This window comes from Aquarana catesbeiana, linkage group LG02 (assembly GCF_042186555.1).
Source record: "Aquarana catesbeiana isolate 2022-GZ linkage group LG02, ASM4218655v1, whole genome shotgun sequence".
Taxonomy (NCBI): Eukaryota; Metazoa; Chordata; class Amphibia; order Anura; family Ranidae; genus Aquarana; species Aquarana catesbeiana.
In genome coordinates this window covers 304,380,949-304,525,127 of record NC_133325.1, presented here as the reverse complement: position 1 = coordinate 304,525,127, position 144,179 = coordinate 304,380,949, and positions in this window count along the sequence as shown.

Here is a 144,179-nt window from a genome sequence, read left to right as displayed (position 1 = left end):
TAGCATGTGGAAAGATTTTAACTCCTGTGAGTATAGTCTCCTCTTCCTTAAAATGAGTACATCCGAGCAAAAAATAAAAGCTTAGCACCTAGGATACTATGCAACCTACTGTATGTGAGTTCTGTTAATAAATAGCCCAAGGTAATAAACTAATATGCTTATTGAGGTGTAAGTTACTAAGGTTTAAATGACCTGTGATTCCAATGCAATCAGGTAAAAAATATTTGCTTGACTTTTTAGTTTGCTATGTTTTATCATTTAATTTCCCTTATTTTTAATTTTTTTTTATTAGACACCAGTTTTCATTTAAACAGGTTTGCAGTTGATCATAAAACAGTATATTGAAGATTGGGAATTATGTGTAACTGATGTAATGTTGAATGTAACACAATGAAGTTAGGGGGTGATACAGTTATCTTTAAAAGTCACAGTTTTGCTTAGAAGGTAAAAAAGAAGCTTTGTGTGCATTGGTACAAAGCTACCTCTGAAGATCTGTGGTTGACAGGGTGAATGACTCTGCATAAGCCCAGAGTGACTAACCGTAATTTTGAAAGCCAATTTTCTAGCAGAGCACAACTGTCAAGTTATAAAATAATGAGAGACTGAATTAAAGGAGCTGATAGAATTGTACGTGACAAATTAGTGTACATCAGAGAACAGTGATTAGTCACCAAAAATAAGTAAAAAGGGAGAAAAAGTGACATTTTCATAAGCATAATTATAAAAAGCATTCCCAGAATTCTGCAGCACTTGAAGAACATTAACTAGATGCTTGAAACAAGGCATACGGGATGCAAATTTCTTTTTTTATTTTCTACCTGGAAAATAGCCAGCAGCTGTAAATCCAAAGGCTTTACATCATTAATGCATTTCACTAGCATGTTTTGGTTGTCAAAAAAAAAAAACAGTTTTTCTTCTCCCAGAACAGTAAACAACACCCTGTCCTTGGAGTGTACTCAGCACCAAATCCTGATTAAATCAAATATTTTATTGTTTCAGTTTGTTTTGCAGGAAATTCCCACAATGATTGCATAGTAATCGGCTCCTGCAAGAGCTGCAGTCACATCATTGTGTTAAATTATTTCATGGCAACACTTAATCGTGTGCCTTAATGAAATGCAACTCCCATGTTTACCAATTACCATGAAAAGGAAGGTAATTATAAGAACTGTATCCATAGCCACAGATTTTGGAATGACAACAGAATACTTTACATTTTTTTTCTTCTGTGGGTAGTCGTTAGATAGATAGATAGATAGATAGATAGATAGATAGATAGATAGATAGATAGATAGATAGATAGATAGATACATTAATTTCTATTTTTTCTGGCATTTTTCAAAAGTACAAGATGTGGAGGAGAAATCTTCCAATTGGGAGCCATGTTGCTGTGACAACTGTATGGCTGTATGGCAGTAAGTCTGGCCAGTGCTGGGACAAGGTCATCCAGGGCCCAGGGTAAAGATGCCAAACTGTGCCCCCTCCCCCTTCCCTTAGGGTTAGGGACAGGGTGCCCCCAATCCCTGCAATAAACCATTGCGCCCAGGCCAACCGCACCTCCTGTCCACCCCCTGTCCCGGCCCTGAGGCTGGCCATAGACACTGGGAGAACACAGTGATTATTACTAGGGGCTATAACTGTCTGAGGCCAGCTGTACAATGACATGAATGAAGTATACTTTTGTATGCTTCAAATAAAGTTTGTAGAAATACAACAAAAAGGAAACCGTTTATTAACCTTTAAGAAATGCACTACTTCTGTGGCTAGAATTCATTTTTGGTTCATATTTATTAGCTTCTAGTCTGTTTTGTTTTTTTTTTTTTCAACTTAATAAGTGGAAACTTTGGAATAACAACTTTCTAAATATAATTTATGATGTCTCCAATTTTTCAGGAAGCATCTCTGTGTGAAATAATTTATGCAGTATGCTAATCTATATATTCCCAACAGTCATTTCCTCTCCATTTCTTTTGCTTCTCTCCTTCATGGAAGTACTCTCAAAGGTGAGGATGTTTAGCAGCAGACAGTGATCTTTGTGTGCCAATGTGAGATTTTAAACATTTGTTGGATAGTTAGATTTCTTCCCAACTAGATCATACTTCTGATATTTACTTTTCTGTGTCTCCTGCATCATGAACATAATCCCTAACAATTACATTGGCAGCTTTAAATTTCACATCATTTCTTGACATAGGATGTATTTTGCAGATGGAACTCTATTACAACTTTAAAACCTACACTTACAGAAGTAAACTGTGATTTTACCAAATCACATAATTTTACGTAAAATAAAAAAAACCTTCTTCAACCCCATGATGTACTGCATAAATTGCCATTTGAGGCCTGAGTAAATAACAAATAGCCCAATCTAAGTTGTGCTGCTTAAAGGAGGCATATGACCAAAGCTTCTTTGGTCATGCTTCTGTTCTGGGTCACAGGAATGCACTTATTTCTTTACTCCTGTGACCCAGATTAAGCCGATAGAGCGGCTAAAGCCTGCTGTCGGTTAATGCCACAGAGCCAGTGTTCTATCGATTTGTACCCTCAATCGAAAAGTGCCCGCACATGCACAGAACAGAAGGGCACTCCAGCTGATTTGCCAAACAGCTGGAATAACATCACATGGTAGGAGGGTTTTTTGATGGAAGATACCATTTCACAGGCACAATTGAAAGCTATGCAAAGAGTGGAGGGACAGCGTAGATGTCAGATTGTGCCTCGTTGTAAACCCACGGCGCAACAGCAAGGCACAATATGACAAATATGGTGTCCCACCATTGTTTGCGTTGAATTGTGCCCAAGAAATAGTATCTCCCATTAAAAAAAGGCTCCTACGATGTGCGCATGCGCTATGGTGACGTCACTCCAGCTGATTGTGAAATCAGCTGGAGTGCCATTCCGTTCTGCGCATGCTCAGGCACTTTTTGATGGTGGGCACATATCGACAGAACATCGGTCCAGGCTCAGCAAGGATCCAACTTTAATGTCAGGATCCACCAAAATGCCTGACCGACAGCTGGCTCAGTCTCTCAGTGCACATCTGAGAGCCTGAGCTAGCCACTCCTTCCAAAGCCTGGCACTCCAGTGAGACACTTACTGCTCTATGCTCAATAAAGATTAAGAACCGAGTGATCAGCGGTCATGTGATCACTCGGTTCTCAGTCTTGCTCACAGGAGAACAGCTGCAGCATTGGACTGATTTTGGCACAGCACCTCCACGCCACGGCGGTCCAGCCTGGCAATGTGTAGTGGGGCTGTGGTGTCCTCTCATGGAGTGTGGGCAGCGACTGTGGTGGCTCCAATGTCTGCTCTTCCAGCTTCCTCCGCCGAGTGTCTTCTGCCAAAGCGCTAGGCATCCAATAGGATTGCCTGACGCTTTGGCCAATCGGGAAACAGGTCTCACAGACCTGCCTCCTGATTGGTGGGGAGGAACTTTAGTATGATAATAGCGAAAATTAATTTGCTATGGTCACACAACTAGGTGCACTCAGAGCACAATGCTCTACACTCCGAGCTCCCCCATTTTTGAAGCCTATTAGAGCCTCTGGCTCTAATCAGGTGCTTAAAAAAACACCCCACCACATTGAAATCCATGGTCCGGAATCACTGATATGTAGATCTGGGACCGGACCCATGGATAGGGGAGGCGGCGCCCGTGCGCCCTTTATGGATGGGCCACCACTGTAGGTGAGTAGAAAAAAAACACAATATGAACCCAGCGCCAATGGTGGGCTACCTGGAGTGCTCTATATAGAACGTGTGATGCATGACTCATATGGAACTATCCTGCCAGGTGTCAAACATTATGTAAATGGACACCATAATCTATGCAGAAAAGTGGAGGGAAGAAAAAAAGAAGAAAAGAAGAAAAGAAGAAACAGGACACCCCATGCAGCTGGACCAACCGTAGCTGGTGGATACAGATCATAACAGGAAGAAAACAAATACAGCCCAGCGCTCAGGATGTGTTAAGAAACTAGCTACTATAACAGACATAAAAAATGTAACGATTTAATAAACCAAAATGTAATTAGATAGTGGTAACTACTGAATGATAAAACCACAATGTGTACAAAAATATATATAGAAAAGCTGTTGCAGAGAGCACCACAGTAACACAGAATTAAAACACAATGATAATTAAAAAACAATAACCAAAAATTAAGATAAAAAGTAGTGCATTAAAATAATAACATGTGAAAGGCACTAGCAATAGCGGACAGACAGCTCTCTAACGACAGGAGACCAGCACAGGAGACTTAGTCCAGAAAAAAACTCAATACAAAGCAATGGGTAGAATGACACAGTTGAAGTGTAGTACTTGGAGCAAGTGGCAATGGGTAGAGTGATGGAAGTAGGAGAACGTGGAGAGAAGACCCTAACAGCCTACCCGTGGTGAAGGGAGTCTAACCTCACTAGGCATGTGCATTTCGTTTCGTTCCGAATCGAAATTCGGACGAATTTTTCATTATTCGGAAATTCGGATGCATCCGAATTTCCGAGTTACAAAAGTAAAGAATTTAAACGAATCCGAAAAAAAAACAAACGAATTCGAAAACATATTCGAATCGAATTCGAAAACATATTCGAATCATATTCGAAAACATATTCGAATCGAATTCGAAAACATATTCGAAAACATATTCGAATTCGAAAAAAATAGAAAACGTTTTTCTAAAAAAAACAATAAGATAGAATATAAAATAATAAAGCAATAGAATATATATATATAAATATATATATATATATATATATATATATATATATATATATATATATATATATATATATATATATAATTTTTTTTTATTATTCTCTTCTATTGTTTTTTTATGCTTTTCTTTTCTATTATTTTATATTTTATAATAGTCTTTTCAATTCAAATTCATTCTATACGAAATTCGAATTTCGGTACATGGCTTCTGAAGTTTGAATTTCGTATAGAATGAATTTGAATTTGAATAGAAAAGATTAGAACAGAAAATAAAAGAAAAGAATAGACTAGAAAAACAATAGAACAGAATAGAAGAAAATATAATATATATATATTATATTTTCTTCTATTCTGTTCTATTGTTTTTCTAGTCTATTCTTTTCTATTATTTTCTATTCAAATTTGATTTCCGGCTATATGAAATTCGAATTTTGGAAGATGTTTTATATATATATATATATATATATATATATATATATATATATATATATAATTTTCTATTCTGTTTCATTGTTTTTCTATGCTATTCTTTTCTATTCTAAACTTTTCTATTCGAATTTAAATTCATTCTATACGAAATTCGAATTTCGGAAGATGGCTTCTGAAAGTGGAATTTCGTATAGAATGAATTCGAATTTGAATAGAAAAGATTAGAATAGAAAATAATAGACTAGACAAACAATAGAACAGAATAGAATAAAATATAATATATATAATTTATTCTATTCTGTTCTATTGTTTTTCTAGTCTTTTCTCTTCTACTCTATTCTAATCTTTTCTATTCAAATTCGAATTCATTTTATAAGAAATTCAAATTTCGGAAGATGGTTTTATATATATATATATATATATATATATATATATATATATATATATATATATATATATATATATATATATATATATATATATATATATATATATGTTATATATATATATATATATATATATTTAGAATAGAAAATAATAGAAAAGAATAGACTAGAAAAACAATAGAACAGAATAGAAGAAAATAAAATATATATATTATATTTTCTTCTATTCTGTTCTATTGTTTTTCTAGTCTATTCTTTTCTATTATTTTCTGTTCTAATCTTTTCTATTCAAATTCGAATTCATTCTATACGAAATTCAAACTTCAGAAGCCATGTACCGAAATTCGAATTTCGTATAGAATGAATTTGAATTGAAAAGACTATTATAGAATATAAAATAATAGAAAAGAAAAGCATAAAAAAACAATAGAAGAGAATAAAACAAAAAAATTTACCGTATTTATCGGCGTATAACACGCACCGGCGTATAACACGCACCCCAAGTTTAGGAGGGAATTTTAAGGCAAAAAAAACTTTTAGGAGGGAAGTTTAAGGGAAAAAAACTTACATTTAAATGCCCATCATTGCAGCCTTCTCAGTGCAGCCTTGCCCCAGTGCAGCCTTGTCAGTGCAGCCTTGTCAGTGCAGCCTTATCCCAGTGCAGCCTTGCCCCAGTGCAGCCTTGCCCCAGTTCAGCCTTGCAGCTCGCAAAATCCTGTGATCCCCTGCGATCTGAGCTTCAAAATCGCCGACCGCGATTTGAAAATGGTGCCGCCGGAGCCAAAATACACAGAGCTGGTCCTCAGCTCTTCTCGGCGGCTTTCGTTCACTTTCGGCTCCACTCATAGTCCCGTCCGGGATGGGCGTGACTGTGAGCGGAGCTATCTGAACCTAGCCGAGTACACTCGGCTAGGTTCGGGCGGCGCTCGAGTGAAGCCGAAAGTGGCCGAGAAGAGCCGAGCTCAGGATCGCAATAACATGCACCCGTGATTTTCCCCTGATTTTAAGGGGAAAAAAGTGCGTGTTATATGCCGATAAATACGGTATATATATATATATATATATATATATATATATATATTTATTTATGTATTTATTTATTTATTTTCTATGCTGGTCTATTTCTTTTCTATTTTATTCTAATCTTTTCTATTTTATTCTAATCTTTTCTATTTTAATGCGAAATCATTCTATACGAAATTTGAATAATATAAAAGAATAGCATAGAAAAACAACAGAACAGAATAGAAAAAAATATAAAATATTCTATTCTAATCTTTTCTATTCAAATTCATTCTGTACCAAATTCCAATTTCGGAAGATGGTTTTATTTATATATATATATATATATAATATTTCTTTCTATTCTGTTCTACTGTTCTATTGTTTTTCTATTCTATTCTTTTCTATTAGAATTTGATTTCATTCTATTTCTATATAACTATTTTCCGAAATTCGAATTTTGTATAGAATGAATTTGAATTCAAATAGAAAAGATCAGAATATAATAGAAAAGATCAGAATATAATAGAAAATAATAGAAAAACAATAGAACAGAATAGAAAAAATAGTATATATAGAAAGATTAAAATAGAGTAGAAAGAATAGACTAGAAAAACAATAGAACAGAATAGAATAAGATATAATATATATATTATATTTTATTCTGTTCTGTTCTATTGTTTTTCTAGTCTATTCTTTTCTATTCAAATTCAAATTCATTCTATACGAAATTCGAATTTCAAAAGCCATCTTCCGAAATTCGAATTTCATATAGAATGAATTCAAATTCGAATAGAAAAGTTTAGAATAGAATAAAAAAGAATAGCATAGAAAAACAATGAAACAGAATAGAAAAAAATATAATATATATATATATTATATTTTATTCTCTTCTGTTCTATTGTTTTTCTAGTCTATTCTATTTCTATTATTTTCTATTCTAATATTTTCTATTCAAATTCGAATTCATTCTATATGAAATTCTAATTTTAGAAGCCATCTTCCGAAATTCGAATTTCGCATAGAATTAATTCAAATTTGAATAGAAAAGTTTAGAATAGAATAGAAAAGAATAGCATAGAAAAACAATGGAACAGAATAGAAAAAAATATAATATATATATTTAACCATCTTCCAAAATTGGAATTTGGTACAGAATGAATTCGAATTCAAATAGAAAAGATTAGAATACAATATATTATATTTTTTTCTATTCTGTTCTATTGTATTTCTATGCTATTCTTTTATACTTTCTATTCTATCCTAATCTTTTCTATTGGAATTCGATTTCATTCTATACGAATTTCAAATTTCGCAAAATGGTTATATATAGTTTACTTTTTCAAATTCAGTTATTGTTTTTTTCGAATGCGGTAGAATTTTTTCGAATTTGACAGTTTTTTTCGAATGTGGTAGAATTTTTTCGAATTTGATATTTTTTTCGAATGTAGTAAATTTTTTTTTGAATTTGATAGTTTTTTTCGAATGTGGTAGATTTTTTTCGAATTTGACAGCTTTTTTCGAATGTGTTAGAATTTTTTCGAATTTGATAGTTTTTTTTCGAATACGGTCGAATTTTTTCGAATGCGGCCGAATTTTTTCGAATTCGAATACGAAACGAAACGAATTCCGAAAACGAATGTAATGAATGCAACAAATTTAACTAAACGAATTTACTTAAATAACGAATCGAAACGAAACTAAACTAAACAAATTTTTTCATCCTGCACATGTCTAAACCTCACATGAGGGAGCTCGCCGGCTCCGGTGAGCTGTCGGGTGGCTGTGGTGTTCAGGGAGATTGGAGGACTGTAGACTCGTGCAGGGGGGCTTGCCGGCTCCAGTGAGCTGTCGGGTGGCTGTGGAACTCGAAGAGCCGGCGCTCTGTCATGGGGAGAACAGCCCGGCTGGAGCTCCGGGGCAACGGCTGATGACGTCAGCACGGGGAGAGCCGCCGGGATGTCAGCAGGTGAAACACTGAACCGCTGCGTCTCCAGATGGTGTCTCCATGACGGTAAACACTCCTCAGTAGAACCTGGTGTCACTGCTCAACAGCCAATGCTGGACCTGAGGAATTTGATGAGGGGAAAATGGAAGAGCAGGCAGGCTGATGGAGCTCACATCAGCCTGGAGGGCCTCAGACTCCTCAAAGAAGTGCAGAGTCAGTAAAAATATATATTTTTTTATATTTTTTTATTATTTTTTTTTAATTTTTTTTTTTTTACTGAAGTGAAGAGTCAGTAAAAATATATATTTTTTTATAAAAAGCCCCCTATAGGGGCTTTAGTCAATCAGCATTCCTACTATAAGAAGCACATAACCATATGGGAGGTTCATTGATCCTCTCCTGACTCTGCTAAACGCCTGCATGTAGCTGTTGCTTCATGTAATGGTAAGTATCTTTAAACACTTGGAAGTGCTTTCTCTTATATGTGGTTTATACCACTGCTGTGGAGCACCTCTTTTCAATACTTTTTGTTTTCATTTAATTATATCTGATGTTGATATCATATTTTTCTGAAATTGTAGCCAACTAACTCAAGCTCCCCTGGTCCTCAGTAATAGGTAATAATCATTACCATCACCCTATGCACTTTTAATTAGTTGATCACCATGCATGCATTTCTTTGAAAAACCTTCTGTGTGCCTGTACTTAGTTTTTGGGTCTCATTACCATTTTCATTCTGTGTCTCTTCACTTTCTTCCTGACTCTTGGCTCCTTTACTTCCTTCACCTTTTACTTCTTTCACCTTTAATCTTTTCTTCCATCCAGGCTGGTGGCTGGTCTTTTTCACCTCACATTTTTTCGGATCAGTGTATGGTTTGCTTTATAACCTATACTTATACTGTTGCATGGTCTTGCAGGGGCAGCTGGGGACTGTATTTTCCCTTGTCCCTTCACATCACTCCCTATCTTGACCACACATTTTCACACTCCCGTTCCTCACTTATTTTCCCATATGTTTTATTATTTCACCTTCCCCGCTTTCACTCCCTTCACATCTTTTGCAACTCCCTTTCCTTGTGTCCCCCCCCTCATTTCCTCCCCTCTCCCCCCCCCCCCTTTTTTTTTTTATTCCTTCATGTTTCTCCATTCGGTTCCCTTGCACTTTTGCCCCTGCATGCCCCCACACTTACATTTTACTATTTTTTGTATCAGGGAATTTATATTCCCCTATGAGTACTAATCAATGTTTCTCTGCTCCAAATCGATTGTAGTACCAGCATTACTTCACCCCGGGTGCGGTGAGTGCCTGTCGCCCGCCTCTGCTCTGCTCCCCTCCCCTTTGTATGTGGGGGGCTACAAATGCACGATTCCTCGTAAGGCATGTTTGGCCCACCGCCCGTCCTTTAGGAGTTGATCCGCAACTGGGATAGACTCTGGCTCAGCAGGGACTACATATATATATATATATACTTTTTCTCATTGGGAACACCCAACACCACTGGGAACTCTGCGATTGGTAATTATATGATACCTGTAGATGTACTGTGAGTTATATATGTAAGTTTGCTACTGTCGAACCATATATTTTGTTTGATACATGATTATATTTCCACAATTATCCTCTGAAGAAGACCCATTAAGGGTCGAAACGCGTCAGAATTTTAAATAATATTTACCATTCTTTTGTTGTCTTATACATTGTATTGCATTGTTCCCGATTACGGGCACTGTCCGTTGTATACTTTTTTACACTTGTATTGTACATTGTATCCCAGTTCATGTCCTGACTCTAAAGGTCAGAATTTTTTAATATTTTTGTACCAATAAAACTATGTTTTGATTACTTATTGTGTATTTATTGGCTGCTTTAAAGCCCCACTAGGGGGTTTTTTTTGTACTTTTTTCATTTTTTTTTTTTTTACTGACTCTGCACTTCTTTGAGGAGTCTGAGGCCTTTCAGGCTGATGTGAGCTCCATCAGCCTGCCTGCTCTTCCATTTTCCCCTCATCAAATTCCTCAGGTCCAACGTTGGCTGTTGAGCAGTGACACCAGGTTCTACTGAGGAGCGTTTACCCTCGTGGAGACACCATCTGGAGACGCAGTGGTTCAGTGTTTCACCTGCTGACATCCCGGTGGCTCTCCCCGTGCTGACGTCATCAGCCGTCGCCCCGGAGCTCCAGCCGGGCTGTTCTCCCCATGACAGAGCGTCGGCTCTTCGAGTTCCACAGCCACCCGACAGCTCACTGGAGCCAGCGAGCCCCCCTGCATGAGGCTACAGTCCTCCAATCTCCCTGAACACCACAGCCACCCGACAGCTCATTGGAGCCGGCGAGCTCCCTCATGTGAGGTTAGACTCCCTTCACCACGGGTAGGCTGTTAGGGTCTTCTCTCCACGTTCTCCTACTTCCATCACTCTACCCATTGCCACTTGCTCCAAGTACTACACTTCAACTGTGTCATTCTACCCATTGCTTTGTATTGAGTTTTTTTCTGGACTAAATCTCCTGTGCTGGTCTCCTGTCATTAGAGAGCTGTCTGTCTGCTATTGCTAGTGCCTTTCACATGTTATTATTTTAATGCACTACTTTTTATCTTAATTTTTGGTTATTGTTTTTTAATTATCATTGTGTTTTAATTCTGTGTTACTGTGGTGCTCTCTGCAACAGCTTTTCTATATATATTTTTGTACACATTGTGGTTTTATCATTCAATAGTTACCACTATCTAATTACATTTTGGTTTATTAAATCATTACATTTTTTATGTCTGTTATAGTAGCTAGTTTCTTAACACATCCTGAGCGCTGGGCTGTATTTGTTTTCTTACTGTAGGTGAGTATGTACTTTCTTTTGTTTTTTTTTTGTATTAATCAAAAAAGTAGCAAATCACAAAAACAGGTAGTATCTAAGTTCCATAACTTACAATTTGCTAAAAACTCTAGTCAACACTGCTTGTATTCTGCAGGATAAAAAAAAAATAGCATGTGCAGCTTATATTATCCAGACATAGTTGATGATGATCTTGAAGGTAAAAATGAAACATGTACTGATAGCAAAACCCATTGTGGAATCAGTAAGAGATAACAAGATCTTAGGGCTCATGCACACAAGACGTTTTTAAAATGCCAGCACTACAGCAGCACTAAAAACGCCCTTTTTTTTGCATTTAGCCGCTTTTTTACATTAGCGTTATTGCGCATTTTCCCACGTTAGCATTTTTGGGTTATTTGTTCATTAAAAACACTCTTTAGAATGTAAAAATTACTTAAAACATCAAACACGGCTAAACACGGCTTGAAGAGTTTAGCTGCGCTTAAATGCGTTTTTTGGCATTTTTCATTTTTACAGCTCATTTTTACTGCTCTTGGAAGCACAGGCTGTCGTTTTTTCTACTGCCCCTAAAAGCCTATGCCTCCAAAGGCCTCTGACAGTTTATGTGTGCATGGACACATAGGCTAGCATGGAGGGGCTTTTAGAGGCAGTTAAAAAAAGTCAAACGCCCCTAACAGCAGCTGTAAAAACGTCCTGTGTGCATGAGCCCTTAACATGGTGCATTTGATCACCTGGAAATTGTTCAGATCACATGGACAGAATTCACATAGTCAAAAACACAACAAGTGAGATGAAAGGGTTGGGACTATTCCTTCTCTGCATACTTACAGCAGCTGCATACCATTTGTGGCAATGTGAGGCAATGCCACTGAGTAAGTTTAGGCTATGCAAAAAAGGAATGACACAGGATTTTCACTAAGGCAGAGTGAAAAGTTCCAAACTTTTGGTTCTGTGCAGAGAAGGTTTCAGTTTTCTAGACTGGAAAAATCAGGACAGCTGTGTAAGTATATAGAGACTGAGAGATCTGAGGCAATTAGCGATTCCAGGGGCTGGGGGGAGTCTGTAAGTCTTTGGAAGAGTGAGAGAGCCTGTGGTGCTTGAGAACCCTATCTAAAGGCCAAGAGTTGGTCCCTTGCAGCAAGGTGCTGTAACAAAAGGCTGAGTGAACCAGGTAGCTGGGTCTCAAGTAACCTAACACAGACTGTTTGCTGTGTGAAGCTGACACCGCTACGTGGGCAATAGGGATGAGCCGAACACCCCCCTGTTCGGTTCGCACCAGAACATGCGAACAGGAAAAAAGTTTGTTCGAACATGCGAACACCGTTAAAGTCTATGGGACACGAACATGAATAATCAAAAGTGCTAATTTTAATGGCTAATATGCAAGTTATTGTCATAAAAAGTGTTTGGGGACCTGGGTCCTGCCCCAGGGGACATGGATCAATGCAAAAAAAAGTTTTAAAAACGGCAGTTTTTTCAGGAGCAGTGATTTTAATAATGCTTAAAGTCAAACAATAAAAGTGTAATATCCCTTTAAATTTCATACCTGGGGGGTGTCTATAGTATGCCTGTAAAGGGGCGCATGTTTCCTGTGTTTAGAACAGTCTGACAGCAAAATGACATTTTGAAGGAAAAAACTCATTTAAAACTACCCGCGGCTATTGCATTGCCGACAATACACATAGAAGTTCATTGATAAAAACGGCATGGGAATTCCCCAAAGGGGAACCCCGAACCAAAATTAAAAAAAAAAAAATGATGTGGGAGTCCCCCTAAATTCCATACCAGGCCCTTCAGGTCTGGTATGGATATTAAGGGGAACCCCGGCTAAAATTAAAAAAAAAAAATGACGTGGGGTTCCCCCTAAATTCCATACCAGACCCTTCAGGTCTGGTATGGATTTTAAGGGGAACCCCGCGCCAAAAAAAAAAAAAAATGGCGTGGGGTCCCCCCAAAAATCCATACCAGACCCTTATCCGAGCACGCAACCTGGCAGGCCGCAGGAAAAGAGGGGGGGACGAGAGTGCGCCCCCCCCTCCTGAACCGTACCAGGCCACATGCCCTCAACATTGGGAGGGTGCTTTGGGGTAGCCCCCCAAAACACCTTGTCCCCATGTTGATGAGGACAAGGGCCTCATCCCCACAACCCTGGCCGGTGGTTGTGGGGGTCTGCGGGCGGGGGGCTTATCGGAATCTGGAAGCCCCCTTTAACAAGGGGACCCCCAGATCCCGGCCCCTCCCTGTGTGAAATGGTAAGGGGGTACAAAAGTACCCCTACCATTTCACTAAAAAACTGTCAAAAATGTTAAAAATGACAAGAGACAGTTTTTGACAATTCCTTTATTTAAATACTTCTTCTTTCTTCTATCTTCCTTCATCTTCTGGTTCTTCTGGCTCTTCTGGTTCTTCCTCCGGCGTTCTCGTCCAGCATCTCCTCCGCGGCGTCTTCTATCTTCTTCTCCTCGGGCCGCTCCGCACCCATGGCATGGGGGGAGGCTCCCGCTCTTCTCTTCTTCTTCATCTTCTTCTCTTCTTCTTTTCTTCTCTTCTTCATTTTCTTCTCCGGGCCGCTCCTCACACATGCTAGCATGGCGGGAGGCTCCCGCTGTGTGACGGCGCTCCTCGTCTGACAGTTCTTAAATAACGGGGGGCGGGGCCACCCGTTGACCCCGCCCCCTCTGACGCACGGTGACTTGACGGGACTTCCCTGTGACGTCACGGGGAATGCCACAGGGAAGTCCCGTCATGTCCAGTGCGTCAGAGGGGGGCGGGGTCACCGGGTGGCCCCGCCCCCCGTTATTTAAGAACTGTCAGACGAGGAGCGCCGTCACACAGCGGGAGCCTCCCGCCATGCTAGCATGTGTGAGGAGCGGCCCGGAGAAGAAAATGAAGAAGAGAAGAAAAGAAGAAGAGAAGAAGATGAAGAAGAAGAGAAGAGCGGGAGCCTCCCCCCATGCCATGGGTGCGGAGCGGCCCGAGGAGAAGAAGATAGAAGACGCCGCGGAGGAGATGCTGGACGAGAACGCCGGAGGAAGAACCAGAAGAGCCAGAAGAACCAGAAGAACCAGAAGATGAAGGAAGATAGAAGAAAGAAGAAGTATTTAAATAAAGGAATTGTCAAAAACTGTCTCTTGTCATTTTTAACATTTTTGACAGTTTTTTAGTGAAATGGTAGGGGTACTTTTGTACCCCCTTACCATTTCACACAGGGGGGGGGCCGGGATCTGGGGGTCCCCTTGTTAAAGGGGGCTTCCAGATTCCGATAAGCCCCCCGCCCGCAGACCCCCACAACCACCGGCCAGGGTTGTGGGGATGAGGCCCTTGTCCTCATCAACATGGGGACAAGGTGTTTTGGGGGGCTACCCCAAAGCACCCTCCCAATGTTGAGGGCATGTGGCCTGGTACGGTTCAGGAGGGGGGGGCGCACTCTCGTCCCCCCCTCTTTTCCTGCGGCCTGCCAGGTTGCATGCTCGGATAAGGGTCTGGTATGGATTTTTGGGGGGACCCCATGCCGTTTTTTTTTTTTTTTTTTTGGCGCGGGGTTCCCCTTAAAATCCATACCAGACCTGAAGGGCCTGGTATGGAATTCAGGGGGACTCCCACGTCATTTTTTTTTTTAATTTTGGTTCGGGGTTCCCCTTTGGGGAATTCCCATGCCGTTTTTATCAATGAACTTCTATGTGTATTGTCGGCAATGCAATAGCCGCGGGTAGTTTTAAATGAGTTTTTTCCTTCAAAATGTCATTTTGCTGTCAGACTGTTCTAAACACAGGAAACATGCGCCCCTTTACAGGCATACTATAGACACCCCCCAGGTACGAAATTTAAAGGGATATTACACTTTTATTGTTTGACTTTAAGCATTATTAAAATCACTGCTTCTGAAAAAATGGCCGTTTTTAAAACTTTTTTTTGCATTGATCCATGTCCCCTGGGGCAGGACCTGGGTCCCCAAACACTTTTTATGACAATAACTTGCATATTAGCCTTTAAAATTAGCACTTTTGATTTCTCCCATAGACTTTTAAAGGGTGTTCCGTGGCATTCGAATTTGCCGCGAACACCCCAAATTGTTCGCTGTTCGGCGAACTTGCGAACAGCCAATGTTCGAGTCGAACATGAGTTCGACTCGAACTCGAAGCTCATCCCTAGTGGGCAACTGTGTGTTGGACTTTCCTTTTCACTTTTTTAATAAAAGTTCACCAGAAGGCCTTTAAATCACAGTTTGGACTGACGTAGGTCACTAAAAAATGCAAAAAAAATGAGCTTAATCACCCAAATCTCACACATTGTACAGAAAAAAAATTTAAATCAGCCTACATTCAATACACATTTATTTAAACAGGAACACCAAAAAAAAACAGATAGAGTGAAAAAAAACATCAGAAAAAGAAGGCAAAAAAAAAGTTTCTAGGGGAAATGATTAGTCAAGGAAAACAATAATTAGACGAAAATAAAACTAGTAGAAAATGGAAGTTATGCCATTATTGTCATTTGGAGGTAGAGGAATTCAACCTAAGGGATGTTGCATTTGACAGAAAAAAAATCCAGAAAATTCCTATTAAGGTCTGTCTCCAAAAGTATGTATCTTCTTCATCCTTTTGGGAGCCAATTTCTTGGATCATGGCTCAAGAGATGATAGCAGGTATAGTCTTGGACCACACTGAGAAATTTGAAACAATATGGGAACCTTGGGCAACCTTCATGAATACTCCTCTACACCCATAACCTCATACCTATTACACACTGCTGCTCACCTGTGAGTGTTCTCTTCTAGTTGGTTCTTCTTAGCTTAATCTTCTTCGGCATTCTTTCTTTTCTTTCTCATGATGGGGGAGTCATCCTGGTCACAGTTTGATCCCATTAGGGGTGGTCGGTTGGTCCTCCTGGGTTTCCTTGTCCAACATTCACCTTAACCACTTCAGCCCTGGAAGAATTTACCCCCTTCCTGACCAGAACACTTTTTGCGATTTGGCACTGCGTCGCTTTAACTGACAATTGCGCAGTCGTGCAACGTGGCTCCCAAACAAAATGGATGTTTATTTTTTATAAACAAATATTGAAAAAAACGCATTATTTTTTACTTTTTGCTATAATAAATGTCCCCCAAAAATATATAAAAAAACTATTTTTTTCCTCAGTTTAGGCCGATACGTATTCTTCTACATATTTTTGGTAAAAAAAAATAAGCGATTATTGATCTGTTTGCACAAAAGTTATAACGTTTACAAAATAGGGGATAGTTTTATGGCATTTTTATTAATATATTTTTTTTTAATGGTGGCGATCAGTGATTTTTATTGTGACTGCAACATTATGGCGGACACATAGGACATTTTTGACACATTTTTGGGACCATTGTCATTTATACAGCAATCAGTGCTATACAAATGCACTGATTCCTGTGTAAATGACACTGGCAGTGAAGGGGTTAACCACTAGGTGGCAGTGTAGGGGTTAAATGTGTCCTAGGGGCGTGTTTCTAACTGTAGGGGGAGATGGGCTGTGTGTGACATGTCATTGATCTCTGCTCCGATGACAGGGAGCAGAGAACAGTGGCACTGTCACTAGGCAGAAGGGGGAGATGCTTGTTTACATTAGCATCTCCCCGTTCTTCCTCCCCGTGAGGCGATTGCGGGTATCCCCATGGTGATACGCGACCTGACTCATGGAGCTGGCCGCCTCTTAAAGGGGAACGTATGGGTACGTGATTCTGCCTGTACGTGCCCTCCACACCCGCTGTCACAGTTCAAAAGCAGCCACATCATTCATTCACAGTTTGCTGCGAATTAATCAACTACAACTATTGTGTCATTCACATCAGCTGACAACTTCTAGTTCTGAATGAACTGATGAGCACTCTTGTAGTTCATTCACAAACCCTGGGGTTTTCAAACTGAAAGCCCATATGCAGGTACAGGCTGAAAGCTTCAGGGCTTGTCTGCGGATCTAATCCACTGATCACAAGTGCAATGCTTTTCAGGTTCCTGCTGGAAAAATAATAAATGCACATTTTTTTCCCTGCAAAAATATGTTTATTTTTTTCTTCTAAAAAAGTAAACATTTAAAGGTGCACAGAGATGATCTCATTAGTCTGTTGCTGCCCCTTCACTATCCAACCACAGGTGGAGAGTGGGGAGGTAACCAAGCTGTGTTGCTTTAGTATTGAAGAACAAAATGGGGGGTCACGATCCTGGCTGTGCTCTGGCAGGGATATCAAAATCTCATGACTGGGACAAAATAAATATAAATTATTTGAAAAATAAGACAGCTTCTGTATATTTACTTTACTGGTGTATTTGGCTTTTTGCCTCAAGCTCAGTTTTAAGTACAATATATTATTCAACTGGGCATTGTGACATGCAACAGTAACATTTGATTTTACTGTTTTAATTATTGAATCATTGTTTTTATAGTTCAAATAAACTTAATTTTTTAAAATAAGAAAACAGTAATGTCCTGTACACACGGTCTGATTTTCCGACAGAAAATGTGCGATCGGAGCTTGTTGTCGGAAATTCTGACCGTGCGTGGGCTCCATCGGACATTTTCCATCGGAATTTCCGACACACAAAGTTTGAGAGCAGGCTATAACATTTTCCGACAACAAAATCTGATCGCGTCAATTCTGACCGTGTGTGGACAATTCCGCCGCACAAAGTGCCACGCATGCTCAGAATAAATTCCGAGACGGAACTGCACGGTCTGGTAAAATTAGCGTTTGGAATGGATATAGCACTTTCGTCACGCTGCAATGTTTTAAATGGTTTAATACAGCACACTCTCTTCTTCTTTATAATGCTAGAAGAATGAAATAGTTTTGCTGCTCATATTCACACAGACTTCTCACAAACTTCTTTCTTTATTATTTTTCGTGATTTCCTCAATATATTTTTATTTGTCACTAATTTGTCATTTGACTAAAAATCTTTAATTCTGTTTTTTTTTTTTTTTTTTTTTTATATTTTTTTTATTGTTTGTATTTTTTTAAAGCCTGATCTTGTGTTTTTGGTTTTTGGTTAATTTTTTTTACTCCAGAATATTTTTGGGTGTGTTTTGTGTGCCAAGTTACCACAACACGATTATTATCTTGTATTATTTAATCTCAAGGAGGTTGCTTGGTGTTGGTGTCTCTTGTTAATTTCACATTGTATTTTTGAAATGTACCTGCCTCCTCACAAACAAACTGTCCTTTTTGAAGGAAAACACACATAGGCAAGTATAATTGAAACAAAAATTCCTTTATTAAAGGGTCATAACCAAACAAAGAGGGAGGCAACGGTGGATAAACAGCAGAGATTGACAAAGCCTTTGGCCCCCAGGGCACACATCAATTATTTACTGGCAAAATTGGTGGCCTGAGGAGTCCTTATCTAAGAGAGCTCAATCTGGTCCAGAAGTCCAAGAGATCATGAACAGCAGCAGATGACATGTATGTCCCCAGGCTGTGGTCATACAAGAGCCTGCATCTTTTGCCAGACCAGACTGAACCCAGGCCATCACTCTTTGGTCTTCCTTACACACTTCCTTCCCGGCTGTGGTGTTGGAGGTGTGGCAGGAGGAGGAGTAGGACCTGGAGGAGGTGGACCTGGAGGAGGAAGATGAGGAGGAGGGGGATGATGAGGAGGACGAGGAGGAGGACCTGGAGGAGGAGGACCATGGGTGAGCTGACAAATGTGGGTTTGGCATGTGAGTTGGCCAATCAACCACTTATTTAGTGCTTCTAAAATGAGAAACTCATATAAGAGGTGTTGGCCCTCCTCAATTTCCATCATTCTGCATGCTGTTAGGTCAGCAAAATCCTCTTCCACACTGTGGGGTGTTCTGAGGGCTTCAGTAGCCTTCCAAAATAGGCCAATTACAGCCTCCTCCAGGTTACTCCTCTTCCTGACACTTTTTCTTTGAAGGAGGGACCTGGGTATCTGGCAGCCTACTTGGCCCGGCCACCTCCTGGCTGACACTTTCCTGTGTATGAAAAAGGGACATTGTTTTAGTTTTTGGTTCATCAATCACAATCATTAATTAGTACTCCAAACTAACATAGATTTAACATCATTAATTTGACCAACAGAAATATTTAGAAGAATGCTATACCTGGATCAAGCTGGGCTCCTCCACTTCTTCCTGCCTGGAAGGCCCAGGTTGGATGTCTGAAGCCTCAGCTGAGGGGGAAGGAAGCGTGGAAGGAAGAGAGGAGAGTGCTGGCCTGGGTTCAGTCTGACCTGCCAGGAAATGCAGCCAGTCATAGTACCACAGCCTGGGGAGATAAATGTCATCTGCTGCTCCTGATCTCAGGGAATCCTGGACCTTCTTGTGCTCCCTTAGATAAGTGCTCCTCATACCACCAATTAGGGCCTTCAAATAGGTGATGTCTGCCGTGGGGATCACTGGCTTCACAAATTCCAGCAATTGATCCAGCGCTGCCTTCCTCTTTGTTTGGTTCTGATAATCGGGGTGGTTTACCTGCCACAGTCAGGGCAGCTCCCTGAACATATCTATGAATATGGGGATAAAGTCCTGATCCTTCAATATATCCATTTTCTCTGCAAGACACAACACAAGACAAACCCTAATGTCAGGCTAAACTCTCCTAATCTTGTCCCAATATAAGCCTCAATTTCTAAGCAGTATAGGCCCAAGTTAAAATGTTACCTTCGTTATCATGATCGGCGCTTCCGTTACTCCTTCCTCCGCTCACAGATCGTACGTACTACGCACGCGTGTTACGCTTTATATACACTGCGCATGCGTGAAACTCCGCCCGCCCCTGACATTCTTTCTACTCTATTTCCCACCCCTTCTCGTTCGGCGCAGTGGGGAAGAGCACATGGCGGAGACACAGCAGGTGCGTAATAATTACACCAACGAGGAGGAGGATAGCCCGGAGCCAGAAACGTCACGATCCCGGAGGAGATGATTTAAGGCCTCAAATATGTCCTTTGGGGAGATGTTGGAGATGGTCGACATACTGAAGAGGGCAGACTATGACGGGAAGTATGGACCTTACCCCAACCCCAATGTCAGACAGGCCAAGATCATGGCGAAAGTAGTCAAGAGTCTGCAGAAGAATTTTGGGGTACGTCGATCCAAGGATCAACTCAGGAAGCGGTGGTCGGACCTCAAATTAAGGGAGCACGAGCAGTACAGAAGGATCAGGAGAGTGCTGCAAAAAAGTAAGTAGTTGTCCTGTGTTCCTATTCTTTATTTTTATAATGTTCATGCTGCTCCATGTGCTTTTCTTTACTGTTGTACAGTTTAAAATGGCAACTCTTATGTTCATGGACACATTATTCATTCGTAGAAAACATTGTTCGTTCGGCCTAGAAAACACCATGTTTTGGCCAGATGCATTTCAATACATTTTTGCTAGCCTACTTCTCTTAAAATAATTTAGTTGTCTAGATGGGTTTGTAACTAGAATGTAATGCAAACTAGATTCTGTGTAAGGAGAGGACACTCTGCAGCTGTTTACACATCTGGATGCTGGAGCACTAGGGTGGGACACCAGAACACCCTTTTTATTAGGGGTCCCACACAGGTGCTCCAGTGAATACTATAGGGGTGTCTCCATCTGTGAAGCTTGTACAAAACAGGTAAGTATTCAAGCTTGACAAAGGAAAACAATATTTCTTCATCTTGGAACTCTGCTAAAACAGACAATTGTACCCCACTTCCAAGCAATGTTTCATATTCCTATTTCTGCCATCAAATACCTGTGTGCTAAGTATACCTATTTTTTTTTACAAAGGGGAGAAAAGACTCGGAGGACACCACTCATCCGAGGAGACAACAGACCCCCCACCTCAGGAAGAAGTAGAAATGCCACAAAGACAAGCAGAGCAGGAGGAGGAGGGAGACGTTATAGAAATTGTCACCACAACAGGTGAGTGTCTGCGACCACAGGCTCAGGTAAGAGTTGGATGCCGGCATATTTATAATACATGGTGTATTTTTTTAAAAATATTTTTAGGTGAATCTGATGTTGTGGATGAAGGTCATTTCACCAGTGAAAGTGTCCAGATCCTGATCGGGGAGATCATGGGGTGTAATAGAACTTGGAAACCATCAAGCAAAACATCAATAATGTTCAAAACAAAATGAAGAACATCACTGATGTTTTAGGGAGAGTTAAAAACCCCTCAAAATCCCTAATTCTTTCTTCTTTTTTTTCCCAAAATTTGTTGCACTTTTTTTGACGTATTCTCGAAAAGCCAAATTTTGAAGATGCACACAGTGTGTCAACGTGTGCTATCTGCCATCACGGGAGATCAATGTATGCGTTTTGTGGGTGCAACCCCTTCCTCAATATAAAAAGTAGCTGAGAGGAAGGGGTTGCAGCCACAAAACACGGCCCTTGATCCCCCATGATGGCAGCTAGCACATGTTGACATTCGGCAATTTGTGTGCATCTTCAAAATTTGGCTTTTCCAGGGGTGACTTCACCCCATCTGCTGAACGCAATATCAAACATAGTTTATAAATACTCATGTCTGATATTGCCTTCACTTTCTACAAAAGTTGAACTTTGTAAGTTCCAGATTTGTGTATTTTTTGTTGGTTTTAAACATGCCTATTTTACCTTAAAAGGACATTTCTACTTTTATTAATGTCACCTATAAATATTTTAGACAACACACATCTTGGTTGGTTTGAAAAAAACTTTTATAAATGCACATGTGATTGTGCTTTGATTAAAAAGACTGATCATCAACAATGTGTGGCTTCTTCTTTCAATGCTCCTAAACTTTTTTTGTGGTAAAATTGGTGTTTTCAGTGACAATGGGGGTTATTTACTAAGGGCAAATCCACTTTGCACTACAAGTGCAGTTTTAGTGCAGTCTTAAGTGCACTTGTAGTGCAAAGTGTTTTTGCCTTTAGTAAATAACACCCAACAGTGTTACAAGCAGGAAATGTAAGCAAATATTTTTTAAATTAAAAAGTTATTTTTATTTTAAAAATGTCTCAGACATTGTCTGGAATATTGATGGCCCCCCTACCCGCAAAGTATTCCATGTATTTTAGATGGACCTCGCGGGCACTCAGGGGGGGCAAGCCAGGACGGCCAGCTTCAAGCGCTGTCAGGGTTGATTCATTTAGATTAATAACTCCGGCTTCAGGCCCAACTGAGCCAGCATAGTTCCAAGAATTTCTCCTTAAAAAGTTGTGGAGAACACAGCAAGCCAGGATGATGTGATTCAGGTTATAACATGTGTATGGGTGTAAGAAATAAGCGGAACCAGCTGGCCATTATTCCAAACATGTTCTCCACCACTCTTCTGGCTCTGGCCAGCCGGTAATTAAAAACCCTCTGGTCAGGGGTGAGGGTCCTCATAGGGAATGGCCACATAAGATGGTCCCCCAGCGCAAACGCTTCATCCGCAACGAAGACGAATGGGAGTCCTTCCGCATTGTCTTCTGGAGGCGGCAAGCCCAAGCTGCCATTCTGGAGATGCCTGTAGAACTCCGTATGGGCGATGACTCCACCATGTGACATCCGGCCATTCTTCCCCAGGTCCACATACAGGAACTCATAAGTAGCCGACACCACTGCCAACATCACATTACTATTGAACCCCTTGTAGTTGTAATAGTATAACCCCGAGTTGGGGGGTGGGACGATGTGGAGGTGTTTCCCATCAATTACCCCTCCGCAGTTAGGAAAGTCCCACCGCTGGGCAAAGTGGGAGGCCACAGTCTGCCATTCCTGTGGGTTGGAAGGAAACTGTGAGTCAAACAAGAATAAAAAATGATTAATTTTGCACATAAACATGGAAAGCAGATTAGACACAAATATTCTTGGCCAACATCAGTATAACATTTATTTTAGGGACTATTTAAAGACAAAGGTATAAGGTCCACCTATCAGATCCCCCCCCCTCCATGGGTCATTTTTGAAATTTTATGGGGGGGATATGTTTTGGACAGATCAATCAAAAATAATTAAAGTGGCGCTCAATCTAAAAACTAAATTAATAGGAATGTACGACAGCTAAGTAAAAATGGAATTTCAAAACCAGAAAATCCAATAAATACTAATGTCAAAAAATCATTAATCTTCTATCACATTGAGTAACTCAAGACCAAGACGAATCAAAGTTACTACAATAAATGGATCCAAGATAGACAAACTACTCTCAAAAGCAAACAATTAATGGGGCCTCACAGAGGGTGAGTAGGGAAAATATTTCAGATAAATATGAATATTCCTAAAAAACTCATCAAATAAGTATAGCGCCTAACTGAAATTAATGACACAGTAATGTAGATGAATAAATATATTATAAACCAAGCTGATATAAGAAAGAACCCATAAAAAGCGAATAAATAAACAATAAAATACTGTAAATTATGCAACATATATAGTTCACTTAAATAATATGCGACACTTCACAAATGTGAAAATAAATAAATAAATAATAAAAAACACTAATGCCCCATACACACAGTCGGATTTTGTTCGGACATTCCGACAACAAAATCCTAGGATTTTTTCCGACGGATGTTGGCTCAAACTTGTCTTGCATACACACGGTCACACAAAGTTGTCGGAAAATCCGATCGTTCTGAATGCGGTGACGTAAAACACGTACGTCGGGACTATAAACGGGGCAGTGGCCAATAGCTTTCATCTCTTTATTTATTCTGAGCATGCGTGGCACTTTGTCCGTCGGATTTGTGTACACACGATCGGAATTTCCGACAACGGATTTTGTTGTCGGAAAATTTTATGTCCTGCTCTCAAACTTTGTGTGTGGGAAAATCTGATGGAAAATGTGTGATGGAGCCCACACACGGTCGGAATTTCCGACAACAAGGTCCTATCACACATTTTCCGTCGGAAAATCCGACCGTGTGTACGGGGCATAAGTGTGTAAAAATTGTGAAAAATCAAGTGTCACACAAATAAGTCCCATAGAAAATACAATCCAGATTGTGACGATTAAATAGAGTGAAAATTAAGTGTCACAAAATATCAGGTCCCATAGACAATACAATCCAGATTTGTGACAATTTAAAATGGGTGAGAAATAGATTCATCCAAGATTCCCAGTGTCAGCACTCAATCATATGTGTAGTGAATCCAGGTGTAGTTCCCCCAGCCTCTCACCTCAGGGCTGAACGATAACAGCCTTACAGAAAAATGATAGTGATCCCCTCTAATCCATGATCTCCTTAATGGTATGTTGTTAAAGGGGTTTCCTGTCTGAATCCTCCGCTCTCAGAATGCCCCAGTTTGACAGTGTAAATCATGTAAGAAAGGGGAGGACGCACTCCATAGTGAAGTAGTTTAAAATCAGCACATTTAATAAATATATCTACTTACATAGTAGTTGATACAGGCAAGCATGCCAGCTGATATTAGCTCAGCTCTGTTTTGGACAGGTAACCCTCTCCACTTAATTGAGAGATGAATGCATAAATAATGTGTATTACTTTGGTCAGCTCCTCCTTACTCACACTATTGGAAGCCCACTGGACAGGTAAGAAGTGTCATAATAAAAAGATATAAATACACGCTGTACACATTTTAGCACATTTTTACATTCTGCTATTACCTATCAAGATAATAATAGGATACAAAAACTTTAAACAGTACCATTTGAAAGTATTCAGGCAGGCCCTTGCACTACATGCTTTGGGGAATTCATCTATAAACCTGACCACAAAAGAGGTGGGTATAGTGTGTATGGGTTTGGCAAAGTCAGCAGATAGAGGATTGGTATCAGTTGAGTTAGCAGTTAGCAGTTGGGGGAGGGAGGGTTCCAAATGATTTTGGGACCCAAAAAAACAAGCCTCTGGCACTCTGCCTGAATTTAAAGTACACATCACATTTTTACACATTTTAGGGTTGTTTAGGCTAAAGCACTACTATGGAGCTGACAAAATACATTGTTAAGTGACTACACGAGGTGGATATAGGCCCAGGAGAGCATGCTGGGGAGGTAAGTGAAGGCAAATATGTATGAAGGACAAAACCTGGATGATGGCAGAACAGGTCTCCGGGATTATGATCTCCAGAGCCTGGGGGGAGATGCCTGTAGAGAACTTGAGGTCCTGCAGGCTTCTCCCCATCGCCAAGTACCGCAGGGTGGCGACTAGCCTCTGCTCCGGAGTGATGGCTTGCCTCATGCAGGTATCCTGCCTGCTGATATAGGAGGTCAGCAAAGCCAACAAACGGTGAAATATGGGGTCCGTCATCCGGAGAAAGTTCCTGAAATCATCAGGATTATTCTCACTGATCTCACGGAGCAAAGGCATGTGACAGAACTGGTCATGCTGGAGCAACCAATTCTTGGTCCATGAACTCCTCCCCACCCTGTTCATGGACTGGGCTTGTGTCAAAGTACGGACCCCAGCACCAAGCCCCCGCACAGCACGAACTCTACGAGGAGTACGTATACGCAACATGGCTAGAAAACGGTTGGCTGGTCAGAACGAAGTAACAGAATGCACTGAAGAACAGCAAGGCCTGTGAAGAGGGACCTGAAAATCAGTAACGAACGAACAAGAACACAATGACAGAGTCAAGGGTAACTCGCTGCACGCACTGAAGACCAGATACAAACCCACAAGCACAAACTGAACAGCAGAAATACGATCTGAAAACCACGAGTCTGAAAAAGCGTGAATCGTCTCTCACCAAACTTTTACTAACACGAGATTAGCGAAAGGAGCCCAAAGGGTGCCGCGCTTGGTTCTGAACTGCCCTTTTATAGTCTCGTCGTACGTGGTGTGGCGTTCAGAAATTCTGACAACTTTGTGCGACCGTGTGTATGCAAAACAAGTTTGAGCCAACATCCGTCGGAAAAAATCCATGGATTTTGTTGTCGGAATGTCCGATCAATGTCCGCGAGTGTGTACGGGGCATAAGGTTTTCAAGCATAACTAAATCAGAAGGTAATATTTTGTTATAGATGGAGCCTGCTGGCTGGCTGGCTATAGATGGACACCTGGATTCTTCTATGGGCAGCTTCACCCACTATGCTTTAGCCGCAGCACGGGTTCAATGCATTGTAGCATGGTTTTGATGCAGGTTAGCTGCTCTGTACTCTAGACTTCTATTATACCCCAGAGTCTTAGTGCGTTTTTGGAAGCACACCAAAGGTCTTGCATGCAGGACTTTTGGTGTGCCTTCAGAAAATGCACCAACACCACAGGACATATTAGAAGCCTATAGCAAAGTGCAGCTAAAACTATGTGTACACTGCGCTGCTGCCAAAGCACAGTGACTCATTGTGAAACCATTGCATGCCTTGGATATTCATCTATCCACTCCATCAGCAAGATCTTTCTGCCATAATGCTCTACTCTGTTCCTGTGGATCTTGCATTTTGATTTTTCTGCACATCTTTGCTTATATCAATATATAATGGAAAGTACATAATAAATCCAACAAAAAGAGTAAGAACACCTCTTAATGGCCAGATCAGGTAAGCAAAATTCAGGAACAGAAACGCTGAGGTCTCACCAATAAACGCCTGAGAGATATAAGAAGCTGCCAGAATCAACCAACAGCTGATATATCTGTTTGGGGAGGACTGGCCTTTCAACGTTTCAGATGCTATCAGATTGCATAGTTGACCAAGGCAGCTTTTTTCAGTAAACTTATATGTTTTGAGAGAAGAATATAATCAATCAATTGCAACAAATATTTTTCATGTTCCTTTCAGAATGTCTGCTAAAAATATATTTCAACATAAATTTAAGCTACGCTGGGCTCTTTCTCAGCCTAACCTAGAAACCCAGGAGAATGAATGTGTATTCTAAAATATGGCTGTACCTATCAAATACTCTTTATGTATTTGACACTAAAAATCAATGCTGTGCAGAACTATTCTTGTAATGTCACAGGGCTGATAGAATAGAACCAAATTAAATCAATATAAAGTATATGAATCTGGGGCCTTTTTTAATAATGTTTGCCAGTACTTTTGGGGATCTCTGTGAGTTAAAATATAAAAATACTTTTTGTCTGTATTTATAATTGTAATACTATTATTAATAGCATGAATCGTCAACCATTCCATAGCAGCATGTTCTTAAGGCTAATACCTAATTGTGAAAAAGAACATGCACATTATTTCTTGCTTTACTAAAGTCATGGGTGAATTGTACAGTAGAGAACGTAAACGTCAGTAATCTGGAATATGGGAAATGATAGCTACATACATGTTTTCTCTACACCCTGCCAAAAATAACTCCACCATTTCTTCACATCAGCTTGACAGCCCATGGGTCTACCATTCTGTTACCTTTAAATTGCCTGTCAATGCATGCTCCTGAAAAATTAAATAAGAGGAATTGTTAAGCCTTTCACATTTTTTTCCCAGAGAACCCCCCCCCCCTCTATAAGACATTTCCTTTGCTCTGCACTGATTATATGATATGTCAGCGGCTTTACACCTAAGCCTCTTGGTCTTTGCGGAACTGTGAAAGAACAAATCCTACAGCTTTTAATCAAAGCCATTATAAAACCTGGTGAGCCGTACGGTGATGTCAAGCAAATGTGCTAGTTATCCTGTGATATAATTGATTATTTTAGATTTTGTGTAATTCAAAATCTTCACAAACAACATATTCAAAGAATAAGCTAAATCAAGATAAACACATATTTAAAACTTGTTCTATCCTCCAACTATGAACTGCCAAAATAGAAAGCTTTAATGTGAATCTGGAATGTTCTTAATGGTTTGTCATGAATAGCTGTTGAAATATTTAAGTAAGGGTGTTCATGGCACTAAACTATAGATGTCAATTTGGAGGGTGATTAAAGCCTCTGTTAAAGCTACTTCCATGTAAATAGTTGCTGTACCCCCACTTTACAGTTAAATACAGTATATTGGCGCATTGACTCACACTACTCTTCAGCTACTGGTTTCCAATCATAGACATTACAGCAAGTAATGAATTAGAGCTGCACACACTGACCCCAGCAAACTGTACTTGATTGAGCACCCAGCCAATCTCAAACTATAGTTAAGATGAGAAGCAATGGCATATATCATAACTCCAGGAAAGTTAGGCTACCTACAGAAATAAGCAATCAGTCTTAGGAAACCTGCAGGTTCAAACATTCATTGCTCCAGGAATGATTATTTGTAACTTTTTTTAACCAGTCCCTTCAACAGACTAAAGGTAAATTTGATCTAAAGCTTGAACAAACATATTAATTTTCCCATCTTAATATAATAGAACAATTGTGCACTATACACATGGTCATATCATGTGCCTGGAAGCATTTTTTAAACATTATCCCGTACCTCTGCCTGTATATTTTATGAATGTGCTGTTGTTCAGTAGAGATACTCATTACTGTCTATGGTACAATCTTTGGTACAAAAAATCTTGTTTGAAAAGCATGTACTTTTTTTATGATAAACTTCAGTAAAGTCCATGACATTCACTGTAAATGCTCTTCAGCTTAATAGTCTCATGGTATAATAAAAAGCTAATTCCTTGATATAATTGTAGAATCAACTTGTCTTCCTTTTTATCATTCTGGCTATCTTTCTGTACATCACTTTGCCATCAAGCCACATGAAAAGTAGAAAATAGGATAATTTATTTCAGTGTTGATTATCAAAAAATGAAATGACTCCACTGCAAAAAACACAAACACTTAGAACTCTAAGATAAAGCCTCAAACTCTAATGTGGTAAGTCTGAAATTTATGAGAGAAAGTAAGAATTCTAAGGTAATAAGGCAGAATTGTGACTCTGTGTTGCAGAATTATGTCTTCACTTGGGAACTTGTGTCAATACATCAGCAGAAAATGAACAATTGTTGCAGTATGAAGCCAGTGAATGAGCCATTGCTACTCAACACAAGCCAAAAATGTGCAATGGTTACACAGAAAACAAATGGATAATGGTGACAATACACCATGTTCATGTACAAAAAAAAGTCAAAGGATATCCTCTGAGCATTCCTCTGCCAGTTGCTAAACTACCAGTGATAGTGTGAAAATAACAAATAAACAAAAAAAAATATTTTCAACAAATGCAAAGAGCCCCACCACTATTTACACTCAGCTCTCACCTTACTGTTTGGAGCTATTTGGTTAAAAATAGGTGAGATGCGCATTCCATTTAAGGGGTTCACTCCAAGGCTACACTGCTCTCCCACGATCCTCCTTAATGTTTCTTGGATAATCATTTATCAACACCACATCAACCTACAGGACTCCTTCACTCACAAAAGAAAGGCTAGTGTAGCACTGTAAAAACACTATCAACTTTATTAAAAGCAAAAGAATAAATCAGAAAAAATATATAGGAGCTGCACCAAAATAAAAAATGTGATAAAAAAGTTCAAGTGAAAATTAAAAAATAGGCCATATTAATCAATCATCCAGTGACACCATGGTAACAACACCCAATATGAAAGTGCCTGACCACCGTAACTATAGTCTCCTTACCAGATTGCAAGCATAAAGAGCATTCGGCTGTGACCCAACCGCGGCCTTTAGCTTGCACAGATGACCCCTGGAAATCATAGGAACCGGACCATTGTCAGGGAAAACCACCTAGGAACCTCACTTAGCCGTGCTCGGATGGTGTTGTAAATGTGCTCATAGGAGAAAGAAACTGACCATAGTGTGATACAGTTCAAGTATTTAATAAAGGATAAGAAATGCACTTACATAAAAACGAGAAATATTCACATAAAAACAAACATACAGGAGCCCTTGCTCCTTGAATAATGTGGTGACGTCACTGCTTACCCTCCCAAATGCATTTTGTCATAGGTGACGTTTTCAATGGGGATCACACTCACAAGCAGGGATGCGCAGTCAGGGGAGGCAGGTGAGGCAGGTGTTGTCTTTGAGGGTTGTAGCTCAGTGACCTGGGGTCATAGGGGGATTGGGGGGGTGTAGCCTAAGTGCTACCCCACCACTGGTAAAAATTTGGGACTCCTATGACCTATGGTTTCAGAGATATGGGGCTCCTTGTGCAGCCTGTCAGAATCTGACAGCGGCAACTTTAAATACAAGCTGACACTCTCTGTTTTGCAGCAGACTGAAAGGTTGAGCTCACAGTGCCTCTCACTTCTTGTCAGAGGCACTGAGCTCAATAAACAGCTTGGAGTCTTGGACCAATGGTAGAGTACCATTGGTCCCAGCTGTCCAATAAAAATGCTGCAGTGGAGGTACGCCTCTCACTGCTGTGTCAAAGAAGGGGCATGTGTCTAAAAGACACATGCTCCCTTCCAGCCCAGCCCTCTTTACTACAGTGAAAAAACATGTGTTTATGTGTATAAGATTTACCCACAATCCCATGTTTTTCTCACACAGTAAAGAGAGAGAATGAGAATCTGCTGCTGAAAAGATACTGTTATATTTAAGCTAAATCATATATTTATATGCTATATGTTATAACATAATAATTTATTATTTATCTATTTACTGTGAAATTACTGGTTGGAAGTTATAATTTCAAACTTCAGTAATTTGTCCGTTAAGCCACCTGCTTGAGTACAGATTTTGAAAATATAGTAAATTACCTTAAAAACAATATATAATAATTATTTGTATATTACTTACGGTAATTAACCCCTTGCCACACAGGCCAATTTTGACACTTCTCTCCTACATGTAAAAATCATCATATTTTTTGCTAGAAAATTACTTAGAACCCTCAAATATTATATATATTGTTTTAGCAGACACCCTATGGAATAAAATGGTGGTCATTGCAACTTTTTATGTAACACGGTATTTGCAAAAGCAATTTTTATAAAAGCGTTTTTTTTGGGGAAAAAACTGTTTTATGAATAAAAAAAAAAACAACACTAATGTTAGCGCCTTTTTTTTTGTATAATGTGAAAGATGATGTTATGTCGAGTAAATAGATACCCAACATGTCACACTTTAACCACTTACGGACCGCCCAACGTCATTATACGGAGGCTGTTTGAAGTGGAATATCGTTGTTATTGCAGCAGCTAGCTGCCATAACCCTGGTTTCCATTTCTTTAGCAGGCTGTCCACTTTCAGATAAAAATGGTCTCAGCGGTGGATTCACCGCAAGATCACTTTTATTGATGGTGGGAAAGGGCCTCCCCTGCTGCCACTCTCCGGTGCCCTCTGCCGCTTACCAGAGCCGCCAGCAGCGGTGGAGGCGATCGGGTCCTTTCCCCTGCTTGGCATGGAGCTGAGTGAGGGGAATATGGCCCCCACCCTGCTCCATACCATTGCAGGGCATAAACAACGTCAAAAGGTCACTTCCGCCCATAGCTCTTAAAGGGACATTTTTATTTTTTCACACTACATTTTTTTTTATTGCACTTTATTGTAAATATGAGATCTGAGGTCTACTTCAACTGTGAGAGATGGAATCTAAAACAAAAATCCAGAAAATCACATTGTATGATTTTTAAATAATTAATTTGCATTTTATTGCATGACATAAGTATTTGATCACCTACCAACCAGTAAAAAATTCTGGCTCTCACAGACCTGTTATGTTTTCTTTATGAAGCCCTCCTGTTTTCCACTCATTACCTGTATTAACTTCACCTGTTTGAACTTGTTACCTGTATAAAAGACACCTGTCCACACACTCAATCAAACAGACTCCAACCTCTCCACAATAGCCAAGACCAGAGACTGTGTAAGGACTAGGGATGAGCCGAACACCCCCCGGTTCGGTTTGCACCAGAACCCGCGAACGGACCGAAAGTTCGCACGAACGTTAGAACCCCATTGACGTCTATGGGACTCGAACGTTCGAAATCAAAAGTGCTCATTTTAAAGGCTAATTTGCATGGTATTGTCCTAAAAAGGGTTTGGGGACCCGGGTCCTACCCCAGGGGACATGTATCAATGCAAAAAAAACTTTTAAAAACGGCCGTTTTTTCGGGAGCAGTGATTTTAATGATGCTTAAAGTAAAAAAAAAAAAGTGAAATATTCCTTTAAATATCGTACCTGGGGGGTGTCTATAGTATGCCTGTAAAGTGACGCGTGTTTCCCATGTTTAGAACAGTCCCTGCACCAAATGTCATTTTTAAAGGAAAAAATCTCATTTAAAACTGCTTGCGGGTTTAATGTCATGTCGGGTCATGGCAATATGGATGAAAATCAGTGAGACAAACGGCATGGGTACCCCCCAGTCCATTACCAGGCCCTTTGGGTCTTGTATGGATATTAAGGGGAACCCCGCACCCAAATTAAAATAAGGAAAGGTGTGGGGCCACCAGGCCCTATATACTCTGAACAGCAGTATACAGGCGGTGCAAACAAGACAGGGACTGTAGGTTTGTTGTTAAGTAGAATCTGTTTGTAATTTTGAACATTTTTTAACGTGTTTAGCTCCAGCCAAAAAATCTTTTCTAAGCTTTTTGGAAAACATAGGGAAGGGTTATCACCCCTGTGACATTTGTTTTGCTGTCTTTCCTCCTCTTCAGAAGATTTCACCTCACTTTTTTGTCCCAATGAAAAATGTTTTTTGAAAATTTGGGTTTTTTTGTGGAACAAGGATTGGAAAGCATCAGTGGAAAGGAGAAATTGTTTTCCCATATTAACTCTTACAGGAGAGAATTTCCCTTCCTAGGGGTAGATTTCATCTCACTTCCTGTTGTCTCCTTCCGTTTGCAAGTAGGAGTCGTTTGTAAGTTAGATGTTTGAAAGTAGGGTCCTGCCCTATATACTCAGCAGAAATTTGGGCCTTAGGTGTTGCTGTGGCCACAACACTGTAAGCCCTCACAGGGCCCTGCTGTGAAATATTAGATCAAGAATTGTAATTACATGCCCCTGTTGAACAGGAGCTGAAAAATTAGGCCTTAGGCACTGGTGCTGGTGCCACAACACTGCAACCCCTCACAGACACTCTAGTTGGAACGCAGGAACGAGCCCTGCTGCAAAGTATTGCTTCAAAAATTGTAATTACACGCCCCTGTTAGACAGGGGCAGAAAAATTGGGCCTTAGGCACTGGTGCTGGTGCCACAACACTGCAACCCCTCACAGACACTCTAGTTGGAACGCAGGAACGAGCCCTGCTGCAAAGTATTGCATCAAAAATTGTAATTACACGCCCCTGTTAGACAGGGGCAGAAAAATTGGGCCTTAGGCACTGGTGCTGGTGCCACAACACTGCAACCCCTCACAGACACTCTAGTTGGAATGCAGGAACGAGCCCTGCTGCAAAGTATTACATCAAAAATTGTAATTACACGCCCCTGTTAAACAGGGGCTGAAAAATTGTGCCTTAGGCACTGGTGGTGGCGCCCAGAACCAAAAATGTTCTTACAAGCTATCAGCGTGATGATTGAGGAGGAAGAGGATAATTACTCAGGGATAGTCACTCAGCATCAGCATAGGCAGTCTTTGAAGGGATCTGAGATTTCAAAAAAAATTATTCGGTTACATCAGCATCAGGTGCTTGGTAGCTGGTGGTGATCCAAGACTCATTCATTTTTATGAAGGTCAGCCGATCGACCGAGTCGGTGGACAGACGCACCCTGTGATCGGTTACCACGCCTCCAGCAGCACTGAATGTGCGTTCCGAAAGAACGCTGGATGCAGGACAGGCCAGTAGCTCAATTGCATACTGTGCAAGCTCTGGCCAGTGATCCATCCTCAAGACCCAGTAACCCAGAGGATTTTCGGTGGGAAAGGTGTCCAAGTCTGATCTTGCCCCTAGGTATTCCTGCACCATGTAAAACAGACGCTGGCGATGGTTGCTGGAACCGATCATACCTTGGGGCTGCGGACCAAAAAATTGTCTGAATGCATCGGTCAGACGGCCACCTTCTCCACCGCTCCTTCTTTGACTGACCGAAGCCTCAGCAACACGTTGTCCAGAAACAGGAGTTTGTAACCTCCCAGTCTCTGGGAACGCGTTGCACAGACCTTTCTGCAAGGCCTCCCGAAGATGTTTCATCCTCTGCTCCCTCTGCGATGGCAAGATAAGGTCCGCAACCTTACCCTTGTAACGTGGATCAAGGAGGGTTGCCAGCCAGTATTGGTCCTTCTCCTTGATACCACGAATACGAGGATCCTTACGCAGGCTTTGCAGGATCAGGGAGGCCATGCAGCGTAGGTTTGCTGAGGCATTCGGTCCGGAGTCCTCTGGGTCACTAAGAACGACATGGTCCGCAGCCACCTCCTCCCAGCCACGTACAAGTCCATGTGTTTCTTGGGACTGATCCCTTAAAGACTGCTGCTGATGCTGAGTGCCAGGCTCCACCTCCATACTGACACAATCTTCCTCCTCCTCCTCTTCCTCCTCGTCCTCTTCCTGTGTGATCGGCGGGCACGCAGGAACACTGTCTGGATAAAGGGGGCCTTGAGAGCTAAGGAAGTCCTCCTCTTCCTGCCTCTGTTCTGCCTCAAGTGCCCTGTCCATTATTCCACGCAGCGTGTGCTCCAACAGGTGGACAAGGGGGACAGTGTCACTGATGCATGCACTGTCACTGCTCACCATCCTCGTGGCCTCCTCGAATGGTGACAGGACAGTGCATGCATCCCTGATCATGGCCCACTGGCGTGGGGAAAAAAAACCAAGCTCCCCTGACCCTGTCCTGGTGCCATAGTCGCACAGGTACTCATTGATGGCCCTCTGCTGCGTGTGCAGCCGCTGCAGCATGGCCAACGTTGAGTTCCACCTGGTGGGCATGTCACAGATTAGGCGGTTCTTGGGCAGGTTAAACTCCTTTTGGAGGTCCGTCAGCCAAGCACTGGCATTATATGACCGGCGGAAATGCACACAGACCTTCCTGGCCTGCCTCAGGACATCCTGTAAGCCCGGGTACCTGCCCAAGAACCGCTGCACCACCAAGTTAAGGACGTGAGCCAAACAGGGCACATGGGTCATTTGTCCCTGTCGGAGGGCAGAGAGGAGGTTGGTGCCATTGTCGCAAACCACCATTCCTGCCTTAAGTTGGCGTGGCGTCAACCACCTCTGAACCTGCCCCTGCAGAGCTGACAGAACCTCTGCCCCAGTGTGGCTCCTGTCCCCCAAGCACACCAGCTCAAGCACCGCATGGCATCTTTTGGCCTGCGTACTTGCGTAGCCCCTTGAACGCCTACGGAGCACCGCTGGTTCCGAGGAAGAGGCCATGGAGGAAGAAGAAGAGGAGGGGGTGGAGGAGAGAGGTGTGTCACAATCAGCATTTTGGAGGCGTGGTGGCGGAACAACCTCCAACACTACTGCACCTTGTCCTGCATCCTTCCCAGCTGCCAGCAGAGTCACCCAATGCGCCGTGAAACTTAGGTAACGTCCCTGTCCATGCCTGCTGGACCATGAGTCAGCGGTAATATGCACCTTACCGCTGACCGCCCTGTCCAGCGAGGCATGGACATTGCCTTCCACATGCCGGTAGAGAGCCGGAATCGCCTTCCGTGAGAAAAAGTGGTGTTTGGGTACCTGCCACTGAGGAACCGCACATTCCACAAACTCACGGAAGGGGGCAGAGTCTACCAACTGAAAAGGCAGCAGTTGAAGTGCTAGCAATTTTGCCAAGCTAGCATTCAACCGCTGGGCATGTGGATGGCTGGGAGCAAACTTCTTTCGGCGGTGCAGCAGCTGGGGCAGGGAAATTTGCCTGGTACAATCTGACGTCGGTGTACCAAAAGCAGATTGCCCACAAGTACTTGGCTGTGACACACCTAATTCTACACCTTCATTCCTCTCACTGCAGGTCTCAGAGAGGACTGAAGGTCTAGTGGGGTTGGAAATCTCAGCTGATGAGGAGCAAGGAGAGATCCTCTTTGTTCTTTGGTGTGGGTCTTTTAGATACGCTTGCCAACGAACTGCATGGCAGGTCAACATATGTCTGGTCAAGCATGTGGTACCCAAGCGGGAGATGTTTTGGCCACGCGAGATACGCTTGAGACATATGTTGCAAATAGCAGCGGTGCGATCTGATGCACTCGTCTCAAAAAAGGCCCACACCAAAGAACTTTTTGAATAACGCGCAGAGACTGCAGCGCCCTGCACATGTGGAGCTTTGGGGTGTGATGCAGTCAATGTGCTGCCCTTAGGCTGGCCCCTGGAGGGCATCCTGCCTCGTTGGTGATGTGCCGCCGCCTCCTCCTCCTCCTCCTCCTCCTCTCTCCTATCAGGCACCCACGTTGAGTCAGTGACCTCATCATCCCCTCCCTCCTCATCACTGGAGCAAACCTGGCAGTATGCTGCAGCAGGGGGAGCATGACTGCCAGATTGCTGTCCTTCTTGGGCACCCCCTCTGTCCGTGCTCATGTTACTGCCTTCATCGAGCTCAGTATCGTCATCAGAGCCTTCCAAACGCTGGGCATCCTCCTGGAGCATGTACCCAACACTGTGGTCAAACAGTTCGAGGGAATCCTCATGAGGACATGGTGGAGCTAGGGAAGGAGTCACTGATGACATTGAGCTGAGGGAAGAGGCCGCTGCTTTGCCAGACAAAGCACCCTGGGCATGGGTGAGAGAGGATGAGGAGGATGAGGACGGCTTGGTCAGCCACTCGACCAAGTCTTCCGCATGTTGCGGCTCAACACGGCCAGCTGCCGAAAAAAAGGCCAAGCGTGTCCCATGGCCACGTGCTGATGAGGATGCACCGTCTCCACGACCAGCACTAGACACAGAGCCTGCTTGCCCTCTCTTATTGGCTTGTGACTGTCTGCCTCTCCTTCTTGGCCTTCCAGACATACTAATGGCCTGTAGCTGCACTAAGCTGGGATAGAACACCTGTAATTTTCTTCAGGTAGCTTTATATACTGTAACCAGACAAGCCTGCCTGTCAGTAGGAAGATAACAGGAACGGATCTAGCTGAACACTGTGAGCAGGACGCACTGTACTAAATGTAAATAGTCTAGCTGCCTGACCGTGGTACTAATAGGATCAAATAGAACACCTGTAATTTTCTTCAGGTAGCTTTATATACTGTAACCAGACAAGCCTGCCTGTCAGTAGGAAGATAACAGGAACGGATCTAGCTGTACACTGTGAGCAGGACGCACTGTACTAAATGTAAATAGTCTAGCTGCCTGACCGTGGTACTAATAGGATCAAATAGAACACCTGTAATTTTCTTCAGGTAGCTTTATATACTGTAACCAGGCATGCCTGCCTGTCAGTAGGAATTTAACAGGAACGGATCTAGCTGAACACTGTGAGCAGGACGCATTGCACTAAATGTAAATAGTCTATAAGATAACAGGAACGGATCTAGCTGAACACTGTGAGCAGGACGCACTGCACTAAATGTAAATAGTCTAGAAGATAACAGGAACGGATCTAGCTGAACACTGTGAGCAGGACGCACTGCACTAAATGTAAATAGTCTAGAAGATAACAGGAACGGATCTAGCTGAACATTGTGAGCAGGACGCACTGCACTAAATGTAAATAGTCTAGAAGATAACAGGAACGGATCTAGCTGAACACTGTGAGCAGGACGCACTGCACTAAATGTAAATAGCAGGAACGGATCTAGCTGAACACTGTGAGCAGGACACACTGCACTAAATGTAAATAGTCTAGAAGATAACAGGAACGGATCTAGCTGAACACTGTGAGCAGGACGCACTGCACTAAATGTAAATAGCAGGAACGGCTCTAGCTGAACACTGTGAGCAGGACGCACTGCACTAAATGTAAATAGCAGGAACGGATCTAGCTGAACACTGTGAGCAGGACGCACTGCACTAAATGTAAATAGTCTAGAAGATAACAGGAACGGATCTAGCTGAACACTGTGAGCAGGACGCACTGCACTAAATGTAAATAGCAGGAACGGATCTAGCTGAACACTGTGAGCAGGACGCACTGCACTAAATGTAAATAGCAGGAACGGATCTAGCTGAACACTGTGAGCAGGACGCACTGCACTAAATGTAAATAGCAGGAACGGATCTAGCTGAACACTGTGAGCAGGACGCACTGCACTAAATGTAAATAACAGGAACGGATCTAGCTGAACACTGTGAGCAGGACGCACTGCACTAAATGTAAATAGCAGGAACGGATCTAGCTGAACACTGTGAGCAGGACGCACTGCACTAAATGTAAATAGTCTAGAAGATAACAGGAACGGATCTAGCTGAACACTGTGAGCAGGACGCACTGCACTAAATGTAAATAGCAGGAACGGATCTAGCTGAACACTGTGAGCAGGACGCACTGCATTAAATGTAAATAGTCTAGATAGAAGATAACAGGAACGGATCTAGCTAAACTGAATACAGTGTATATATATATATGCAACACCTGGGATGCATATATATACACAATACACTGTAAGTGCAGCTAACTGACTGACTGTTCTGCCTAATCTATCTAACTCAAATCAAATGACACTGTCTCTCTCTCTCTCTATCTCTCAGCACACCGGAACACACACTACACAGGGCCGCCGTGCAGGCGGCCTTATATAGTGTGGGGTGTGTACTAAATCCCCTGAGCCATAATTGGCCAAAGCCACCCTGGCTTTGGCCAATTACAGCTCTCTCTACTGACGGCGCTGTGATTGGCCAAGCATGCGGGTCATAGTGCATGCTTGGCCAATCATCAGCCAGCAATGCACTGCGATGCCGCAGTGAATTATGGGCCGTGACGCGCCACACGAATTTAGCGCGAACGGCCCATAACGTTCGCAATTCGGCGAACGATCGAACAGGCGATGTTCGAGTCGAACATGGGTTCGACTCGAACACGAAGCTCATCCCTAGTAAGGACATTTGGGATAAAATTGCAGACCTGCACAAGGCTGGGATGGGCTACAGGGCAATAGGCAAGCAGCTTGGTGGGAAGGCAACAACTGTTGGCACAATTATTAGAAAATGTCAATCGCTCTCGGTCTGGGGCTCCATGCAAGATCTCACCTCGTGGGGCATCGATGATCATGAGGAAGGTGAGGGATCAGCCCAGAACTACATGGCAGGACCTGGTCAATAACCTGAAGAGAGCTGGGACCACAGTCTCAAAGAAAACCATTAGTAACACACTAAGCCATCATAGATTAAAATCCTGCAGCGCACGCAAGGTCCCCCTGCACAAGCCAGCACATGACCAGGCCCGTCTGAAGTTTGCCAATGACCATCTGAATGATCCAGAGGAAGAATGGGATAAGGTCATGTGGTCTGATGAGATAAAAGTAGAGCTTTTTGGTCTAAACTCCACTCGCCGTGTTGGAGGAAGAAGAAGGATGAGTACAACCCCAAGAACACCATCCCAACCGTGAAGCATGGAGGTGGAAACATCATTCTTTGGGGCTGCTTTTCTGCAAAGGAGACAGGACGACTGCACCGTATTGAGGGGAGGATGGATGGGGCCGTGTATCGCGAGAACTTGGCCAACAACCTCCTTCCCTCAGTAAGAGAGGGACCTGTATCAAGGAAAAAAAACGGCCGTTTTTTTCGGGAGCAGTGATTTTAATAATGCTTAAAGTGAAACAATAAAAATGAAATATTCCTTTAATTTCGTACCTGGGGGGTGTCTATAGTATGCCTGTAAAGTGGCGCATTTTTCTTGTGTTTAGAACAGTCCCTGCACAAAATGACATTTCTAAAGGAAAAAAAGTTATTCAAAACTACTCGCAGCTATAATGAATTGTCAGTAGGGATGAGCTTCGAGTTCGAGTCGAACTCATGTTCGACTCGAACATTGGCTGTTCGCAAGTTCGCCGAACAGCGAACAATTTGGGGTGTTCGCGGCAAATTCGCTTGCCACGGAACACCCTTTAAAAGTCTATGGGAGAAATCAAAAGTGCTAATTTTAAAGGCTAATATGCAAGTTATTGTCATAAAAAGTGTTTGGGGACCCAGGTCCTGCCCCAGGGGACATGGATCAATGCAAAAAAAAGTTTTAAAAACGGCCGTTTTTTCCAGGCCCTTCAGGTCTGGTATGGTTATTAAGAGGAACCCCTCACCCAATTTTTTAAAAAAATGGTGTGGGGGGTCCCCAGGCCCCCAGGTACTATATACTCTGAACATCAGTATATATACTATACGGCCTGCCCTATACACTCTGCAGATAATTGTGCCTTAGGTGTTGGTGGTACCAGAACACTGTAGGCCCTCACAGTTACTCTTGTTGGGCACAGGAACGGGCCCTGCTGTGAAATATTATATCAAGAATTGTAATTACATGCTCCTGCTAAACAGGGGCAGACAAATTGGGCCTTGGGTGGTGGTGGTGGTGCCACAACACTGTAAGCCCTCACAGATACTCTTGTTGGGTGCAGGACCGGGCCCTGCTGTGAAAAATTAGATTAAACATTGTAATTACATGCCCCTGTTAAACAGGGGCAGAAAAAATGAACCTTGGGTGGTGGTGGTGCCCTGAACCAAAAATATTGTTAGAAGCTAGCATCATCAAGATTGAGGAAAAATAGGATAGTCATCATAGGCAGGGATCCCACATCCATAGCAAATTCAATCAGTTACATCAGCATCAGGGGCTTGATAGCTGCTGATCCAAAACTGATTCATTTTTATGAATGTGAACCTATCAACAGAGTCTGTGGACAGGCACCCTCTTTGACCTGTTACAAAACCTCCAGCAGCACTGAATGTGCATTCAGAAAGCATGCTGGATGCAGGACAAGCCAGTAGCTCAATTGCACATTGAGCAAGTTCTGGCCAGTGGTCCATCCTCAAGACCCAGTAACCCAGTGGATGCTCTGTTGGAAAGGTCTCCAAGTCTGCTCTTGCCCCTAGATATTCCTGCACCATGTAATGCAGATGCTGGCGATGGTTGCTTGAACTGATCAGACATTGGTGCTGAGGACTAAAAAATTGTTTAAAGGCATCGGTCAGCCGGCCACCTTCTCCACCGCTCTTCCTCTGACTGAACGAAGCCTCAGCAACATGCTGTCCAGCACCAGGAAATTGTAACCTCCCAGGGTCTGGAAATGCATTGCACCTTTCTTCAAGGCCTCCTGAAAATATTATATCCTGCAACTTTACCCTTGTAACGTGGATCAAGAAGGGTTGCCAGCCAGTAATGATCCCTCTCCTTGATACCACAAATTCTAGGGTCCTTTTGCAGGCTTTGCAGAATCAGGGAGGCCATGCAGCGAAGTTTGCAGAGGCATTCAATTCTAAGTCCTCTGGGTCACGAAGGATCACATGATCTGTAACTACCTCCTCCCAGCCACGTACAACTCCTTGGGTTTCTGGGGACTGAAAACCATCCCTTGAAGACTGCTGCTGAGTGTTATCCTCTACATCCATGCTGACACAATCCTCCTCCTCCTCCTCTTCTTCCTGTGTGTTTGGCAGGCCCACATGAATGCTATCTGGATAAAGGGGGCCTTAAGAGGTAAGGAAGTCCTCCTCTTTCTCCCACTGTTTTGCCTCAAGTGCCCTGTCCATGATTCCACGAAGCATGTACTCCAACAGGAAGACTAGAGGGACAGTGTCACTGATGCATGCATTGTCGCTGCTCACTATCCTTGTGGCCTCCTGAAATGGTGACAGGACAGTACATGCATCCTTGATCAGTAGCCACTGGTGTGGTGAAAAGAAGCCAAGCTCACCTGACCCTGTTCTGGTGCTATACTCTCACAGGTACTCATTGATGGCCCTCTGCTGTGTGTGCAGCCACTGCAACATTGCCAACGTTGAGTTTCAATCTGGTGGGCATGTCACAAAAGAGGCGGTTGTGGGCAGGTTGCATTCCCTTTGAATGTCAGCCAGCAGAGAACTGGCATTGTATGACCAGCGGAAATGACCACGGACTGTTCTGGCCTGCCTAAAAGATCCTGTAAGCCTGTGTTCCGGCTCAAGAACTGCTGCACCACCAAATTCAGGATGTGTGCCAAACATGGAACGTGGGTCAAGTGTACCTGTAGGAGGGTGGAGAGAAGGTTGGTGCCATTGTCGCATACAACCATTCCTGGTTGAAGCTGGCATGACGTCAACCACCTCTGAGCCTGCCCCTGCAGAGCTGACAGAATCTCTGCCCCAGTGTGCCTCCTCTCCCCTAGGCAGACCAACTCAAGCACCGCATGGCATCTTTTAGCCTGACTGCTTGTGTAGCCCCTTGAAAACCTACGGAGCTTTGCTGGTTCAGAGGACAAATCTGCAGAAGAGGCCATAGAGGAAGAAGAAGAGGGGGTGGAGGAGAAAGCTGTGGTAGAATCACCACTAGCATTTTGGAGGTGTGGTGGGGGAACAAGCTCCAACAATACTGAACCCTGTCCTGCATCCTTCCCAGCTGCCAGCAGAGTTACCCAGTGTGCCGTGAAGCAAAGGTAACATCCCTTCCCATGCCTCCTGAACCATGAGTCAGCGGTAATATGAACCTTACTGCTGACCACCCTGTCCAACAAGGCCAAAACATCGCCTTCCACATGCCTGACACTGAGGTACAGTACATTCCACAAATTCATCAAATGGGGCAGAGTCTACCAGCTGAAAAGGCAGTAGTTGCAGTGCTAGCAATTTGCCAAGTTAGCATTTTGATGGCATTTGGATGGCTGGGACCGAATTTTTTTTTACAGTTTAGCAACTGGAATAGGGAAATTTGTTTACTAAAATCAGATAGTGGTGGTGTACTGCTAGCAGATTGGCTGCAAGTACTTGGGACACCTATTGCTATACCTATAGTAGGGTTGGAGATCCCAGATGAGGAGCAAGGAGAAGTCCACCTTTTACTTTGATGTGGGTCTTTCAAGTGCTGTTGCCAACAGACTGCATGGCAGGTCATCATATGTCTGGTCAAGCATGTGGTGCCCAAGTGGCTGCTGTTCTGGCCATGCTTCATCCGCTTCAGACATAGGTGGCAAACAGCAATGGTGCGATCTGTTGCACATGTGTCAAAAAAGGCCCACACCAAGGAACTTTTAAAAGTCAGGAATCAGCAGCGCCCTGCACCTGCGGAGCTCTGTGGTGTGATGCAATAGGGTTACTGCCCTTAAGCTGCCCCCTAAAGGACATCCTGCCTAGTTGGATTTTTGTCTCCTCCTCCTCTCTTCTCTCAGGCACCCAGGTACAGTCAGTAACCTCATCATCCCCTCCCTCCTCGTCACTGGAGCAAACTTGGCAGTATGCTGCAGCTGGGGGAACATAACTGCCAGTTTCTTGTCCTTCTGTGGTACCACCTCTCTCTAGTCATCATGTTACTTCCTTCCTCAACCTGGGAACCAACTTTGGAGCCTTCAAATCACTGCGCATCCTCCAGCAGCATGCACTCGACACTGTGGTTGAATAATTCTGGGGACTCCTCCCTGCATGTTGGTGGGACTACAGAAGGAGTGACTGTGGCCAAGGAGTCGGTGGAATAGGCCGCTTTGGCAGCTGTGTTGGAAGGAAAACTACTCTGAGCCTGGGTGACAGAGGATGAGGAGGATGAGGACAGCTTTGTTATCCACTCCACCAGCTCTTCTGCATGTTGTGGCTCAATAACATGGCCAGCAGCAGAAAAAAAGGACAAGCGTGCCTGATGGCCACCTGCAGAGGATGCACCATGTCCATGACCACCACTGTTGACTGTAGACACAGAGGCTGCTTGCCTTCTTTTAGTGGCCTGTGAGCATCTGCCTCTCCTTGGTGGCCTTCCGTACATGATGTATTTTTTGTTTTGCAATACCACACTACACTGTATTAGATACTGTGTATACCACCAGAAGTGTAGTAGAAACTGTACACACTGTATTAGATACTGTGTACACCGCCTGCACTGTATTAGAAAATGTACTACTGCTGCACTATATTTTGTACTGTGTACACCACCAGAAGTGTAGTAGAAACTATACACACTGTATTAGATACTGTGCACACCACCAGAAAAGTAGTAGAAACTGTACACACTGTGTTAGATACTGTGTACACTGCCTGCACTTTATTAGAAACTGTACTACAGCTGCACTGTATTGTGTACTGTGTACACCACCAGAAATGTAGTAGAAACTGTACACACTGTATTAGATACTGTTTCACTGTATTAGAAACTGTACAAGGGCTGCACTGTATTTTATACTGTGTACACCTCCAGTAGTGTAGTAGAAACTGTATACATTGCATTAGATACTGTGTACACTGCCTGAAGTGTATTAGAAACCGTACACCACCGAATGCACTGTGGATATACGCTAAACTTAAACTGGATGCAGAAAAAAAAAAAAAAAAAATATATATATATATATATATATATATATATATATATATATATATATATATATATATATGTGTGTATCAAATACACTGCCACTAACTGAATAACCTGCCTGCTTAATCTAAATCAAGCTATCTCACTGTCCACGTCAACGACACTACACATGGCCGCCGTGTAAGCAGCCTTAGTTAGTGTGGGGCACGGACTTATTCCCCCTGAGCCATGATTTGCCAAAGGCCCCCTGACTTTGGCCAATTATGGCTCTCTTAGCAGAGCACGCTGTGATTGGCCAAAGCAGGCAGGTCAGGTGCATGCTTTGGCCAATCATCATACAGCAATGCACTACGATCTTGCAGTGCATTATGCGGTGTTCCGCAGCGCTCTAATTTTCCAGGAACGCCCTGTAATGTTCGCTGTTCGGCGAATGGACGAACACCCGATGTTCGAGTCGAACTTATGTTAGACCCGAACATATGTTCAACCTGAACACTGAGCTCATCCCTAGACAACAGAGGATTTCCTAGTTTTGTAGCAGCTGTGTGGCAATAATGGCAAATTTAATATGTGGAGCTTTGGTACATTTAATGCTGTGGGCTTGTTTTACCAAAGGTATATAATTTGTTCACTTTCCAAGGGAATTTTCTCCAGAGCTTAGTGAATGTGGTAAAGTTTGACATTGCAAAGACTACAAAAGGAAAATAAAAAACAGCATTTTTGCTGGCACATAATTAACTGGATAATGAAAGTCAGCAGAGCTTCACCCCATTCACTAAGCTCTGGGGTAAATTTCCTTGCAAACAGCAACTTCTCTTGCAAAGTGAACAGCTTGTTTGCCTTTAGTAAATCAAGTGATTATTTTGTGCATGAAACTTGACCACAATAGTGTAAGGTGATGTGCTGCTAATATGGGCTGCTGACCCCAGAAAAAAATAAAAGACCCTATCAAAATAATAAAAAAACAAAATATGTTCCCCTCCCAAAAAGAAAAGAAAAAAGTAAAACCCCAAACCCAAACACCAAGGTTAATACTATAGAACCCCAAACCCTTTTTTGTAAGCTTTGAATACTTAAAAAAAGAAAAAAAAAACGTGATAAAAGATAACCAATAAAACACCCCCAAAAGAAAAATTAGAAATGGGGAACAGCCCCAAAATTTCTTCTGATAGAGAAAAGGGTAGCCCTAACAAGGGATGTTGGGTCTGTTTACTGTGAATGGTTGGTACACACGGCAATGCAGAGATGAAGCACTGAACAGTAAATACAGGGGATTACACTCCACTCTTTGTAGCCCACCGCACCACAATTCACTGTAATATAGCAGTGAACAGCAGCAGTGATCCCACACTAGCCACACTATCACAAATAAACTACCTCTCCTTGTAATAATTACCAGCTGTCACTCACTATTCTAACTCCAACACACTGACAAAAAATATGATGGAAAAGCTTACTTATATAAGGAGGGGAGATGAACATTTTCCAAGCCCCATTTTTTGGCCATACTCTGCCACCTGACCACAGTTCACAGTTTATGGAGTGAACAATTGGGCTTTTGTTTTGGGTGCTCAAGTGAATGAACTCATAAGTTTGCCATTCAGGCAAACTGTAAACAGCACAAATTTGCAGCAAACCAAACCCAGTGGTGAACCAAAATCTCAACCCCTAATGAAGAATAAATACTTTTTAGTTAAGCGGTACAAAGATAAAAGATATACAGTAACTCTTACCAGGCAGGTAGTCAGAACTTACCACCAATTAATGTCAGCTAGAATGATGCCTTTTAATGATCTGATGCTATGGGATATTACACTTTGTATATTGCTCTTAGCCAGATTAAGTCTCTTTAACTTTCTGTTTTTTCTCCTTAAAAGTCAGCTTTCATAATTAATCTTGTTGTCTTCTTGTGTAAGAAAGGTTTGAGTTTCTGATGAAAGAATAATATCATTAGCAAAAAATGATTATGAGCAGATTTGCATTTTCTCATCAGCTTAAAGTTAATTCTGTCCTTCATCTGCTAATTTGTACTTTTATTTTAATCCATGATGAAATGCATAGGGAAGGAATTGTATGGAACCTCATTAGGTGTTATATAGAAGCATTAACCATTGCCTTCTTGACGATAGTGCAGTTGCTGCAGTGAACATTGGAGAATAATATATTAAATTGTGTTCTCATCTGTAATCTTGGAATAAAGTCTGGAAGCTGGGTGCACCTGCTATTAGCACTTAATGAGATCCTGCAAGCAGTCTATTACCAGATGCAGGTGCAGGCATATTTGAAGATCTTTATTTCTCAATGTGAAAATGGAAGAATTTGTGTTGTTTTATAATTCAGTATATCTTTTGTCATTGCTGCAACTGAAACTTTAGTTAGTCCTCTACTTTAGTCAAAGATTTGGAGGTACAGCATTTTTGGGTTAATTGATAATCATCAGGTAATAAATGGGCCTAAGCCAGTGGTGTTCGACTTAGAAAATTTAACGGGCCTCAAGTGCTCTTCCTGACATATACAGAGGGCAACACAGCACTTATCCTGACCCTACATGCTCACATTTTAGCCAATTTCTGCTGAATCAGCTAAAATTTGAGCTGTGTGGGGTCTGGGGACACCACCCGGCTTGACAAATTTTGATCTGACAATCAAAGGTGCCAAGCAGAATTTTTCAGCCAAATATTCATGCATGCAATCAGATGCACCTACTGACAAAATCCACGCTGCTCACAAGTGAGCCAGCTCCAGCGGCAAGATCTCCTCGCTGCAGGGTCCTCGCCCAGTCGCATCTGAAGCAATTAGTGAAAGAAGAGTCCGGTTGGCTGCACAGCAAGCTGAGATCCAAATGTAACTTCATAGGCCACTATGTTACTTAAGAGTGAGCAGTCTTGGTACTAAATGAATGTCCTTTATCTTTGTGACTCTAACCACTTCCAGCCCACCATACTGGCCATTGGAATTTCAGTTCCGGGAGGGCATCCAAGGATGTACGCCAGGGGTCTCAAACTGGTGGCCCTCCAGCTGTTGAAAAACTACAATTTCCATGATGCATTGCAAGGCTGACAGTTACAAGCATGACTCCCACAGGCAAAGGAATGATGGGACTTGTAGTTTTGCAACATCTGGAGGGTCGCCAGTCTGAGACCCCTGATGTACGCTCACTCGTGCGTGCCCCTAGAGGCGGCACAAACCTGTGACCACTGTGTCACAGTGCTCTGTGATCACATGATAACATGTAAACAAAACTTGCATGGATAGCTTTCATTCATGACAGCTTGCTTACTATTGTGATCTCTGTGGTTGATCACAGTAATCGGGTAGTATAGGGCCATTCATTATAGCTGTAGCCAATCAATAAAAAAGTAAGCAAGTGTTTTTGAATAAAAGCCATAGAAGTGATCATCACTGTAGCAAGCAATCACAGTGTAAAAAAAAAAATACAGACCATCTTCCCAGAGTACCCCCATACCAGTCATATTGTCCCTGATCACCGCCACACCAGTTACAGTATACCTGATCACTGCCACACCATTTACAGTGTCCCTGACCACCATCACAGCAGTTACAGTGTCCCTGACCACCACACTAGTTACAGAATCCCTAATCACTGCTACACTGGTTACAGTATCCCTAATCACCACCACAGCATTTACAGTGTCCCTGGTCACCACCACAACAGTTATGGGGCGTACACATGGTCAGACTTTTCGGCTACAAAAGTCTGACAGCCCGTCCGACAAACTTTCGACGGACTTTTGGCGGACTTGCGGCGGTCTTTCTAATGAACGGACTTGCCTACATACGATCACACAAAAGTCCGACGGATTCGTACGTGATGACGTACACCGGACTAAAATAAGGAAGTTGATGGCCAGTAGCCAATAGCTGCCCTAGCGTGGGTTTTTGTCCGTCGGACTAGCATACAGACGAGAGGATTTCTGGGTCCGGCGGAGTTACGACGTAAAGATTTGAAGCATGTTCCAAATCTAAAGTCTGTCAGATTTGCGACTGGAAAAGTCCACTGAAAGTCCAGGGAATCTCACACACACGATCGGATTGTCCACCGGACTTGGTCCGTCGGCGTCCGTCGGACTTTTGTAGCCGAAAAGTCCGACTGTGTGTATGCCCCATTACAGTATTCCTAATCCCAGCCACACCAGTTACAGTATCCCTGATCACCACCACACTAGTTATAGTGTCTCTGATCACCGCAATACCAGTTACCGTACCTCTAATCACTTCCACACAAGTTACAGTATCCCTGGTCATCACCACACCAGTTACAGTGTATCTGATCACTGCCACACCAGTTACAGTATCCCTAATCACTGACACAGCAGTTACAGTGTCACTAATCTCTGCCACACCAGTTACAGTATCCCTAATCACTCATGGCTACAACAGTTTCAGTGGCCCTGATTGCTACCACAGCAGTTACGGTATCCCGAATCCCCACCATACTAGCTACAGTATACCTGATCCCTGCCACACCAGTTACAGTATCTCTGGTCAGCACCACAGCAGATACAGTGTTCCTGATCACCACCACACCAGTTACAGTGTCTCTAATCACAGTGACAGCAGTCACAGTGTCCCTAATCACTGTCACAGCAGTCAATGTGTCGTCATAAGGACTTTTTCACATGTGCAATGCTCCCTGAAGAGACATCCTTGTTCTAATCGCTTTTCAGAGAGCATTAGACAGGCAGAGAGAAGGCATTGTCTCACGCCCTCTCTACCTGCTTTAACCCCTTGGACCCCGCACAAGCAACGCAATTTACATGAATGGGTCACTATCGATGGGCATACAGGGTGTATAATTCCTGCCACAGCTGCAAAGCTAAGCATAGCAGCCATAGCAGATATACATCCCCAGCCACTGTCTCTGCAGCTGAAGAGGGTAGCGGTTAAAAGGTGGTAAAACTGGTAAAACTGCGGCTCTACCGCAAGGTTTTATCATCCCCCAACCTCACATGTGTACAAGCTCTAAAATAGTGCAGCCAGTTACAGTTCTCTGATCACCACCACACCAGCCACAGTTTCACCAGACCAGTGTAGCTAGAATCAGACCTCTTGATTTGCCTTGTTTATTAATCACATTTCTGCCTGTTGCCTGGACTGATCCTTTGACCATATGTTGACCATATCTCTGCCTGCTCCTGTAGTAACCCATCTGCAGCTCTGACTGGCTAGGTTCCAGCGAGACACCCTCTGTGTACAACTGCACTCCTGGAACCAAATAAACTCTTTTCTTCTTCCTTTCTTTAGCCTCCTTTACTTCTCACACATATGACCATACTTAGAAGGAGTAGCAGAATTCGGCGCGTGTTGTAATTCTAAGTATGCCCATGTATTATGTGAGAAACATCTTCTTAAATTAACAACTTTGCATAAAAACAAATCCAAAATGAGGTCATTTTGTGGATGTTTCCACTGTCCTGGTGCTCTAGGGCCTCCAAAAATACAATAGGTAGTCTGGAAACTAGATGCATAATTTCCATGCAATGTATGCTTCTTGAAAGCCTAAAGGTGCTCCTTGTATTTTGGGCCCCTCTATGCATCTAGGCTAGGCCAAAGAGGTGCTACACATCTTTACCTCCTACTATGAGGCTCTACTTTCCTCCCCAGAACCTTGATCTGTTATTCAGGCGGATTCCTGGGTGGCCTCTCTCTCCCCTGTCGGAGGAGCAGTTACGAACTTGAATGCCCCCTGCTCAGAGCAAGAGATTTTATCCATTATTAAATCCCTGAATACCTCAAAAGCCCCAGGCCCAGGTGGGATTACCCCAACATACTTTAGGAAATTTGCAGGAACCCTTGCCCCTCAACTTTCCAATATTTTCAATGATATCCTCCAGGGCCATAAGCTCCCCAAAGAGATGCTCCACGCCAATATGACATTAATCCCGAAACCAAATAAGGACCACTCAGTCCCCCAGAATTACAGGCCGATATCAGTTCTCAATAACGACCTAAAGATCTTAGGTAGATTGTTGGCAGACCACCTTGCCCCTATTATCTCCTCTCTAGTAGCCCCAGAACAACCAGGTTTTATCCCTTCCAGGCAGATCAGGACGTGGGTCTCTTCTCACGCAGAGTATTGATTTTGGGCCTTGAGATACACAAAGCATTCGATAGCGTGTTATGGCCATACATGGACAGCATCTTAGTTAAATTTGGATTCTGCAGAGAATTTGTACATGGTATATTCAAGAATTTGCTGATGAAATCAGTATAATTAGCAGTAATCAGCAGGGTTTAAGAAAAGTTGTTCTTGCCAAATTAACCTATTAACTTTCCAGGAGGAAGTGAGCTGCCAGCTGGACAAAGGTAGGCCAGTGGTATATCTGGATTTTGCAAAAGCATTTGATACAGTCCCCCCACAAACACTTTTAATCTAGAAGTTGAGGTCTGTAGGCATGGACCATAGGGTATGTACCTGAAGGGAATACTGGCTACAGGGACGTGTCCAAAGGGTTGTCATAAATAACGTATACTCAGAATGGTCTAGAGTGGTTAGTGGGATACCCCAGGGCTCTGTCCTGGGACCAATTTTTTTAAATTTATTTATAAATGATATAGAGGATGAGATAAATATCTCAATCTCATTGCGACACAAAAATATGCAGGCTAATAACAACACAGCGGGATATAGAAACCTTACAAGAGGACCTGAATAAATTAATGGAGTGGGCTACTACATGGCAAATGAAGTTTAACACTGAAAAACGTAAGGTAATGCACTTGGGAGGTAAAAATATAAATGCAAGTTACTCTTTAGGGGGAGAATTCCTAGAGGATTCCAGGATGGAAAAGGATCTAGGGGTCCTAGTAGATGATAGACTGAGCAATAGCATGCTGTGTCAAGCTGCAGCTACCAAATCCAGCAAAATATTAGCATGCATTAAAAAAGGAATTTACGGAGGGGTGTGGCCTGCTGTGGACCACTATGGAGGCTTGAGTCCATAGCTCCTCTCTACTGTCAGGACCCAGAGCAACTCTAGGCAACAGTTCGACCCCCGATATAGCCACACGGCAGGGGGAAGGACACAGGACCGTCCTGGACATGTCGAGGAAACAGTACAAGCTGCCTGCACCCGCCGCCTCACAGATTATTTCAGCAACGTGGCTATGAATGAGGCCCAAGATGGCGCCAGAGCTGGGAGCAAGGATGATGTGCCACCCTGCTCCCTAGCTGCAGGGACACAACGATCAGCTCCCCACCCGGAGGAACGGCAAGCCACACTGGTGGAGGTCAGTGAAAAGGATAATATGGACACCTTGCCCTCCCCGGACACCCCGTCTTCACAGCAGAGCGGGGATAGAGGTAAGAGGCTGGCATCTTCCCCTGCCCTCTCCCCCAGCAAAGAACCCCAGCCCAAGAAGCAATTGTGGGCTAACCGAGACACTGACAAAGAGAATACTCCAGCTCTAGCAACCATTCCTGTGTCAGATAACCCAGTAACTGAAACAATGCTGAAATCCATGTTACTTTTTTTTTTTGCCACATCAGCTCAATGTTTTTCCGGGAGTCTAATTTCATTTATTTAAAATTCCAACTCGTCCCTTCATTTCATCACATCATAGTGGCAATTTTTATCAGCATTTTTACAAAACAAGTTTGTCACTAGAATACATTAATTACACTATAATATCCTCGTTAAATCCAACCTAGAGCCCACCCCCCTCCTGCCACCTCCCAACCCCCAAACCACCCCTCACTTATTTCACCCCCCGCTCCCACTCCCGCTCCATTCTCCTCTTGTCTTCCCTGGAATCCACTCGTTAACCTATTATTTACTGTCAGTTGATGTCCAGACCCCTGAGCTAGATAACCCATACCTCAGCGGCTCTTAGTGAGTCCTTAAACTCCACCCATGCCCTCCACTTCGTCTCGAAGACTGCCATTTTCGTCCCTTCACTGAACCTAAGATATTCTAGGATTTGGATTTCGTTGATTTTATTGAACCATTCACTCATCGTGGGTCTTCCTTTCTTCTGCCAATACCTGGGAATAAGACTTTTAGCCGCATCGGTAAGCTGTGGTAGTAGCGTTTTCAGGTAAGTTTTTATGGGCATTTCGCTCTTATGAAATAAACATTCCCAAGGGTCGTCAGAGATGTCTATACTGGTGATTTCTTTAATAATTCCCCTTACCTCCCCCCAGAATTTTTTAATTTCCGGGCAAAACCACCAAATATGGGCCATTGACCCTATTTCTTTGCAACCCCTCCAGCAAAGTTGCGAAGTTTCCTTCTGGCATTTATGCACACGATCAGGGGTCATGTACATTCTCGCCAAACACTTATAGTTCAATTCCAATATTTTGCAGTTAACCGAGGTGGCGTCCACTCTCCTCAAGATCTGCCACATCTCTGGGTCTGTAAGCTTACTTTCCAATTCCTTCTCCCACCTCCTAATGTATGCTGGGATGTCTGTGTTCCCCAACTCTATTAGTACTTTATAGGTCTTAGAGAACCCCCCCCTCTTGTTGTTTTCCATACAAATTTTCTCCAATGGCAGTAGGTTGTCTGCCAATTTAATTGGCTGTGGGAGAGAGTCGATGAAGTGACTCAGTTGGTTGTACCCCCATGGGTCATTGACTAACAGATTTTCCCTTACTTTAAGTTCCTGAAATGTACATATTTTATCCTGGCACATTACGTCTTTTAATTGGGCATTTTCCTCCAAGATCCACCTTCCAAACCACTCCTCTTTCCCCGGTGCAAAATATTCTGAGTCCCTAAGTGGAATTAGGGGTGAATTGAACCCCCAGTACTCTCTTTTGTGCAATGTGTCCCAGATTTTGAGTGCATGTCTTGTAATGTCTTGTGTTTCAGCACTGCATTTTCTTGAGTGAGGTGGGATTCATACAATTTTGTTCAATCTTGTTTCACTAATTATATTTTCCATTTTTACCCAGTGTTTTTCTACATTGTTTTTAACCCAATCTATTACCCATGCCAAGGCTATAGCCTCGTAATACTTACGAATGTCTGGTGCTCCCCATCCCCCCTTACCCTTATCTTTGATCAATTGTGTGAATTTTAAAGAAGGTTTTTTCCTCTCCAAATGAATCTTAGGAACATAGTGTGTATACTTCTGAGGTATGCTTGTGGAAGTGTTATTGGAAGCATGTGCATTTTGTATGTGATTTTAGGCAGAATTACCATTTTATATATGTTGATTCTCCCTGCCCAGGATAACTGTCCACGCGAGATTCTATTTAGTTCTTGCTTTATCTCATTGAGAAGGGGCATGAAATTTGCCTGGAATAGCCTCTCTTTTGATGTAGTAATTATGACCCCTAAATAATTAAGTTCTTTTTTCCCCCAAATAAAGGGGAAATGTTTTTGATATGAAAGATTACTAAGTTTACTGTTGTTAATACCTAGCGTTTCCGATTTGGTCGGGTTAATCTTAAAGGTAGAAAGTTTCCCGTATTCTATTAGTGTGGAGACAATATTCGGAAGGGTAATCCTTGGGCACGTAACAAAAAGTAGAATATCATCCGCAAATGCAGCCAGTTTATACTCATCCTTGCCAATTTTAACCCCCCAGATATCCAGATTTAACCTAATCCTGGAGAGCAGGGGTTCCAGAGTCAACACAAATAGCAACGGGGAAAGTGGGCACCCCTGTCTCGTGCCATCACACATTTCGAACGGCTCCGAGAGAAAACCGTTTACCCTCACTCTCGCCGTGGTGCTTTTATCCATCCAAGGGATCTATCCTGGAGTCCGATCTCCTTCAGTGTGCACAACATAAAGCCCCAGTCAACTCTGTTGAAAGCTTTTTCAGCATCAACTGACAGAAGTAGACCTGGGGCTCTACTCTCTTTAATTTTCTGTACCACTAGGAGAGTTTTAATACTATTACCCGTCCCTCTCTTCCCGGGATAAACCCAACTTGATCTGGGGGTATGATCTTATTTATTATTTGTTTCAGTCTTTCCGCGAGCTATTTGGCAAATAATTTAGTATCAACATTTAAAAGCGAGATAGGTCTATAACTGGAGCATAATGTACTGTCTTTGTCCTCTTTAAGGATTAGGGCTATGTTGGCTTCCAAAGCTTCTCCCCTCATTTCCCCTTTTTCCTCAATTTTGTTCATATATGAGCACATTTTGAGGATTAGGTAATCCTGATATTTTTTATAATATAGGACTGTCAGCCCGTCAGGGCCAGGGCTTTTACCAACTAGCGTATCCTGAAGAGCCCTTCTTATTTCTTCTTCTGTTATGGGGGCCTCTAAGTTACTTTGGTCGATTTCTGTAATTTTAACCAACCCACTATCTTTTAAATAACTTTTGATCTTCTCTCGTTTTTGCTCCCTCTCCTCTTGGGTATCGTTTTTATTGATAGCATACAACCCCCATAATATTCTTGAAAGATTGTCGCAATATCTTTGTCTTTATATCTCATATCTCCGTTCTTGTTTTTATTTTCTCAATGTAATTGATGTTTTTCTTTTTTCTCAAAACCTTTGCCAAAAATCTGCCTGGTCTATTACCCCCTATATATCTTTCTTTTTTTTCAAGGTTATAAAGTTTTCGGGTTTCTTGTTCAATTAAAATCCGCATAGCTTCTTTCCTCCTTAGTAGACCCGCCCATACTTTCTTGTCCCCCGTTTTCTTATGTAATAGTTTGAGATCGTTAATTTCTTTTGTCAGGGCAAGTTTGTCTTTCGCCTTTCTTCTCTTTGCCTCAGAGCCTACCATCACAAAGATACCTCTAATGTATGCTTTGTGAGCCTCCCAAACTGTAGCCTCTGATGTCTCACCCGGCACGTTCACTTTAAAATAGAGTTCCAGCTCATCTTTGATTCGCTTATCAATAGCACTGTCGTGAAGGAGCTCCTCATCTAATCTCCAATTATTACACCAGTTATTGCACTTACCTATTTTCAGCTGTAAACTAATAGGCGCATGGTCAGAGAAAGTCATTGTGCCGATATCTGATATATGACCTCCTCAAGGAGGCTATGGTCCACAAGGAAGGAGTCCAATCTAGAGTACATCGCATGCATGGGGGAGTAGAATGTGTAATCTCTTTAGTCGTAGTGTTGCGTCCTCCACACATTCACAAGTTGGCATTGGCGCAGCTTATTTTTATTTTATTCAACCACGTCCCGCCCATTCCCCGTGCATGTGATGTACTATCTTTGCCTGGGTCCATACACAGGTTGAAATCACCTGCTATTATGGCACGCCCTTTCCTAAATTCCTCAAACTTTACAAGGGTACCCAGGAAGTACCTGCTAGAATTTTTATTCGGGCCGTATACATTTGCGAATGAGCACTCTAACCCATTTATTTTACCCCTGAGAAACAAAAAACACATCTCAGGGTCAGTCATTCTCTCCTCTAAATTAAATGATACATGCGTGGCGAGCCCAATCACCACTCCTTTTGCACCCCTAGTCAGGGAATCTCCGTAGAACCAAGTCGGGAAATCCCTGGAAAAAATACTTTGGCTCTTACCCAAGAAGAGGGGCGTCTCCTATAAGAGAACAACATCTGCTTTCAGGAATTTCAATTCACCCATAATGTTAGCACATTTAATGGGGGAGTTTAGACCTCTTACGTTGTATGAGATTATATTTACCCTAGACACCTCTTTTTATGTACCAGCGGGGGAGTTTTACATTTCTTTATGGGTCTACGGAGTGGGAGATGATGAGGTAAATACATACCTCCAACCCCCCTCCCATCCCTACCACACCCACCCACCTCCCTCTCCCACCCCCACCTTACCCTCCCACCATCCCCCCACCCCTCCCCCTTGTTTGGAGGCAACGGGTCTCCTAAGAGCCCCAATAACCGAGGCCCCACTAACACCTCCCAGCCTCTCGGTTGTCCCCCTAGAGGTAGAGCTCAAAACGGGCATATTTAGAAACCGTTGCCCCCCCTGAGATTGGAAGATTTCCGTGCCCATCGACCCCCCACCCATCCCCTCCCATCCCCCCTGCTCCCACCCCCCCCTGATCCCCCATCCAAAATATATTTCAACAACTGCTAGATTCCTTTAGGACTGGTTTTCCTTCATGGCTAATCACTTCTTTTTAAAGACTGGTTTCCAGGCTTGTAGTTCCTCTGTGGTCTCTTTATTTTCTATTCTTTCCCACCAGCCTGGAATTTCCACAAGTGGGACATCTAAACGTTGGCAGAATTTTGGCATTTCTTCCGGGAATCTCAGTGTAGCCGAACAGCCTTCTTTATGTCCAATTAGGCAGGCTGGGAAACCCCAAGAGTATTGTACCTCGTGGATTTTAAAAAGGGCCAGTAATGGTTTCAGGGTTCTTCTTCTAGATAGCTTCTCTGTTGCCAAGTCTGGGAAAATCTGTAGATTTGTTTCCCCAAATTTCACTGATTGATTTTCTCTCATGTTGGTTTTGATCTGCACCTTATCCTGGTAGTTATGAAATCTTATGATAACGTCTCATGGGACGTCCCCACTAATTTCAGCCGGCTTTCTAATCCTGTGCACTCTTTTGAGTTTTATTTTGCTACTGGAAACACTCTGATTTATTAGGCCACCAAAGATAGGCATCCATTTTTTCTTGTAGATTCTCTTTTTCACCCGATGCCTCTGGAAGACCTCTAATCCGGAGGTTTTTCCTTCGATTTCGGTTCTCTTGGTCCTCCAATCTGTACGTTATGTTTGTCTCTGATCTTTCTGCATCTCCTCAAGCTGATGCTTGAGTTCTTTTATCTTGGCCCCTTGCCTGTCAATCGTTTTTTCTGTGTCTTCCACTCTTTTTAGGGTGTGCTTCATGTTCTCCCGCAGTATCTCAATTTCTCCTTTTATCGATGTTTCGAGCTTCGCAAACATTTCTGCCATTTCTCCCTTTGTAGGGAGTTGTTTTTCTTGTTGTAGATCCGTTGTTACTTCTTCCGTTAACTCGCTGCCAGTGATGAGGGTATATGTCTCAGCCAGCTGTCTTCTTGTCCCAGTTTTGGAGAGGCATTCTGGTGTTTTACTTTTTGCCCCTGTTGATTATCCCGGGCTTTCTTTACCATTGTCATGGACCATATATTTTCTGATGGTTCCCGAGCTAATGCTAGTTCTAGGCGGGTTAGCGCTTGCCCCTTTCGATGATTTACCCCTCATCCCCCCCCCTTTCTACCTCTACTACCCACTCTCCTTCAGTAACCGTCGCAGACGCACACTCTCTAATAGATTCAATGCAAGTCTCTACGGGTAATGTGAGAAAAAAAAATATATATATCTCCCGTGATTTTCTTATTTTTCCTATTTTGGTATAAGATACCCCAAGCCCTCCTTGATTCTGTGAACTATGTAAGTTTACAATATCAGAAGAGTTTTTTTTCTTTTTATTTCCTTAGGGTTGGTATGCTAATGTTTTGTTGACTCCTGACATGGAAGATGTATAATGAGTCTCAGGCTTTTACCACAAAGACTATTGATAATAATAAGGAAGAAAGCCAAAAAAAAAATAGAGAGTGAGATAGGGTTCAACCTCAGATCCTGCCAGTCACTAGTCACTTGTTACATGAGTCGGCCTGAAGTCAACACCTGGTTAACTATGATATGCATACAGATAGTTATTATGGACCAGGTGGAATCCGCTAAAATGGATTTACTTGCCAGTCTATATAAGTCCTCTTGACAGGGTAACTGTGATTTTAGACATTTTAAAAGTTCTTGTGGATCACTTACCCCAACAGATGTGTCTGGGCGTTTTGCAGACTTACCAGACTCTCTCCCACTGAGACACTACCTACACCTTAGCATCGATCTGAACCTACCCAGACCTTAAATTAACGTTTGGCAGCCAGCGACTTGGAACAGCATGGAACCGCTTGTAGATGGTTTGTTTGAGTACATCCCAGACGCTGGACCCCACCCGCCTCGTGAGTCCATCACTCGGCCCATCAGGATAGAGGAATAAGCCCGGTCGGAGCCAGTTCGCCACCTCGGATGCACTCCAGATCCACCCGGCGCTCCAGCTGGGATCCCACTCAACACTGCCTCTCATATACAGGTCATGGAGCTGCGCTCAATCATCTCCTGCCTGCAGCGGCTAGGTATAGGATGGGGAATATCCGTGAAGATGTCGGGGGGGAAGCCGAGGGCTCGAGACGAGGTGTCCGCAGGAGGGTACGGGGATGGCCTGCGTCTAAGCCAAAGCCGCATCACAGGCAGGGATACGACAGGCATCCCAGGTTCAGCGTCGGCTCCCACACAACGTCTACATCTGGCCCCTCCCCCCTAACAGCTGAAGTATTTTGTGATCAATTTGAAATCCATGTTACTTACACTATAACAAGACCTGCACAGGGAACTGTGAATTTCAGTCTCCCAGATTCATGACACGGTAGTAAGTTTGGAGGACAGAGCAGATGTGCTTGAGGAAAATATACATGACCATGTGAAAGCACATAATGAATTACTAGACGCACATGATCACCATGCATCTGAAATACACCATATTAAGCTGTAATTGTTGGATTTAGAGGACCGTTCTAGATGGAACAATATAAAATTCAGGGACATCCCTGAATCGATAAAGCCAAATGAGATGACACCTTACCTGCAGCACGTTTTCACAATTGTTACCTCATTTAAATGCACGAGATCTCACCATTGATTGAGTGCACAGAATCACCAAACCCCCACACCTTCCTCCAGACACCCCAAGAGATATTCTAGCAAGAATACACTACTTTCATATCAAAGAGCAAATACTCCAGGCAGCCAAAACCACTAAACTGTTACCAGCACCATACGCTAATATCATGCTGTTCAACGATCTCTCAGAGTCTACCATGGCGATGCAGAGAACCTTCACTCCGATCACCTCTATGTTCCAAGAACGAAAAATCACTTACAAGTGGTGCTTCCCTACTAAATTGTTGGTCACTTACCAACAATAAATATTTCCCATCCTTACACCGAAAGATGGGTACAAAAAATTTACCAATTGGGGATTTCTTCCCCTGCCCCCACACAATGGGACATATGGGCTCCCAACCAAATCCACCATCATTCCAGAACCGAACACCAGATAAAAAATCTAACCAATTCTAAGGTCTTTGGTCCTACGCATACAAAGGATCCTACATGGGCGACGTTACATTGTTGAATCCACCCCCTCAGGTTATAGTGTGCCACGCACACCAATTTTGCTGTTTTTGTTGTTATTTTTTTTGTTCTATCTTGTTGATATAACTACCTGCTAATACAGTACATTGTAATACTACCTCTAATGCATTACAATAGTTATATATTGTTTATTCTGTGACATACTGTTTATCTTGGACCTAAGTTGTGTATCTGTACATTGGTTTGATATCCCCATTGCACATAAGGAGTGTACATCATAGGTGTGGTCTCGCTCCCTTCGCCCCCATCCTCAGGCAGTATCCACCAAAATGGCCATCACAATCACCTCAGTTAATGTCACAGGATTAAACTCCCCCTTCAAACATAACCTCTTATGGAAAAGAAGCTCTGATCCATCAAGCAGACGTGCTTTGCATGCAAGAAACGCACTTTGCCAAACACAAAACCCCCAAATGCTTAAATAAACGCTACCCGCACTGCTTCTTTGCAAATGCCACTAAGAAAAAGAGAGGGGTCATGAACGCAATTAGCTTCTCTGTCTCTTTCACTCTACATCACTGTGTAGCTGATGATGATGGTAGGTACTTGATTCTCTCCGTAACGACTGAAAATCAACGCCTTACTATAGTGAATCTGTATGTGCCCAATACAGCCCAAAAGAAATTTTACACAAGCCTACTCTCTAAATTAGCTCCTTATAGGTCCAGTCCAGTAATACTATGTGGGGATTTTAATGACATTGTTGACACTTCGGAGAGAGGAATACCGCTCACTAAGCCTCCGCACCTGAACAGGTGCTCCCGCCCTACTGCGAACTCTCAGGTCCTGGCTCTGCACAAGTCTGTAGAAAGAAGAAGGTCCTGGACTGCCGCACTCCATAGAAAAGGCATCTGTATTGTGAAAAATAAGATAAAATCCAACATACAGTCAAATCAAACGTGGACGAAACAGGGATCAATGGCTAACGCGTTTCACATCGTTTGATGCTTACTTATAGCTAGATTGACAAAAAACCAACAGTGTACATAAGAAGGGAGTTGAAGAAAAAATACACCAATCAAAGTTGTACAATTAGGCGAACACGCCTTCTACATAATTGGATCTTGAAATCCTAGAAAATAAGGTGCACCTGAGGGGCAGAAAACAAAAGCTAATACCAAAAATAATGAAAAGCATTTGTAGTTTCATTAATGTTAGTAAATAATGAATTGAAAATTAGCAAATTCTGTCACGGTGCACACATATAAATGGGGTAGAAAAAGACAACAACAAACCAAAGGTATATATACCTCTGGAATATACAAAACATAAAAATAAATGAAAATATATATGTAGCAATGTGAATAAATATAGAGATGTATTCATGATAAGCATGTATAATTATGTAGAATAATGGCCAGAGGGCCATATCTAGCATATCACAAACACATCTATGTGAAAAGAGATGTCTCTCTCTCACAGTCACAGTAAAATTCTGATATTAAATTAAAAACATTCACTTGAAAAAGTGTTGTTGTAGTTGCAAAGATACACTGTTACCAAAGAAAGAACCTAACAACCAATAGTAATTTGTGTCATATTGAAAAACCAATTGAAGGTTGTTGTAATATGTTGGCCGATTTATGTATAATATTGTATTGGAGTGCCATGTTGACCAGAAATTCAGTTGAATTGTCCAAGTCAACTGAATTTTAACATAGCAAGGGGACAGCTGAAGACCCTTTGATGTGTTAATCTTATGCAAGTCTATTTGAACATCTCAAAGGGTGTTCAGTTGGTATCTGTTAATCTAATCTAATTACACATATCTAAGGGGACTTGTTGATGTTGATATGCCGGAGTGCAAATTGGGGAGGTTTATGACTACAGCTGTTCATGGCTGGGGGTTGTTGTCTGTCTGAAAGACTAAAAGCAAATCAAAGTTTTAAATTGAAACGGCCAATCAAATTGCTCAGCCATTCAGTGTCTAGTGAATATAACACGGCATTCAGTCTATAGTTGAAGTTAGGCTTGTCTGTGTATGAACACACAGACCTAGGAAATGGGATTCTGAATTATATCTACTCTGTCGGATTTTTTGTCATCTGTGGACTTTGGACTTTGTTCTGTGTTGGAAGTCAATAAAGTGCATCTGTCTGGAAGAATTGGGTTGCTGCGGAAGAGTACTTACTAATTATCATACCCACTCTACATCATATCACCCAGTATATATTATATGACTACAAAGGTTTGTTAGGTCCATCCAAAGTCATGTAAAAGAAATATGATGTTAATCAGAGAGAAAAAAACAAAATATAAAGAGAATTAATATGTCAGGTAATAAGTGTATGAAAATTGGCTGGCACCCTGGCTCCTCTGTTTGAATATGTTCAATAAGAGGGGAACAAGACCAAATTTGGGGTAGCATTAAAAGGAATTTAAAGAGAAGAGAAATCACAAAAAACTGGTCTCCAAAAGGCGATACAGAGACTGTGAGCAGGTGCACAGTGAGACCCAAAGTCTCACTCCACCCGCTGCAAAACAAAATCATGATCGCACTTGAGAACCATGGCTATCACAAGAGTATACCTAAAATATGTCAGATAATAAAATACCCAGTATAGCATTAAGCTGCTAATAGAACAAAAAATGGTGATGAGGAAGAAATGTGATCTTACCACTACATAAAATCTATTGCAAAATGAAAAGATACAGGTTAATAGATGTTATCTATTGATAAAAATGGGATACAATGAAAATCCACCGGACTTCACGTTTGCATAAAATGTTGAATTTGTCACCACCTCTTGGTGGTTTCACAATTTTATCAATACCTTGAATGACAAGGCTAGATGTGTTCTTTTGGTGGAATTAATTCCAATGTCGATCTTTAAGCCTGCATGTCGTCCTGCCAACGTATTTTATGGAACATGTTGTGCAGGTGATGGCATATATGATGTAACGTGTGTTGCAATTGATAAAGGAGTGTATCTTATGGGATTTGCCCGTAGATGTAGACATAATGGTATCTCCTTTTTTAATAAAATGGCAGTAGGCACAACCTCGGCCACCACACTTAAAGATTCCTTGAAAGGATAACCAATTCATGGAGCTGTTCTTGCTAGAAAAAAGACTGGATGACAAGGGGCTACTAAGGGACGGAGCTTTTCTAGACACAGTGCGAATGCCTTTGACCAGAATCAAAATATGAGACCTAGAATATGTTAACAAACAATCACTGTCCATCAATAGGTCCCTTAATCTAAAAAATCTCAGACACCAACTCAGTGAGCACCTCCACAAAAAATGTGACTACTATATAAAACGCTTAAAACTCCAATATTACCCTTCAGCCAACAAGCCGGGAGCATTCTTGGCCAAACAAATGAAAAGACAGCAAGCTAACAAAAAGATCCAGTTACTCACGAGCTCCCAAGGTAGACGATTAAATAACCCTTTAGAGATAGCGAATGAGTTTAGCGCATTTTATGCCAAGCTGTACAATCTTAAAGACTCCAAACAAGCGGCCCCTCCTAAAACAGAGGATATTGAAGCTTTCCTCACGTCCATCCAACTTCCCGCTATCTCCTCCACCCAACTGGAATTCCTATCTACACCTTTCTCCTCCTCAGAAATACTTAAAGCCAAAAAACACCTACTCCTACACAAGGCCCCTGGTCCAGATGGGTTTCCAAACGAATATTATTAAATAATGTCAAGGGGGGTTGTGACCAATCCACACTTTTATTTGCAAAGGAGCACCAACATGCCTCCATCCCAATATATGTGAAAAAATATGGGGGAAGAAGAGAAACGGGACTTTGTGTGAGGCATGTGGGTGAGTATGTTGGGCATTATGGTAAATGTTGTTGTATAAATAATGAGATCAATGTGAGTTCCACAAATAGTAATATATCATAATCATGGTATAAGAGTTTTAATGGCATGGGAATGGGCCAAATACAGTAAAAAAGAACATATTTAAGACCATAGTAAAAGCGTGTTGACAACAATATACAAACAGGCAAAACTCATAAATTGGTTATACAGTAACAGCAACACATATACATAGTACAATAAATAAGTGCATCAATAGATCTAAACTCAACGCCTTTCTTGGCTTATAACCAATCGTCAGGAGTCCGATGCCATGTAACTGTATCAAAAACAATAAAGTACCTATTAATGTATGAACAGATGTTTGTAAGGAGGATACACTGAAAGTGTGATTTCCCATGTACTCACAAGTTGTGCATTAGTTAATGATGATAGTGTGTTGCAATACGATAAAGGTCTGGGTCCATAGAGTCTCACCCGGGGTTGAGGCAGAGAGCACACCCCAATAGACCGCCGGCACAGCAGCCAAGATGACAGAAACACCCATGCAGACCGGCAGTCAGGGACGTCTGGCGGGGCCAAGGAGTGTGAATGAGCTGGGGAAAAAAGTAGATGATGTGAGGAAGGGTGTGTGAATGGTGAGTGAGTGATGGTGGGATGAGTGAAAGCAGCATGGGATAGCCATAGGTATGTGAAAGGAAACTGGGGAAAGAACAGCTGTGAAGGTGAAAGGAGAGATGAAATGGGTGTACAGGAGGAGGCCAGAGCTGTGATGGGTGAACCTAAGTGACAGAATGTGTGAAAGTTACCTGTGTGATTGGTGCGATGCCGAGCCAGAAGTCCAACATGAGTGGCGGGATCATGGGATGCCCGGTCAGAGGCAGCCATTTAATGCCGTGGACATGAGGTGCGCGCACGCCAACGTCATGCGCGGGCGTGATGACGCGGTAAGGAGCCGAAGGGGAGGGCCGATGTATGCGGCCGCCCATCATGCCCTACAGCGTCTAAGCCCGGAGATGGACACCCACTAAAGCATCCCGTATGCAGCGGCAAGGACGCCGCAGGCGGGATGTAGGGAGCATGACGCCGATGCGCCGAGGCCAGGGCCCGCCCACGCCAAAGACGGAAGGGTAATGGGTCCTAGGCTGGGCGCGTCGCAACCCCGGGGAATAGACAGGATGGAACCCGGCGTATTTAATATGCAGAAGACAAATGGGCAACAAAAGTATACACTTGGAAAAGGGGAAAAAGGGCTTAAGTAGCTCAAGAACGGGTATATAATTAATAACAAAAACAAGCATATCTTTGCCTTGAATGTAATCAATGTAGCAAAGAAAACACAAGCATATTCAATCCCTGCATAGGAAGCATTCTCTGTGCAGGGAAGTATAAGATATAGAGAGCTTTAGCCCTGAATTTAATCAGTGTTTATCTGACTAAAGCAAAACAATAAATAAAGCGGAGCAAAAAATAATGGTAATTGATGAAAAATAAGAATAGAAAAAGTGAGAAAGCTTTAGCCCTGAATTAAATCAGTTATTTGTCTAGCTGAAGAAATAAAACAGAAAATAGAATAGAGTAGAACTTTAGCCCTGAATTAAATCAGTGTTTGTCTGACTAAAGGGGAACAAAAATAAAAAGACAGAAAAAGTAAAATAGAAATAATTGGGAAAGAAGAAATCATTTCATCCCTGGATGTAATCAGTATTAATTTAACGGGAGAAAAAAGAAAAGAGAAGAACAAAGTAGGGGAAAGGGGAAAATGATTGACAAAAAAATGAACGTATATGTATAACTGATGAGGATAGTGATATGAAGAAATACTGTTGTACCATATAGGACATAAAATGTATATATAAAACAGGTGTATTTTGCACTAGGGGATCAATTGCAAATGTCATAATGAAGAATGAAGAAATATAAGCAGTAGATTGTACATACGACTCTTGCATTGCAGAAAGTCAATGAACAAGAGTGGGACCATAGGTCTCAATAAGAAAATATAAGGTATGAAAAATGAAAGAAGAGGAAGAAGGGAAGAATAAGAATAAGGAGATCAAAGAGAAGCAACGTGTCTGGTAAATAATAAAATGGGAAAAAGGAACAGACAGGAGAACACAGCATGACAAGCGGGTCAGTTATAATAAGTATGTGTGAGCATGAATAGGTGGAATTGTTTGGTCACAAAAAACGGGTGTCTGCCACCCTGGTTATCGTATGTCAAGGGGGGTTGTGACCAATCCACACTTTTATTTGCAAAGGAGCACCAACATGCCTCCATCCCAATATATGTGAAAAAATATTATTAAATTATTAAATAATCTTTGTAATACTTTGTAATACTTTCAATCACTACACCACCTCAGGTAAAATCCCCAAAGAATCCTTGGAAGCCTTGATAATTACCTTACCAAAACCCAGCAAAGCCCCTGATGTTCTGGCTAATTACCGCCCAATTTCACTCCTCAATACAGACACCAAACTATATGCGAAACTCTTAGCTCAACGTCTATCTCTAATTATCCCCCAAATAATACACCCAGACCAGGTGAGTTTTGTACAAGGCAGGCAAGCCTCCGACGGCACCTCATTGATCTATTACAATGGGTGGAGCACAACAAAATGATTTCTCTCCTCTTATCACTTGATGCAGAGAATGCATTTGACAGAGTTCACTGGACATAAATGGAAAAGGTTCTAGGCAAATTTGGTTTGTCGGGGACCATTCTAACAGCCATTCTGAATCTATATTTTTCCCCAAGCGCTCGAGTCTGGATGTCTGGCATAACATCAGACCCCTTTACAAACACTAATGGCATTTGACAAGGGTACCCACTTTCCCCCTTGATCTTTGCCATGGTAATGAAACCACTGGCACAAACCATCAGGTCGACATCGGCAATTTTGGGTATCAAAATCGGGACAGGACAAACCACTAGGGACTAAAGGGATGTGAAATTATTTGATACAGTAATGTAATCTGTAATATTACAGTGTACTGTAAGTATTGTGTGTGTTTCACTTTTTGAATTTGGCATTGTGCTCCGTCCCCGTGCATCGCAGCGCTCGCAGGGAATGGAGCCCGGTGCTGTGATACATTGAGCGGAGACACGGCTTGCACACACAGCGGGGAGATATTGCAGGATCCTGGGGACAAGGTAAGTAACTGTACCTGGATCCTGCAATGCGATCCCGAGTGCGGCTCAGGGTTACCGCTTTTAGTGCTGAAAATTCACCCCGAGCCACACTCGGAAATACCTCCAGGGAGGTTAATGGAGGTTAATAGCCATTTTAGTAATCAAATGTTGTAGAGCCGGTTGTGTTTCCACCCATCCTGTTAAGTTGATTGGAGAAGAATCACTAATATACTCAGATTCAGTTTTTAATACCAAATTTTTAGCCTGTTCCCCACTCCTTCTGGTAGCTGATTTCAACATACCAACCTAGGGGTGCTCAACCTTTTGAAAAGCAAGGGCCTGTGGGTTAGCTGCACATTTACATCTTATGGGTGGGGTGCACCACATGTGGCCCACAGGCCATGGGATGAGCACCCCTGTACTAACTTCTTTGATCAAAAGACCATGAAGGAATGCTTTTATTGTGTCACATATCATATTCATTGGACCAGAGTCATTATTAATATTCAAAAAAGGATATATCAGACAGAATACAAGAATGGTACTGAATGATAGACAACCAGAAGGGGTTGAATCGCCAAACATTTCATAAACGGGGCTGCGTAAGCATCATAGTAAACACAACTGAACAATAGAGTAAACACTGCTTAAGGTCAGTCTCCACCTATCCCACCTCCACTGCACACTACCAGGTGCTGGCCCTGTTTGTTACAGACTTCACAATGTAAGGTAAAGAATCTAGTTAGCTGCACATCCGATAAAATCACCTTTATTTTGACATATTCCAAGTCAACATTATGCAATATGTATAAGTAAAGGTGATTTTATCGGATGTGCAGCCAATCAGATTCTTTTCCTTACTTTACAATTAAATAATGGTCCAATATTCCTCTGGGTTGTATAATAACAGAAGAAATATATGGTAATATCTTTTACACAGTGTTTCAAATTACTTTAGGGTAGCACATAACAAAAAATCCAGCTGAACTATTCTTTTATGCTATTGACACCATTAATAGACACTGGAGGGGTGGCAATATGATAAAACAAATATCCCAAAATGAAACCAAGTGGATATTTGAACTCCAAACTTTAACCCCTTCAGGGTTGAATGTTGAGCTGGATCTCAACTGTTTGATTACAGATTATTAATCAGCATTAGACCCCCCTTTTAAATTAAATTTTTCCAAACATAATTGAACTTGTCAGCTAATTTCAATGCAGGTAGAATTATTTATCCTACATCTTTTTTGTTTTAAATTCAATTTCATTATGTACCCACAATATTAACATAGGCATTTGCAGTTAAGATTACCTGTCAGATTATTAGGAATATCAAGAGACCTTAGGATGTAATTCTAATTAGTGACCACTAGGTGGCCCTCTGTTTTTATTTTATATTATTGTTACAAAATACTATTTATCACTTTTTAGTTTTTAAAGGTTAAGAGTGTTTGATTTCCAACTTACTGTGCATAATAGATTGTAAGCACCCCACAGTGTACAGCAGGTGGTCAGCATATTGACCAATTATTTTTACAACTTAATTTATGAATTACGATGTAAGGGTATAAAGCCCACACTCAACATGGTGGAGTTAAAGCTTCCTGATGATGGCCCATTGATTCGCTGAAACACGTTGAGGCTTGATCGCATCATCGCAACACACGTCCGTTGATGCAACTGCTGGGAATCGAGCCGATCCACGACCAGCGGTCACCAAAAGATTGTGGGCCGATTTCCCCTAACAAATCACATGCTGTACACACCGGTTCCCAGGATGATAGGCACCATTAAATGTGAGTGTGATCTCATATCTGTTTTTAAATATATCAACGGGTTACGCTATGAGGTTCTCCCTCTGTTATTTCCTGAAGTGCCAACTATGACCCCGTCCCCCTCTGACACCATGGAAAAAAAACATAGGGAAGTCCCCGTGAAGTCCCTGTGTGTCAGAGGGGGCGGGGTCACCGGGTGGCCCCACCCTCAGTTATATAAGAACTATCTGAAGAACAGAAGCATCACACAGCGGGAACCCTCCATGGATGCGGATCATCCAGAGAACGAAGCGGGGAAGAAGAAGCTGGAGGAAGATGTGGACGAGAAGACTGAAGGAAGAAGCAGAGGATCAGAGGAAGAAGAGGAAGAAGCAGGGGAAGAACAAGATGGAGGAAGAAAACTGAATGAAGACCAGAAGAAGATGGAAGAAGAAGTGAGGAAAGAAGAAGACATTAATAAAGGAATTGTCAAAAACCGTCTCTGTCTTTTTTAACATTATTGACACTTTTTTTGTGAAATGGTAGGGGTACTTTTGTACCCCATTACCATTTCACACAGGGGGGGTGGGATCTGGAGGTCCCCTTATTAAAGGGGGCTTCCAGATTTTGATAAGCCCCACACCCGCATACCCCCACAACCACCGGGAAAGGGTTGTGGGGGTGAGGCCCCTGTCCCCATCAACATGGGCACATCCCCCATGTTGAGGGCATGTGGTCTGGTATGGTTCAGGAGGGGGGGCGCTCTCTCATCCCGTCCTATTTTCCTGTGGCCTGCCAGGTTGCATGCTTGGATAAAGGTCTGGTATGGATTTTTAGGGGGACCCCCACGCCATTCCTTTTTTTAATTTTGGTGCGGGGTTCCCCTTAAAATCCATATGAGACCTGAAGGACCTGGTATGGAATTTGGGGGGACCCCCACGCATTTTTTTTTTAATTTTGGTTCGAGGTTCCCCTTAATATTCATACCAGACCCAAAGGGCCTGGTAATGCACTGTGGGGAACCCCAGACCGTTTTTTTCATGACTTTTATGAGTATTGCAGAGACCCGACAATTCATTATAGCTTCCGGCGCTACTGCTAGTACTTTTCAATGACTTTTTTTCCTTTAGAAATGTCATTTTGCTCTCGGACTGTTGTAAACACGGGAAACATACACCACTTTACAGGCATACTATAGGTATGAAATTTAAAGGAATATTTCACTTTTATTGTTTCACTTTAAGCATTATTAAAATCACTGCTCCCGAAAAAACGTCAGTTTTTAAAACTTTTTTTGCATTGATACATGTCCCTTGGGGCAGGACCCAGGCCCCCAAACACTTTTTTGACAATAACTTGCATATTAACCCTTAAAATTAGCACTTTTGATTTTTCACGTTCGTGTCCCATAGAATTTAACGGTGTTCACCTGTTCGAACAAATTTTTTGCCTGTTCGCATGTTCTGCTGGGGGGTGTTCAGCCCATCCCTACTAAAGATAGTTGGTCAACATCTGAGGGTGAGTGTATATCCATGTGGGGCACCCAGTCTGAGCACAAAGTCTATGGAGCACGGATTGCTTATATGGAGCACAAGTACATATGAACACAACACATGTTGATATTGCAAAGGACTTTTTATATGCGTGTTCTTTTTTATTAGGACCTATTGCTGTCACCTAGCGTGTTGATTTATTCATTTATTATCTTCATTTGCTATTCAGCAAGTCCTTACTGCAGCTGGTGAAATTTATTTAAAATATTGCACTTTATTATATGTATATAATTACTATTTAATTTGTTGATATCACTTAGCGCGGTGTTTGTTCACTGAAACCCCACAACTCTAATGTACATGTTAATAACATGCTATATGATTTCAAATGATACCCCTCTATCCTAAGTTTATAATCTGTACTGATTCCAAATGAATGCCTATCTTTCTGGCTTCAGAGATTTGCTGAAATGTTACTGTCATTGAAGCTTATATTGTAGCCCTAGTGAATGCTATTTATTACTTTCAGGCATTAAATATAACATTTGCATTGAAGTGTGGACTCTTTGGAAGAATTTGTAACTGCTTAGAGAGTCAATTTTTTTTTTTTTTTTTGCTGACACTGAAGGTTATATTACTGTCATTGTGAGTAAGATAAATAACTTCCAAGTGCCCATTATAACACCTGCTTTAAAATGTTGACACTTCCTGTGAGGTTGGGGAATCTGTGCCAGCATCTTCCATTTGCTCTTTAAGTTGCATCCTTTACTATTGTTCATGAGTTCCAAAAAATGCCTTCCCTCCTAAGTTCATAATTAACCCATGGTGATCTTAAACAAAAGAATTACATTTTTGTGGATTTGGAGAATTGTTGAGAATTTGATGTTAATGAAAGTAATATTGGGCTCCAGTCACAAAGTGGTATTTCCCTCTTTGAAATTTGCGGTAAAATACTAAATAGCATTTTTCAAAAGATTTTTGGTATTCACAAAAAAATGCTACCAAAATAAGGCATTTGGTATTTCATTGAAATATGTATTATTTATCTCATGAAACCATGCAGTATTTTATCTCATGCGATATCCAGTGAAATTGATACAGTGGAGAATTAAAACCCCTGTCAGTTTTTATTGCTAACAAAGAGGTAAAATGGTTTAAACCATAGAAATATGCAACTCACTAAGGCGGTCCCTGCAGCACGTGTATTAATACAAAAGAAAAAAGGTGACTAGTATACTAGTCAAAGGAAAGCTGCATTCACGGGACACATGTGGTGTAAATTAAGTAAATACAAAATACAGTATCTTTAAAAATGTCCAATATTGAAAGAAAATAGTATAAAAAAATCACACACATATTTGAATACCCTTCTTCTACAACGTTACATAGTTACATAGTTAGTCAGGTTGAAAGAAGACACAAGTCCATCTAGTTCAACCAAAAAAAAAAAAAAAAATACAATCCCATATACACAATCCTTTGCCCACAGTTGATCCAGAGGAGTGATCCAGAGGAAGGCGAAAAACCCTAGCAAAGCATCATCCAATTTGCTACATCAGGGGAAAATATTCCTTCCTGATCCCCCGAGAGGCAATCGGATTTTCCCTGGATCATCTTGACCTGTAAATGTTAGTACCCAGTTATATTATGTACATTTAGGAAAGAATCCAGGCCTTTTTAAAAGCAATCTACAGAGCTGGCCAGAACCACCTCTGGAGGGAGTCCAATACACATTTTCACAGCTCTTACTGTGAAGAAACCTTTCTGTATTTGGAGATTAAATCTTTTTTTTTCTAGACGTAAAGAGTGCCCCCTTGTCCTCTGTGATGACCTTAAAGTGAATACCTCAACACCAAGTTCACTATATGGACCGCTTATGTATTTTGTACATGTTGATAATATCCCCCCTTAATCTTCTCTTCTCAAGAGGGAATAGATTCAGTTCCTCTAATCTTTCCCCATAGCTGAACTCCTCCATGCCTGTTATCAGTTTGGTTGCCCTTCTCTGCACTTTTTCCAGTTCCTCAATATCCTTTTTGGGAACTGGTGCCCAAAACTGAACTGCATATTCCAGATGAGGTCTTACTAATGACTTGTACAGGGGCAAAATTATATATCTCTCTCTGGAGTCCATACCTCTCTTCAGGGCTTTTTTTCTCAGAGAAAAGGTGCAGAAACTCACCCCCCTCCCCTAGTTCATGCCCGTCTCTGCCCCTAGAACCGCCCATTGTCTCTACCCCTACACACCGAGGACAGCCCCCTTTAGAGAACAGGAAACCAAGTATATTTAGGGGGATATATAACAGATTTTTGTATGGAATTTGTTAATAAAAAGCAAAGAAGTAAAATGTACAAAACATTAGAAATATCCAAAGTAATCTCACAGGCACTTTCATATATCCCCATATTCAGCAAGAGACAGCCCACAAAAATACACACAGCAAGAGACAGCCCACATATATACACACATAGCAAAAGACAGCCCACATGTGTATCTCCAGCAAGAGTCAGCCCACATGTATATCTCCAGCAAGAGACTGCCCACATGTATATCGTCAGCAAGAGACAGCCCACATGTATATATCCAGCAAGAGACAGCCCACATGTATATCTCCAGCAAGAGACAGCCCACATGTATATATCCAGCAAGAGACAGCCCACATGTATATCTCCAGCAAGAGACAGCCCACATGTATATCTCCAGCAAGAGACAGCCCACATGTATATCTCCAGCAAGAGACAGCCCACTGTATATATCCAGCAAGAGACAGCCCACATGTATATCCAGCAAGAGACAGCCAACATGTATGTATCCAGCAAGAGACAGCCCACATGTATATATCCAGCAAGAGACAGCCCACATGTATACTTCCAGCAAGAGACAGCCCACATGTATATCCAGCAAGAGACAGCCCACATGTATATCCAGCAAAAGACCGCCCACATGTGTATCTCCAGCAAGAGACAGCCCACATGTATATCTCCAGCAAGAGACAGCCCACATGTATATATCCAGCAAAAGACAGCCCACATGTATATCTCCAGCAAGAGACAGCCCACATGTATATCTCCAGCAAGAGACAGCCCACATGTATATATCCAGCAAGAGACAGCCCACGTGTATATCCAGCAAGAGACAGCCCACATGTGTATCTCCAGCAAGAGACAGCCCACATGTATATCTCCAGCAAGAGACAGCCCACATGTATATATCCAGCAAGAGACAGCCCACATTTATATATCCAGCAAGAGACAGCCCACATGTATATCTCCAGCAAGAGACAGCCCACATGTATATCTCCAGCAAGAGACAGCAGCACACATGTATATATCCAGCAAGAGACAGCCCACATGTAAGGATGAGCTCCGAGTTCGAGTCGAACTCATGTTTGACTCGAACATCGGCTGTTCGCCAGTTCGACGAACAGCGAACAATTTGGGGTGTTCGCGGCAACTTCGAAAGCCGCGGAACACCCTTTGAAAGTCTATTGGAGAAATCAAAAGTGCTAATTTTAAAAGCTTATATGCATGGTATTGTCATAAAAAGTGTTTGGGGACCTGGGTCCTGCCCCAGGGGACATGGATCAATGCAAAAAAAAGTTCTAAAAACATCCGTTTTTTCGAGAGCAGTGATTTTAATAATGTTTAAAATGAAACAATAAAAGTGTAAGATTCCTTTAAATTTCATACCTGGGGTGTGTCTATAGTATGCCTGTAAAGGGGCGCATGTTTCCCGTGTTTAGAACAGTCTGACAGCAAAATGACATTTCAAAGGAAAAAAAGTCATTAAAAACTACTCGCGGCTATTAATAAATTGCCGGTCCGACAATACACATACAAGTTCATTGATAAAAACAGCATGGGAATTCCCCACAGGGGAACCCCGAACCAAAATTTAAAAAAAAAATGACGTGGGGGGTCCCCCTAAATTCCATACCAGGCCCTTCAGGTCTTGTATGGATATTAAGGGGAACACCAGCCAAATTTTTTTTTTTAAAATGGCGTAGGGTCCCCCTCAAAATCTATACCAGACCCTTCAGGTCTGGTATGGATTTTAAGGGGAACCCCACACCAAAATGTAAAAAAAATGGCGTGGGGTCTCCCCAAAAATCCATACCAGACCCTTATCCTAGCACGCAACCTGGCAGGCCGCAGGAAAAGGGGGGGGACGAGAGAGCCCCCCCTTCTGAACCGTACCAGGCCACATGCCCTCAACATTGGGAGGGTGCTTTGGGGTAGCCCCCCAAACACCTTGTCCCCTTGTTAAAGGGGGCTTCCAGATTCCGATAAGCCCCCCGCCCGCAGACCCCCACAACCACCAGGCAAGGGTTGTGGGGATGAGGCCCTTGTTCCCATCAACATGGGGGCAAGGTGTTTTGGGGGGCTACCCCAAAGCACCCTCCCAATGTTGAGGGCATGTGGCCTGATACGGTTCAGGAGGGGGGGTGCTCTCTCGTCCCCCCTCTTTTCCTGCGGCCTGCCAGGGTCTGGTATGGATTTTCGGGGGGATCCCACGCCATTATTTTAAATTTTGGTGCGGGGTTCCCCTTAAAATCCATACCAGACCTGAAGGGTCTGGTATAGATTTTGAGGGGGACCCCACACAATTTTTTAAAAAGACTTTTGCTGTCATTTTGCTGTCAGACTGTTCTAAACACGGGAAACATGCGCCCCTTTACAGGCATACTATAGACACCCCCCAGGTACGAAATTTAAAGGAATATTACACTTTTATTGTTTCACTTTAAGCATTATTAAAATCACTGCTCCCGAAAAAACGGACGTTTTTAAAACTTTTTTTGCATTGACCCAGGTCCCCAAACACTTTTTATGACAATAACTTGCATATAATCCTTTAAAATTAGCACTTTTGATTATTCATGTTCGTGTCCCATAGACTTTAATGGTGTTCGCGTGTTCGAACTAATTTTTTGCCTGTTCGCAAGTTCTGGTGCGAACTGAACAGGGGGGGTGTTCGGCTCACCCCTACCCACATGTATATCCAGCAAGAGACAGCCCACATGTATATCCAGCAAGAGACAGCCCACATTTTTTCTCTTCTACACAGGCTCTCTCCGCTCGCTCTCTGAGGGTGTCTCCAGGGTATACTCCCTTTTAGTAAAAATGCCTTCTGTGATGCACTCATCAGATCCTCTGTCCCTCATGGTCTATTCCTTAAATGCTAAAGGTCTTAATAACCCCGAGAAGCGATGCAGTGTCTTTACTGAGGTGCACCGCCTAAGAGCCCAAGTGTTTTTTCTCTAGGAAACCCACTTTAAATCAGGATCCATTCCCCGCCTATCCAATAGTCGCTTTCCAGAGTTTTACCATGCAGCCTGTGCTGACTCCAAAATGAAGGGAGTCTCAATAGTACTTTGGAAGTCATCCACCTTTCGCCTCACTGGCCAGCTGCTAGACCCGGAGGGCAGATTCCTGTTTCTTAAGCGGATCTAGAAAGACAGACCGGTGACGCTAGCTAATATCTACTGTCCCATCTCCAAACAGGTGACCTTTTTGAAAGAAACCCTCCTGCGGCTCACAACGTTCCAGCCAGGCTTACTCATTCTAGGGGGGACTTTAACATGGCTCTAGACCCACTTCTTGACACCTCCACAGGCACCTTCTCACTGCCATTCTCCACATTACGGCAAGTGAAACTCGCTCTGGCCTCTCTCACACTCCACGATTCCTGGCGCACCTTGAACCCAAGGGGGAGGGATTACACATTTTTCTCATCCCCACATAACCATTATTCAAGGTTGGATTACCTTTTCATACATCAGGCAGACCTGTCTTACCTCTATGATGGGACAATAGAGAACATGTTACACTCGGATCATCATCCGATCACACTGACTTTACATTTTCCACAGAGGGAAACATCAACCAAGATCTGGAGACTGGACGCCTCCCTTCTTGCAGATCCTGGGGACTTGGGGGTTATTAAACAGACCATTAGTGACTACTTTCGCCAAAACGACACTCTGGATGTGTCACCCATGATCCAGTGGGAGGTGCATAAGTGTATCGTAAGAGGTCCTTTATTGGCCATTGCAGCAAAGAAAAATAAGGAACATCAAACCCTAATTCAGGAGCTATCTAACAAAATAACTCAAATGTTCACTGGGTCTTAAAGTAGCGACAGAACTAGCTGAAACACGAGCGCTCCTATTAGAAGAATTACTCAAAAGAGCAGGGAAACGGCGGACGCTATCACAAAAATTGTTCTATGAACAGAGCAATAAACCCGGCAGGCTTTTAGCGAGGTTTACACAGAACAGAACTCTTGCCACCACAGTTAACCGAGTAGTTGACGCCCAAGGGGGGATTCATTCGAGGATGAAATGAGGACAAGGCAGTTCCACACCTTTTATAGTAAATTATATGACCTGAACTCAAATGAGAATATCGCTGTGGCTGGGGACGCACGACGGGACGTAATTCAAGATTTCCTTAGCAAACATAGCCCTCGTGCACTCTCTGCCTCTGATTGGCAGGCCCTGGAAGCACCGCTATCTTCAGAGGAATGGGTTGAGGCCCTAAAGACCATGAAAATAAACAATAAATACCGCGCTGTGATAAAATAAACAATAAATAATGACAAAATGAAAAAAAACTATATCCAAAAAGCTGCCGCTACAAGTGAGATACACACCCAACAAGACAAATAACAATAAGTAGCAGCGCTAATTAACCTAAAGAGTGTACACCAGAAATAGCATACAAAGTGACAATATTAGTGACATATACAAGTATAAACTAAACTAAAATGGGTTAAATAAATGAAAAATTATAAAACAGCTCTAAATAGGCATCAATCAAGTCCATTTAGATGTAAGTGAAGAAATCAGACAATCCTATAATAATATCTCCAAGGTGATGTTGCTGGGTAGACAAATGAATCCTCCACCACACCACTGTGATAACACCAGTAAAATTATATGCTTACCACAAGGCAAGCTCAAGTAAGCTTGTGACCTTGACCCGGTCAGGGTCTTTAAAAAGAAGGGATGAATGGAAGGCGATGGTCCATGAAAACTGGCAAATGCTCGGGACCGGATGTTTTTTCGGCACAATATTACAAAAGCTTTTCAGACCTCCTGGCGCCAGGTTTTCTTAAGGCCTTTAATGCGCTTGCCAATGCCCCTTGTCCCTCAGGGAACCTACTAGAAGCATACATCTCTGTGATACCTAAGGAAAGTAAGGATCTCACCAATGTAGCAAACTATCGACCTATCTCCCTTTTGAATGTGGACGTCAAACTGTTCTCCAAGATCCTGGCATCCAGATTGTCTTACCATGTGCTGGCTTGGGTGGGTTTGGATCAGGTTGGAATTGTTCCTGGCAGAGAGGCCAGGGACAATACCATTAAAGCTCTATATCTGCACCACTGGCTCACCTCAACCCAAAGAGAAGGATTCTTTCTGGCAATGGATGCGGAGAAGGCATTCGACCGTGTGGCCTGGGATTACATGGATGCGGTCCTGGAAGCTCTGGGCCTGGGAAGGTGTATGAGGGCCTTTATCAGTGCATTGTATACCAATCCCATGGCCAGGGTGCGGGTTAATGGCCATCTGTCGAACGCCTTCTCCATCCACAGTGGAACCAGGCAGGGGTACATCCTTACTCTGGAACCCCTGTTGCGTTGTATTCGAGCAAATCCAAACATAAAAGAAATTGAAATCCACCAACGGGAATACAAAATTGCCGCCTTTGCGGATGATATTTTGCTCTTCCTTTCATCCCCAATCATGTCTCTGCCCAATCTGATGCCGGTTCTAGAACAGTTCAAAACTATATCAAATCTGAAAATTAACTACTCAAAGTCCTTTGCGCTTAACATTTCCTTACCCCCTAAGCTAGTGCAACTCTGCTAAGCGAATTTCCCTTTCCACTGGAAAAAGGATGCTATCACCTACTTGGGTATCCAGCTTCCGGGTAGACTGAAAGACCTATATGAAAAAAAATTCCTGTCAGAGCTCAAAAACATACAACAAGACCTCCACAAATGGGAGGCACCCACTGTCTCCTGGTTTGGTAGGGCCTCGATACTTAAAATGACCGTGCTCCCCCAGATACTATATAAAATGTAGACCATACCGATCCATATACCACCTTCTTTTTTTGCGTCCTACAGGAGGATGTGCAGGGCCTTTCTTTGGGGAGCTAAAGCAGCCCGAATTGGGTGGGCAAAACTGGTTCTACCAAAATCTGGGGTGGCATAGGTCTGCCGGATCTCCAGAGGTATTACTGGGCTGTTCACCTAGCTAGGGTGGTTGATTGGAGATTACATGCGAGATTTAAGGGCTGGGTGCTTCTCGAGCAATTGATCTCGGCGGAGGAGCTACGACTAATTCCCTGGTTTCCCAAAGAACACAGAACACCTCTTCTACAAACACACCCGCTCATTGGGGCAATACTTCAGGCGTTTTATAGGGCCTGCAAAACGAACGCAATATCAGCCAAAGAGTGCGCGATCACACCGATCAAAGATAATCCTGATTTTCCTGAATGCCCAAGGTGTTTTTGTCGGTAGAGTGGCCATACACAGAAATGCAGGCCAAACACTTCTATTCAAGGGTAGGGATGAGCTTCGAGTTCGAGTCGAACTCATGTTCTACTCGAACATTGGCTGTTCGCAAGTTCGCCGAACAGCGAACAATTTGGGGTGTTCGCGGCAAATTCGAATGCCGCGGAACACCCTTTAAAAGTCTATGGGAGAAATCAAAAGTGCTAATTTTAAAGGCTTATATGCAAGTTATTGTCATAAAAAGTGTTTGGGGACCTGGGTCCTGCCCCAGGGGACATGGATCAATGCAAAAAAAAGTTTTAAAAACGGACGTTTTTTCAGGAGCAGTGATTTTATTAATGCTTAAAGTCAAACAATAAAAGTGTAATATCCCTTTAAATTTCATACCTGGGGGGTGTCTATAGTATGCCTGTAAAGGGGCGCATGTTTCCCGTGTTTAGAACAGTCTGACAGCAAAATGACATTTTGAAGGAAAAAACTCATTTAAAACTACCGCGGCTATTGCATTGCCGACAATACACATAGAAGTTCATTGATAAAAACGGCATGGGAATTCCCCACAGGGCAACCCCGAACCAAAATTAAAAAAAAAAAATGATGTGGGGGTCCCCCTAAATTCCATACAAGGCCCTTCGGGTCTGGTATGGATATTAAGGGGAACCCCAGCCAAAATTTAAAAAAAAAATTGACGTGGGGTTCCCCCTAAATTCCATACCAGACCCTTCAGGTCTGGTATGGATTTTAAGGGGAACCCCGCGCCAAAAAAAAAAAAAAAAAACGGCGTGGGGTCCCCCTAAAAATCCATACCAGACCCTTATCCGAGCACGCAACCTGGCAGGCCGCAGGAAAAGAGGGGGGGACGAGAGTGCGGCCCCCCCCCCCTCCTGAACCGTACCAGGCCACATGCCCTCAACATTGGGAGGGTGCTTTGGGGTAGCCCCCCAAAGCACCTTGTCCCCATGTTGATGAAGACAAGGGCCTCATCCCCACAACCGTGGCCGGTGGTTGTGGGGGTCTGCGGGCGGGGGGCTTATCGGAATCTGGAAGCCCCCTTTACCAAGGGGACCCCCAGATCCCGGCCCCCCCCCTGTGTGAAATGGTAAGGGGTTACTTACCCCTACCATTTCACTAAAAAACTGTCAAAAATGTTAAAAATGACAAGAGACAGTTTTTGACAATTCCTTTATTTAAATGCTTCTTCTTTCTTCCTTCATCTTCTTCTTCTTCTGGTTCTTCTGGCTCTTCTGGTTCTTCCTCCGGCGTTCTCGTCCAGCATCTCCTCCGCGGCGTCTTCTATCTTCTTCTCCTCGGGCCGCTCCGCACCCATGGCATGAGGGGGGAGGCTCCCGCTCTTCTCTTCATCTTCTTCTTCATCTTCATCTTCTTCTTCATCTTCTTCTTCTTCTTCTTCTTCTCTTCTTCATCTCTTCTTCCTTCTTCATTTCTTCTGCGGGCCGCTCCGCATCCATGCATGGAGGGAGGCTCCCGCTGTGTGACGGCGTCTCTTCGTCTGACGGTTCTTAAATAACGGGGGGCGGGGCCACCCGGTGACCCCGCCCCCCTCTGACGCACGGTGAATTGACGGGACTTCCCTGTGACGTCACGGGGAATGCCACAGGGAAGTCCCGTCATGTCCCGTGCGTCAGAGGGGGGCGGGGTCACCGGGTGGCCCCGCCCCCCGTTATTTAAGAACCGTCAGACGAAGAGACGCCGTCACACAGCGGGAGCCTCCCTCCATGCATGGATGCGGAGCGGCCCGCAGAAGAAATGAAGAAGGAAGAAGAGATGAAGAAGAGAAGAAGAAGAAGAAGAAGAAGATGAAGAAGAAGATGAAGATGAAGAAGAAGATGAAGAGAAGAGCGGGAGCCTCCCCCCTCATGCCATGGGTGCGGAGCGGCCCGAGGAGAAGAAGATAGAAGACGCCGCGGAGGAGATGCTGGACGAGAACGCCGGAGGAAGAACCAGAAGAGCCAGAAGAACCAGAAGAAGAAGAAGATGAAGGAAGAAAGAAGAAGCATTTAAATAAAGGAATTGTCAAAAACTGTCTCTTGTCATTTTTAACATTTTTGACAGTTTTTTAGTGAAATGGTAGGGGTAAGTAACCCCTTACCATTTCACACAGGGGGGGGGCCGGGATCTGGGGGTCCCCTTGGTAAAGGGGGCTTCCAGATTCCGATAAGCCCCCCGCCCGCAGACCCCCACAACCACCGGCCACGGTTGTGGGGATGAGGCCCTTGTCTTCATCAACATGGGGACAAGGTGCTTTGGGGGGCTACCCCAAAGCACCCTCCCAATGTTGAGGGCATGTGGCCTGGTACGGTTCAGGAGGGGGGGGGGGCCGCACTCTCGTCCCCCCCTCTTTTCCTGCGGCCTGCCAGGTTGCGTGCTCGGATAAGGGTCTGGTATGGATTTTTAGGGGGACCCCACGCCATTTTTTTTTTTTTTTTTGGCGCGGGGTTCCCCTTAAAATCCATACCAGACCTGAAGGGTCTGGTATGGAATTTAGGGGGAACCCCACGTCAATTTTTTTTTTAAATTTTGGCTGGGGTTCCCCTTAATATCCATACCAGACCCGAAGGGCCTTGTATGGAATTTAGGGGGACCCCCACATCATTTTTTTTTTTAATTTTGGTTCGGGGTTGCCCTGTGGGGAATTCCCATGCCGTTTTTATCAATGAACTTCTATGTGTATTGTCGGCAATGCAATAGCCGCGGTAGTTTTAAATGAGTTTTTTCCTTCAAAATGTCATTTTGCTGTCAGACTGTTCTAAACACGGGAAACATGCGCCCCTTTACAGGCATACTATAGACACCCCCCAGGTATGAAATTTAAAGGGATATTACACTTTTATTGTTTGACTTTAAGCATTTTTAAAATCACTGCTCCTGAAAAAACGGCCGTTTTTAAAACTTTTTTTTGCATTGATCCATGTCCCCTGGGGCAGGACCCAGGTCCCCAAACACTTTTATTGACAATAACTTGCATATTAGCCTTTAAAATTAGCACTTTTGATTATTCATGTTCGTGTCCCATAGACTTTAACGGTGTTCGCGTGTTCGAACGAATTTTTTTCCTGTTCGCATGTTCTGGTGCGAACCGAACAGGGGGGTGTTCGGCTCATCCCTATTCAAGGGGTAGATTCCTCAGGCATGGAGAACTCGCCGCGTGTCCAATACTAAATCTTTCCCCTTCTGGGCCTACATACAACTAAAAGACTATTTGGACTAGGCGGCGAACAGAGGAAGCTTCATGAAGCCCCCCACTATCTTCGAGTCGCCGTGTTCTAGCTCGTCTCCCCACAGTCATGTAATCTCAATTGTTTTACGCTTCCATGTTCAAGGAACCATATTCTTCATTGCGCTCAGGGCATGTGTTCTGGGAGACTGAGCTGGGCATGACGATTGAGGATACCAGCTGGGATCATGTCCACCTGTACATTTATAAAGGCTCCTTGAATGTTCACACGCAGGAAAATGGCTATAAAATTAAAAACGAGATGGTATAAGACTCCGGAACTACACAAATTTATGTTGACAGTCTCAGATCGATGCTGGAGATGTGAGCAAGAGCTGGGCACTTTTCTCCATATATGATGGAAATGCTCAAAGATCTGGCCCTACTGCCGAAAGGTGCACGATGTTACGACTGCGATTTCCTCTCTTCCGTTGGAGTTCTCACCAGCACAGTACCTCCTTCACCTTTCCAAAATATCATCCAAAAGATATAACAAGTCGTTGGCCATGCATATGATCAATGCTGCCAGGCTTTGCCTGCCGGTTTATTGGCGGTCAAAATCTCCCCCTTCAATGAAAGAATGGGCATCACGCATTAGCCATATAGCAACGATGGAGGAGCTGATACACATCACTCAAGACAGAGTTTCCAGCTTTACAGCTACCTGGGCTAACTGTTTCGATTTTTGAACTTCTCGGCAATATCAGGAACTGATACAGGACAACACTTAATTCATGACCCTTTACTCTTTTTTTTTTTTTCAGCGCCAGCCTAGAGCAGCCATTTATTCACAATGATCATACTAAAAGGCTGGCCAATACACCAGCCACAAATCTATGTTCAGTCTCCAAAAACAACACATAGGTTTCATTTGTAGTTTACATGCAGATTAGGAATTAGGATTAGTATCTGCTTCCAACTCCTTTTTTTTTTTCTTTTTTTTTAAACTTATTAACTCATGTTTATTTCGACAAATCTCTTCGGCTTCCCATTTGGCCCACTTAGCTCCAATATCCACCCCCTCCCCAGGCGAAGGGTCCGCATTCTCAATTTTTTCTAAAATATAGGTTTTGTTAACCCTTGCAATCCACTCTCGAATACTAGGTCCCACTGCCTCCTGCCATTTTTTTGGGATTAAGCTTTTCGTTGAGTTCAAGAGGACAGGGGTTATGGAGAGTTTGTACCTTCTATTTATTCCCTCTGACCCGTGGAACAGGCAAGCCTATGGATCTACCGGGATAACAATGCCCATAATCTCCTCGATCAGTTGAATCACATCTTGCCAGTATTTTTTGATGATTGGGCAGTCCCACCAAAGATGAGCCATCGTTCCCACAACACAACATCCTCTCCAACAGTTTGGGGATTTAACAAGTTGGAATTTGCTTAATTTATCAGGAGTTGCGTACCACCTAGCCAGACACTTATAATTTGATTCAATCATTTTCATATCAACAGCTGAACTATGTGTTGCCCCTAGTATATTCCCCAAGAGCTTGTGCTACAGACTGTACCCAATTCCTTTTCCCATTTTTTAATGAATGGCAGTATTTCCCGCTCCTCTCCACTCGCCAAAATTTTATATAACGCCAAAATATTCTTCCCTGGTATTTCCCTCAAAAAGAGCTTCTCTATCGGCCTGTAGTCCCTTTCGTCTCTTATAGGCCCAGGAAGACTTCTGACGAAATGACAGAGCTGGCCATACTGCCATTTACTAACTTTTACAAACCCTGTGTGTGTAGATAATTCCTGAAATGTGAGGATTTTACCTTTTTTAGTGATATCTTTTAATTGTGCTTCCCTATTTTTAATCCAGTTTCCACCCACTGCCTCCATCCCAGGGGAAAAAAACTTGTTATCTTTTAAATAAATTAAAGGTGAATTATACTCCCATTTATTTTCTAAATGAATCTGATCCCAAATTTTCAGTGTGTAGAATGTTATATCTTGTGTGTCTGGTCCTAAATTCCTATAGTGAGGAGGATTCCAAATCAAATGATATAAACGTGCATTACTAATACCTATTTCCAAATTGACCCATCTTTTATTTACCCCCTCTTTTGCCATTCTATCACCTGTGATAAGACTATGGCCTTGTGGTATTTTTTAAAGTCTGGAAGCGCCAAGCCCCCATGTGCTTTCCCATAGACAAAACTGTGTATGATATCCGTGGTTTCTTGTTATTCCATACAAATCTAGTTATTAAACCAGTTATTATTCTAAAAAATGGTTGAGCCAATGAAATTGGAAGCATCTGCATTTTATACAGAATTTTTGGGGCTAAGACCATTTTAACTGTATTCACACGCCCAATCCAAGAGATCGGGTGGTAAGACATTTTTTTTATTTCCTGGTAAATTTCATCGAGTAAAGGATTATAGTTTAACAAATAGATCTTCCTAAGTGAATTGGCTAGTTTTACCCCTAGGTATTTAATGCTTTCCCTCCAAGGGAAGTGGAACACCTTCTTAAGTCTAGTTACTTCCTGTCTGTCTATGTTGATGTTTAGGGCTTCCGATTTACCTAAATTAATTTTATAGTTTGAAAGTTCTACATAATTCTTCAGTGTAGATAGTAGATTAGGGATCGATATCCTTGGCTTTGTGATGAAGAATAGCACGTCGTCGGCGAAGGCTGCCAATTTTTGCTCTTCTTCAGCCACCTTACAACTGCTAATATCCTGGTTTTTACGGATCGAGGCCAATAAAGGCTCTAATGTTAAGACAAACAGAAGCGGAGACAGCAGGCAACCCTGCCTAGTCCCGTTCTCCATTTTGAACTCCGCAGAGGCTGTGTTATTTACTTTAACAAATGCAGATGGGTGATTATATAAAATTTTAATCCACTTCAACATTTTTGGCCCGACTCCCATGACTTCTAACGTTTTAATCATGAATCCCCAGTCTACTCTATTGAATGCTTTCTCAGCATCTATAGACAGAAATAGACCTGGGGACCCACTTGTTTTAATAGCTTCTGAAATAAGTAGAGACCGTACCCCGTTATCTCTCTCCTCTCTTCCTGCAATAAAGCCCACTTGGTCCGTATGGATCCAAAAGGGAATTTATTCCTTCAGCCGTAATGCCAGTACCTTGGCATACAGTTTAATGTCTGCGTTTAAAAGTGCAATCGGCCTATAACTGCAAACAGTCTTTACCCTCTTTTTAAATTAAAGTCACTGAGGCTGTTAATGCTCCCTCGCAAAATTCCCCATGCGTCCCCAGCCCATTCCACACTTGGCAGAGCCTCTGTACCAAAGAGGTTTTACATTTTTTATAAAACAAGGATGTAAACCCGTCTGGTCTGGGACTTTTACCCAGAGGAGACGAGTCTAAAGCCAGATAAATTTCCTCTTCCGTAATGGGCCTGTCCAGATCCAAAGTGTCTTCTTCGGATAAAGAAGGAAGCCCAGCACCTTTCAAAAAGTCTCTCGCCCTCTCATCTCTGTCCACACCGCTACTTCCACTCTGTCTAACAGAATAGAGGCCTGCAAAGTACTGCCGAAATACTTCCCCTATCTTTTGATAGAGAGATGTATACCTGAATTCTCCTTTTTTATTTTGGATTTTATCGATGAAATTTATGTCCCTTTTTTTCTTCAGGATTGTTGCCAAATGTTTCCCCACCAGTAACTGTCTTTTACATATTTATTTAAGATCTTGTTTGATTCAGACTCCAATACATCTTTAAGTTCTTCTCTTTTAATTATTAGTTAGTGTAAGAGGGTCCCATGTTTCTCTTTATAGGCTTTATGAGCTTGTTCAAGTTTATGCATTTCTACAATAAGATTCTCCTTTTTCAGACTTTCTTTTTTCCTTCTAGCCCCTATGGCTATCAAAACCCCCCTAATATACACCTTAAAGGTCTCCCACAGGACTGTTCCCGAGGTCTCACCCGTGTCATTGATCAAAAAGAACGAGTCAATTTCCTGTTGAACTTTTTCAGCCACCTTCTCATGCCTGATAAGATTTTCATTAAGGCGCCAGGTATACAGATGCTTATGGAGCCCTTCTATACTCACTTTCATCAAAACAGGGGCGTGATCTGATAGCGTTATTATCTCTAGCTTTGTGTCCTTCACCAACTCCAACAAGCTGTGATCCACCAATAAATAATCCAGCCTTGAATAGGTCCCATGCACAGGAGAGAAAAAGGTGTAATCTCTAGATTTTGCATGTTGTATCCTCCAAACATCTATGATTTGACACTCACGTAGTTTACGCCCTACATTGTTTAGGAGCTTTTTATCTACCCCCCCGCACACTTGACGAACTATCCATGGCTGGATTTAAACAGAAATTGAGATCTCCCGCTAGTATCACCTCCCCCACCTTAAAATCCATCAGTTTATCCAGGGTCTGAGAGAGAAATTTAAACAGATTTTTATTAGGGCAGTAAACGTTGGCCAAAGTAAAAATCCTTTCTCCGAGCCTCACCTTCAAAAAGAGGTAATGGCCCTCAGGACCCACTTTCCTTTCTGTCAAAACATATTTGGTCCTTTTAGAGAATCCTTTTGCTACTCCCTTCCCGTTTAATGGGGGAATTGCAATAGATCCAATTTGGGAAATTTCTAGAGTTCAGCTTAATTCCTTCATCCACCCCCAGATGGATGACCCTTTACTCTCGATACACCTTTTGCTATAATCTGAAAGCGCTCTGGATTGGGGGTCTCGGGTGATACGTTCGGTGGCGAGTGGAGAGGGTAGCCGGTGGTTTTCCACCCCCTCTCCTAACAGGCCCTCATATTCATCCCCTCTTATTTTTTTTTTCTTTTTCTCCTTTCTCTTACTTTTCCTTTCTCTCTTTTTTGTCCTTTCTTCTCTTCCCCCTTCCTAATCACGGCAACAGATGGGGAGTATGGGGTGGGGGGTGGACTTGGTGGTATGCCCACCTCTCCGTCATCCCCATAACATATGGAATAATCTGATCCTAAATTTGGGTAATCGGGAAGAATTAATCTCCTGGGTTACTCTGACGAGGCTACAGATAAGAGAGATAACAATCCCAGAAATGGATATGCAGTCACGTCCTCCAGCAGAATATATGACTGTACATGTCAGGCACTTAAGAGGCATTTAATATAGGATATATGATCAAGGGTTCTGTTATTATTAGTGTACAGATGTATATTCTTTTTTGTTTAAACCCTGTCTTGGTTCGTAGATATTTCTACAAAGATGTCCTATGTATTACATGTTTAAAAATTTTCAATAAAATTTTTGTGGGAAAAAAAAAGAGACAGCCCACGTGTATATCCAGCTAGAGACAGCCCACATGTATATATCCTTGCAGGAGCATTAATAGACACATATCTAAAAAGCAAGACGACAATGACAGTTAAACAATTACGGAAAGCAGTCTTGGTCTGGCAGACAGGAGTCTTAGGACAGGCAGGACACCACACCACACCACACTGCAACTCTTCCTAACAAAGGGAACATCCGCTCTGCTACAGGGAGAGGCGGAGTGCAGCTGATATCACTCCACCCTCCCCTCTCTTAAGGCTGCAGCCGGAACTATAGGAGCTGTGTCGGCTTATGTGGCTGTCAGCTCACTCCGCTGGCTGGCAGCAGCATAAACCAACTGTTAAAAAACAAAAGTCCTGCTCCCTGGCAGTTCCGTCAAGTTCTGGCAGAAAAAAAGCCCCGCCTCACTTTGGAAACCGCAGCTTGGCATTGCATGCGATTATTGAGCTTATGATCTACCAAACCCCCCAGATCCTTCTCCACCTTTGATTCCTCCAGTTGTACTCCCCCTAGTATGTATGATGCATGCATATTCTTAGCCCCCAAGTGCATAACTTTACATTTATCAACATTAAACCTCATTGGCCACTTAGTTGCCCAATTAGACAGTGAATTGAGGTCCGCTTTTAAATTGGAGACATCCTGTAATGCCCTGTACACACAATAGATTTTTCCGACAACAAAACCTATGTTTTTTTTCTGACGGATGTTGGCTCAAACTTGTCTTGCATACACATGGTCACACAAAGTTGGTCGGAAATTCCGATCGTCAAGAACATGTACAACGAGCCGAAAAAAAATTAAGTTCAATAGCCAGTGCTGCTCTTCTGCTTGATTCCGAGCATGCATGGAACTTTGTGCGTCGGAATTGTGTACACACGATCAGAATTTCCGACAACGGATTTTGTTGTCAGAAAATTTGAGAACCAGCTCTCAAATTTTGCGTGACGGAAATTCCAATGGAAAATGTCCGATGGAGCCTACACATGGTCGGAATTTCTGACAACAAGCTCCTATCAAACATTTTCCATTGGAAAATCCTATCGTGTGTATGGGGCATTAGGACGTTATTCCACAGCATGGCTTGGTGTCATCTGCAAAGACAGAAATGTTACTTTTAATCCCAGACCCTATAGTCTAAGACCCCAGGCTGCTCTCCATGACTTAAGCCCCATACACACTATTAGATTTTCTGCAGATTTTTGTCTTCAGATTTACCAAAACCATATAATATGAGGTCAAACCTTAAGAGTTTCAATTTGTATGCAATCAGGCAGGCCCTTGAGCTACATGATTTTGGTAAATCTGAAGACAAAAATCTGCAGAAAATCTAATAGTGTGTATGGGGCTTAAGTCGTAGAGAGCAGCCTTTATCCTTGGAAAATGTGCTCTCCTAAAGTTAAGTGTTTTTATCTTACCCATATGTGTTTTTTGCTTACAGCTAACATTAAATGAAATCATGTTATGGTCACTGCTACCCAGATGTTCATTTATATAATTATTGGTAATAAACTCTGCATGGTTTAAGATTGACTGGTCCAGCAGAGCGTCATTCCTAGTCAGGGCCTCAATAAACTGGACCATAAAATTGTCTTGTAATAGGTTTATAAATTTTTGTCCTTTAACTGTCCCAGCTGTGCCATTACTCCAGTCAATTTCCGGGTAGTTAAAATCCCCCAATATTATCACTATCCCAGCCCTTGTAACCCTTTCCATCTGTGCAAGGAGCTGAGTCTCCACCTCCTCACTAACATTGGGAAGTCTCTAACAAACTCCATTGACAACCTTTGTAGAACGCAGACCCATGTACAGTTCCACCCATAATGCTTCAAACTCATCACACTCTCCATCAACTAGGTCCTCTTTTACACTCGCTTTGAGATCACTTCTCACATAGAGACAGACACCATCACCCCTCTATTTTAACCTGTCTTTCTGAAAGAGAGCATAGCCAGGAATATTAGTAGCCCAGTCATGAGAAGAATTAAGCAAATATTCAGCAATACCAATTAGATCATAGTTCTCCTCATGCACCAGAGCTTCCAACTCACCTATCTTGCTTGGCAGACTTCTGGCATTGGTGAACAAACACTTTAAATCATTGTCATGTTTTGCAAATGTATGTTGCATATTTTTTTTTTAATACAAGTAGTACCATTTCCAATGGTTTATTGTAACATAGGAACCTACAGATCATCTGCCATAGCCCCCCCATCTTTCCCCATTCCACCAATAGGGGCTGACCCCTGTCTGACATGTCTGCCCCATTATTATCTAATTCATCCTCCCCCCATAATCCTAGTTTAAATACACCTCCAGTCTTCCCATAAACCTCTCTCCCAGCACAGTAGACCCCTTTCCATTTAGGTGCAAACCATCTTTAGCACATAGGTTGCACCCCAATGAAAAGTCAGCCCAGTGCTCTAAAAACCCAAATCCCTCCTCCTTACACCTTTAGCCATGCATTCAGCTCTCTAATCACCCCCTGCCTTTCCTGTGTTCCACATGGCACAGGCAATATTTCAAAGCATATCACCTTGGAGGTCCCTCCCTTCAACTTGCAGCCTAGTTCTTCAAATTGGCTCTTAAGGAGCCTTCACCTTCCATATATTCTATCATTGGTTCCAACGTGGGCAAAGACAGCTGGGTCATGCCCAGCTCCTCCCAGTAATTTATCAACCCAGTCCAGTACATGCTGAACCCTGGCACCAGGGAGACAGCAAAATATTTGGTTGAGGTGATCTTGGCGACAAATTATTCTATCAGTCCTTCTAATTATAGAATCCCCTATTACCACCAACCGTCTAGGCCTACCTGCATTCCCCTCGCCACCCCTACTAGATGGGCTGCTCTCCCGGGTGTTAGGGGGAGCAGTGATATCTAGGGCTGCCATCTCTGAGCTTGATCTTTAACCAACTTGGCAAAACTGTTAGGGTGCTCAAACCCAGGGCTGGTCTTCCTTTTCTGTGAGCCCCTTCCACTCCCTCTAACTGTATTAACCCATCTTCCTACCTGATAATCCTGACTTACCCCTTCACCCTCCCCATTAACCCCACTAGCCAACTGCTCAGTGAGCAGAGGACCCCTTTCAAGGGTGTCAGTTCTGCCGAGTGTTGCAAATTGCTCCTCCAGATCTCTAATACGAGCTTCCAGAAGGGCAACCTGTTCACATTTGTTGCAGCGGTATCCATACTGGAGCTGTTGCTCCATTGTTGTATACATGTGGCACACTGTGCACTGCAGAAAACCTTCAATCTTGCTAACCCTCATTTTCCCAGTTACAATAATAATATTACTAACAGGAAATTTCAGATGTTACTTACAGGTTTGATGACTCCTGTTATAACCCCCTGTTTTCAACTCTGGTTTTTAACTCACCATTTAGTCCAGTTCCCCTTGGTCAAAGTTCCAGCAAGCAAAACGGTGGCAAGCTCAAAGATGAGCAGGCTCAGAAATGAGTTCTACAGAAAGTTATATAGGACCTCAAGCACCTGTGACCAATTAATCACTCTCCTAATTAGTAGTCTGAAGGAAGGAAAGAAAAAAAAGACTGTTTAACCTTCTTGCGCCTGCGCTATAGCCAAATGACGGCTACAGCGTAGATCTCAATTGCCAGGAGGGTGTCAGTAGATGTCCTCCCGTGGATAAGCTGCCTGCACGCCCCCTGCGGGTATCAAAGAGACTCGGCTGATCACAGATCAGAGTAAGGGGCCAATCCTGGCCCCTTAACATGTGATCAGCTGTCAGCCAATGACAGCTGATCACGTGATGTAAACAAAAGATCAGTAATTAGCTTTTTTTCTTCTTGCCCTGACAGTGTGAGCAGAAAAAAAAGCCGATTACCGGCTTGTGTCAGAAGGACAACGGTCCCAAAGAGGGTGAAACACTACCCAAGCATCTGTTCCCACCAGTGCCGCCTGCCAGTGCCCACCAATGCCACCTGCCAGTGCATAGCAATGCCGCCAACCAGTGCCCACCAGTGCCACCTACCAGTGTCCACCTGTGCCACCTATCAATGCCCACCTGTGCTATCTAACAATGCCCACCTTCGCCACCTATCAATTCCCATCAGTGCCACCTATCAGTGCCCTTCAGTGCCACCTATCAATGCCCTTCAGTGATGCCCATCAGTGCCCATCAGTGTCACCTGTCTCTTCCACCCCTCAGTGCCACCTCTCAGTGCCCATCAGTGCTGCCTCATCAGTGCCCACCAGTGCTGCCTCACCAGTGTCCATCAGTGCTGCCTTATCAGTGCCCATCAGTGCAGCCTATCAGTGCCCATCAGTGCAGCCTCATCAGCAACAGGGAGAAAAATTTCCTGTTTGCAAAATTTTATAACAAATTATAAAACTGTTTTGTTTGTTTTTTCAAAATTTTCGGGTTTTAATTTTTGTTTTTTTAAGCAAAAAATAAAAACCCAGCAGTTATTAAATACCGCCAAAAGAAAGCTCTATTTGTGGGGAAAAAATGATAAAAATGTCATTTGGGTACAGTGTTGCATGACCGTGCAATTGTCATTCAAAGAGTGACAGCGCTGAAAGCTGAAAATTGGCCTGGGCAAGAAGGGGGTTTAAGTGCCCAGTAAGCAAGTGGTTAAAAAGTGACAGAAGGTTTTAAAAAATCTGCAAGGAAAGACCCCAAAAAGAACTTAAAATGCAGCAATCACCAGCAGTCAAAGGCAAAACTGGTTTTCACTCTCCACTCAAAGATCCCACTCTTCAGCTTCCAACCAGCAAATCTTTTAATCTTTTTTTACTGGTGAAAGAAGAGTATATATATATATATATATATATATATATATATATATATATATATATATACAGTGGGGGCGGAAAGTATTCAGACCCCCTTAAATTTTTCACTCTTTGTTATATTGCAGCCATTTGCTAAAATCATTTAAGTTCATTTTTTTCTCTCATTAATGTACACACAGCACCCCATATTGACAGAAAAACACAGAGTTGTTGACATTTTTGCAGATTTATTAAAAAAGAAAAACTTAAATATCACATGGTCCTAAGTATTCAGACCTTTTACTCAGAATTTAGTAGAAGCACCCTTTTGATCTAATACAGCCATGAGTCTTTTTGGGAAAGATGCAACAAGTTTTTCACACCTGGATTTGGGGATCCTCTGCCATTCCTCCTTGCAGATCCTCTCCAGTTCTGTCAGGTTGGATGGTAAACGCTGGTGGACAGCCATTTTTAGGTCTCTCCAGAGATGCTCAATTGGGTTAAGTCAGGGCTCTGGCTGGGCCATTCAAGAACAGTCACAGTGTTGTTGTGAAGCCACTCCTTCATTAATTTAGCTGTGTGCTTAGGGTAATTGTCTCATTGGAAGGTAAACCTTCGGCCCAGTCTGAGGTCCTGAGCACTCTGGAGAAGGTTTTCATCCAGGATATCCCTGTACTTGGCCGCATTAATCTTTCCAGCGATTGCAACCAGTAGTCCTGTCCCTGCAGCTGAAAAACACCCCCACAGCATGATGTTGCCACCACCACGCTTCACTGTTGGGACCGTATTGGACAGGTGATGAGCAGTGCCTGGTTTTCTCCATACACACCACTTAGAATTAAGGCCAAAAAGTTCTATCTTGGTCTCATCAGACCAGAGAATCTTATTTCTCACCATCTTGGAGTCCTTCAGGTGTTTTTTAGCAAACTCCATGCGGGCTTTTCGCTGAGGAGAGGTTTCCGTCAGGCCACTCTGCCATAAAGCCCTGACTGGTGGAGGGCTGCAGTAAAGGTTGACTTTTTACAACTTTCTCCCATTTCCCGACTGCATCTATGGAGCTCAGCCACAGTGATCTTTGGGTTCTTCATTACCTCTCTCACCAAGGCTCTTCTCCCCCCGATAGCTCAGTTTGGCTGGAAGGCCAGCTGTAGGAAGGGTTCTGGTCGTCCCAAACGTCTTCCATTTAAGGATTATGGAGGCCACTGTGCTCTTAGGAACCTTAAGTGCAGCAGAAATTTTTTGTAACCTTGGCCAGATCTGTGCCTTGCCACAATTCTGTCTCTGAGTTCTTCAGGCAGTTCCTTTGACCTCATGATTCTCATTTGCTCTGATATGCACTGTGAGCTGTAAGGTCTTATATAGACAGGTGTGTGGCTTTCCTAATCAAGTCCAATCAGTATAATCAATCAAACACAGCTGGACTCAAATATATATATATATATATATATATATATATATATATATATATATATATATATATATATATATATATATATATATATTATCCTATTTTACTTCAATATTTGACACTTAGAAAGATATTTTGTATTTACTTAAAGCTTAACTAAAGGAAAAACTTTTTCTTTTGTTTTTGATAGGTTTTATTGCTGTCTGTGCTCCCATTAGGGACATTCACCCTCTCTATTTGTCCTGATTACCATTTTAATTGAAAGTGAAATGAAAAGAAAATCCCAAATTTGGGGTTGCCCCCAGCAAAGTAATAGAGGGGCATCTTTTAACCACTTGACCACTAGGCACTTAAGCCCCCTTCCTAACCAGACCAATTTTCAGCTTTCAGTGCTTTCACATTTTGAATGATAATTACTCATTCATGCAACACTGTACCCACAAATGACACCCCACAATATATTCTGCTGCTCCTCCTGAGTATGGCGATACCACATGTGTGAGACTTTTACACAGCCTGGCCACATACAGAGGCCCAACATTGAATCAGCACATTCAGGCGTTCTAGGAGCATAAATTATACATCTAATCTCTCAAACACCTATTACACTTTTGAAGGCCCTGGAGCACCAGGACAATGGAAACGCCCACAAGCCCACAAAGTGACCCCATTTTGGAAAGCAAACACCCCAAAATATAATCTATGAGGCATAATGAGTCTTTTGAACAGTTCATTTTTTTCCAGAAGTTTTTGGAAAATGTGGAAAAAAAAATGAAAACGCATTTTTTTTTTACACAAAGTTGTAATTTATAAGATATTTCTAACACACAGCATGTACATAGCAAAAATGACACCCCAAAATACATTCTGCTACTCCTCCTGAGCATGATGATAATGAGTCTTTTGAATGGTTCACTTTTTCCAGAAGTTTTTGGAAAATGTGGATAAAAAATAAAAATGCATTTTTTTTACACAAAGTTATCCATTTATAAGATATTTCCAACACATAGCATGTACATAGCAAAAATGACACCCCAAAATATATTCTGCTACTCCTCCTGAGTATGGCAATACCACATGTGTGAGACTTTTACACAGCTTGGCCACGTACAGAGGCCCAACATTGAAGTAGCCCATTCAGGCATTCTAGAGCATAAACTACACATCTAATTTCCTTACAATCTATCACATTTTTGAAGGCCCTTCATATTTCTAACACATAGCATGAACATACCAAGAATTACACCCTAAAATACATTCTGCTGAGTAAAGGGTAAACAAAATATTACCTGTGGTTTTAGTAGTGCAGTTGAGCCCTGGAGGAGAGCCCTGATCCAGGCAGGAGGCAGGGACGTGGTCAGCAACAGTGAATGGAATTGTCCAGGCCGCAGGCAGCAATATTGTTCATATAGTCACTACAGGCAGGGATACTGTCCATATACAGTCCAGGGTCAGTGCAAGTAGAGACATTGCCAGCAGTGCAAAAAATATTGGTCCTAGTAGTAAGCAGGAACATGGTCCAAGTAGCAGGCCAGGAAAGAATGGGGACAGGGGTAGAGGCTTCTCCTACCCAAATCTCTTTGAAGCCTCTGAGTCTCCAGACCCTAATCCGGGAATGTGAAAACTAAAAAATCAGTTTTCTTCATCCAGAAAAACAATTCTGGAGCCCCTCATATATGTCAGACCCCTGTGTTCCCACTAGCATAGATCAGTCCAAGAGGCAGGCAAAAAGCGTGGTCAAACAGTCCAGGGTCAGTTCCAGAGCAGGCAGAGGTAAGTACAGTTTAGTGTTGGGCAGAAGCGTGGTCATATACCAAGCCAGGGTCAGTTACGGAGAAGGCAGAGGTGTGTTTAGCGTAAGGCAGAAGCTTGGTCGTATAACAGGCCAGGGTCGGTTCTGGAGAAGGCAGAGGTATGTACAGTTCAGTGCAGTGGCATAAGGGGTGTGGAGGAAAATGACAGGAAATGAGAAGTACGTTTGCCATACTTCCCTAATAATGTAGTTAGTATGTATATTAGTAATAATGTAGAAGTATGGTAACGGCGAAACAGTCACCTGTTCACCTCACGGAAAGACATTGGGGACAATAATACGTAATGTCTCTTCTAACTCCTCCTCTGGAGCACACCCGGCATTTCTTCTGACGTCTGAGGCCTGTTTCACGGGGGGATTTTCTCAGGAAAGTGGCGTTAATGGAGTCTGCTCACAGAATCAGAGTGAATATTTTCTGGTGGGCTTTCAGGGTACAAAAGGGCGGAGATAACTTGTTCTTGGTAGTGCAGATAGGATACGGGGGTCTCGGTAGAATTTTGGTAAATAACATAAGTGTTATACATGGCCAAACTGAAAAAATAAATGGACACTTTTTTATACCAATGGTGGGATTTTCTTGTGGGAAGGTAGGGTTCAATCATCTGATCATTTAAGTCCACTCCCCCCATGAACAAATTATAGTCATAGACACAAGCTGGTTTCTGGATAGCTCCTGCTTCTGCAAAGACGCCATCTCCCCTTGTCATAGCCTTTCATTGACGAGTTTTTGTGAGAAGCCCTTTCTATTGGCTCTTACTGTACCACATGCTGGGGTGTCCCTCCGGTGAAGATTGCAGGAGAGGGGCAAGCTTGTATAATAATTATCCACATAAAGATGGTATCCCTTTCCAAGGAGTGGATAGACAAGCTCCCAGACAACGTTTCCACTGGCTCCAATATACCCTGGGCATTCAGGGGGATGCAGTTGGGAGTCCTTCCCTTTGTACACCAGGAAGGCGTAGATATACCCGTGGCTCGGTCACAAAGTTTGTACATTTTAACCCCATATCAGGCCCTTTTGCTGGGAATAAACTGTTTGATGCCCAGCCTGCCTGAGAATTTTACAAGGGACTCATCCACGGAGCTATTCTGGTCGGGGGTATATAACTGGGGGAATTTTTCAGAGAAATAATTTAGGAGTTGCCGAATTTTAAATAATTTGTCAAAAGCTGGGTCATTTCAGGGGGGGGGGGGGCACTGGGTGTTGTCATTATAGTGGAGGAACCGCATAATCATAAGGTATTTTGATCTTGGCATAATGGATGAGAAGAGTGGCATGTGGTAGATGGGGTTGGTAGACCAACAGGAGTACAATTCGTTTTTTTTCTGAGTCCCATAGTAAAAGTAATGCCTAAAAAATTTTGAATTCCTCTATGGTAAGCTCTCTCCACTCAAAGGGACGGGCATAACTAGAACCAGAGTTGCTTACTATGTACTGCTGTGCACAGAGGTTGCACTGGGCCACAATGAACGATAGTAGGTCTGGTGAAAATCAAATGAAAAAAATCAAGCATGGCAAAATCATCTGTGTTCACCTGGACACCTGGCTGGGCGGTGAAAGGAGGGATGTTTGCTGCTCCAGAATTAGGGAGATGCCACAGGTGGTTTTGAAGGGCATAGGGAAGGCTGGCATGGACCCTATCCCTTTGGGGCTGAGATGACACCCTACTGGTGCTTGGCCTTTGTTGCAGTGGCACTGCGCTTGAGGTGGACAGCACTGCGATTGAGGTGGACGGCACTGCGCTTGAGGTGGATACACTGCGCTCGAGGTGGACGGCCCTGCGCTACTGGTAGTAGGCTGCTGCTCCATGCCAGAATGCCTTCTTTTCATGGGCACACGTTCCTCTTCCTCTGTAGAAGACCCACTGCTTGTAACAGGTTCATAGGCCAAATCAGAATTTGACTGAGACTCAGAGAGCTCCCTGCTGCTCTCATCACTCAGGCTAAGAATCTGGTAGGCCTCCTCACTGGTAAAATATTTTTTTTTGCCATACTGGTGACTGTGTTGCAATTTGTAAACTAGAGACAGGTGTGGCTGCACTGCTGGGTGCTGGTGAGGGTGCACTGCTGGGTGCTGGTGAGACTGCACTGCAGAGTATTGATGTGCACTATTGGGCACTGTAGTGGCACTAATAAGTTGCACTGATGGCAAGGTAGTGGCACAGATGGCCATGGTAGTGACACAGGTGGCACTGATTGGCACGGTAGTGGCACTGATTGTACTGTAGTGACACTGATGGTACAAATGAGCACTGTGGTTGCACTGGTGGGCACAGGAGGCACCAGTGGGCACAGGCAGCACTGATGGACACAGGTGGCATTTATGGGCAAAAGTGGCACTGATGTGGCACTGTTGTGGCACAGATGAGCAGTGATGTTCACAGGTGGCACTGATGGGCACTGGTGTGGCACAGATGAGCACTGTAGTGGCACTGGTGTGGCTCTGATGGCACAAAGGTGGCACAGAGGTGGCACAGGTGGCACAGATGGCTCAGATGTGGCACTGATGTAGCACTGTTGGGCACTGTTGGTCACTGCTGGGCACTGTTATAACTGTAAAAACTTACAGTTTGACGCTCCATCGCTTTCCTCTCCACTCACGCTGTATCGGTGTGAGGAGATGAGAGCGTTGAACTTCTGGTGACCCTGCTGTATTTACATTTGTGATCACTCCGTCATTGGACGGAGCTATCACGTGGTAAAGGGCCGCTGTCATTGGCCCTTTACCGCGATCCATGTTGCGCCGGGTCTTGTGAACCCGTTGAGCAGGGATGTTCCCATGTGCGCTTCCCAGGGGGCGGGCAGGAGCGCGATTCTGGGAGGACGTCAAAGTACGCCCTCCCAGAGTTATCGAGCAGCACTGTAGCCATCATTTGGCTATAGTGCGGTTGGTAACTGGTTAATGGAGGCACAGATGGCAAAAAATAAACAAAATTAGGGTTAGGGTCCTCCAAGGTTCTGTTCTTGGACCTCTCCTATTCTCAATCTACACCTTCTCCCTGGGCTTTCCCATGGCTTTCAATATAATTTCAATGCTTATGACACCCAAATTTATCTCTCTATCCCTCAGTTCGCAACATCAATCTCATCATTACAAATTTACTGACAGACATATCATCATGGATGCCACACCACTTTCTCAAACTCAACATGTCCAAAAACTGAGCTCAGAATATTTCCTCCCCCACGCACCCCTTCCCCTGACTTCTCTGTTAAGATCAATGGCACAACCATCAACCCATCCCCGCATGTCAGGGTGCTAGTTGTAGTCCTGTACTCTGAATTAATCCCTTCCTAACCAATGACACCACAGAGCTCCTAATCCACTCCCTGATTATCTCTCGCCTCGTCTACTGCAAATCCCTCCTCACCGGCTTACCTTTACGTAGGCTATCCCCTATTCAGTCCAACATAAATGCTGCTGCCAGACCTATCCACCTTACCGACCATTCAGTGTCTGTTACCCCTCTCTGCCAATCCCTCCATTGGCTGCCAGTCTCCCAATGAATTAAATTCAAAATACTAACAATAACTTACAAAGCCATCCCCAGCTCTGCCCCAGCTACATCACTAATCTTGCCTCAAAATATCAACCAAATAGTTATTTTCATTTTCCTCCCAAGACCTCCTGCTCTATAGCTCCCTTGTCACCTCCTCCCCTGCTTGTCTCTGAGACTTCTCCCGAGCCTCTCTCATCCTCTGGAATTTTCTACCCCAATCTGTCTGACTATCTCCTACTCCAGTGATTCTCAACTCCAGTCCTCAAGGAATCCCGACAGGTCATGTTTTCAGGCTTTCCATTATTTTGCACAGGTGATTTGATCAGTTTCACTGCCTTAGTAATTACCACAGCCGTTTCATCCGAGTGAAATCCTGAAAACATGACCTGTTGGGGCGCCTTGAGGACTGAAGTTGAGAAACACTGTCCTACTCTATCCACTTTTAAGTGATCCCTGAAAACTTTTCTTTTCATAAAAGCCCATCCTGCCTTCACCTAACAGCTGTACTTTTCTTTTCTCCTTTTGCTCACCCCAACAGTTATTACCCTTTGTATCTCTTGACCCTCCCTTTAGATTGTAAGCTATAATGAGCAGGGTCCTCTGATTCCCCCTGTATTGAATTGTATTGTAACTGTACTGTCTGCCCTCACATTGTAAAGTGCTGCGCAAACTGTTGGCGCTATATAATTTCAACATAATAATAATAAAATAATTTCATAGACTTAGGTGACAAGTGACGCAATGCATCAGGCGGGCCTGTGACATCACTTCTGGTGTCTCCAGTACCTGGAAGTCAGTGAGGAGGCGATGTGCAGAGTTCTCTGTCCTATACATATGCTGTTTACAAGTGTTTTTATTGTGAGTGCTATAGTTTATTTTCTTAAAAAGGATTTATAGTAAGCATAATTGTGCTATAAACTCCTTTTCTTCATATATTTGAGTTAACTCGAAGTGAGCGGAGTCAGGGCAGGACTTAGGGTGGTGGGGGCCCCTGGGCTTGAGTCACTTTCGGGCCCTACCTTCTATACATATGCACAGCTCTATAAAACAGAAATAGAAAAGGACAAGGTGCGCCAGACTCAGTGCAGTATTAAAGAACATCTGTTTAATCGGACAAGACAAAACAGCCAAACGGCTACTCACAAAAGTAGATAATATATAAGCGTATAAGTGGGGATACTGTACTGGTATTCGTCCTGGGTCCACGATTAATAAAAGCAATAAAAATGGATAAAATGGTAATTACCGTATTTATCTGCGTATAACACGCGCCGGCATATAACACGCACCCCAAGTTTAGGAGGGAATTTTAAAGAAAAAAAATTTTTAGGAGGAAAGTTTAAGGAAAAAAACTTTTAGGATGGAAGTTTAAGGAAAAAAACTTACATTTAAATGCCCATCAATGCACCCTTATCAGTGTCCATCTGCAGTCTTGTCAGTGTCATTGCAGCCTTGTCAGTGTGAGTGTAGCCTTGCCCCAGTGTCATTTGCAGACTTGTCAGTGTAGCCTTGCTCCAGTGTCATTGCAGCCTTTCAGTTTAAAAATGGTGCTGCCGAGATACAGAGCCGGATGTCCTGTGTATCTCAGCGGCTTTCGGCTGCCCTCGGCGGCTGTCGGCCGCTCTCGCCGGCTTTCAGCAGCTTTCGGCCGCTCTCGCCGGGTCTCTTGTCGGCTTTCGAAATGGGAGGGGCCCACGGGGCCCCCTATTGGCCGGGGCCCATGGGCTTGAGCCCAGTCAAGCCCAATGGTAAGTCTGGCCCTGAGCAGAGTGGTTCCAGGCAAACTCCTTAGAGGGAATATCACCAGTGGAACATATCGATCCAGTTGAAAGCTAGACCCTGGAGATCAATATATTTTAAAGGCATTGTGTGACCTTTTGGTCATATTAAAAAAAGTGAGAGGTCAATTCACCCACAGGTGGCAGGTGGTGGATGTTTGTACATGGAGGATCACTACAACACTATTAGACCCTTTTCAGACTGGGGTGCTTTTCAGGTATTTTAGCCTAAAAATAGCGCCTGTAAAGCACCTGAAAAGCGCCTCTAAAGCCACCTCAGTGCAAAAGCACGACTGCTGTTAAACTGGGGCGGTGCGCTTGCAGAACAGGAAAAAAGTCCTGCAAGCAGCATCTTTGGAGGTGGTGCAGGAATGGGCAGCGCTGCTGAATCATCTGCAAAGCTTTTCGGCAGCGCCGCACCACGAGCGCTATTGACCCTTTCTTCGGCTGCTAGTAGGGGGCTCTACCGCTAACGCCGGCACCTTCCCAGTGTAAAAGGGGTCCAAATGTAGAACTGGATTATGCTGTTTTTAAAAGATTTACTGCCTGCTTACGGCAGGATCTATATGTTTCTTTGGACTGATTGTGTTTTCACTATTTGATCACTGTATATGATATGGGCATTATGTGGAGTAATTAACCACTTAAGGACCAGGAAGATTTGCCCCCTTAATGACCAGGCCATTTTTTGCGATACAGCACTGCATCGCTTTAACTGACAATTGTACGGTCATGTGATGCTGTACCCAAACAAAATTGACATCCTTTTTTCCCACAAATAGTGCTTTCTTTTGGTGGTATTTGATCACCTCTGCTTGTTTACGCTATAAACAATAAAACAGTGTACATTTTGAAGAATAAAACTATATTTTTGACTTTTTGCTATAATAAATATCCCCCCCCCAAAAAAAAAAAATAATGTCTTCCTCAGTTTAGGCTGATATGTATTCTTCTACATATTTTATGGTTAAAAAAATTACAATATTGATTGGTTTGTGCAAAAGTTATAGCATCTACAAAATAGGGAATAGATTTATGGTATTTTTATTATTATTTTTTTTTACTAGCAATGGTGGCGATCTGCTATTTTTAGCGGGACTGTGACATTGCGGTGGACAGATTGGACATCCTAAGCATTAGGAACAACAAATCAGTCTCCTCACCCCTGCCTGAACGGAAATCTGTCTGTTTATATTGACAGACCTCCATTCTGTCTCTCTCTGGAGCGATCAATGGTGCCTGGCGAACATTGTGGCCTCCGGGCACGCGCATCGACTCCGTTGTCTGCGGGCACATGCGTGCTCCTCCAGCGGTGCATTCTCGCCCCCTAGTGCTCTTAAAGCTACAATGGCTCATCCAGAGGAGCCAACCTGTCGCAGTATAACTGCAACAGCTAGTCCTCAAGTGGTTAAGGATGTATGTATTATCTAATTATGTATGCATTTATGTATTTCATGCGTTACAAAGATTGATATGTATAGTTTATAGGAAGTATATATTTTTTTACAATTTGAACAAGCACACCATTCATATAAAATGTATTTCTTGATTTAATGTCAATATTTCTTTATTGAGATAAAATAAAGTAATACAATAACAGAAATTGAAAACAGGTATCAAGCTACACCAATTGGTATCCAGTATCAATATAACAACAAAGTAGTTTGCCAAATCCAATGTCAGTATGCTCATTCAAGAAACATAACTTAACCTGTTTTAGTCATGGATGGGTAAGGTACACTTGCCAAAAATAGAGGGGAAAAGAGGGAAGGGGGCAGTGGAGGAAGGGGGGGGATCAGACCAGTCACCCAGGTGTGAGCACAGCCATATAATGTTGTTTGGACTATTTTATATTAAAAACTTTAAACAATAGTTTCAAACCTTAACTGGACATCTAGGATTAGATAGACAGAGGTACCACCTATCTCTGAATGATGTGGCAGTGAGATTTGTGACAGTGAGCAATTTTTCCATCTCACATTGGTGATTAAAAGGTATGAACAGCGTGACCAGGGGAAGGTGGATTTGGAGTATTCAACAGTCTCGTGTGGTGGGAGTTCGTGCATAGTCAAGTGTAAGATGGCTAGCTCATGGTTAGGAGCTATATAAGGGCCACTTATGTCTAACAGTATGGAAAATATTTTGTTCCAAAACAACCTTATTGATATGCAGGACCATAGTATGTGGTACAATGTACCAGGTTCTCCGCAGTTCCTCCAGCAGAGGGCTGTATGAGGGGGTAAAACTTGAATAGTTTGAATGGGGTAAGATACCAGGAATGTACTACCTTCTGGAAGAGTTCCCAGTGATTCACACACCTGGATGAGGAATATGTGATAGAGAACGCTTTTTTCCAGCAAGTATCTAGAAAGGTCTTGCCCAAGATTTCTTCCCACTTGATAATAGTAGTGGTCTTTGAGAGTTGTGGGTGTTGTATATATTATAAAATAAAGAAATGCCCTTACCGGATTTGCAGATTCTTGGAAGAATGTGTATATCAGAGCTGGTATTTCTAAGTATGGAGGTAGAGGGTGTTTATGTAGGAAGGATCGAACTTGTAGGTAAGTAAAGTGTAAGTAAAGTGTGCTAACAGTGGGAGGAGAGGTATCCAAATTTGTGAAGAGATGTACCCTGGTATAGGTCTTTCAACAGGTTAAGACCTTTAGTTTTCCATAATTTCAGGTCAATGCAGGGTATAAAATGTTGGAGTACCAATAGTGGGATAGGGATTTTGCATAGTGACCCTTAAGGCTGTAATGGAAATTTGTAAGTTCTGTATATAATTGTATTCTATTTTGTATGTATTGTACTCTGCCATCACTGTGCACACGGCACTAATAATGTTTTCAGTACATGTTTACATTCTTTCGAGTCCTGATTAGAATTAGCCTGCCTATGTAACGCCCCTTGTTACCATAAATGTACAATTGTAATATTAATGTGATACCTATGTAATCATGTGCATAAAAACCTTCAATTGCGTCATAATAAAGCAGAACAGTAATTTAGAAAGATGCTGAGCGTATCTTTTGTGTCTGTTCCCTACTGCAGTAGTTATTATTAATTTGGAACCACTAATCAATATGAGGATAGGAGTTTCCTATCATCAATTTAACCAAGTCAAGGCGAAGCTGAGAGGGACAGCTCCATCCACAACTTGATAGAGGCTTGCGCTTTTGGAATAAGTGATATATTAGGTGGGACTCCTAGTTTAATAGCGTTTAGCATTGATTTAGAGTCCTTATGTGGGACACTGGTGGCTTCTATGAGTACCCATGTTTTATGTTTGGAGGGGGTCCACCAGTATATAAGTTGGTCTAAAACACAGGCTTTATAATAAGCCATAATATTGTGGACACCCATTCCATCCATTCTTTCTGTGTCTAATCATAATATTGAGGTAACACCTAGGGTGTTTGTGGTTCCATACATATTGAATGAAGAGTTTTTGGACGGAGGTAGTGAAGGTGCGTGGTAGGGGGATTACTAAGGTGCGGAATAGCTAAAGGAGTTTAGGGGGAAATAGTATTTTCAAGGTCACAATTTTCCCTGCTGTTGAAAGTTTGTGGGTTATCAGGTGGAATAGTTGCTGGGGTAGTGAGTCCAAGAAAGGTTTAAAATTGTGTTTATAATGCTGTGAAGTATGTGGGATTTCTAGGAATGTCAGAGACTGGGAGGACCAAATAAAAGGATTTTTTTTTCATTAAGAAAGATTGCATAGTGTTTGGAATGTTAATACTTAAAATGTGGCATTTAGCTTATAGTAGAACATGGCACTAAACTCATCTAACAATTTCTGTGTCTCGTAAACCGATGTCTTGAGATTGGAGAGCATGACATCATCCTCAAATATACTTATTTTGTGCTCAGCGCCGGCTATAGAGAGGCCTGTAATATTAGGGTAGGACCTGATACCCTCCGCTAGCAGTTACATGAGGAGTGTAAAAATGATAGGCGATAGGGGGCAGAATTGCCTACTTCCATTTGTTATTCGTATTGGTTTGGAGGTAATCACTGAGGTGAGTACAGTGGCTGAGGGAGCAGAATAAAGAGATAGGACAGCTGTCTGTATCCATCCTCTAATTCTAAATGTATCAAGTACTATCTTGAGATACCCCCAATGGACCCTATTGAACACCTTCTCCGCATCCAAGGAGAGGAGCAAAGAAGGCGCTCAAGAGGATCCAGCCAGGGAGATTGGGTTACTGAGATGTCTAGTGCCATCAGGGGCTTGATGGCCTGGTACAAAACCCACTTGGTCAGGGTGGATGAGATGTGGCAACATTTGTTGTAGTCTAAGCGCTAAGAGTTCGGCAAATATCTTCACATCCCTATTGAGAAGGGATATGGGCCTGTAGTTGGCAGAACAGAAGGTCCTTATTGGGTTTTGGAGTTGGTACCATCACAGCTCTTAACATTTCAGGAGGTAGAGTACCAGAGGAGGAAGCCAGATTGAAGACAGATTGCAAACAAGGGGCAGTTTCATTGGGGAGGCACTTATAATACTCGTTTGAAAAACCATTGTCTCCTGGAGATTTATGATTGGGTAGTTTACTGATAACTGAGCAAATTTCCTAAGTTGTAAAAGGTTGGGAGATGGACTCAAGTTGGTTATCACTGAGATTAGGAAGATTCACTTTACTCAAAAAGGCATTAATAAGGTCAGGAGATGGTTAAGGAGTAGACTTATCATTGCGGAGGTCATAGAGAGACTGGTAATAGTCCACAAAAGTGTTAGCTATATCTTTTGGATTAAAAAGGGTACTATGGGATAGGGGGTGAGTAAGGGCTTTTTGCTTAAGTTGTTTTGCTTTGACCCTTTCAGCTAACCAAGTGCCGGCTTTATTATGTAGGCCATAATAGTTAGCTTTAAGATATTTGAGGTGATTCTCGAATTTATAAAGGAGCAAGGACCTTAATTTTTATCTATCCTAATCTATTTTTATCTATCCTAAAGGATGACTTGTGTGAGACTGGGGTCTGGATTGGTTTTGTTATCTCGTTCTTATGGAGTTGAGCAAGTCTCCAATCTGCTTCTCCCTCTGTTTCTTAACATATGGAGCCATTTTAATTAATACCCCCCTCATATATACTGTACCTTTAAGTGTTCCACAAAGTATATCTACTGATATCCAGAGTGTCATTGTACATGACAAAGTTGTGATGCTCTTGCACAATCTTTTGGTACAATTGCTTGTCCTCCAAAAGGGAGGTATTTAATCTCCAAAGTGTGGGGGGGGGTATTAAGTTTATCAACTAATTACAGGACAATTGGAGCATGGTCTGACCAAGAAAATGTCCTTGCGCAGAACATTTTGTAAAGACCCTTTAATAGTGAGCAAAAAATCAATGCAGAAATAGGAAGAGTGTGCAACAGACAGAAAAGTGAAGTCCTTCTCAGACCCATGAAAGCAATGCCAAACATCATACAACTCATTTTTTTGAAGCAGTGGAATGATTGAGTGGCAGGAGCAGTGGAGTCCATAGTACGGTTCAGAATCATGTTGAAGTTTCCACCAATGATTAGGGTGCCTTGTTTTTCCTCCAAAGCTTTATCAAGCAGTGGGGTAAGAAATGTCTGCTGTTTTATGTTGGGGGCGTAAAGATTGACTAGTGTGAAAACTGCTTGGTTAAGTTCACAAATAAGAATGATGTACCATCCTTGGGGATCCTGAATAGTGCGAATGTGGCAAAATACAACAGAATCAACAAAGACCCTGCAATTTTTGGGGCCGTTGGTCGAGTATAGATGAAGGAAATGTTGGAATTTCAAGTGTGAACATTTGTGGGCAGCAAAATGAGTTTCTTGAGCGAAAATGATATCTGCTTTGAGGGAATAGGCTTCCTTTAACAGTGCAGTTTTTTTTTTTTTAATCAAAGAGGTTTTTATTGTTAATAGAAAACAAGCATTTTATGCCAAGAATGATACACAGAGTATTGTATCCAGACACAGAAACATTGAAATGATCTATCAAGTACTCTTAGTTGCTCCACCAAATCTGTACATCACACAGTTTACTCTCTTTCCCTTCACTCAGAGTGTCATAAACGTATTCCAGCACACGTGCCTTGCTCGGCTCCCTTACCCCAATCTCCTTCCTCCATGCCCCTTAAGTTAACCTGCAGTCAGTCAGTCTACCAGCTGAATAACTCCCTTTACATAGTCAAAATTTATACATCTCTCAACAGTCTCATCTGAACCAATTCCATAGGACTTATACCAGGAGTAGCAAGCCATGCATCCCATAATTTCTCAAACTTCTCGGCATTCCCCCTATGTTGATATATGTATCTTTCCATTGTGAGTGTTGTACCCATGTGTTTTATCCATGTTTTCACTTTGGGCGGTATAGCTGATTTCCAGCTCATAAGTATGGTTTTCCTTGCCTGGAACAGTGCTCTGGCAAACGTCACTCTAGTCCCCTCCTCTGCTATCACCCCCTCCAAAACTCTAAGCAGGCATCTTAATGGTTCCAAAGGGACACTGGTCTGGAACACCCGGTTAAGCGTGTCCAGAACCCCCGTCCAAAATCTATGGAGTTTGGGGCATCGCCAGAGGAGGTGAATCAGATCACCAGGCACTGTTTTACATCTATTACACATTGGATCTGATGCCCTGCCCATTTTATACAGCTTCACAGGAGTGTAATGTACTCTTAGCAGTATATACAGTTGGGACACCTTCTGTGACACATCTAGGGAACACGTATTAACCGCCTGCAGTATCACCTCCCACAATTCCCCTGCAATAGGTCCCACGTCCGCCTCCCACTGTGCCATTACCTTCATGGATTGCCCTTCCAGGAAGGATGTAAGCAGCATGTTGTAAAATTGGGAAATTATGCCTTTCGTATCTAATGCTTCCTGCAATAAGTGAAACAGCGGAGTGGGGGACTGAACCCACTCCACTGCATCCCCTTGTGCTCTAACAGCATGTTGAAGTTGTAGGTAATAAAATAGCATGTTGGACGGTATTGCATATTTAGATTGCAAGTCGCTAAAAGAAAGGAGGACCCCATTATGAAAGACTTGTCTTAAGTGAGTTATACCCAGAAGGCGCCACCTGGACCTCTGCTGAATCTTGGCTATCTCTGTGTAAGTATTGTTTCCCCACAATGGACTATATACCGTGTACCCTTTCTGTACCCATTCTGAAGTTTTTTGGCTTTATTCCACACCTTCTGAAGGAGTGAAAATGTGGGCATTTTCTTGTTGGGTTTTTGAAACTGCTGGGCCTCTAGTCCCTCGAGGACTGAATCAGCCCCCGAACCAAGTAGCATGAGTCTAGCCGATGACCGTGTTGGCAAGGGTGACATGGCCCCTATCAGGTGTTGCAACTGTGCAGCTAGATAATAAATCCAGGGGTTGGGCAAGGAAAGGCCCCCTCCCTCCCTTGGGTATTGCAGCTGCTTCAGTTTGATCCTGGGGGCTTTTGTGTGACATAGCAATAATCTGAAAAGAGAGTTAACCACTCTGAAAATTTTAAGGGTAAGAACTACCGGCGTGTTGTGGAGTAAATACAACAGTTGTGGCATTAGAATCATCTGATAAGGTTAGTTTTACCTGCCAGGGACAGTTTAAGTTTGTTCCATATATGTATTTTATCTCTAAACCTGGTTAGAAGGGGATAGATGTTCAGTTTGCAGAAGTCAGTCACTATGGGGGAGATATTAATACCTAGGTATTTAAAGGAAGACACCACAGAAACCGGGCACAAGGGCCCCATGTCTGGCCCAGGAATCTCATCAATAAACATTAAAGCTGATTTGGACCAATTGATGGTATGGCCTGAAAAGCGTCCGAATTTTGTAATAATGGACATGACTTGAGTCAAGGAGTCATCTACGTCAGCCAGAAAAAGGAGCATGTCAGCAGTGTAAAGCATGATTTTCTCATGCAAGTCGCCGAACTGGAAGCCCCTGATCTCCTGGCAATTGCGCACCAGAGACGCAAGGGGCTCAATGGCCATAGCAAAGAGTAGAGGGGACAGGGGGCATCCCTGCCTAGTCCCTCTACCCAGTGCGAAAGCGTGTGACATCCTATCCGACATGCGTATAGCCGCCTGTGGAGTATCATATAGCAATCTCACCCTCTTAAGGAACCTGGTCCCGAACTCAAACCTGGTTAGCACAGCCAATAGATACCACCAGCCAACACTATCAAACGCTTTGTTGGCGTCAAGAGATAGCAATGCTCTATGTCCTGTCGAGTCTGATGGGGTCTGCATATTCAGGTATAACCGTCTAAGGTTGGTTGCCGTGGAGCTTTTTGACATAAAGCCCGCCTGGTCTGGGTAAATAATTGACAGAATTATTTTGTTAACTCTCATGGCAAGCACCTTAGCTAGTATTTTTTTTTTTTTTTTCTTCCATATTTTTATTGAAGATTTTCATGGAAATTACATTATACAATTGGACATTGTATGTCGTGCAACGACATTTTGGTTAGTCAATACAAGGTAAACTGTTCAACTTGTGATTTCAACACATATAGCAATTCGCCAACTTGGGTTGGTTATAACTTTTATTAAACATATATCTATTGTAGCTTCTAAGTTACCGGAGTTGTTTTTCGTATTTGCGTAGTTTGACCTCTTCACTAGAGTCGCACCCCAAATGGGATCTTTAGTGCCACAGGAGTGAAGAGGCCCTGTCTTTCATAAGATTAAATTGGTAAATATGTGCTAGTTAGAACTAGCTGTTGCATACAACTTCTTTCTCTTGTCTACATAAAGGTATTGCTCGGTCAAGAAGAGGGGGTATGTATCAGTGTTTAGGTTAGTGGTTTGCGCATTGCGTAGTCCAGTTAGTCCATGGTTGCCAGTTCTTGTTTGTTTTCGTCACCTGGTCAGTGTGCGTAGCTGTTGTGATCTCGTAGCTGTAGTGAAGGGATACTAAGTCAATGACTTGAGTTATTATCAAGGGATTGTCAGACTTCCAATGTCTGGTTATGTTGAGTCTTGCTGCCAGGAGGATATGAGTGATCACTGGCCTGAATGAGTATGGGATTGTTTCAATAGTTAGGTTAAGTATCGCCAGTGCTGGGGAGGGGTGAATTTTAATTTGGGTTATGTTCGAGATTAAATTGAAAATTCTTTCCCAGTAGTTGTGTAGTTTAGTGCACGTCCAGAATACATGAAGTATGTCGCTAGGAGAAGAGTGACATCTCCAGCATATATTGGGAGTTCTTGGGTTAAAGATTGTAATTCTGGCTGGGGTGATATACCAACGTAATGCGATTTTCTGTGTGAGTTCCCATAAGGCCGCGCAATTAGTGGCCTTGTATATAGTTTTGAGGGCAAGTTGCCATTGGTCTTCCGTATAAGACTGAGCTAGGTCTTTTTCCCAACTTTGGTGGGGTTTTAGTTTAAGGAAGGTACGTTTGTTGTGGAGAATGTTGTAGAAGTAGGATATACCTCTAGTTTTAGTGGCTGTGTTGGTGAGATATTCCCAGGTTTTAGGGTGAATATTGTAGAGGGGGAGGGTTAGAGTATTTAGGTAGTGGTGTAGACGTATGTAAGTGAATTTGTCAGATGCAGTTAGATTGAATTCGGCTTGAAGTTGTGCGAATGATTTAATGTGGTTGTTATGTAGTAGATCTTGTATGAGAAGTATACCTTTGGGGGTCCAAGGTGATAGGGAGATTTCTGGTAATGTGTGTTTTAGGGATTCCAAGGGGATGCAACTTAGAGACGTGGCGGGATTGGAGGTGAGTAAAGTTACTGATTTCTTCCATGCGAGTGCCGAAGCTCTCATGGTCGGGGGAAATGCTTTTGGTATTATGGTTCCCAGTGGAATACTAAGTATCCAAGTTCTCAAGTTGGGTTGAGATAATGAGGAGCTTTCAATTTGTCCCCAAAGTGTTGTGGGTTGTGTTTGGAACCAGGCAGGCATTTGAGCTAGGATTGTTGCTAAGTAATAGTCCTCAAAGTCTATAGATCCTGTTCCACCGACTAGTTTGTGTTTTACTAAGTTGTGTTGGGCACTTTTCGGTTTTTTCCCGTTCCATAAATATTTGTTGAATATTGTTTTGAGAGATTTGAAGAAGGTGGTTGGCAAAGGTATAGGTAGGGTTCTAAAGTGATAGAGTATTTGGGGAAGGCATATCATCTTAAATGCTGCAAGTCTGCCCGACCATGAGAGTTCGTGTTTTGCTATTTGTTGTGAAGTAGATTGAATTTGTTGTAAGAGTGGTATGTAGTTGCATGAATATATTTTCTTAGTTTTCCTCGGGAGTTGAATGCCCAAGTATGATATGTCGGTTTCTGCCCATTTAAATGGGTATTGTAGTTGTAGGAGGTGTTTCATGGTGGTGTTTATGTTTATGTCTAGTATGAATGATTTGGTCACATTAACCTTGTAATAGGAGATCGAGCTAAACCATGTGAGCAGTTTTTGTACTTCTGCCAGGGAAACAGTCGGGTTTGTAAGGATTAGAATTACATCGTCCGCGAATAGACTGATTTTGTGGTGTGAGAGGCCTATACGCATACCTGAGATGTTAGGGTGGGAACGTACATGCTCAGCCAGGGGTTCCATAAGCATGTTAAATATTAGAGGGGAGAGGGGCAGCCCTGGCGTGTGCCGTTTGTGATGGGGAATGGACGTGAGAGCATGCCTTCGGTGAACACTTGAGCCTCAGGGTTGGAATACAATGCTAGGATGGCTGTTAGGATCTGTCCCTGGAATCCAAATTTGCGTAAGACTGCTTCTAAGTAAGTCCAGTGTACTCTGTCGAACGCCTTCTCTGCATCCAGGGAAAGAAGCAGAGAAGGCGTTCCAGTGGATTCAGCGTGGTGAATGAGGTCTAGCATTCTTCTGGTGGCATCTGAAGATTGTCTGCCTTTGGTAAAACCAGTCTGATCTTGGTGTATGATAGTTGGCATGATCTCGTTTAGTCTGTTGGCTATGGTTTTGGAGTAGATTTTTAGGTCTAGGTTGAGTAGGGAGATAGGGCGAAAATTTTGGGGGGCATCCGACTGTTTCCCTGGTTTTGGTATGGTTATTACTAGCGCTTTTAAGTATTCTTTCGAGAAGCTAGCAGAGGAGGCAGCGTGGTTAAAGAGATCAGTAAGGTGTGGGATTAGTTGATTGGAGAACAATTTGTAGTATTCCCCTGTTATCCCGTCTGGGCCTGGTGCTTTGCCACTAGGCAATGAGTCAATAGTAGCCTTGATTTCCAGGTCTGTGAATGGTGCATTCAAGGTGGTCAGTTGGTCTAAAGAAAGTTTGGGTAGATTGAGTTTAGTGAGGAAGTTATCAATGTCGTCTGGTGTGGGTTGGGGGGTTTGGTGGTCTTGTTTTAAGTTGTACAGGTCTTCATAGTAGGTGCTAAAAGCATCTGCAATGTCTTGGGGGTTGGTCAGTGGGGTGTTAGTGTGGGGGTGTTTAAGTAGTGTAATTCTAGTTTTATTGCGTCTTCCTTTGAGTCGTTGGGCTAATTTCTTTCCTGCCTTGTTGGAGGTAGAGTAGGAAGATGCTTTAAATTTCCTTTGAAGGAATTCGTATGAGTGAAGGAGAAGGGTTTTCAGTTCCTGTCTTAGGGACAATAGTTGGTTTGTGAGTGGGTTTTGAGGGTCACATTTGTGTTTCTTTTCTAGGTCCGCTATTTGGGCTGTTAGTGCATCTATACGCTGCGTCCTCTGTCGCTTATGATGAGAGCACAATTTAATGAGCATTCCCCTCATATACGCTTTATGAGCGCTCCACACCACGGCAGGGTCGGGTACCGACCCCTTGTTCAACAAGAAAAATTCTGAAATGTGTTCTGAAATTTCTGGGGTGTATTTAGCGTTTTGAATTATGGAGTTGTTTAGTCTCCATAGAAACGTGTTACGTTGGAGGTTGTGATCTTGGATGGTAATTGAGGTGGGGGCGTGGTCCAACCATGCCACGGCGTGGATTACAGATTGAGATATTTTTTGTAAAATATGCTTATCAGACAGAAACAAATCAATTCTGGAGTAGGAGCGATGTCTGGGGGAAAAAAAGGTAAAGTCACGTTCGGCGCCATGGTGACAGCGCCAGACATCATACAGTTCGTGGGATTGCATAAACGCTTTTAGAGGCGATTTGCGTCTCTTTGCTGAAGAGGTAGAGTCTAGGGACACATCTGGGACCAGGTTGAAGTCCCCACACACAATAGTGTGGCCTTTTTGGATGGGTTTTAATGTGCGGATAAGCTTGCGTAGGAATCTCATTTGGTGAGAGTTCGAAGCGTACAGGTTGATGATGGTGTAGGTTGCTCTATTAATGGTGCAGATTAGGATGATGAAACGACCTTCGGGGTCTGGAAGTATTTCTAGGAGTTGGAAGTCTATGGTATCTTTGATGGCGATCATGACTCCTCTGGACTTGGTAGAGTGGGTTGCGTGAAATACGTTTGGAAAGTGGTGATTCTTACACAGAGGGGTGTTGGGAGCTAGTAGGTGGGTTTCTTGGACGCAGATGATGTCACTCTGGAGGTCCTTAACGGTTTTCCATAGTGAGTGGCGTTTGGCTGGATGGGTAAGCCCATTAACGTTGAGTGAAAGGATATTAAACGGCATCTTGTGAGTGTGGGTTTAGTGTAAGCTTATAATAACACTTACAGTTAGGCGATCTCGTGAGGAGTTGGTTCTTTTTTCTTTTCCAGGCGATGTGATGAGTAGGATGCGGTGCGGATGTCCGAGGTTCAGTGCAGCTGGGTTCCGTGTGGAGGAGCGAAGAGCGTTGCTTCTGGCTGGCCAGGGGCCGAGGCTAGGCTGGACTAGTAGACTGTAAATAGAGCAATACGTTAGGTATCAAGGTGGTTATAACCAGTTATGGATCATGTATGCTTTGGGTAGCGGTGAAACTTGTGGAAAAGGTCTGTGTTGTGAGCTAGTGATTTAGCTTGCTAGAAGTTAGGTAATCATTATAACGCTGCAAGAGAAAAAACTTTGTGTAAGAGAGAACAGAAAAATTAAAAATAGAATACAAATCAAATCAGAGGGGGTGCTGAGCACCTGTGGACCTCTGTAAGGGGGTACAAAGAGTCACTGCCGCGGGTAGCAGGAAACAAACAAAGAGGATAGCCATAGCACAGGGGAGCTGTTGATGTTGTTATCGGCTTAGTGGATGTTGTATACTTTCATTTGATGTTTTGATCACGTTGTCTGCGGGGAGAGGATGAGTTTCTGTCATGTTGAGCGGTATTAGGCGGTTCCGGGTTTATGCCCCAGGTGTGGAGTAACTTTAGGCCTTTTTCAAGTTCTCCTATTGCGTGGGTTTGACCATTGCGGACAATGAGAATGGTGGCTGGGTATCGCCATTTGTATTGCAGCTTATGATTCTGTAGGCTTTTGGTGATCGGGTTCAAATGGCGTCTCATTTGGAGGGTGTGTTTTGAGAGATCAGGGAATAGCTGGATTCCCGTGTATGGCGCTGGTAGTGGCGACTTAGCCCTGAGTCCCATGAGCAGTTTTTCTTTAATATGGTAGAAGTGAACCCTCATCAGGACATCTCTGGGGACAGAGGCAGCTAGATGGGATGGTTTAGCAATTCTATGGATTCTATCCACAATGATGTCTCTCGGGGAGGCCTCAGGGAGAACTAAGTGCATCAGTTCTTTTGCGTAGCGTGGCAGATCTGCGGTAGTATGGACTCGAGGGACCCCCCTCAATTTCACGTTGTTCCTGCGAGATCTGTCTTCTAAGTCGGCCAGCTTGGCACGCATCCATGTCTGTTCCTCTCTAACAGTTTCAAAGGCTTCAATGGTGTCGTTCACTGTGGAGGTGCAGGCATGTATTCCTCTCTCAGAGTTTGTCACTCTATCATCCAGTGTGTGGATGTCAGTGGTGATTTTGTGGAAGAGGGATGATAGATCTGTCATGAGGGAGGTCTGCAGGGATATGAGCATATCCTTGAGCGTTGTGTCCATGACCGGCTGCCCTGAAGTGGGGAAGGAGGCCATAGAGGAATGTAGGGCCTGGTCGAATGAGAAGGGGGTGAGAGTCTGGGCCTCAATTTGCGAGTACCGCGGTCGCTGCGGCATCGCGTCCATCCTCATTTTTGCCTTTGCAGGGCTGCCTAGGTTGGGGTCACTCTCTGGGGTATGTGGGAGGTTGTCCACGGTACCTGTATCTGAAGGATCTTCAGTCTCATCATCCAGCAGGTCCGTGTATGCTGTGGACGGCGCGGCCTGGCCGGCGCCATCTTGGATCTTCCATCCCAGCGGCTTGTAAGCAAATTCGGTGAGTTTCTGCGGTATGTGGTCTGTAAATCTCTTTCTGGATGTCATCCTTATTGTTCCCTTGCTGTGAGGAACGTAGCTGGGTAGGTTAGAGCCGTTTTAGGCAGCCGATGGCGTTGGATTCTATCCCCTGGCTCAGAGCTGTGGAATTAGGCGTCCATCTGCTATCCCGGCTGGCCACGCCCCACCTTAGCTAGTATTTTAACGTCACTTTGCAACAATGAGATAGGTCTGTAAGAACTAGGATCTAAGGGGTCTTTGCCTGCTTTGAGTAAGAGTATAATATTAGCCCTTGTCATGGATAGGGGTAGTCTTCCTGTCTTAAGAGATGAGTTAAATACTTCAAGTAGTTTAGGTAAAATCACTTCCCCGTATTGGGTGTACACCTCCATGGGGATCTCATCCTCCCCAGGGGCCTTGGACGTGGAGAAGGAGGCAGCCGCCTCCTTTAGTTTGTCAAGAGTGAGTGGGGCTTCCATCTCCATATACCCCTGGTGAGACAGAGATGGGAGAGCCACTTTGTCCATATATTGTTGTAATTCTTCATCGGTGTAGTTGTCACAAGGTTTATATAAGTGAGTGTAAAAAGCTGCTAGTTCTGCTATGATCTGCTCAGGGTCATTCACCAGCCGTCCCTGAGAGCCACGGATAGCTCCTATAGCCGGGACGACTGCTGAGATCTGGCAATTCTGGCTTGTAGTCGACCGGTTTTCCCCCCTTCCTCATAGAAAGCTTGCTTAGTGAAAAACCTCCTCCGCTCCGTGATTGAGGCCCTCAAGCGGTCCAGGGAATCTTGTCCCAAGATCCACGCCTCCCTCGCGGAATCAGATGGGTCGGTCACAAATGCAAGCTCCAAGTTCCCCACCTTGTCTTCAATCTGCTCTAACAAAGCCGACGAGTTGCGCTTCACAGCCGCAACTTCAGCTATAAAAGTGCCTCTAAGACAAGCCTTAAATGCATCCCATCTCAGAGTCGGATTAGTACACAACCTATTGACATAAAAGTATTGTTCTATCTGCTGCACCACACGCTCGTGTGAGGGTAAAAGTTTTAGCCAGAAGGCATTCAGCTTCTACGGTGCTCTGGGCAAGGAGGAAACCGGGCGTGTAGTCAGGTAAGCAACCAGCGGTGAGTGGTCAGAGACCCCCTTAGGGAAGTACTCCACCTTTGGGACCATGTGTAATAGTTGTGGGGAACCTATGCAAAGGTCGATGCGAGACAGTGACCCATGCGTTTTAAAGTAACAAGAAAATTGTTTAAGTGCTGGGTGCCTGGCTCGCCATACATCCATCCAGCCCACCTCCTGGACCAGCCGGCTTAAAACAGTGCCTCTGCCCCCCAGTGGAGGTGTGGATGGAGGATGACTATCCATTCTGGGGTCCAGGCAGCCATTGAAGTCCCTAATAATCATAACTGGAACATCAGGTTTGTCAACCAGGTATGACAGGAGAATCTGTAAGACTTCTCTAGAGAAAGGAGGAGGTATGTACACAAAAGCAAATATCACCACCACAGTAAACACCTTACAATACAGAAAAACATACCTCCCAAGCGAGTCCACAGCTGCATCCATTTCCTGGTAGGCCAAGGATTTATGCACCAGGACACTCACACCACGCGAATATGTAGTGTGAGTGGAGTGGTACGCCTTGCCCACCCAGGAAAAACGCAGGGAGCCCACTGTATCCCCCGTGGGGTGGGTCTCCTGGAGGGCCACTATTGCTGGTTGGAATTTTTTCAAACAGGAACCGTCCTGAAAAGATCCGTCGGGTGCGAGCAACATTCCTGCAAATAACAAGTGCAAGTCTCCTCTCGTGCACCTCCCTCCCGACGTCTGGCAGGAAACTTGTGCCAACAGGGCACCATTAAACATGTCCCTTCAACTGGGACACATTGTAGCTACAGCAGCCACTGCAGGAGTAACTCCCCCCTTAGTAGCTCAGATTCCAATGTGGTTAAGTTCCTTTTTTCCCCCGGAACTCCGGGCTAACGCTAGTTGCAGAAAGGTCCCACTCTGTAAATGTTAGACCAAACATGTCTGCAAATAACATACCGACTCAGTAGGATGGAACACCGGACATCAATCTCCCATGTCTGCGTCTCTGTGTCTCCTCAAATCCTGTTCATTTTGATCCAGCCAGTCTGCTCCATCTGTGGCCGTGTCAAAAAAGGTGGCCTGTCCTCTGGCCATGATGTGAAGTTTGGCAGGGTACAACATTGCATATGTGACTTCGAGTCTCTGTAGGCGCTTCTTCACCTCAGCAAACTGGGCCTTTTCCGTTGCACTTCGGCCGAGAAATCGGGGTAGAATGATATTTTAGTGCCGTTGTAATGCACTGCGCCCCTTTCCTTGGCCAGTCAAAGTATAATCTCTCTATCTTTGTAATTTAAGAGCCTGGCTAGCATGGATCTTGGTGGGCTGCCCAGAGGAAGGGGTCTAGGTGGTGTGCGGTGCGCCCTTTCCACCATAAACAGTGTGGTATACGCCTCTTTGCCAAATATTTCTTGGAGCCATGTTTCTGTAAAGGCCGTAGGATCCCTGCCTTCTACCCTCTCCAGGAGACCCACAATTCTGACATTGTTACTTCTTAGGCGGTTCTCAATGTCATCCGTTTTGGAGTTCGCCTGTGCTGATTGTTGTAGTGCAGCTCTGGTATCTCTAGTGAGGGGGGCAGCAAATCTTCCACCTCACTGATCCTACCCTCCACAGCCGTGGTTCTCTCCCTTATCTTCTGGAGGTCCTGTCTCATGAGGGACACTGTCTCTGTGAGACCCCCAAACTGCATCTTCAAGTCGTCCACAGATGCTGTGCATGTCTGCACAGCACATAGGATGTCAATCAGTGAGGGCTGTTGTGACTCGCCTTGCAGATCGTCAAACAAGTCTGGGGTAGGGACAAGAGAATTCTCTAAGGGGAGTGTGTCCTCTAACACAGAGTTGCCATTTTGCCTGTGGGGCCCATGTGCAGGAGTCTGTAGTGAGGAGGGAGAGGAGCAGCCAGGGCCCTGCAGCCTTTGGGTGTAATATAGCATGTTTGGGTGTAATATAGCATGTCTCTGGGCTGCTCCTTCCCTTGCTGCTTCTGGGTTTTAAGTGACTTACCGCCCGACTCCTGTATTTTATCTGCTCCACGGGCCGCTCTCTGAGGCAGAGGGGAGCCAGCGCCATCTTGGGCCTCCATGGCCGCTGCTGCTGCGGTTTCTTTCATGGGCTCCAATAGATGCCGAATCGTCCTCTGTGGCCGCTTGGTAAGAAGGGCTGCGTCTCCGGTCGGTGCGGGTTCAGTGCAGGATCAGGATCAACTGAGGATCAACAGCGGGAGATCTGTGTAGTGCGACCGCTCACATGCCCGTCCAGGCCACGCCCACGTGCAGTTTGTTTAAAGGGGCTGTTAAGACCTTTAGTGTTCATATACATAAACCTCAGAGGCATATCACAGATTTGTTATTTGCTGGGGAGCTGATGTATAGGAATGTATTGTAGTAAGGAAGAAAAGGAAAACAGTACCTGTTGGATAAGATTTCAACACCCGAGGGGTGACATTGTATGCAGGAGTATTATTCAGGTAGATCACAACTGTTGAGCGAGGTGGAAAATCTTGAAATCTAGAAGGCAGTGCTGTTGACATGGTCAATAATTTAGATTCAGTCATGGTGAGCGTAGCATCATGGGTAGTGACTGGGTGCGTAGAAGAAACTAGTAAAAAGGTTAGGTAAAAGAAAAACAAAGGTAACATAAAAAACTCCTGACAAAACTCAGGCACAATGGGCAGCTGAGGCTGCTGTGGTATCGTGGGGGGCTAAAGCAAACTACCAGTGCTACGCACTGAACCAGGAAGAAAAAAAAGAACTCCAAGTCTCAAGCCAATGCAAATGGTGTGGTGGTAGAGAGAGGCCTAAAGGACAGGAGGACCAGGTCAGGTCCATTCCACTTGTAGGTGTTCCAGGGAGGATGAAGCAGAAGGCTGCGCATCTCAGGGGAGTAGCAGCCACTGCCTGAAGAGTTGAATTCATTTTTCCACACGTATATGGGATACGTTTTGCTGTTCCAAGTGACAAGCAGTTTCGTGGGGAAGCCCCACCGGTAGATGATGCAATTGTTGCGTAAAACTTTTGTAAGTGGAGTGAGTTTCTTCCTTTTCATTGTTGTCTGCTGTGATATATCTGTGTATAGGGATATAGCATTGAATTCATCTGGTACCACTGAGCTCTGTTTGGCCGCCGCCATAACCTGTTATTTCACTAGACATGTGCGGTTCGTTCTGTACGAATCGAAAATTCACACGAATTTCCAAAAAATTTGTACATTCAGAAGCCTCCAAAATACGAATTTCTATGCTTCCGAATTTTATACGAAATATGAAATTTCGTTGACGAATTTCGGATCCAAATTCCGTCACGGAAATGTGACTGGTGTTTTGTTGACCAATCAGAGGTTTTCTTCTGCTGCTGAGTGAGGTTTGGGAAAATTACCTTTTTTAATATGGGAGTCGGAGACTGGTACTGGTAATCGATGGGAGATTCAGAATCGGACAAAATAAGAATGTTCATTAATATCATTTTATTATTGTCATAGTAATTACGATTATTCGTTATGATGAAGTTAAAAACCCAGGAAGTCAGCACAGGGATGGTGGGAGCTCCTCATAATGAGCACAGCAGGGGTACAGCCCCAGGAGGAAGTCAGCACAGCACAGGGATGGTGAGAGCCCCTCATAATGAACACAGCAGGGGTACAGCCCCAGGAGGAAGTCAGCACAGCACAGGGATGGTGGGAGCCCCTCATAATGAGCACAGCATAGGGATGGTGGGAGCCCCTCATAATGAGCACAGCAGGGTACAAACCCAGGAAGTCAGCACAGCACAGGGATGGTGGGAGCCCCTCATAATGAGCATAATGAGTTGACGACTGTCATATTGAGAAAGGTATTTTTTGCTTTTTAAGTTCATCATAACGAACGTTCGTAATTGTTACGAAAAGTTAACGAACCAAAAGAAAATTCGTATTTCGCACAAATCCAAATTGAATTTTGGACACGAATTACGAAATACGAATTAACGGCTAATATGAAATGGAACGAATTTATTGATGGCACACATGTCTATCACATGGTAATAGTGAGCGCAGTGTCAGGCAGAAATTTGGGTTTGTGTATGCGGTGCGCCCTATCGACACGCAATTCAATGTCACTCAGAGACAGTATTTGGGCCTTCATGAGGCGTTGTACAAAGTTGGATACAGGTATGCCTCTAAATTTAATGTTGTTCTGCCTCGAGCGGTCTTCTAGATCTGCCATTCTGTTTTTTTTTTTTTGTTTTTTTTTAAGCAGTTTCCTGGTCAGCATAGGTGTCAACAAGGTCCTTGTGTGCAGAGTAGAGGTCTGCCATCTTAGACTGTAAGTGCTGGATTATATCAGCATGTGTTTGAACAGTATCATTCAAGGCAGTGGTGGAATTATCAGGGTCGCACCAGTCGCACTTGCGACTGAGCCCTGTCATCACGCCACTATGGGGGGCCCACCGCCAGAAGTTATTTTAGCTAGTTACCCAGAGGCAATGATGGGTGAGTGTACTATCACCTATCACTGCACAGCGGATCGCTTACCCAACCTATCCGCCCACAGAGTTTGCAGCTGCACTGTTTGCATTATTATCACCGCCGCAGTAACTGCACAGCGGATCGCTCACCCAGAGCCATCGGGAGGCAGAAGCTGTATAGTTTTCTCAGCCGCTCATCCAGGTAGAGTGAAGGGGGAGGAGCCAGGCGAGGTCTCAGACGTCCGAGGAAACCCCATCTTGGGATAGTGACCTGGAGACATGTGAAGGGAGCCGGAGCATATACGGAACATGGAGCATAGCTGACACTGAGAGAGCGAGTGCAAGTGAGTCACATAGATCCTAACCCACACCGATGCTGCTACTGATTACATCACCCTCATCACCTCATCACCACCCCCCCAGCATCTGCCAGTGATCCCACCACCCCCCAGCATCTGCCAGTGATCCCAATACCCCCTAGAATCTGCCAGTGATCCCAACCACCCCCAGCATCTGCCAGTGATCCCACCCACCCCCCAGCATCTGCCAGTGATCCCACCACCCCCCAGCATCTGCCAGTGATCCCACCCCCCCCAGCATCTGACAGTGATCCCACCACCCCCCCAGCATCTGACAGTGATCCCAACCACACCCCAGCATCTGACAGTGATCCCACCACCAGCCCAGCATCTGCCAGTGATCCCACCACCCCCCCAGCATCTGACAATGATCCCAACCACCCCCCAGCATCTGCCAGTGACCCCACCCCCCCAGCATCTGACAGTGATCCCAACCACCCCCCCTTCAGCATCTGACGGTGATCCGATTCCCCCTCCAGCATCTGCCTGTGATTAGTCCACCACCTCTCTCCCAGCACTGCCCCTGATCAATCCCCTTTCCCTCCAGCATTACCACTGATCGTATTATCACCAGCACTGCCACTGATCCCATCCACCCTAGCAGCGCTGTGTCCCATTCCCCACACAGCACTGCCACCAGGGGCTTAACTACAGGGGTCACAGTTGCAATCTGGCCTTGTGCTCTACGGAGGCCCATGCTCCAATGTACACCTGGATAGGAGGAGCGGCATAAAGAGGAACCGATCCCCTCCATTTTCCTCATGTAGAAAAATGGAGAGATTGATTCCTCTATATGCCTCCCCCCTCTGTTCCTCCTATCCAGCTTCTTTCTGCTGCTCCTGGGCCCTTGTCCTCTGTCCTGGCCCCCCTGCAGTATTGCCGGGGGGCCAGTATCTGTACCGATCACTGACTCTGTTCATTCATACCTATCTTAATTATGCTTTAGTTTGTGAATGAAAGGGAAGATTCTGTGCAGCTGAGGTTTCAGAGAAGGAGATTGGGAGCTCAGCAGTGGAACATCAGAGGTCTGTTTAGACCCCTGATATCTTACCAAATCCCCCCAATGGGGCTCCTAAACAAAATGTAAAAAAAATAATATAAAATAATATTGTAAAAAAATAAAACAAAAATTACAAAAAATAATAATAATAATAAAAACCTACTGACTACCAGAGTCACAAAGGTTGCACTCACGACCAAGCCCTGGCGTTCCACCATTGGGCTTTGGGGGAAGGGTCCCAGGCTCATGAGAAGGAACCCCATCCGGGAGTCAGGGGGGCCCTTCATGGTCTCTTGCACTGGGGCCCTGAAGGTTCTAGTTACACCTCTGATTAAAGGAGGTGAACGTGTCTGATAAATCCCTGAATAATGTTCTCCGGAGGCAGAAGGAGCATGATGTTTTCTGAAATTTCCTGGTCTGTGGCTGGGAACATATTTATCAGTGGCTCTGATTGCATGTTGCAGTTTGGGGGAGAACTCATCCTCCCTCTGTTTTTTTTTCTGGGCTGCGAGTAGTGGGGGTAAGAAGGGGGGAGAGCTCTCCAAGCTCCTCGAGCTGGTTACCAGTATGTCTCCCTTTCTTATAAATGGCCGGGCTGAGTGCGGGCCACTCCATAATAGCTGGGGCCAGTGCCATGTTGCCTACATTGTGGTGCAGCATCGGGTAGAAGTCCATGAGGCGCTGAGGCAGCTTGTTCGCTTTGCGCTGCTTGGACATCTCCTTGGGTGATTGTCAGTATAGTGAGCTAGTTCATGGCTGAAAGTGTCTCTCTCCGTCATCGCTATGTGTTGCTGAGAGGGTGAGGCTGCAGGAGCTCTCAGATCATGTGGCCATCTTCTCCGCCGGCCGGACACCCCCCTTGTTTTTCCTGATTTAGAGTGTACGAGTTCACTATAGTAATGGTTGAAGCAGTTCACTGATCAATTGTTCTTGGGTAAACTTTTGTTTTTATTCACATAGCAGTGCATAAGTATTTTGATCACTATTAGAAGGAACAGCACCAACATAAAGGACTATACCGATCAAAGTCAAAACTTGATAAAAAAAATTCCTGGAGAAGGGCTATAGAGAAGACCAAATACTCTTTGAGTATGATCCAATATAGAGATAATGTGAGGCTATGATCCAATATAGAGATAAACCGCCAAATTACATTTATAAAATCTCCTTTGGAGAACCTTACAGCCACCTTTATCACTAAGTTTAATAACCAACCTTAGGCTGTTAACAAAATTGTGAATAAATATTGGCCACTAATACTCTAAGATTCTGCCCTAAAAGATGCTATCCTATCAAACCTAGAAAAGTGTTTAGGAGGGCAAAAAAATCTACAAAGCATTATTGCACCTAGTAAAAGAAAAAGAAAGTATACTCAGATTTGTGACATGCCTACATCTCTTAACATCCAGGGCTCCTATCATTGTAATAAGAAAAAAATGCCTAGTGTGTCAAATTATCCATCACAGCCAAAACATTTTTTTCAGATGGGGAGGGCTAAACGTACAGCATAAAAAAAATTATCAGTTGTAGCACAAAGTTTGTACCTTTTGGCTTCAAATGCCCTTGTGGACTTTATTATGTGGGCTGCACAATGAGTGCATGTGCACCCGATTTGGAGAACACTGTAGGCTCATAGAGCAAGGTAATTTGTGCCATGGTGTGCAAAGCTGTGTTTCATTACATCATGGTAAGAACACACAGGGGTTGATTTAATAAAGACTAATCCACTTTGTACTTCAAGTGCACTTGAAAGTGCACTGAAAGTGCAGTCATTGTAGATCTGAGGGGAAGATCTGAAATGAGGGGAAGCTCTGCTGATTTTATCATTCAATCATGTACAAGCTAAAATGCTGTTTCTTAATCGTACATCATGGGACACAGAGCCATAGTAGTTACTATGTGGGTTATATAGGCCACCTTTAGGTGATGGACACTGGCACACCCTAAACAGGAAGTTCAAGTCCCTATATAACCCCTCCCCCTACAGGGAGTACCTACATTTTTTCACCAGTGTCTTAGGTGTTGGTCATGAGTAAAGATGTGCTGTGCTGAGCTCCGCTGGAATATTCCTTGCAGGGGTAATCCATGCAACCGGATCCATTCAAAGTGTCTTTTCCAGGCTGAATTGAATGGTACCCAGGCCTTGTGTCCGAAGAAACAAGATTTTACCTGTAACGCTTCTCTTTTTAGAGAGCTGGACCCCGGGATCCAGTATTTGTCCAGTTTTTTCAGCCATATGCCTGGCGGGGTGCTTTTTACAGGCCCAAGGCTGTGGATCCCTGATGAAAAGGGGGCTTCTGTCCCTGAAGGTTTTTTTAACAGAGCCCACCATGAGCAGTCAAGATTGGGTCTGTTTTACCACAGAACCCTGCAGCTAGATAAGGTAAGGAAGATCCCTAAGGAATTTTTAGAATTCTTCTGGGTTTTCACCTTTAAGTAAACGTTTGCTATGCCTAAAGTCGCCACGGGGGGCTGTCAAGAGCATGTACCTGTTCCATGCTGGTCAGCCTTGCTCAGTGTCCCAAGCTGCATGCTTCCTTCGAGCCCAAGCTCCAGATAGGATGTGGGAAAGGGTTTTTTTCTGTTTAGAAATGTCCCTCCACAGCTTCTCCTCCTGGTTAGAGGCCATGGGGCTGTCGGTGGTATGCTGCACTGCTCCCGCTGCCACTGCATTATGACGGCTCTCCATCCACCTGCCCTCCTCTCTCCTCTGCCCCATTCCCCCCTCCCCGTGCGATCCGGTCGGATCGTAGCCCCCGCTCGCACAGGAAAATGGTCTTTTTTTTTAAAAAGATGAGGTGGGGCGAAAGGGGTGGTCAGAGTAGGGGCATTAGCGCGGCGTTGGCGTGGTTCAATGCCCACAAGCACGGGCCATGCTTAGCTATAAAGGTGTGCATCTTCACAACTAGAAGAAAACACATTAAGGCCCCTTCTATCACCCAGGATCCTCAAAAAGAGAAACTCTTGAAGAAGGAAGATGACCCCCCTCAGGGGACCGGGGAATCAAGTGGGGAAGGACCCTCTTCAGCCTCACAGGCTGAGAAATTGCTGGTGCAATCTCTTACTGAAATGGTCCGCTCCACATTTAAGTTACCCGTAATGGAGTCAGTTGAAAAGCCTGGTTTGGGTTCACTGAAGCCTCCTCAAGCTATGCATGCCTTTCCTGTTCATTCATTGCTGGGAAAGAGTATTTATTCTGAGTGGGATCACCCAGATAAGCATTCTTTCCTTCCTAAAAAAAGTTTTCAACACTTTATCCTATGGAGGAAAAAAAATTACCAATAGGTGGAGTATACCAGCAATTGACGCTGCTATTTCCTCTGTGAATTAAAATTTAACTTGTGCGGTTGACAATGCTCAAATGCTTAGGAATCCATCTGATGAAAAATTGGAATTCCTGTTAAAAAATATTTTCTCTTTGGCAGGTTCAGCAGCTCAACCTGCAGTGGCGGCAATTGGGGTATGTCAGTCCCGGAGAGACCATTTGAGACAGGTGCTCAAGGTTTTCCCTGAACAGCTAGCCCAGGATTTAGCCAAGCTGCCAGGGGCTTGGTATTTTGCAATTGACGCAATCAGAGATTCTCTTCTGCAAACCTCTCGCTTTACGCTTGGGGCATATCCGTAAAATCTTATGGTTGAAAAGTGGTCAACCGAAGCGCCATGCAAAGCTCCTTTCCGCGGTGAAAGGCTGTTGGGGATGGGAAAAGGTACCCTTTTTGCCAGTTAAGAAAAGGAGTAAAATTCCCCTCATTTAAACAGGCTCTTTTCCCCCACTGCCAGGGGCGTCTGCCTTCAGGCAGTTGTGACGGCCTCCACCGTCAGGTTCAAGAGGACCTCAGGGTCAACCCCAGGGATAAAAGAAGGCCTGGGGAGAAAACCTACAAAACAGAACGCTAAAGCCTCTTATGAAGGGGTGCCCCCGCTTGCTCGTGTGGGCGGGAAGACTTCTGCAGTTCTCAAGGGTCTGGCAGGAGGAGTTTCGAGACAGATGGATGGTCTCCATAATAGCTCTAGGCTACAAACTAGAGTTCTGAGATTTCCCGTCTCCTCGTTTTCCTCAGGGCGAAGGTCCATAGATCCAGAGAAAAAGAAGTCTCCTTTGGGGTTGGGGTTTTTTCAAACCTTTTCATGGTGTCAAAGACCAAATGGGGATGTCAGACCCATGCTAGATCTCAAGGATCTAAACCAGTTCCTGAAATATCCACTTTTACCATGTGGAATCAATCTAATCTGTTGTCTCCATCCTATAAGGAGGTGAACTTCAGGCATCAATCGACATCAGGGATGCATAGTTAAAAACACCTGAACATATTCAAAGAAATACAGGGGTTTGGTCACACTATATGGTCATATAGTGCTAAGCCCACCTTCTTGCGTCAAAGTACCCCGATTAGTGGGTCCTACCCTAGTAATAGAATGAAATATCCTGAGTCTCAACCATGGGAGCCAAACTCCTCTATGTGGGAGAACTGAAGGAATTCCTCCTATGCACCGGTGGCCACTAATATGAGGTAATGAGGAGGGGGAGGGGTGCTCCAGCCCAAAAAACCTGGTCAGGGTCTACTACAATATACAAAAACATATTTGGGGGGCACACCTAAAATGCCTTTAAATTCAAGATGGTGCTGCTATAAGACCAACAAACAGTACAAAACAGATTACAGCGTACACATTCAAGAATGACATTTATCCTGCAAGGCTAGTTAAAAACACCTGAACATATTCAAAGAAATACGGGGGGTTTGGTCACACTATATGGTCATATAGTGCCAAGCCCACTTACTGCGTCAAAGTACCCCGATTAGTGGGTCCTACCCTAGTAATAGAATGAAAGATCCTGTGTTTCAACCATGGGAACCAAACTCCTCTATGTGGGAGAACTGAAGGGATTCCTCCTATGCACCGGTGGCCACTAATATGAGGTAATGAGGAGGGGGAGGGGTGCTCCAGCCCAAAAAATCTGGTCAGGGTCTACTACAATATACAAAAACATATTTGGGGGGCACACCCTAAAATGCATTTAAATTCAAGATGGTGCTGTTATAAGACCAACAAACAGTACAAAACAGATTACAGCGCACACATTCAAGAATGACATTTATCCTGCAAGGCTAGTTAAAAACACCTGAACATATTCAAAGAAATAGGGGGGTTTGGTCACACTATATGGTCATATAGTGCTAAGCCCACTTACTGCGTCAAAGTACCCCGATTAGTGGGTCCTACCCTAGTAATACAATGAAAGATCCTGCGTCTCAACCATGGGAGCCAAACTCCTCTATGTGGGAGAACTGAAGGGATTCCTCCTATGCACTGGTGGCCACTAATATGAGGTAATGAGGAGGGGGAGGGGTGCTTCAGCCCAAAAAACCTGGTCATGGTCTACTACAATATACAAAAATATATTTAGGGGGCACACCTAAAATGCGTTTAAATTCAAGATGGTGCTGCTATAAGACCAACAAACAGTACAAAACAGATTACAGCGTACACATTCAAGAATGACATTTATCCTGCAAGGCTAGTTAAAAACACCTGAACATATTCAAAGAAATACGGGGGTTTGGTCACAATATATGGTCATATAGTGCTAAGCCCACTTACTGTGTCAAAGTACCCTGATTAGTGGGTCCTACCCTAGTAATAGAATGAAAGATCATGTGTCTCAACCATGGGAACCAAACTCCTCTATGTGGGAGAACTGAAGGGATTCCTCCTATGCACTGGTGGCCACTAATATGAGGTAATGAGGAGGGGGAGGGGTGCTCCAGCCCAAAAAACCTGGTCAGGGTCTACTACAATATACAAAAACATATTTGGGGGGCACACCCTAAAATGCATTTAAATTAAAGATGGTGCTGCTATAAGACCAACAAACAGTACAAAACAGATTACAGCGCACACATTCAAGAATGACATTTATCCTGCAAGGCTAGTTAAAAACACCTGAACATATTCAAAGAAATAGGGGGGTTTGGTCACACTATATGGTCATATAGTGCTAAGCCCACTTACTGTGTCAAAGTACCCCAGGGTAAGTGGGCTTAGCACTATATGACCATATAGTGTGACCAAACCCCCGTATTTCTTTGAATATGTTCAGGTGTTTTTAACTAGCCTTGCAGGATAAATGTCATTCTTGAATGTGTGCGCTGCGATCTGTTTTGTACTGTTTGTTGGTCTTATAGCAGCACCATCTTGAATTGAAATGCACTTTAGGGTGTGCCCCCCAAATATGTTTTTGTATATGGTTATAGATACAGCCCAGAAGAGGGTGGCTTTTATCACAGGCAAAGATGAGTTCCGTAAAGGAGCTGGTTCAGGTGGTTAGGGCAAAGAAGGGTCCTTCTATTCGCCTTTTAATAAGGTTGTTGGGAAAGATGGTGGGTTCATTCAAAGCAATTCCCTTTGCTCAGTCCCATTCAAGACTGCTGCAAAACAGTATCCTGTCTATCTGGAACAAGAAGGTCCAAGCGCTGGATTTCCAAAGCATCTGTCACCAAAGGGTGCGCCAAAGCCTAAGTTGGTGGAAGATATCCAAGAATCTGCAGAAGGGGAAATCCTCCTTACCAGTTACCTGGAAGATGCTAACAACAGATGCCAGTCTTTTGGGTTGGGGAGCAGTCCTGGAAGAGGCGACTGTCCAAGGGAAATGGTCAAGAATTGAAAGGACCTTGCCCATCAACAATTCTAAAGATTCGGACAGCGCATCTAGCCCTAAGGGCCTGGACATTCAAGTTGCAGATTTGTCCTGTCAGGATTCAATCCGACAAGTCCACAGCAGTGGCTTATGTCATTCACTAAGAGGGCACAAGAAGTCATGCAGCCCAGGGAGAGGTAAACCATATCCTAGCCTGGGAAGAAAAGCAGGTGCCACGGATATCGGCAATCTTCATTCCAGGGGTAGAGAATTGGCAGACAGACTACTTGAGTCACCAGCAGTTGTTTCCGGGGGAGTGATCCCTTCACCCCGAAATCTTTCTGCCTATATGCCAAAGATGGGGGACTCCGGACATAGATCTGTTTCCATCCAGGTTCAACAAAAAAGTCGACAACTTTGTGTCAAAAACAAGGGATCCACTCGCATATGGAACAGATACGTCGGTGACCCCGTGGGATCAGTTCTCATTGATTTATGCATTCCTTCCTATTCTGCTGCTACCATGACTTCTTTGCAGGATCAAGCAGGAAAAGAAGTCGGTGGTTCTTGTGGCCCCAGTGGGGCCCAGAAGATCTTGGTATGCAGAGATCGTAAGGATGGCGGTAGGGGACCCATGGACCCTACCACCGCGTCCAGACCTGCTCTTGCAGGGACCAGTATTCCATCCTATATTACAAATGCTATATTTAACAGTTTGGCTATTGAAACTCACATTCTGAAGAATCATGGGCTTTCAGGTTCAGTGATATCTACCTTGATTAATACAAGGAAGCCAGCTTCCAGAGTCATTTATTATAGAGTCTGGAAGGCATATGTCCTGGTGTGAGTCCAGGGGTTGGCATCCTAGAAGGTATATTCCTTGCCTTTTCTGTAAATAGGATTAGAAATGAAACTGGCATCCAAGGCCAGGTCTCGGCCTTAACAGTATTATTCCAACGACCACTTGCTTTGCATTCCCTGGTCCGGTGACACGGCTTAATCCGCCGGTTAGGTCACCCTTAAAACCATGGGACTTGAATTTGGTTTTGGCAGGTTTACAAAGACAGCCTTTTGGGCCGATACGACATACTCCCTTGATCCTTTTGACAAGGAAGTTGTTTTTTCTGGTTGCCATATCTTCTGCAAGAAGAGTATCAGAATTGGCTGCTCTTTCTTGTAAAGAGCCATATTTAATTACTCACAAGGATAAGGTGGTATCCTTGTAAGGATAAAGTGGTGCGTCCTTATCCTAGCTTTCTGACGAAGGTGGTTTCAAGTTTTCATCTAAACCAGGATATTGTTCTACCTTCATTTTTTTTCCAGAACCCTGTTCTAACGGAAGAAAGGTCGCTACATTCTCTTGATGTAGTGAGAGCAGTCAAAGTCTATTTGAAGACGAATACTCAGATTAAAAAAAAAAAAATGGATATTTTTGTTTGTGTTGCCTGAAGGTCCCAGAAAAGGACAGGCAGAGTTGAAATCTACTATTTCTAAGTGGATCCGGCAAGTAATTATTCAAGCTTATGGTTTGAAGGGAAGGTTCCACCTTTTCAAATTAAAGCGCACTCCACCAGGGTTGTTAGTGCTTCATGGGCAGTGCATGTGTCAGGAAATGTTCCATCCGCTGGTAATATCTGTTATTCGGCATGCAGTACTGAGGTCCACCAGCAGGTGTCTCCTGGCAGTTTGGAACTGTCAGGAGAGCTTTTCCCTGTTAATGTTATGTCATCTTTGGGCCGCAGTACTGGCGTCTACCAGCAGATGGATCCTGGCAGTATGGAGCAGGTATTCCCCTCTGCAGACAGGTGTCACCTGACGTTAATTAGCAGAGCTGCAGTATAAATACCCAGCAATTGCACACTTATGTTGCCCTGGTATTGTCCTTGAGCCCTGGTCTGCATCCTGTTACCCTGATCCTGTAGCCTGATCCTGTAACCTGAACCCGAACCTGAACCCTGATTCCTGGAACCTGGAACCTGTTGATCCTGTTTCCTGTCCGTTACCTGAACCCTGAACCCTGGACTCTGGACTCTGAGCCTTGTACCTGACCTGTCCCTCCTGTATCCATCCATCCTCTCTTGTCCTGTTTTTCTCCCTTCCCAGCTACTTATTCTGTGTTTATGACCCCGGCCTGGCCTGACTACGATTCTGGTACTCCCTCTTGCTACATATGCTGGTTGCTTTTATATCGCTGATTGTTTGGTTGTTCACTCTGTATTGGTGGTGTGTTCACATATGAATTTTCCTTAAATAAGCTTACTTTCACTTATTTATGTCTGGTTCACTCTGTTGCAGTCACACAGTTCTGGTCACATCTGGTTTATGACAGCATGGCTCAAATCTGCAAGGCCACAACTTGGTCTTCAGTCCATACATTCACCAGATACTCTCAGGTGGATGTAAGAAGGCATGAGGCTATCGCCTTTGGGCGCAGTGTACTTCAGGCAGCAGTATAGGTCCTCAGGCCTGATGGCACCCTACTTTTGTTTGTGTCTCCCTCCCCTCAGTTGGCATTGTTGTGGGACATCCCACATAGTAACTACTATGGCTGTGTGTCCCGTGATGTACGATTAAGAAAATAGTATTTTTATAACAGCTTACATGTAAAATCCTTTTCTTTGTAGTACATCACGGGACACAGAGGTCTCTCCCCTCTTTCTGGGTATACACGTGTATTGCTTTGCTACAAAACTGAGGTACTCCCTGTAGGGAAAGGGGTTATATAGGGGGTTGAACTTCCTGTTTAGGGTGTGCCAGTGTCCATCACCTAAAGGTGGCCTATATAACCAACATAGTAACTACTATGGCTCTGTGTCCCGTGAAGTACTTCAAAGAAAAGGATTTTACAGGCAAGCTGTTATAAAAATCATTTTTTTTTTATTTTCTTGCATGTCCCCCTTAGATCTACAGTGATATGCACTTTCAATTGCACTTGCAGTGCATTTGTAGTGCAAAGTGGGTTTGCCTTTAGTAAATAACCCCCACAGAGTTTAATGCTGTTTGACATAGAGGCCATCCCTGTTAATGTATCAGAATCTGAACATTTCTCAAATTTATGTCACAGAGAGATGTACTGGATATTTACATTGAATAGTATGGCCTCCAGAGGTCCTAAAGAAGAACTTAGGGTCAGTACCATTATTTGATCCATACTCTGTATCCTCTGACATTTATATGTAATAATAATGTAATGTAATAATATCTTCTTACATCTTTGTATCATGGGAGCTTATTGCTCTTATAGGTTTGCCTCTACTATCCTGGCTTGCAACATTGCTGCAGTTCTAATTGCTGTTTTCAGTAAATTTTATTTTATTTTTTAAAATATTTTTATTGTTTACAAAAATGTATTTTATGGTTTTGAAACATACAGTATACTATAATTGATTGATGATAATATACAGTAGGGATGAGCTTCGAGTTCGAGTCAAACTCATGTTCGACTCGAACACCAGCTGTTCGCAAGTTCGCCGAACAGCGAACAATTTGGGGTGTCCGCAGCAAATTCGAAAGCCGCGGAACACCCTTTAAAAGTCTATGGGAGAAATCAAAAGTGCTAATTTTAAAGGCTTATATGCATGGTATTGTCATAAAAAGTGTTTGGGGACCTGGGTCCTGCCCCAGGGGACATGGATCAATGCAAAAAAAAGTTTTAAAAACATCAGTTTTTTCCGGAGCAGTGATTTTAATAATGCTTAAAGTGAAACAATAACAGTGTAATATTCCTTTAAATTTTGTACCTGGGGGGTGTCTATAGTATGCCTGTAAAGGGGCGCATGTTTCCTGTGTTTAGAGCAGTCTGACAGCAAAATGACATTTCAAAGGGAAAAAAAGTCATTTAAAAGTACTCGCAGCTATATGAATTGTCAGTCCGACAATACACATAAAAGTTCATTGATAAAAACGGCATGGGATTTCCCCCCTGAAGGGTCTGGTCTGGCTTTTAAGGGGAAATCCGCGCCAAAATTTTTTTTTTAAAAAGCGTGGGGTCCCCTCAAAAATCCATACCAGACCCTTATCCGAGCACGCAACCTGGCAGGCCGCAGGAAAAGAGGGAGGACGAGAGAGCGGCCCCCCTCCTGAACAGTACCAGGCCGCATGCTCTCAACATTAGGAGGATGCTTTGGGGTCCCCCCAAAGCACCTTGTCCCCATGTTGATGAGGACAAGGGCCTCATCCCCACAACCCTTGCCCGGTGGTTGTGGGGGTCTGCGGGCGGGGGGCTTATCAGAATCTGGAAGCCCCCTTTAACAAGGGGACCCCCAGATCTTGGCCCCCCCCTGTGTGAAATGGTAAGGGGGTACTACCATTTCACAAAAAAAGTGTCAAAAATGTTAAAAATGACAAGAGACAGTTTTTGACAATTCCTTTATTTAAATGCTTCTTCTTTCTATCTTCTATCTTATATCGATGTTCTCGTCTGACATTTTCCTCCGCTGTTTCTTTTTCCCTTCTTTGTTCTCGGCCCCCTCCGCATCCATGATGGGAGGCTCCCTCTGTGTGACGCTTCTCGTCTTCTGACGGTTCTTAAATAACGGAGGGCAGGGCCACCCGGTGACTCCGCCCCCCCTCTGACATATGGCGACTTCCCCGAGGCTTTTCCCATGACATCAGAGGGGGCGGACAGGGAAGTCCCATGCGTCAGAGGGGGCAGGGTCACCGGGTGGCCCCGCCCTCCATTATTTAAGAACCTTCAGAAGACAAGAAGCGTCGCACAGCGGGAGCCTCCCATCATGGATGCGAAGCAGCCCGAGAAGGAAGAACACCAGAGCAAGAAGCAGAGGATCAGAGGAAGAAGAAGAAGAAGAAGAAGAAGATGGAGGAAGAAACCGAAGGAAGATAGAAGATAGAAGAAAAAAATAGAAGAAAGAAGATGGAAAGAAGAAGCATTTAAATAAAGGAATTGTCAAAAACTGTCTCTTGTCATTTTTAACATTTTTGACACTTTTTTGTGAAATGGTAGGGGTACCTTTGTACCCCTTTACCATTTCACACAGGGGGGCTGGGATCTGGGGGGCCCGCAACTGCTTCAGAGTTGCTGTAGGCCTCTTGGTAGCCTCTCTGACCAGTTTCCTCCTGGATCTTTCATCCAGTTTGGAGCGATGTCCTGATCCAGGGAGGGTCTGTGTTGTACAAGATACCTTCCACTACTTAATAATGGGCTTTGTTGTAGTTATAGGCATTGATAAAGCCTTTGAACTGTATTTGCATCCATCTCCTGACTTGTGCCTGCCCACAACTGAATCCCAGAGATCTTTTGACCATGCCTTACCATCCATAGTTCATTGTTTGCTTCAGTTGCACTACCAGAGACTGCCATGCTCCAGGAAAGCACTTTTCATACTGAGCTAATCAAAATGACCACAGCTGGTCACAGTTGCAATTGAAATGGCTTTGTGTGCTATTGAGAAGGTGATTAGCTACATCTGATTGAGTTTACAAGTAATTTTTAGGAGGGGGCAATCCTTTTTCCAACTTAGTGATTCTATTTTTGATTTTGTTAAAAAACATTTCTGCTATGTTGGTGTTATATCTTTCATTTGGATGTTATAAGTTGAGTAAATACAGTGGATAGAATATAAACTGAGTCTAACTTCTTTTCATGCTGCAAGTCAACAAAATATGATTATTTTAAAAGCAGAGGGGTGTGATTCTTTTCTATACCCATTTTATATATGCATTCTAACTGTACGCCGGAGCAGAGTGGCCCACGGCTTCCGCTGTGTACTGGGAATTCATGTTTTTCATGTTTTTCAAGTGGACATAACCTATTAAGGTGCATTTCAATAAAGTCTGGAATTTTTTATGCTATTAGAGGCCTGCCCTTCTTTTAGGATCTGGCTTGATCTTAAAGGGACCATGGGTCTAGGAGAGATCACCTTAAGAGTTTTTTACTTCTGTTTGTCATAAGACAAGAGGGTCAACTACCTCAGGCGAGTAGGGACCTTTACTACATACACGGTGGATTGATGGCACTGGAAAGCAATTCAATATAAGAAGAAAAACACAAGGCACTTTAATTTTATGTTGAAGATTGCATGCTTTGCACAGTAATTTTTTGATTGGGACTGCACCCTTTGCACATACTGCTACTCATATAGCAGCTGCTATCAGTTTTCTAATTTATTTATCACAGACTGTCCATAGTTTATGTTTGTGTTTTGCAATATGTTTTTGGAACATATATATATTTACATGTGTTATTGATGTATGGATGTCAGGTGGACACAGGAATCCACCTGGGATCACTGTTAATTTATAGGTATCGCACGCCTTATTGACAGTGCCTTGCAAAAGTATTCACCCCCCCTTGGCTTTTTACCTATTTTGTTACATTACAGCCTCAATTTTTTTTTTAATATGAATTATATGTGATGTATCAAAACACAATAGTCTAAGTTGGCAAAACTTTGTTTTTGAAATAAAAAACTGATAATTGGCATGTGCTTATGTATTCACCCCCTTTGTTATGAAGCCCATAAAAAGCTCTGGTGCAACCAATTACCTTCAGAAGTCACATAATTAGTGAAATGATGTCCACCTGTGTGCAATCTAATGCCCTGTACACACGACCGGTTTTGCCGTTGGAATAAACTCTGAAGGTTTTTACGACGAAGTTCCAACGGAATTCCACTCAAGCTGTCTTGCATACACACGGTCACACCAAATTCTGACCATCCAGAAAATGGTGACGTACAACACTTACCATAGGACTAGAAAACGGAAGTTCAATAGCCAGTAGCCAATAGCTTCTGTCTTGTACTTGCTTCAGAGCATGCATCATTTTTGGTGCGCCGGAACAGCATACAGACAAACATTTTTTACGATAGTAATTTGTTCCGTCGGAAAAATATAGAACATGTTCTCTATCTAAGTCCGTCTAAATTTTCAACAGAAAAAGTCCGATGGGGCATACACACGGTCAGAATATACGAAGAAGAGCTCCCATCGGACGCTTTCTCTAGGAAATTCCGCTCGTGTGTACGCGGCATCAGTGTCACATAATCTGTCATTACATATACACACCTTTTTGAAAGGCCCCAGAGGCTGCAACACCTAAGCAAGAGGCACCACTAACCAATAGGGATGAGCCGAACACCCCCCGGTTCGGTTCGCACCAGAACCTGCGAAAGGACCGAAAATTTGCACGAACGTTAGAACCTCATTGAAGTCTATGGGACTCGCACGTTCAAAATCAAAAGTGCTAATTTTGAAGGCTAATTTGCATGGTATTGTCCTAAAAAGTTTTTGGGGACCCGGGTCCTGCCCCAGGGGACATGTATCAATGCAAAAAAAGTTTTAAAAACTGCTGTTTTTTCAGGAGCAGTGATTTTAATGATGCTTAAAGTAAAAAAAAAAAAAAAAAAGTGAAATATTCCTTTAAATATCATACCTGGGGGGTGTCTATAGTATGCCTGTAAAGTGGTGCGTGTTTCCCGTGCTTAGAACAGTCCCTGCACAAAATGACATTTTTAAAGTAATAAAAGTCATTTAAATCTGCTTACGACTTTAATATAATGTCCGGTCCCGGTAAAATGGATGAAAATCAATGAGACAAACGGCGTGGGTACCCCCCCCCAGTCCATTACCAGGCCCTTTGGGTCTTGTATGGATATTAAGGGGAACCCCGCACCCAAACTAAAAAATGGAAAGGCGTGGGACCCCAGGTCCTCTGAACAGCAGTATACAGGTGGTGCAAACAAGACAGGGACTGTGGATTTGTTGTTAAGTAGAATCTGTTTGTAATTTTGAACTGGCAGACTTTTATAGTGTAGCTCAAGCCAAAAAATCTATTTTTAAGCTTTTTGGTAAACATAGGGAAGGGTTATCACCCCTGTGACATTTGTTTTGCTGTCTGTGCACCTCTTCAGAAAATTTCACCTCACTTTCTGTCCCAATGATAAATGTTTTTTGACAATTTGGGTTTTTTAGTGAAACAAGGATTGGTGATAAAGCATCAGTGGAGAGGAGACATGTTTTTCCCATATTAACTCTTACAGGAGATAATTTCCCTTCCTAGGGGTAGATTTCATCTCACTTCCTGTTGTCTCCTTCCATTTGCAAGTAGGAGTCATTTGTAAGTTGGATGTTTGAAAGTAGGGGCCTGCCCTATATACTCTTCAGAAATTGGGGCCTTAAGTGTTGGTGTTGCCACAACACTGTAAGTCCTTACAGTTACTCTTGGTGGGTGCAGAAACTTGCCCTGCTGTGAAATATTAGATCAAGAATTGTAATTACATGCACCTGTTGAACAGGGGCAGAAAAATTGGGCTTTTGGTGGTGGTGGTGGTGTTGCCACAACACTGTAAGTCCTCACAGTTACTCTTGGTGGGAGCTGGAACGGGCCCTGCTGTGAAATATTAGATCAAGAATTTTAATTACATGCACCTGTTGAACAGGGGCAGAAAAATTAGGCCTTTGGTGGTGGTGGTGCTGGTGCCACAACACTGTAAGTCCTCACAGTTACTCTTGGTGGGCGAAGAATTGGCCCTGCTGTGAAATATTAGATAAAGAATTGTAATTACATGTCCCTGTTGAACAGGGGCAGAAAAATTGGGCCTTAGGCACTGGTGCCTGAACACTGCAACCCCTCACAGATACTCTAGCTGGAGCGCAGGAATGAGCCCTCCTGCAAAATATTGCATCAAAAATTGTAATTACACGCCCCTGTTAAACAGGGGCTGAAAAACTGGGCCTTAGGCACTGGTGCTGGTACCACAACACTGCAACCCCTCACAGATACTCTAGTTGGAGCGCAGGAACAAGCCCTGCTGCAAAGTATTGCATCAAAAATTGTAATTACACGCCCCTGTTAAACAGGGGCTGAATAATTGGGCCTTAGACACTGGTGCTGGTGCCACAACACTGTAACCCCTCACAAATACTCTAGTTGAGTGCAGCAACGAACCCTCCTTGCAAAATATTGCATTAAAAATTGTAATTACACGCCCCTGTTAAACAGGGGCTGAAAAATTGGGCCTTAGCCACTGGTGGCGGAGCCCAGAACCAAAAATATTCTTACAAGCTATCAGCATGATCATTGAGGAGGAAGAGGATAGTCACTCAGCATCAGCATAGGCAGTCTTGAAGGGATCTGACATTTCAAAAAAAATTATTCGGTTACATCAGCATCAGGTGCTTGGTAGCTGGTGGTGATCCAAGACTGATTCATTTTTATGAAGGTCAGTCGATCGACCGAGTCGATGGACAGGCGCACCCTGTGATCGGTTACAAAACCACCAGCAGCACTGAATGTGCGTTCTGAAAGAACGCTGGATGCAGGACAGGCCAGTAGCTCAATTGCATACTGTGCAAGCTCTAGCCAGTGATCCATCCTCAAGACCCAGTAACCCAGAGGATTTTCGGTGGGAAAGGTGTCCAAGTCAGATCTTGTTCCTAGGTATTCCTGCACCATGTAAAACAGACGCTGGCGATGGTTGCTGGAACCGATCATACCTTGGGGCTGCGGACTAAAAAATTGTCTGAATGTATCGGTCAGACGGCCACCTTCTCCACCACTCCTTCTTTGACTGACCGAAGCCTCAGCAACACGTTGTCCAGGAACAGGAGTTTGTAACCTCCCAGTCTCTGGGAACGCGTTGCAGAGACCTTTCTGCAAGGCCTCCCGAAGATGTTTTATCCTCTGCTCCGTCTGTGACAGCAAGATAAGGTTCGCAACCTTACCCTCGTAACGTGGATCAAGGAGGGTTGCCAGCCAGTATTGATCCCTCTCCTTGATACCACGAATATGAGGATCCTTCCGCAGGCTTTGCAGGATCAGGGAGGCCATGCAGCATAGGTTTGCTGAGGCATTCGGTCCGGAGTCCTCTGGGTCACTAAGGACGACATGATCTACAGCCACCTCCTCCCAGCCACGTACAAGTCCATGGGTTTCTTGGGACTGTAAATGATCCCTTAAAGACTGCTGCTGATGCTGAGTGCCAGGCTCCACCTCCATGCTGACACAATCCTCCTCTTCCTCCTCCTCCTCCTCCTCCTCTTCCTGTGTGATTGGCGGGCATGCAGAAACACTGTCTGGATAAAGGGGGCCTTGAGAGCTAAGGAAGTCCTCCTCTTCCTGCCTCTGTTCTGCCTCAAGTGCCCTGTCCATTATTCCACGCAGCATGTGCTCCAACAGGTGGACAAGGAGGACAGTGTCACTGATGCATGCACTGTCACTGTTCACCATCCTCGTGGCCTCCGGGCCATCCTGTAAGCCTGGGTACCTGCCCAAGAACCGCTGCACCACCAAGTTAAGGACGTGAGCCAAACAGGGCACATGGGTCAGTTGTCCCTGTCGGAGGGCGGAGAGGAAGTTGGTGCCATTGTTGCAAACCACCATACCTGCCTTAAGCTGGCGTGGCGTCAACCACCTCTGAACCTGCCCCTGCAGAGCTGACAGAATCTCTGCCCAAGTGTGGCTCCTGTCCCCCAAGCACACCAGCTCAAGCACCGCATGGCATCTTTTGGCCTGCGTGCTTGAATAGCCCCATGAACGCCTACAGAGCACCGCTGGTTCTGAAGACAAATCAGCACAGGAAGAGGCCATGGAGGAAGAAAAGAGGAGAGGGTGGAGGAGAGAGGTGCGGCAGAATCACCACTAGTAGTATTTTGGAGGTGTGGTGGTGGAACAACCTCCAACACTACTGCACCCTGCCTGCATCCTTCCCAGCTGCCAGAAGAGTCACCCAGTGCGCAGTAAAAGATAGGTAACGTCCCTGTCCATGCCTGCTAGACCATGAGTCAGCGGTAATATGCACCTTACCGCTGACCACCCTGTCCAGCGAGGCCAAGACATTGCCTTCCACATGCCGGTAGAGAGCCAGAATCACTTTCCATGAGAAAGTGTGGCATTTGGGAACCTGCCACTGAGGAACCGCACATTCCACAAACTCACGGAAGGGGGCAGAGTCTACCAACTGAAAAGGCAGCCGTTGAAGTGCTAGCAATTTAGCCAAGCTAGCATTCAACTGCTGGGCATGTGGATGGCTGGGAGCGAACTTATTTCGGTGGTGCAGCAGCTGGGGCAGGGAAATTTGCCTGGTACAATCTGACGTTGGTGTACTGATAGCAGATTGCCCCCAAGTACTTGGCTGGACACACCTAATTCTACACCTTCATTCCTCTCAGTGCAGGTCTCAGAGAGGACTGAAGGTATAGTGGGGTTGGAGATCCCAACTGATGAGAAGCAAGGAGAGGTCCTCTTTGTTCTTTGGTGTGGGTCTTTTAGGTATGCTTGCCAACAATCTGCATGGCAGGTCTGGTCAAGCATGTGGTGCCCAAGCGGGAGATGTTTTGGCCACGCGAGATACACTCGAGACATATGTTGCAAATAGCAGCGGTGGGATCTGATGCACTCTTCTCAAAAAAGGCCCACACCAAAGAACTTTTGGAATAATGCGCAGAGACAGCAGCGCCCTGCACATGTGGAGCTCTGCGGTGTGATGCAGTCAGTGTGCTGCTCTTAAGCTGGCCCCTGGAGGGCATCCTGCCTCATTGGTGATGTGCCTCCTCCTCCTCCTCTCTCCTATCAGGCACCCACATGGAGTCAGTGACCTCATCATCCCCTCCCTCCTCATCACTGGAGCAAAGCTGGCAGTATGCTGCAGCTGGGGGAACATGACTTCCAGATTGCTGTCCTTCTTGGGCACCCCCCGCTCTCTGGGCTCACGTTACTGCCTTCCTCTAGCTGGGTACCATCATCGGAGCCTTCAAAACGCTGGGCATCCTCCTGGAGCATGTACCCAACACTGTGGTCAAACAGTTCGGGGGACTCCTCAGGAGGACATGGCTAGGGAAGGAGTGACTGATGCCATTGAGCCGAGGGAAGAGGCCACGTTGGCAGCTGCTTTGCCAGACAAAGTACCCTGAGCCTGGGTGAGAGAGGATGAGGAGGATGAGGATGGCTTGGCAATCCCTACCAAGTCTTCCGCATGTTGCGGCTCAACATGGCCAGCTGCCAAAAAAAAGGATAAGCATGTCCCACGGCCACGTGCTGATGAGGATGCACCATCTCCACGACCAGCACTGTTGCCTCTGGACAAAGAGCCTGCCTGCCCTCTTTTATTGGCTTGTGACTGTCTGCCTCTCCTTGTTGGCCTTCCAGACATACTAATGGCCTGCAGTGAGATGTAGCTGCACAAAGCTGGGATGTATATATATACTGATACTGCAGCTAGCAGAATCAACTGCCTGCCTGTAGTATTATTAGTATGAGAACACCAGCAATTGTCTTCAGATAGCTTTAGGTGCACACTGTGCAGAGGATGCAGTACACTAACTGTAAATACTGTAACTGCCTGCCTGTAGTATTAATAGGAGCAGAACAACACCAATTGTCTTCAGGTAGCTATAGGTGCACACTGTGCAGAGGACACAGTACACTAACTGTAAATACTGTAGCTGTCTGCCTGTGGTATTAATATAGGATCAGAAGAACACCACCAATTTTATTCAGGTAGCTTTAGGTGCACACTGTGCAGAGGACACAGTACACTAACTGTAAATACTGTAGCTGCCTGCCTGTGGTATTAATAGGAGCAGAACAACAGCAATTGTCTTCAGGTAGCTTTAGGTGCACACTGTGCAGAGGATGCAGTACACTAACTGTAAATATTGTAACTGCCTGCCTGTAGTATTAATAGGAGCAGAACAACACCAATTGTCTTCAGGTAGCTATAGGTGCACACTGTGCAGAGGACACAGTACACTAACTGTAAATACTGTAGCTGTCTGCCTGTGGTATTAATATAGGATCAGAAGAACACCACCAATTTTATTCAGGTAGCTTTAGGTGCACACTGTACAGAGGACACAGTACACTAACTGTAAATACTGTAGCTGCCTGCCTGTGGTATTAATAGGAGCAGAACAACAGCAATTGACTCCAGGTAGCTTTAGGTGCACACTGTGCAGAGGAATGCACTACACTAACTGTACATACTGTAGCTGCCTGCCTGTGGTATTAATAGGATCAGAAGAACACCACTAATTTTCTTCAGGTAGCTTTAGGTGCACACTGTGCAGAGGGCACAGTACACTAACTGTAAATACTGTAGCTGCCTGCCTGTGGTATTAATAGGATCAGAAGAATACCACTAATTTTCTTCAGGTAGATTTAGGTGTACACTGTGCAGGGGACGCACTGCACTAACTTGTAAATACTACAGCTGCCTGTGGTACTGTACTAATAGGATCGGAAGAACACCACTAATTCTCTTCAGGTAGCTTTAGGTGCACACTGTGCGGAGGATGCACGACACTAACTTGTAAATACTACAGCTGCCTGCGGTACTGTACTAATAGGATCAGAAGAACACCACTAATTTTCTTCAGGTAGCTTTAGGTGCACACTGTGCAGAGAACGCACTACACTAACTTGTAAATACTGCAGCTGCCTGTGGTACTGTACTAATAGGATCAGAAGAACACCACTAATTGTCTTCAGGTAGCTTTAGGTGCACACTGTGCAGAGAACGCACTACACTAACTTGTAAATACTGCAGCTGCCTGTGGTACTGTACTAATAGGATCAGAAGAAGACCACTAATTTTCTTCAGGTAGCTTTAGGTGCACACTGTGCAGAGGACGCACTACACTAACTTGTAAATACTGCAGCTGCCTGCTGTACTGTACTAATAGGATCAGAAGAACACCACTAATTTTCTTCAGGTAGCTTTAGGTGCACACTGTGCAGAAAACGCATTACATTAACTTGTAAATACTGCAGCTGCCTGCGGTACTGTACTAATAGGATCAGAAGAACACCACTCATTTTCTTCAGGTAGCTTTAGGTGCACACTGTGCAGAGGATACACTACACTAACTTGTAAATACTACAGCTGCCTGCCGTACTGTACTAATATGATCAGAAGAACACCACTAATTTTCTTCAGGTAGCTTTAGGTGCACACTGTGCAGAGGATGCACTACACTAACTTGTAAATACTACAGCTGCCTGCAGTACTGTACTAATAGGATCAGAAGAACACCACTAATTTTCTTCAGGTAGCTTTAGGTGCACACTGTGCAGAGGATGCACTACACTAACTGTAAATACTGTAGCTAATAGGACTAATAGGATCAGAAGAACACTGGCAATTTTCTTCAGGTAGTTGTAAATACTGTTAAAACACCTGCCTGCCTGTCAGTAGTAGGAAGAGAATAACAGGAATGGATCTAGCTAAACTGACTACAGTATATATATATATATATATATATATATATATATATATATATATATATACATATATACACACACAACACCTAGGATGTATATATATACACAATACACTGTAAGTGCAGCTAACTGACTCGCCTGCCTACTCTATCTAACTTAAATCAAATGACGCTGTCTCTCTGTCTATCTATCTCTCTCTCTCTCAATGCTGGAACACACTTCACAGGGCCGCAGTGCAGTCAGCCTTATATATTGTGGGGCATGTACTAAACCCCCTGAGCCATAATTGGTCAAAGCCACCCTGGCTTTGACCAATTACTGCTCTCTGTACAGACGGCGCTGTGATTGGCCAAGCATGCGGGTCATAGTGCATGCTTGGCCAATCATCAGCCAGCAATGCACTGCGATGCCGCAGTGAATTATGGGCCATGATGCGCCACTCGAATTTGGCGTGAATGGCCTATATCGTTCGTAATTCGGTGAACACACGATGTTCCAGTCGAACATGCATTCGATTCGAACACGAAGCTCATCCCTACTAATCAAACACTGCCATGAAGACCAAGGAACTCTCCAAAAAAGTAAGGGACAATGTTGTTGAGAAGTAGAAGTCAGGGTTAGGTTATAAAAAACATCCATATTTTTGATGATCCCTAGGAGCACCATCACATCTATCGTAACCAAATGGAAAGAACATGGGACAACAGCAAACCTGCCAAGAGACAGCCAAACACCAAAACTCACGGACTGGGCAAGGAGGGCATTAATTAAAGAGGCAGCACAGAGAACTAAGGTAACCCTGGAGGAGCTGCAGAGTTCCACAGCAGACACTGGAGTATCTGTACCTAGGACAACAATAAGCCATACGCTCCATAGAGTTGGGCTTTATGGAAGAGTGGCCAGAAGAAAGCCATTACTTTCAGCAAAAAACAAAATGGCATGTTTTGAGTTTGCGAAAAGGCATGTGGGAGACTCCCAAAATGTATGGAGGAAGGTGCTCTGGTCTGATGAGACTAAAATTGAACTTTTTGGCCATCAAAGAAAACGCTATGTCTGGCATAAACCCAACATATCACATCACTCAAAGAACACCATCCCCACAGTGAAACATGGTGGTGGCAGCATCATGTTGTGGGGATGTTTTTCAGCAGTCGGAACTGGGAAACTGGTCAGAGTTGAGGGAAAGATGGATGGTGCTAAATACAGGGATATTCTTGAGCAAAACCTGTACCACTCTATGTGTGATTTGAGGCTAGGACGGAGGTTCACCTTCCAGCAGGACAATGACCCACTGCTAAAGTAACACTTGAGTGGTTTAAGGGGAAACATGTAAATGTGTTGGAATGGCCTAGTCAAAGCCCAGACCTCAATCTAATAGAAAATCTGTGGTCAGATTTAAAGATTGCTGTACACAAGCGCAAACCATACAACTTGAAGAAGCTGGAGCAGTTTAGCAAGGAGGAATGAGCAAATATCCTAGTGGTAAGATGTGGCTCATAGAGACTTATCCAAAGTGACTTGGAGCTGTGATATCTGCAAAAGGTGGCTCTACAAAGTATTGACTTTAGGGGGGTCGATAGTTATGCACATTAACTTTTTCTGTTATTTTGTCCTATTTGTTGTTTGCTTCACAATAAAAAAAAAAAAATTCAACTTTGTGGGCATGTTCTGTAAATTAAATGATGCAAATCCTCAAACAATCCATGTTAATTCCAGGTTGTGAGGCAACAAAACACAAAAAATGCCAAGGGGGTGAATTCTTTTGCAAGGCACCGTAGTTGGAATATTTCATTTACCATATTGCAAGCACTACTGTATCTGTACATAGAGCTCACCCCTGGTGTCCATATTTATAATTATTGTACCTGTATAATGTTAGGATAGCAGCTGCAATTAGGCAGTATTTTAATTTATTTTCTGTGTGTTGTTTTATATATAATTTTTTTTTTGTTTTTTTTGCGGAGATGACTCTATGTTAGTATAAACCTTTCCTATGTATAATTGTATACCTTGTATATTGCATAATTATATGCTCTTATTCACTTAATTATTCAGTTTATCTCATAGATGACTAATGGTTTAGAAAGACTGGTTTAGAACATATTGCAAATTCCTCCGATGTTTCACAGGTCACCAAATTGAATTGCTATAGTAACCTAACAGCGTCCCAGTGTGCCTACCAGTTGAACTGAGAGCTAGTGGTTTTACATTCTTCTATAGCTGCCTTTGCCATCTCTTGTCCCAGCTGCTCTGCAGAGAGACCTGGATAGACTCACATCGGTCTCCTTGCTTAAAATGACAAATGCGGGAGCACTGCTGACTTCTGTACAAGCTACCCAAATATCATGCACAGACCTGACAGGTGCTGTATGGCTG